General features: G+C 43.8%; 2 protein-coding genes across 3 annotated transcripts in view; one reads left to right on the forward strand and one right to left on the reverse strand.

Moving 5' to 3' along the window:
* The first annotated feature begins 13,810 nt into the window (after positions 1-13,810).
* Positions 13,811-87,393, forward strand: LOC124011298 (cysteinyl leukotriene receptor 1-like). The gene is made up of 4 exons (XM_046324525.1): positions 13,811-13,993; positions 69,040-69,122; positions 86,071-86,256; positions 86,439-87,393. Exons 2-4 carry the CDS (start codon positions 69,042-69,044, stop codon positions 87,270-87,272), a joined length of 1,101 nt encoding a protein of 366 aa, XP_046180481.1. The 5' UTR covers positions 13,811-13,993; positions 69,040-69,041; the 3' UTR covers positions 87,273-87,393.
* Positions 87,394-107,880: 20,487 nt separating this feature from the next.
* The window catches only part of si:ch211-274f20.2 (calnexin), an 8,582-nt gene continuing 3,962 nt past the window's right edge, over positions 107,881-112,500 (reverse strand). Inside the window, exons 4-12 of one of the 2 annotated variants that reach the window (XM_046324580.1) lie at positions 112,421-112,479; positions 111,271-111,412; positions 110,959-111,040; positions 110,625-110,817; positions 109,011-109,276; positions 108,625-108,744; positions 108,325-108,436; positions 108,176-108,249; positions 107,881-108,083 (exon numbers count right to left, since the gene is read on the reverse strand). In XM_046324580.1, the coding sequence (XP_046180536.1) occupies positions 108,075-108,083; positions 108,176-108,249; positions 108,325-108,436; positions 108,625-108,744; positions 109,011-109,276; positions 110,625-110,817; positions 110,959-111,040; positions 111,271-111,412; positions 112,421-112,479 (1,057 nt within the window). In that variant the 3' untranslated portion in view covers positions 107,881-108,074. Of the gene's footprint in view, positions 108,084-108,175; positions 108,250-108,324; positions 108,437-108,624; positions 108,745-109,010; positions 109,277-110,624; positions 110,818-110,958; positions 111,041-111,270; positions 111,480-112,420; positions 112,480-112,500 lie in introns of those variants that run through there. The other variant, XM_046324581.1, reaches the window with a different exon arrangement.

Below are 112,500 nucleotides of genomic sequence, written 5' to 3' on the forward strand. Positions count from 1 at the left end.
GTCTTTATTGAGTAATATTCTGCTGTTGTCTTTATTCAGTAATATTCTGCTGTTGTCTTTATTCAGTAATATTCTGCTGTTGTCTTTATTCAGTAATATTCTGCTGTTGTCTTTATTCAGTAATATTCTGCTGTTGTCTTTATTCAGTAATATTCTGCTGTTGTCTATACACATTAATATTCTGCTGTTGTCTTTATTCAGTAATATTCTGCTGTTGTCTTTATTCAGTAATATTCTGCTGTTGTCTTTATTCAGTAATATTCTGCTGTTGTCTTTATTCAGTAATATTCTGCTGTTGTCTTTATTCAGTAATATTCTGCTGTTGTCTTTATTCAGTAATATTCTGCTGTTGTCTTTATTCAGTAATATTCTGCTGTTGTCTTTATTCAGTAATATTCTGCTGTTGTCTTTATTCAGTAATATTCTGCTGTTGTCTTTATTCAGTAATATTCTGCTGTTGTCTTTATTCAGTAATATTCTGCTGTTGTCTTTATTCAGTAATATTCTGCTGTTGTCTTTATTCAGTAATATTCTGCTGTTGTCTTTATTCAGTGATATTCTGCTGTTGTCTTTATTCAGTAATATTCTGCTGTTGTCTTTATTCAGTAATATTCTGCTGTTGTCTTTAGTTACCAATATTCTGCTGTTCTCTTTAGACAATAATATTCTGGTGTTTTCTTTAGAGTCTGACACTCCTCTGCCTCTAACACAACACACTGTCTTTCCGTCTGTCGCATCTGTCTGAGAAAGTGCTGTTGGTTTGTATCTCCAGCCACAGGAAGTTAGTTAGCAGACAGACTTTCAGACCAGATCACATATCTCTTATCTTAACAGCCATCTTTCATGTTTATATAGTTCTGCTGTTTGTGGCTCGTTCTGCATTTCTGTTCGTCTGCATGTATGTCTGTCTGTTTCTCAATATAACATGAATCCCGCCCTCGGCTGTTACTTCCTTTATGGACAGATAGCTCCTCAGTCAATACCATGGAACTCCTTTCATTCCACTGTTTAAACATGAAACTTGTTTTGTTACTAAATGTAATGAAGATGATACCTGTCAGTCCTGTTTGTTCACTCTACTGTGTACAGTACCTCTGATGGTGTTTAGTTTATGAATTGGAGTGTTTCATTTAGTTTCTGAGTTTCTCCCCTGCAGGTCATCTCTCTTTACACTTCCTGAATTTGAGTGCAACAGAACAAAGATGTTGTGCTTAAAAGTGTATATGATGTGACTATGTGTCTTGTATTAACTTGATTCAGATTCATGTCCTCAATGTGGAAATTCATTTTCCAGCAATCACAATACTTAGACAAAATCAATTATTAAAAAACAACATCACAATAGAAAAGGCTATTTCCAAGCAAGAAAGCTGAATAAGTGCACTTTCATACAACGTTGGAGGGAGTGTATGATGGAGTGTATTGAGATTACAATATACATCTCTATCCTTACAGGGAGATGGGTAGACCAGAGAGCTACAGGAATGACAACAAAGTTTTTCAGGGGAATCATGATAACTTCCAGTAAACAACGCTCTGTAGTGCCCAGCGAGTCTGAACATGGATCGGCTGGGATTCAATTCATAGCACAGTGCACTGGACAATGACAAAACACATTTTAAAGGCATTTTCCCTGACTTTCATGGAGACGGCTTTCACAGTAAACATTGTGGATCTCGGCTCAAATCGAAATAGCCTTTTAATGTCAAGCACGCTGTAACAAATTTAGCTAATGCAAATGGTACTGAATCCCAGCCTAGGAGAGGTCATATTCAGGGATGGTAAATGACCATACTGAATCCCAGCATAGGAGAGGTCATATTCAGGGATGGTAAATGACCATACTGAATCCCAGCCTAGAAGAGGTCATATTCAGGGATGGTAAATGACCATACTGAATCCCAGCCTAGGAGAGGTCATATTCAGGGATGGTAAATGACCATACTGAATCCCAGCCTAGGAGAGGTCATATTCAGGGATGGTAAATGACCATACTGAATCCCAGCCTAGGAGAGGTCATATTCAGGGATGGTAAATGACCATACTGAATCCCAGCCTAGGAGAGGTCATATTCAGGGATGGTAAATGACCATACTGAATCCCAGCCTAGGAGAGGTCATATTCAGGGATGGTAAATGACCATACTGAATCCCAGCCTAGGAGAGGTCATATTCAGGGATGGTAAATGACCATACTGAATCCCAGCCTAGGAGAGGTCATATTCAGGGATGCTAAATGACCATACTGAATCCCAGCCTAGAAGAGGTCATATTCAGGGATGGTAAATGACCATACTGAATCCCAGCCTAGGAGAGGTCATATTCAGGGATGGTAAATGACCATACTGAATCCCAGCCTAGGAGAGGTCATATTCAGGGATGGTAAATGATCATACTGAATCCCAGCCTAGGAGAGGTCATATTCAGGGATGGTAAATGACCATACTGAATCCCAGCCTAGAAGAGGTCATATTCAGGGATGGTAAATGACCATACTGAATCCCAGCCTAGGAGAGGTCATATTCAGGGATGGTAAATGACCATACTGAATCCCAGCCTAGGAGAGGTCATATTCAGGGATGGTAAATGACCATACTGAATCCCAGCCTAGGAGAGGTCATATTCAGGGATGGTAAATGACCATACTGAATCCCAGCCTAGGAGAGGTCATATTCAGGGATGGTAAATGACCATACTGAATCCCAGCCTAGGAGAGGTCATATTCAGGGATGGTAAATGACCATACTGAATCCCAGCCTAGGAGAGGTCATATTCAGGGATGGTAAATGACCATACTGAATCCCAGCCTAGGAGAGGTCATATTCAGGGATGGTAAATGACCATACTGAATCCCAGCCTAGGAGAGGTCATATTCAGGGATGGTAAATGACCATACTGAATCACAGCCTAGGAGAGGTCATATTCAGGGATGGTAAATGACCATACTGAATCCCAGCCTAGGAGAGGTCATATTCAGGGATGGTAAATGACCATACTGAATCCCAGCCTAGGAGAGGTCATATTCAGGGATGGTAAATGACCATACTGAATCCCAGCCTAGGAGAGGTCATATTCAGGGATGGTAAATGACCATACTGAATCCCAGCCTAGGAGAGGTCATATTCAGGGATGGTAAATGACCATACTGAATCCCAGCCTAGGAGAGGTCATATTCAGGGATGGTAAATGACCATACTGAATCCCAGCCTAGGAGAGGTCATATTCAGGGATGGTAAATGACCATACTGAATCACAGCCTAGGAGAGGTCATATTCAGGGATGGTAAATGACCATACTGAATCCCAGCCTAGGAGAGGTCATATTCAGGGATGGTAAATGACCATACTGAATCCCAGCCTAGGAGAGGTCATATTCAGGGATGGTAAATGACCATACTGAATCCCAGCCTAGGAGAGGTCATATTCAGGGATGGTAAATGACCATACTGAATCCCAGCCTAGAAGAGGTCATATTCAGGGATGGTAAATGACCATACTGAATCCCAGCCTAGGAGAGGTCATATTCAGGGATGGTAAATGACCATACTGAATCCCAGCCTAGGAGAGGTCATATTCAGGGATGGTAAATGACCATACTGAATCCCAGCCTAGGAGAGGTCATATTCAGGGATGGTAAATGACCATACTGAATCCCAGCCTAGGAGAGGTCATATTCAGGGATGGTAAATGACCATACTGAATCCCAGCCTAGGAGAGGTCATATTCAGGGATGGTAAATGACCATACTGAATCCCAGCCTAGGAGAGGTCATATTCAGGGATGGTAAATGACCATACTGAATCCCAGCCTAGGAGAGGTCATATTCAGGGATGGTAAATGACCATACTGAATCCCAACCTAGGAGAGGTCATATTCAGGGATGGTAAATGACCATACTGAATCCCAGCCTAGGAGAGGTCATATTCAGGGATGGTAAATGACCATACTGAATCCCAGCCTAGGAGAGGTCATATTCAGGGATGGTAAATGACCATACTGAATCCCAGCCTAGGAGAGGTCATATTCAGGGATGGTAAATGACCATACTGAATCCCAGCCTAGGAGAGGTCATATTCAGGGATGGTAAATGACCATACTGAATCCCAGCCTAGGAGAGGTCATATTCAGGGATGGTAAATGACCATACTGAATCCCAACCTAGGAGAGGTCATATTCAGGGATGGTAAATGACCATACTGAATCCCAGCCTAGGAGAGGTCATATTCAGGGTGGTAAATGACCATACTGAATCCCAGCCTAGGAGAGGTCATATTCAGGGATGGTAAATGACCATACTGAATCCCAGCCTAGGAGAGGTCATATTCAGGGATGGTAAATGACCATACTGAATCCCAGCCTAGGAGAGGTCATATTCAGGGATGGTAAATGACCATACTGAATCCCAGCCTAGGAGAGGTCATATTCAGGGATGGTAAATGACCATACTGAATCCCAGCCTAGAAGAGGTCATATTCAGGGATGGCGTTTAATTAGACTTTCCTTCCTTACTTGCTCATCGTCATGTAAATTACATTTACAAGGATGGAATCCCAAAATAAATGTGTAAAGTAGTCAAAATAAATGTAGCTAGTTTAATATGTTCAGATAAAGGATAAGTAGTGGATGGTTTAATATGTTCAGATAAAGGATAAGTAGTGGATGGTTTAATATGTTCAGATAAAGGATAAGTAGTGGATGGTTTAATATGTTCAGATAAAGGATAAGTAGTGGATGGTTTAATATGTTCAGATAAAGGATAAGTAGTGGATGGTTTTATATGTTCAGATAAAGGATAAGTAGTGGATGGTTTAATATGTTCAGATAAAGGATAAGTAGTGGATGGTTTAATATGTTCAGATAAAGGATAAGTAGTGGATGGTTTAATATGTTCAGATAAAGGATAAGTAGTGGATGGTTTTATATGTTCAGATAAAGGATAAGTAGTGGATGGTTTTATATGTTCAGATAAAGGATAAGTAGTGGATGGTTTTATATGTTCAGATAAAGGATAAGTAGTGGATGGTTTTATATGTTCAGATAAAGGATAAGTAGTGGATGGTTTTATATGTTCAGATAAAGGATAAGTAGTGGATGGTTTAATATGTTCAGATAAAGGATAAGTAGTGGATGGTTTTATATGTTCAGATAAAGGATAAGTAGTGGATGGTTTAATATGTTCAGATAAAGGATAAGTAGTGGATGGTTTAATATGTTCAGATAAAGGATAAGTAGTGGATGGTTTAATATGTTCAGATAAAGGATAAGTAGTGGATGGTTTAATATGTTCAGATAAAGGATAAGTAGTGGATGGTTTAATATGTTCAGATAAAGGATAAGTAGTGGATGGTTTAATATGTTCAGATAAAGGATAAGTAGTGGATGGTTTAATATGTTCAGATAAAGGATAAGTAGTGGATGGTTTAATATGTTCAGATAAAGGATAAGTAGTGGATGGTTTAATATGTTCAGATAAAGGATAAGTAGTGGATGGTTTTATATGTTCAGATAAAGGATAAGTAGTGGATGGTTTTATATGTTCAGATAAAGGATAAGTAGTGGATGGTTTAATATGTTCAGATAAAGGATAAGTAGTGGATGGTTTAATATGTTCAGATAAAGGATAAGTAGTGGATGGTTTTATATGTTCAGATAAAGGATAAGTAGTGGATGGTTTAATATGTTCAGATAAAGGATAAGTAGTGGATGGTTTAATATGTTCAGATAAAGGATAAGTAGTTTTTAATATGTTCAGATAAAGGATAAGTAGTGGATGGTTTTATATGTTCAGATAAAGGATAAGTAGTGGATGGTTTAATATGTTCAGATAAAGGATAAGTAGTGGATGGTTTAATATGTTCAGATAAAGGATAAGTAGTGGATGGTTTTACTAGGTACCTGCTTTTCTCTTCCGAGTAAACAGCTGATTCAAAATGGGTTTTCAAAAACTCCACGGCAAAGGACTCATATTCTTGTGCTTCCTGGCAAGGAGGCGGAAAGAACACTCCTCCGTTCGCCTACTAACTTACTGAAACTCTCCTCGACTACGTTTCCAGTTAAGGGGGGAGAGAGGATGGAGGAGTTGAGAAGGACCAACTTTTGTACAATTGAGAATCTCCCATAGCTCCCACTAGAGATCCACAGAGACCTATAACTACACACTGTCTTCCGATGGAGTAAACCACTTATACACTAATGATGTTAGTATAATAATTCTCATTACTGTAATGTTGCTGTTGGTCCTGGGTGCCAGTCAGCCTGAGTGTTAAGGCTCTCTCTCCCTACCTCAACCTCCCTGGGGTGTATAACATTTGTCTCTCTGGAAAACTGAGTTTTAACTGAATTACACTTTTCCTCAACAGGAAACTTTAATCTGGTTTCTCATTTCCTCTGTATATGCTACTTGGTTACCAACATCCTCTAACTACTGTAGCGAACAAAAAGTAACTCATTAAGAGAAAGAGACAAGAGGGCATTTTCTTTTAACCACTTGAATCCCGGACCAGGCCAGAAGATTGCGCTGTATCCGGCTCTGTCCAGAAGGTTTAGAAGGTTGTGTTGCACAAGGCCAGGCCAGAAGATTGTGTTGCACAAGGCCAGGCCAGAAGGTTGTGTTGCACAAGGCCAGGCCAGAAGGTTGTGTTGCACAAGGCCAGGCCAGAAGGTTGTGTTGCACAAGGCCAGGCCAGAAGGTTGTGTTGCACAAGGCCAGGCCAGAAGGTTGTGTTGCACAAGGCCAGGCCAGAAGGTTGCGTTGCACAAGGCCAGGCCAGAAGGTTGTGTTGCACAAGGCCAGGCCATAAGGTTGTGTTGCACAAGGCCAGGCCAGAAGGTTGTGTTGCACAAGGCCAGGCCAGAAGGTTGCGTTATACAAGGCCAGAAAGTTGCGTTATACAAGGCCAGAAAGTTGTGTTGTACCAGGTGTTACGCACGCCTCTATGAAGAGGGAACGCAACACCCTGCTACAACTCAACTCTCCGTGAAGTGAAAGAGGTATGGATTGTAGGTGTGAGTAAGGATGACAAAAGGCAGAGAATTTACTGTTTACTAGGAATTTATTCCTTCACGCGGTAATATGGGGAAAAGGGGCTGGATGGAACCAAAGCAAAGAAAGTACATCCCAAAGCCCCCTCTCCTACCTTACCTGCCTACCCACTACTAACCTAACTAGCACCACCTGGTGCCCTAACCAAAATACAGGGGGTGATCTGCCCAGATCTTACCTAGTGTGCCTAGACAGTGAATATACTACGGGTATATGTATGCCCACGGGCCTCTTGCCTAAGAACTCCCTAGGTGCCTTCCCCTTCCCCCCTGGAAACAAATGAAACAGAATATTAAACAAAACATTTCACAACAAAACTGAGAAAAAACTAACTCAGGCCATTAAAGAAGCTCTGACAAAGCAACAAACAGAACATACCAAAGCTGCTACCAACAACTAACATAGTACATACCAACGACCAACACGCTATACCCCTCAGCCATCAACCTCCTCTCTCAGCAATAATCTATATCACAATCAATCTCTCCCCTGAACAACAGAACACTGGCTTTTATAGCTTCAGAAGGCATTGGAAATTGGAGACAGCTGCATCCTGACGAGGGGGCAGGGTCAGCTCTCCAATTAATCGTGGAGTCGACCAATCAGCTGCTGGGGGATTTCAGGAAGCCATCTCCTGAAACACACTCAAATACACAAACTACAACACAGAAACTGGGGAACGTAACACCAGGCCAGAAGGTTGTGTTGTACCCAGACCAGGCCAGAAGGTTGTGTTGTACCCGGACCAGGCCAGAAGGTTGTGTTGTACCCGGACCAGGCCAGAAGGTTGTGTTGTACCCGGACCAGGCCAGAAGGTTGTGTTGTACCCGGACCATGCCAGGAGGTTGTGTTGTACCCGGACCAGGCCAGAAGGTTGTGTTGTACCCGGACCAGGCCAGAAGGTTGTGTTGTACCCGGAACAGGCCAGGAGGTTGTGTTGTACCCGGACCAGGCCAGGAGGTTGTGTTGTACCCGGAACAGGCCAGGAGGTTGTGTTGTACCTGGAACAGTTTGTAAGTCGCTCTGGATAAGAGCGTCTGCTAAATGACTTAAATGTAAATGTAAATGTAAACAGGCCAGGAGGTTGTGTTGTACCCGGAACAGGCCAGGAGGTTGTGTTGTACCCGGACCAGGCCAGGAGGTTGTGTTGTACCCGGAACAGGCCAGGAGGTTGTGTTGTACCCGGAACAGGCCAGGAGGTTGTGTTGTACCCGGAACAGGCCAGGAGGTTGTGTTGTACCCGGAACAGGCCAGGAGGTTGTGTTGTACCCGGAACAGGCCAGGAGGTTGTGTTGTACCCGGACCAGGCCAGGAGGTTGTGTTGTACCCGGAACAGGCCAGGAGGTTGTGTTGTACCCGGAACAGGCCAGGAGGTTGTGTTGTACCCGGAACAGGCCAGGAGGTTGTGTTGTACCCGGACCAGGCCAGAAGGTTGTGTTGTACCCGGAACAGGCCAGGAGGTTGTGTTGTACCCGGAACAGGCCAGGAGGTTGTGTTGTACCCGGAACAGGCCAGGAGGTTGTGTTGTACCCGGACCAGGCCAGAAGGTTGTGTTGTACCCGGAACAGGCCAGGAGGTTGTGTTGTACCCGGAACAGGCCAGGAGGTTGTGTTGTACCCGGAACAGGCCAGGAGGTTGTGTTGTACCCGGAACAGGCCAGGAGGTTGTGTTGTACCCGGAACAGGCCAGGAGGTTGTGTTGTACCCAGACCAGAAGGTAAGTAGGATAAATACCATCTGAGCACAACACCATGTCATTAGAGGAGTGGAGACTGACCAGTGGGCGGCAGGGTAGCCTAGTGGTTAGAGCGTTGGACTAGTGACCGGAAGGTTGCAAGTTCAAACCCCTGAGCTGACAAGGTACAAAGCTGTTGTTCTGCCCCTGAACAGGCAGTTAACCCACCATCACTGAAAATAAGAATTTGTTCTTAACTGACTTGCCTAGTTAAATAAAGGTCAAATAAACAAAGGCAAAGTGCAATAACTGCAAATCAAATTGTATTTGTCAAACACAACTGGTGTAGATCTTACTTTGAAATGATTAATTACAACCCCTTAACCAACAATGCAGTTCAAGAAAGAGCTAAGAAAATGGTTTACTAAATAAGCTAAAGTAAAAAAATGTACTTAAAAAGTAAGACAAAGTAACAACTTGTCTACTGTATACATGGGGTGCAGATTAGTCAATGTGCGGGTTACATGTTAGTCGAGGTAATTTGTACATGTAGATAGGGGTGAAGTGAGTAGCAGCAGTGTAAAAACAAAGGGGGATGGGGGTCAATGTAAATTGTCGGGGTGGCCATTTGAATTGTTCAGCAGTTCTTATGGCTTTGTGGTAGAAGCTGTTAAGGAGCCTTTTTGGACCTAGTCTATGACTTAAGTGGCTGGAGTCTGATCATTTTTTGGGCCTTCTCTCTGACACCACCTGGTACAGAGGTCCTGGATGGCAGTGTTAGTTCTTACTCTGCTTATTTAGAACTTAACGGACTACTGGTTTATTCACCCACAGGGTCAAACAGCTGTTACTGGCCCAACACTAACCACATCAATTATGTATACCTTCCACTGGGCAGAGTCAACTCATTGCATATCTCAACATCCAATACATCTCCGTTGCTAGGCAGAAACTTAAGTTGTGTGTGTGACAAAATGTGATGTGTGTTTGTTCTTTCTCCCATCATGTGACCTGACCTGATCTGACCTCGGCCCCCATTCCTCACTAATCCACAGCTATCCACCCTTATCTGTGATCTCAACCATGTGATTTCCTTTTCCCTTATTTAGTAACTTTTAGGCTCCTGGTTCTTTTCCAACCTCAATTGGCCCCAAAATATATTCCTCATACAAGTATTTCAAACTAGAACCAAACAGCAGGAAGCTTGGCCCCAGTGATGTACTGGGACGTACACACTACCCTCTGTAGTACCTTACGGTTGGATGCCAAGCAGTTTCTATACCAAGCAGTGATGTAACCGGTCAGGATGCTCTCGATGATTTTGATGTTCTTTGAAACGGGGCGGTATGACAGGGTAAAGTTGAATCTGTTAAAGAAACGGGTCACGTAGAGTAGGCCAGAAGGCTCTACTGGAAAACCTAACCTCTATCACGTAGAGTAGGCCAGAAGGCTAAACTGGAAAACATAACCTCTATCAAAATAAAAAGATGGCAGAGCTGCAAAAGGTCTTCTGTGCCTCAGGGTGTTTATTTACATAGTGATTCCTGAACAAAAACAACAGTACTGCCATCAAACATATACCTTATGGGCCAGCTAAACACAATGCTGCCCCATCCACAGTACTGCTATCAAACATATACCTTATGGGACAGCTAAAAACAATGCTACTCCATCCACAGTACTGCGATCTAACGTATACCTTATGGGCCAGCTAAAAACAATGCTACCCCATCCACAGCTCAATCCAAAATGCCTCTCCATGAACTGAAAGAGAGGCTCCTTTTGTAGGGCTAGCCCCTCCCCTCAGAACAATTAACACTAATTAATTAAGCAATTAACTAGTCAAACCTACATTTTCCATTAACTAAACATACTAAAGGATATTTAAATATTGCAACACGTTTTTTATGAAATAGTATCCCAAGATAACATTTACAAGATTACATCACTACTAACAGTGTCTTTCAATATGACCATTTACATTAAGGAACCATTCGGGACCGGCACTACAAAGTCAGACCAATTCCCTTAGCTCGGGTCCTTATCCAGCATACCCGGAAGCTACATAGATGGAGAGAGAGGAACAGAACAAACAAAGGCGCTCATCCACAACATCGATAAGTATAATAAATATTGCTTATATTAAATATGAACACTGACAAGTGTGAAATGTAAGTACTAAGACGGAAGTTAATTTGTATGTCGACCCACATTGTTATCTTATAACGGAGCAGGGAGGAATGATGAATGTGTGCGTGCGTTAAAGTACCAAATGCTGCTCGCGGCCGGTTCCCCTCTCTCCATTGGGATTCTCTGCCTTTAACCCTATTACAGGGGCTGAGTCATTGGCTTACTGGTTGGTGCTCTTCCATGCCGTCCCTAGGAGGGGTGCGTCACTTGAGTGGGTTGAGTCACTGATGTGATCTTCCTGTCTGGGTTGGTGACCCCCCCTTGGGTTGTGCTGTGGCGGAGATCTTTGTGGGCTATACTCGGTCTTGTCTCAGGATGGTAAGTTGGTGGTTGAAGATATTCCTCTAGTGGTGTGGGGGCTGTGCTTTGGCAAAGTGGGTGGGGTTATATCCTGCCTGTTTGGCCCTGTCCGGGGGTATCATTAGATGGGGCCACAGTGTCTCCTGACTTCTCCCCTCCTGTCTCAGCCTCCTGTATTTATGCTGCAGTAGTTTATGTGTCGGGGGCTAGGGTCAAGTCTGTTATATCTGGAGTACTTCTCCTGTCTTATCCAGTGTCCTGTGTGAATTTAACCTCTTGAATCTAGGGGACAGTATTTTCATTTTGGGAAAAATAACGTCCCCAAAGTAAATGGCTATTTTGTCAGGACAAGATGCTCGAATATGCATATAATTGACAGCTTAGGATAGAAAAGTAAGTAAGTCGCTCTGGATAAGAGCGTCTGCTAAATGACTTAAATGTAAATGTAATGTAAATGTAAAAGACTCTAAAGTTTCCAAAACTGTAAAAATATTGTCTGTGAGTACTGATATTACAGGCGAAAGCCTGAGAAAAATCAAAACAGGAAGGGACTCTTATTTAGAAGGCCGTGGTGCTTTTCTATGGCTTCCCTAATGTGTCTAGTGTCACAATACATAGTTTCAGGCTTTTATTTTTAAAAATGAGCCTGAACGTCAACATTGCGTCAGTGGTCAGCTGGAGTCTCTCAGAGTGTTTTGTGCGTAAGAGACAAATGCGGCCATTGTTTCTCTCTTTCCTACTAAGAAGCCACCAGTCCAGTTGATATATTATCGAATAGATATTTTAAAAACACCTTGAGGTTTGATTATAAACAACGTTTGCCATGTTTCTGTCGATATTATGGAGCTAATTTGGAATATTTTTTGGCGTCAAACGTGAAGAACAAACGGAGCTATTTCGCCTACAAAAATATTATTTTTTGGAAAAAAGAAACATTTGCTATCTAACTGGGAGTCTCTTGAGTGGAAACATCTGAATCTCATCAAAGGTAAACAATTTCATTTGATTGCTTTTCTGATTTTTGTAACCAGGTTGTCTGCTGCTAGCTAGTCATAATGCTATGCTAGGCTATCGATAAACTTACACAAATACATGTCTTGCTTTGGCTGTAAGGCATATTTAAAAAAAATCTGAGATGACAGGGTGATTAACAAAAGGTTAAGCTGTGTTTCAATATATTTCACTTGTGATTTCATGAATAGGAATATTTTCTAGTAATATTTATGTCCGTTGCATTATGCTAATTAGTGTCAGTTGATGATTACGCTCCCGGACCCGGGAAGGGTAGTATAAGTATGCTCTCTCTAATTCTTTCTTTCTCTCTTTTGGAGGACCTGAGCCCTAGGATCATGCCTCAGGACTACCTGGCATGATGACTCCTTGCTGTCCCCAGTCCACCTGGCCGTGCTGCTGCTCCAGTTTCAACTGTTCTGCCTGCGGCTATGGAACCCTGACCTGTTCACCGGACGTGCTACCTGTCCCAGACCTGCTGTTTTCATCTCTCTAGAGACAGCGGGAGCAGTAGAGATACTCTCAATGATCAGCTATGAAAAGCCAACTGACATTTACTCCTGAGGTACTGACTTGTTGCACCCTCAACAACTACTATTATTATTTGACCATGATGGTCATTTATAAAACATGTGAACATCTTGGCCATTTTCTGTTATAATTTCCACCCGGCACAGCCAGAAGAGGACTGGCCACCCCTCATAGCCTGGTTCCTCTCTACGTTTCTTCCTAGGTTTTGGCCTTTCTAGGGAGATATTCTTAGCCACCGTGCTTCTACACCTGCATTGCTTATTGTTTGGGTTTTTAGGCTGGGTTTCTGTACAGCACTTTGAGATATCAGCTGATGTAAGAAGGGCTATATAAATAAATTTGCTTTGATTAGTTTCCTGTCTCTCTGTGCCAGTTCGTCTTGTATGTTTGTCAAGTCGACCAGCGCGTTCTTCCCCTTCTCTTTTTGATAGTCTTCCCGGTTTTGACCCCTGCCTGACTCTGGACTACTTTCCCGCCTGCCTGATCATTCTGTCTGTCCTGACCTTGATTCTGCCTACCCTTCGGTACTTTTGCCCGTCCACGACCAATCTCTTGCCTTACCCCATTGTATTAATAAATATTGTACGACTCCAACCATCTGCCTCCTGTGTCTGCATCTGGGTCTCGCATTGTGTCATGATACTGTTGACTGCTGCTTCCATTTTATTTCCTTGTATTGCCACTGCTATATCATCAAATTAATGATCTAAGTGAGTCTCAGAAATGGATGAATGTTATCTTAAATTAGCAAGTTATTGATTTCATGAACCTTATTTCAAAGGCTACATATATTAATATGGGCTATATTCAGCCCTTCAGCTGATCAGAGAGAGACATAATATGGACAAGAGCAAACAAAGCAAGGGAAAGACATACATTCAGCAGTCCATTAATCAGTTGTGTGTGTGTGTGTGTGTGATGCAGCGGTTGAAGCTACAAACTCATTGAGAGGGAGGGAGAGAGAGAGAAGGTATGTGTAAGAGAGGGAGAGAGTAAGAAAGAGGGAGAGTAAGATAAATATTAAGAGAGCGATAGAGAATAAGAGAGGGAGAAAGGTAAAGAGAGAGTAAGAGAGAAAGTGTGTGTGAGAGAAAGAGTCTGAGAGAGGAAGTGGAAGAGAGAGAGAGACCTAGGAGGTGCAGCAGAAGTTGTATGATTGTATCAGTGTGTCCCAAAGCAACAGTACTCTGAGGCTGAAGCAGAGCAGCAGGTTCTATCATCTGTCAGGCAACAGTCTGCAGGTTACGGTAAGAAATTCTCTGTTTATATGAACAAACCTCTGGATACTGAATGGTATTAAATTAGTTACTTCATATTTACCATTGAGCTGCCCTTCTTGAACAGGGCTCCCTTGTGGGCTGCTGACTTCAATAGGAAACCCTTAATCTACTGTTTGATAATGCCATCCCTCAGTCACTGTTTAAACTGGAGCAACTTCTTATTAGGTAAAGTGTATGTGCTTACTGGTTCACACTGTGTTAGTTAATCAATAGGTTTGGATTTTTAAAATTTAACTAGGCTAAGTCAGTTAAGAACAAATTCTTATTTACAATGACAGCCTAAAGGGGACTTCCTTGTTCAGGGGCAGAAGAACAGATTGTTTTACCTGGTCAGCTCGGGATTCAATCCAGCAACCTTTCAGTTACTGGCACAACACTCTAACCACTAGGCTACCTGCCACCCCAGGTGTTTGGCTGAGCTGCGTGTGTGAGATTAGAAACTAAAGGTGTGTGAGTCTGACCTAGGACAGACAGACAGGCCGGCAGACATATATAGAGATAGGCAGACAGACAGACTGCTGAGTTGCAGACCTGAGATGATTTCAAATGATATCTGATTGGTGGTTTTACAGCAGTGTAGAAACCTATCATTTTAATGTCATATGTTGAACAATGTTGAACATCCTTTTACCCTCTGTATATAATGCTGAACTGTTATGGACTACGGAGTTTGTCTTAGCTCTCAATTCGGGGCGGCATGATGACAAAGTTTCATGACAAAATTTTCACACAAGGGACTGCCGCGCCAAAAATGTATTTTATGATGCTGCATAAATTATGTAATATGCCAGGGAGATATGTATACTGTAGCTAAGAAAGTAATACTAAGTGTATGTTGTGTAGTAAGCTTGTCACGCCCTGACCTTAGTATTCTTTGTTTTCTTCATTATTTTGGTTAGGTCAGGGTGTGACATGGGTGATATGTGTTTTTTTTGTCTCATCTAGGGTGTTTGTACTGTCTAGTTTTTTATTTTTATTTATTGGGTTGTTTCCATCTAGGTGTTTATGTAGGTCTATGGTTGCCTAGATTGGTTCTCAATTAGAGGCAGGTGTTTATCGTTGTCTCTGATTGGGAACCATATTTAGGCAGCCATCCTCTTTGGGTATTTTGTGGGTTATTGTCTATGTTATGTTGCACGTTAGCACATTGTTTATATAGTGGTCACGCTCGTCTTATCATTTTGTTGTTTTTGTTTAAGTGTTCTTCGTGTTCTTCCTACAATAAAGAGGAATGTATTCTGACCACACTGCGCTTTGGTCCACTCCATACGACAATCGTAACAGAATAATCCACCAACCAAGGACCAAACAGCGTGGTAAAGGGCAGCAGCAGCAATCAAAGGACTTCTGGACTTGGGAGGAGATTCTGGACGGCAAAGGACTCTGGGCACAGCCAGGGGAATATCGCCGTCCCAAAGCAGAGCTGGAGGCAGCGAAAGCAGAGAGGCGCCGGTATGAGGAGGCAGCATGGCGGCGCGGCTGGAAGCCCGAGTGGCAGCCCTAAAAATGTATTGGGGGAGGGCACACGGGGAGTGTGGCGAAGTCAGGTAGGAGACCTGCACCAGCTTCCCGTGCTTACCGTGGAGAGAGAGGGTGTTGTACCGGGCAGGCAACGTGTTATGCGGTGGAGCGCACGGTGTCCCCGGTGCGTGTGCATAGCCCGGTGCGGTACATTCCAGCTCCTCGTATCGGCCGGGCTAGAGTGGGCATCGAGCCAGGTGCCATGAAGCCGGCTCTACGCATCTGGTCTCCAGTGCATCTCCTCGGACCGGCATACATGGCGCCAGCCTTACGCATGGTGTCCCCGGTTTGTCTGCACAGCCCAGTGCGGGCTATTCCACCTCGCCGCACTGGCCTGGCTACGGGAGCATTCAACCAGGTAAGGTTGGGCAGGCTTGGTGCTCCAGATCTCCAGTGCGTCTTCTTGGTCCGGTCTATCCGGTGCCATCTCCACGCACCAGCCCTCCAGTGGCAGCCCCCGTACCGGGCTTCCTGTGCGTCGCCAGAGCCCAGTTCTCCCTGTTCTTCCTCCCTGCACTCGCCCTGAGGTGCCTGTCCTCGGACCTACAGTGCACCTCGTCTGTCCTGAGCCACCAGAGCTGCCCGTCTGTCCTGAGCCGCCAGAGCCGCCCGTCTGTCCTGAGCCGCCAGAGCCGCCCGTCTGTCCTGAGCCGCCAGAGCCGCCCGTCTGTCCTAAGCCGCCTGAGCCGCCAGTCGGTCCTGACACGTCAGTCAGCCAGGAGCTGCCAGAGCCGTCAGCCAGCCAGGACCTGCCAGAGCCGTCAGCCAGCCAGGACCTGCCAGAGCCGTCAGCCAGCCAGGACCTGCCAGAGCCGTCAGCCAGCCAGGACCTGCCAGAGCCGTCAGCCAGCCAGGAGCTGCCAGGGCCGTCAGCCAGCCAGGAGCTGCCAGGGCCATCAGCCAGCCAGGAGCTGCCAGAGCCGTCAGCCAGCCAGGAGCTACTCCTCAGTCCTGAGCTACCCCTCAGTCCTGAGCTACCCTTCAGTCCGGGTTGCCAGTCCTAGGTTTGCGGCGAGGGTCGCCGTTCCTAGGAGGCCACAAAAGCGGACTAAGACTATGGTGGAGTGGGATCCACGTCCAGCACCCGAGCCACCGCCGTGAAAGAGGCCCACCCTACAATAAAGAGGAATGTAATTCTAACCACGCTGCACTTTGGTCCACTCCATACGGTGATTGTGACAAAGCTGTTAGTAGCTCATATGCCTCATCCTAATAATTTGGTCTATTTTCACCAACACAGTATTGTAAACACATCGTTTGTGGCCGGTGTTTGATTGTTTGCCAACTTTTTTGTACAGCTTTGACAGTGTTTCTGATAGTAGTGGTGGCGTTTGGCTTGCACGTGCAAATTCAGCACACACAACATTCTATAATAGAATTGTGTTATTTGACGTGTAAAATGAATCAGCGTTCAATGTGCCTCACCTTAATAATTTAGTCTATTTACCCCTCTTAATTTCACATACTGTTCTAACTTGGTGGTGCACATGTAGCCTATAACCTGTTTTAGAGAAATATAATCATTGAATATTGTAAGAGCTTTCATTTTCTGCTTATATGCCCCCTTTATTTATCCTACGGTTCTGACTTGGTGTACAGGGAGAAGAACACTGTAAGAATGGCCCATGTTCTGAATTCTGTCGCTGTACATTTCAAAGTGCTGAACAAATAGTTATATTGACTACGTCCGTTCTCACTCATTAATGTCTTAATCGAAATGTTGGATTGCCTCTTATCCGCTTGTCGTAGCCTTATGCCATAGTTTGTACATCTCAATGGTCAGTAGAAACCACATTTGTTAAAGCAAGTCAGCCATATCAGCTAATTTTTTAAAGGCAGTAAATGAGGCTGAATGAAGTGTTTGGCTGCCAGACAAGGATCCGCTGAAAGCCAGGTATAACAGTGGTAAGGTGTTGGGACTCTGCTGTTGGGAATCTGCTGATAGCCAGGTGTAGCAGTGGTAAGGTGTTGGGACTTTATGTTGGCCCTAACAGTTTGTGGGCTTTGCTGGCATGCATCCCAATTTTATTGGGGGGGGGGCGCACCAAGATATACATGCTAAAATTGCCACTGCTCTGATCCCATATCTCCACATATTTTTGCCAGCAGGTGTGAACACGCTGAATGTGGTTTGATGTAGTTTACAATCAAAGTTACCTGCTGCAGTAGATCTGAGTTCTGTGCTCAGCTCTTTTGCCGCCAGTTGCTCTCGGTTTATCATACAATGCATCCAGTCTGGGGTCAGGTTTATCATACAATGCATCCAGTCTGGGTTCAGTCTTGGGTCAGATTTATCATACAATGCATCCAGTCTGGGGTCAGTCTGGGTTCAGTCTTGGGTCAGATTTATCATACAATGCATCCAGTCTGGGGTCAGTCTGGGGTCAGTCTGGGTTCAGGTGTATCATACAATGCATCCAGTCTGGGGTCAGTCTGGGGTCAGATGTATAAGACAATGCATCCAGTCTGGGGTCAGTCTGGGGTCAGATGTATAAGACAATGCATCCAGTCTGGGGTCAGTCTGGGGTCAGGTGTATCAGACAATGCATCCAGTCTGGGGTCAGGTTTATCATACAATGCACCCAGTATGGGGTCAGTCTGGAGTCAGTTTTATCAAACAATGCATCCAGTCTGGGGTCAGTCTGGGGTCAGGTTTATCATACAATGCATCCATATGGCAGAGGGAGACAAATTCATAACTAGAGTGCAGAACAACACCACAAAATGATTTACTATAACACTACAGGTGTTCATTTAATCTTTTTGGGGTGGCAGGTAGCCTGGTGGTTAGAGCGTTGGGCCAGTAACCAGAAGGTTGCTGGACCGAATCCCCCAGAGCTGACAAGGTCAAAATCTGTCGTTCTGCCCCTGAACAAGGCAGTTAACCCACTGTTCCTAGGCCGTCATTGTAAATAAGAATTTATTTTTAACTGACTTGCCTAGTGAAATAAAATAAAACAATTGAAAGGACTTTATTGGCATGGTGATCATGTTGACATTGTCAAACCAAGAGAAAGTGTCATAAATCTTAATCTTACTGCCTTTGCTGTACATAGATTTTTCTATTGTGTTATTGATTGTACATTTGTTTATCCAATGTGTAACTCTGTGTTGTTGTTTTTGTCGCACTGCTTTGCTTTATCTTGGCCAGGTCGCATAAGCAAATGAGAACCTGTTCTCAACTGTCCTACCTGGTTAAATAAAGGTGGAATAAAATGTAAAAAATAATAAATAAGTTGCATGGACTCACTATGTGTGAAATAAAATAAAATAATAATAAATGTGTCCCTTCACATGATACCATCTGACCTCACTGGACTAGAAAATCATGTCTCTCTCTCTCTCTCTCTCTCTCTCTCTCACACTCTCTCTCCCTCTCTCGCTCTCTCCCTCTGTATCTCTCTTTGTTCTGTTAGTTGACCTAAACTGGGATATGCTTAACACCCCGGCAGTCCTACAAGCTAAGCTAGATGCCCTCAATCTCACACAAATCATCAAGGAACCCACCAGGTACAACCCTAAATCTGTAAACAAGGGCACCCTCATAGACGTTATACTGACCAACTGGCCCTCCAAATACACCTCCGCTGTCTTCAACCAGGATCTCAGCGATCACTGCCTCATTGCCTGTATCCGCTACGGGTCCGCAGTCAAACGACCACCCCTTATCACTGTCAAATGCTCCCTAAAACACTACTGCGAGCAGGCCTTTCCAATCGACCTGGCCCGGGTATCCTGGAAGGATATTGACCTCATTCCGTCAGTTGAGGATGCCTGGTAATTCTTTAAAAGTAACTTCCTCACCATCTTAGATAAGCATGCTCCGTTCAAAAAATGCAGAACGAAGAACAGATACAGCCCTTGGTTCACTCCAGACCTGACTGCCCTCGACCAGCACAAAAACATCCTGTGGCGGACTGCAATAGCATCGAAAAGTCCCCGCGATATGCAACTGTTCAGGGGAAGTCAGGAACCAATACACACAGTCAGTCAGGAAAGCACTGCACTGAGGCTAGGTAACACTGTCACCACCGATAAATCCATGATTATCGAAAACTTCAACAAGATTTGCTCAACGGCTGGCCATGCCTTCCTCCTGGCCATGCCTTCCTCCTGGCTACTCCAACCTCGGCCAACAGATCCGCCCCCCCCCCCCCCCGCAGCTACTCGCCCAAGCCTCCGCAGCTTCTCCTTTACCCAGATCCAGATAGCAGATGTTCTGAAAGAGCTGCAAAACCTGGACCCCTACAAATCAGCTGGGCTTGACAATCTGGACCCTCTATTTCTGAAACTATCCGCCGCCATTGTCGCAACCCCTATTACCAGCCTGTTCAACCTCTCTTTCATATCGTTTGAGATCACCAAGGATTGGAAAGCTGCCGCAGTCATCCCCCTCTTCAAAGGGGGAGACACCCTGGACCCAAACTGTTACAGACCTATATCCATCCTGCCCTGCCTATCTAAGGTCTTCGAAAGCCAAGTCAACAAACAGATCACTGACCATCTCGAATACCACCTTACCTTCTCCGTTGTGCAATCTGGTCTCCGAGCCGGTCACGGGTGCACCTCAGCCACGCTCAAGGTACTAAACGATATCATAACCACCATCGATAAAAGACAATACTGTGCAGCCGTCTTCATCGACCTGGCCAAGGCTTTCGACTCTGTCAATCACCATATTCTTATCGGCAGACTCAGTAGCCTCGGTTTTTCCAATGACTGCCTTGCCTGGTTCACCAACTACTTTGCAGACAGAGTTCAGTGTGTCAATTCGGAGGGCATCTTGTCTGGTCCTCTTGCAGTCTCTATGGTGGTGCCACAGGGTTCAATTCTCGGGCCGACTCTTTTCTCTGTATATATCAATGATGTTGCTCTTGCTGCGGGCGATTCCCTGATCCACCTCTACGCAGACGACACCATTCTGTATACTTCTGTCCCTTCCTTGGACACTGTGCTATCTAACCTTCAAACAAGCTTCAATTCCTTCCATGTTCTCCAACTGCTCTTAAACGCTAGTAAAACCAAATGCATGCTTTTCAACCATTCGCTGCCTGCACCCGCATGCCCGACTAGCATCACCACCCTGGATGGTTCCGACCTAGAATATGTGGACATCTATAAGTACCTAGGTGTCTGGCTAGACTGTAAACTCATATCAAACATCTCCAATCTGAAATAAAATCTAGAGTCTGCTTTCTATTCCGCAACAAAGCCTCCTTCACTCACGGCGCCAAACTTACCCTAGTAAAACTGACCATCCTACCGATCCTCGACTTCGGCGATGTCATCTACAAAATAGCTTCCAATACTCTACTCAGCAAACTAGATGCAGTTTATCACAGTGCCATCCGTTTTGTTACTAAAGCACCTTATACCACCCACCACTGCAACCTGTATGCTCTAGTCGGCTGTCCCTCGCTACATATTCGTCGCCAGACCCACTGGCTCCAGGTCATCTACAAGTCCATGCTAGGTAAAGCACCGCCTTATCTCAGTTCACTGGTCACGATGGCAACACCCACCCGTAGCACGCACTCCAGCAGGTGTATCTCACTGATCATCCCTAAAGCCAACACCTCATTTGGCCTCCTTTCATTTCAGTTCTCTGCTGCCTGTGACTGGAACGAATTGCAAAAATCGCTGAAGTTGGAGACTTTTATCTCCCTCACCAACTTCAAACATCAGCTATCTGAGCAGCTAACCGATCGCTGCAGGTGTACATAGTCCATTGGTAAATAGCCCACCCCCAATTTACCTACCTCATCCCCATACTGTTTATATTTATTTACTTTCTGCTCTTTTGCACACCAGTATCTTTGCACACCAGTAATTATGTAATTATCCGCCAACCTCCTCATGCCTTTTGCACACTTTTGTTTATTGTTTAATCCATGTGCAACTCTGTGTTGTTGTCTGTTCACACTGCTATGCTTTATCTTGGCCAGGTCGCAGTTGTAAATGAGAACTTGTTCTCAACTAGCCTACCTGGTGAAATAAAATAAAAAAATCCACCTGGACCTCTCACGCTGGAACTCTCTCTCAGACATCCAGCAGGATAAGTGAGGCTTTCTCCCTCACTCACTTTCTCGCTCAATTTAATTCAATTTATTGGAATGGGAAACATGTTAACAAGTGAAATAGATAATAAACAAAAGTGAAATAAACAATTAAAATTAACAGTAAACATTACACTCACAGAAGTTCCAAAAGAATAAAGACATTTCAAATGTCATTATGTCTATACACCAAATCAAATAAAATTTTATTGGTCACATACACATGGTTAGCAGATGTTAATGCGAGTGTAGCAAAATGCTTGTGCTTCTAGTTCTGACAGTGCAGTAATATCTAACAAGTAATATAACAAATTATACACACAATGTAAGGGGATGGAATAAGAATATGTACATACAAATATATGGATGAGCGATGGCTGTGCGGCATAGGCAAGATGCATTAGATGGTATAGAATACAGTATATACATATGAGATGAGTAATGCAAACGTTATTAAAGTGGCATTATTTAATAGTGATACCTTTATTAAATCCATTATTAAAGTGGCCAGTGATATGAATCTCTATGTAGACAGCAGCCTCTCTGTGTTAGTGATGACTGTTTAACAGTCTGATGGTCTTGAGATAGAAGCCGTTTTTCAGTCTCCCGGTCCCTACTTTGATGCACCTGTACTGACCTCGCATTCTGGATGATAACGGGGTGAACAGGCAGTGGATTGTCCTTGATGATCTTTTTGTCCTTCCTGTGACATCGGGTGGTGTAGGTGTCCTGGAGGGCAGGTAGTTTTCCACCCCCCCGGTGATGCGTTGTGCAGACCACACTATCCTCCGGAGAGCCTTGCGGTTGAGGGCGGTGCAGTTGCCTTCCCAGGCGGTGTTGCAGCCGACAGTGTCATGATCTCTCTGGAACTTTCATTACGCACATTCCGAGTGATTGTATAAGTGTGTCCTTGGTTTACCATTGTCCTGTCGATTATTGTTACTATGTCCGTTGGTCTTGTGAGTACCTGTACTGTGTGTTGACAGGCCAAATTTCTTCATCCTCCTGAGGTTGAAGAGGCGCTGTTGCGCCTTCTTCAACACGATGTCTGTGTGGGTGGACCATTTCAGTTTGTCCGTGATGTGTACGCCAAGGAACTTAAAACTTTACACCTTCTCCACTACTGTCCCGCCAATGTGTATAGGAGGGGGTGGACCCTCTGCTGTTTCCTGAAGTCCACGATCATCTCCTTTGTTTTGTTGACATTGGGTTAGGGGTTATTTTCCTGACCCTCACCTCCTCCTGTCTCGTTGTTGGTAATCAAACCTATCACTGTAGTGTAATCTGCAAACTTGATGATTTGAGTTGGTGGCGTGCATGGCCACGCAGTCATGGGTGAACAGGGAGTACAGGAGATGGCTGAGAATGCACCCTTGTGAGGCCCCAGTGTTGAGGATCAGTGGGGTGGAGATGTTGTTTCCTACCTTCACCACCTGGGAGTGGTCCGTCGAAAAAGTCCAGGACCCAGTTGCACATGGCGGGGTCAAGACCCAGGGACTCAAGCTTGATGAGTTTTGAGGGTACTATGGTTTTAAATACTGAGCTGTAGTCAATGAACAGCATTCTTACATAGGTATTCCTCTTGTCCAGATGGGATAGGGCATTGTGCAGCCGATTGCATCGTCTGTGGACCTATTGGGGAGGTAATCAAATTGGAGTGGGTTGAGGGTATCAGGTAGGGTGGAGGTGATATGATCCTTGACTAGTCTCTCAAAGCACATCATGATGACAGAAGTGAGTGCTATGGGGCGATAGTCATTTAGTTCAGTTACATTTGCTTTCTGGGAACAGGAACAATGGTGGCCCTCTTGAAGCATGTGGGGACAACAGACCGGGATAGGGATTGATTGAAAATGTCCGTAAACACACCAGCCAGCTGGTCTGCGCATGCTCTGAGGACGCGGTTAGGGATGCTGTCTGGCCCGGCAGCCTTCAGAGGGTTAACACGTTTAAATGTTTTACTCACCTCGGCTGCAGTGAAGGAGAGTCTGCATGTTTTGGTTGCGGGCCGTGTCAGTGGCACTGTATTGTCCACAAAGCGGGCAAAAAAGTTATTTAGTCTGCCTGGGAGCAAGGCATCCTGGTCCGTGTTAAGAAAAAGTTTCAGCTTTTCTAGTAAGATGTTAGGGGACAAGCAGACACGTCTGGAAGTCATGTGTATTGTAAGAGCCTTCACAAAAGCCCACAAGGTACCGATGGACCTCAGACATATTCTTCATCAAGAGGTCGAGCTATATGTTACAGGGAACCAGGGCACAAATTAAATGGGGCCAAACAATCAATTGTAGTTGAACTACCAGGAGGACCAGTGTTCTGGACTATAGCTAACATTGTAGTTAAACTACCAGTGTTCTGGATGACAGCTAACATTGTAGTTAAACTACCAGGAGGACCAGTGTTCTGGACTACAGCTAACATTGTAGTTAAACTACCAGTGTTCTGGACTACAGCTAACATTGTAGTTAAACTACCAGTGTTCTGGACTACAACTAACATTGTAGTTAAACTACCAGTGTTCTGGCCTACAGCTAACATTGTAGTTAAACTACCAGGAGGACCAGTGTTCTGGACTACAGCTAACATTGTAGTTAAACCACCAGGAGGACCAGTGTTCTGGCCTACAGCTAACCTTGTAGTTGAACTACCAGGAGGACCAGTGTTCTGGATGACAGCTAACATTGTAGTTAAATTACCAGGAGGACCAGTGTTCTGGACTATAGCTAACATTGTAGTTAAACTACCAGAAGGAACAGTGTCCTGGACGACAGCTAACGTTGTAGTTAACTTCTTGCGTCGAGCCATCCCGGATCCGGGATCGTGAATACAGCCTCAAGCTCATTACCATAATGCAACATTAACTATTCATGAAAATCGCAAATGAAATGAAATGAATCTATTTGCTCTCAAGCTTAGCCTTTTGTTAACAACACTGTCATCTCAGATTTTCAAAATATGCTTCTCAACCATTGCAAAACAAGCATTTGTGTAACAGTATTGATAGCCTAGCATAGGATTATGCCTCTCTTTCACCATGCAACATTTTCCACAAAAAACAGAAAAGCATTCAAATAAAATCATTTACCTTTGAAGAACTTCGGATGTTTTCAATGAGGAGACTCTCAGATAGCAAATGTTCAGTTTTTCCTGAAAGATTATTTGTTTAGGACAAATCGCTCCGTTTTCTGCGTCACGTTTAGCTACGAAAAAAAACCTGTATCCAGGATTGTGTAAATCTACCCGCAAGCTCATTAGCATAAAACAACGTTAACTATTCATGAAAATCGCAAATGAAATGAAATTAATCTATTTGCTCTCAAGCTTAGCCTTTTGTTAACAACACTGTCATCTCAGATTTTCAAAATATGCTTTTGAACCATAGCTAAACAAGCATTTGTGTAACAGTATTGATAGCCTAGCATAGTATTATGCCTCTCTTTCACCATGCAACATTTTCCACAAAAACCAGAAAATAATTCAAATAAAATCATTTACCTTTGAAGAACTTCAGAGGTTTTCAATGAGGAGACTCTGTTAGATAGCAAATGTTCCGTTTTTACAAAAAATATTATTTGTGTCGACTAATCACTCCGTTTTGTTCATCACATTTGGGTAAGGAAAAAAAATATATATATTAAAACGCGAAGTTTTTTCCAAATTAACTCCATAATATCGACAGAAACATGGCAAACCGATGTTTAGAATCAATCCTCAAGGTGTTTTTCACATATCTATCGACGATAAAATCCATCGTGGCAGTTTACTTTCTCTTCTGAAGAAATGGGACGCGCATGGACCTACAGATTACGCACACAGGACACCGGGCGGGACACCAGGTAAATGTATTCTCTTATGGTCAATCTTCCAATGATATGCCTACAAACACGTCACAATGCTGCAGACACCTCGGGGAATAGACAGAAAGCGCAGGCTCATTCCTGGCGCATTCACAGCCATATAAGGAGATATTGGAACACAGCGCCTTCAGAATCTGGGGCATTTCCTGTATGAAACTTCATCATCTCGCCTGTAGCATTAGTTCTGGGGCACTCACAGATAATATCTTTGCAGTTTTGGAGATGTCAGAGTTTTGTCTTTCCAAGGCTGTCAATTACATGCATAGTCGAGCATCTTTTCGTGACAAAATATTGACCTTAAAACGGGTACGTCTTTTTATCCAATAATGACATAGCGCCCCCATAGGTTGAAGAGGTTAAACTACCAGGAGGACCAGTGTTCTGGACTACAGCTAACATTGTAGTTAAACTACCAGGATGAACAGTGTTCTGGCCTACAGCTAACATTGTAGTTAAACTACCAGGAGGAACAGTGTTCTGGCCTACAGCTAACATTGTAGTTAAACTACCAGGAGGACCAGTGTTCTGGACTACAGCTAACATTGTAGTTAAACTACCAGTGTTCTGGACTACAGCTAACATTGTAGTTAAACTACCAGTGTTCTGGCCTACAGCTAACATTGTAGTTAAACTACCAGGAGGACCAGTGTTCTGGCCTACAGCTAACATTGTAGTTAAACTACCAGGAGGACCAGTGTTCTGGACTACAGCTAACATTGTAGTTAAACTACCAGGAGGACCAGTGTTCTGGACTACAGCTAACATTGTAGTTAAACTACCAGGAGGACCAGTGTTCTGGACTACAGCTAACATTGTAGTTAAACTACCAGTGTTCTGGACTACAGCTAACATTGTAGTTAAACTACCAGTGTTCTGGACTACAACTAACATTGTAGTTAAACTACCAGTGTTCTGGCCTACAGCTAACATTGTAGTTAAACTACCAGGAGGACCAGTGTTCTGGACTACAGCTAACATTGTAGTTAAACTACCAGGAGGACCAGTGTTCTGGACTACAGCTAACATTGTAGTTAAACTACCAGGAGGACCAGTGTTCTGGACGACAGCTAACATTGTAGTTAAACTACCAGTGTTCTGGACTACAGCTAACATTGTAGTTAAACTACCAGTGTTCTGGACTACAGCTAACATTGTATTTAAACGACCAGTGTTCTGGACTACAGCTAACATTGTAGTTAAACTACCAGGAGGACCAGTGTTCTGGACTACAGCTAACATTGTAGTTAAACTACCAGGAGGACCAGTGTTCTGGACTATAGCTAACATTGTAGTTAAACTACCAGGAGGACCAGTGTTCTGGACTATAGCTAACATTGTAGTTAAACTACCAGGAGGACCAGTGTTCTGGACTACAGCTAACATTGTAGTTAAACTACCAGGAGGACCAGTGTTCTGGACTACAGCTAACATTGTAGTTAAACTACCAGGAGGACCAGTGTTCTGGACTATAGCTAACATTGTAGTTAAACTACCAGTGTTCTGGCCTCCAGCTAACGTTGTAGTTAAACCAACAGGAGGTGTATAGTTTATATTATTTAAATGTAGTTTATATTGTTTGAATTACTTGTGTAGTTTATTTAGTGGACAGATGAGCATGAATGACAACATATATCTAGATTTATTGTACATGTCCTTAATCTGTGTCCCAAATGGCACCCTGGAAAACACCAGTCTACTATGAAGAGAATGGGCACTCTATGCAACCTGGGGCCTGGACAAACACACACACACACATGCGCACACACACACACACACACACGCACACACACACTTCCTTGTACCTGAGCAGGATGTTTGTCTATGTCTTATATTTCCCAGCTGTTTACTGAAAAACTGTAATCTCAGAGGTGAAACAAAATGAAAAGTGAGGTGTCAGGTGTTTAACATAGCTACTAGCAGGATGTCTGTCAGGTCAGGTGTTTAACATAGCTACTAGCAGGATGTCTGTCAGGTCAGGTGTTTAACATAGCTACTAACAGGATGTCTGTCAGGTGTTTAACATAGCTACTAACAGGATGTCTGTCAGGTGTTTAACATAGCTACTAGCAGGATGTCTGTCAGGTGTTTAACATAGCTACTAGCAGGATGTCTATCAGGTCAGGTGTTTAACATAGCTACTAGCAGGATGTCTATCAGGTCAGGTGTTTAACATAGCCACTAGCAGGATGTCTGTCAGGTGTTTAACATAGCTACTAACAGGATGTCTGTCAGGTGTTTAACATAGCTACTAGCAGGATGTCAGGTCAGGTGTTTAACATAGCTACTAACAGGATGTCTGTCAGGTGTTTAACATAGCTACTAACAGGATGTCTGTCAGGTGTTTAACATAGCTACTAACAGGATGTCTATCAGGTGTTTAATATAGCTACTAGCAGGATGTCTGTCAGGTCAGGTGTTTAACATAGCTACTAGCAGGATGTCTGTCAGGTGTTTAACATAGCTACTAGCAGGATGTCTGTCAGGTGTTTAACATAGTTACTAGCAGGATGTCTGTCAGGTGTTTAACATAGCTACTAGCAGGATGTCTGTCAGGTGTTTAACATAGCTACTAACAGGATGTCTGTCAGGTGTTTAACATAGCTACTAGCAGGATGTCTGTCAGGTGTTTAACATAGCTACTAGCAGGATGTCTGTCAGGTGTTTAACATACCTGACTAGACAGGATGTCTAGTCAACTATGTTAAATTATTATATATTTATTATTATATTATTATATTATTATTATATTATTATATGTCTAGGTGTTTACCTGACAGACATCCTGTCTAGTAGCTATGTTAAACACCTGACAGACATCCTGTAAGTCTGGATAAGAGTGTCTGCTAAATGACTTAAATGTAATGTAAATGTCTGTTAGTAGCTATGTTAAACACCTGACAGACATCCTGTTAGTAGCTATGTTAAACACCTGACTAACAGACATCCTGCTAGTCTAGCAGGATATTATATATTTATATATTATATTATTATATTATTATTATATTATTATATATTAGTCTGTCATGTTTAACACCTGACAGCTACTATCAGGATGTCTGTCAGGTCAGGTGTTTAACTAGCTAGCTATGTTAAACACCTGACAGTTAGTCAGGTGTTTAACATACACCTGTCAGGTCATCCTGTTAGTAACATGTTAAACTACAGGATGTCTGTTAGGTATGTTAAACACTGACTGAACAGGATGTCTGTAGCTATGTTAAACACCTGACAGACATCTGCTAGTAGCTATGTTAAACTGACAGACATCCTGTTAGTAGCTATGTTAAACACCTGACAGACATCCTGTTTAACATAGCTACTAACAGGAGTCTATGTTAAACACCTGACAGATGTCCTGTTAGTAGCAGGATATGTTAAACACCTGACAGGTGTTTACATCCTGTTAGTAGGTGTTAAACACCTGATAGACATCCTGTTAGTAGCTATGTTAAACACCTGACTAACAGACATCCTGCTGTCTGTCAGTAGCTATGTTGTCACCTGACAGACATCCTGCTAGTAGCTATGTTTAAACACCTGACCTGACAGACATGTTAGTAGCTATGTTAAACACCTGACCTGACAGACATCCTGCTAGTAGCTATGTTAAACACCTGTCTGACAGACATCCTGCTAGTAGCTATGTTAAACACCTAATATATAATAATATAATAATAATATAATAATATAATAATAAATATATAATATATATACATATAATAATAATAAGGTGTTTAACATAGCTACTAACAGGATGTCTGTCAGGTGTTTAACATAGCTACTAGCAGGATGTCTGTCAGGTCAGGTGTTTAACATAGCTACTAGCAGGATGTCTGTCAGGTGTTTAACATAGCTACTAACAGGATGTCTGTCAGGTCAGGTGTTTAACATAGCTACTAACAGCATGTCTGTCAGGTGTTTAACATAGCTACTAGCAGGATGTCTGTCAGGTCAGGTGTTTAACATAGCTACTAGCAGGATGTCTGTCATGTCAGGTGTTTAACATAGCTACTAGCAGGATGTCTGTCAGGTCAGGTGTTTAACATAGCTACTAGCAGGATGTCTGTCAGGTGTTTAACATAGCTACTAGCAGGATGTCTGTCAGGTGTTTAACATAGCTACTAACAGGATGTCTGTCAGGTGTTTAACATAGTTACTAGCAGGATGTCTGTCAGGTCAGGTGTTTAACATAGCTACTAGCAGGATGTCTGTCAGGTGTTTAACATAGCTACTAGCAGGATGTCTGTCAGGTGTTTAACATAGTTACTAGCAGGATGTCTGTCAGGTGTTTAACATAGCTACTAGCAGGATGTCTGTCAGGTGTTTAACATAGCTACTAACAGGATGTCTGTCAGGTGTTTAACATAGCTACTAGCAGGATGTCTGTCAGGTGTTTAACATAGCTACTAGCAGGATGTCTGTCAGGTGTTTAACATAGCTACTAACAGGATGTCTGTCAGGTGTTTAACATAGCTACTAGCAGGATGTCTGTCAGGTGTTTAACATAGCTACTAACAGGATGTCTGTCAGGTGTTTAACATAGCTACTAGCAGGATGTCTGTCAGGTGTTTAACATAGCTACTAGCAGGATGTCTGTCAGGTGTTTAACATAGCTACTAACAGGATGTCTGTCAGGTGTTTAACATAGCTACTAACAGGATGTCTGTCAGGTCAGGTGTTTAACATAGCTACTAGCAGGATGTCTGTCAGGTGTTTAACATAGCTACTAGCAGGATGTCTGTCAGGTGTTTAACATAGCTACTAGCAGGATGTCTGTCAGGTGTTTAACATAGCTACTAACAGGATGTCTGTCAGGTGTTTAACATAGCTACTAGCAGGATGTCTGTCAGGTGTTTAACATAGCTACTAGCAGGATGTCTGTCAGGTGTTTAACATAGCTACTAGCAGGATGTCTGTCAGGTGTTTAACATAGCTACTAACAGGATGTCTGTCAGGTGTTTAACATAGCTACTAGCAGGATGTCTGTCAGGTGTTTAACATAGCTACTAGCAGGATGTCTGTCAGGTGTTTAACATAGCTACTAGCAGGATGTCTGTCAGGTGTTTAACATAGCTACTAACAGGATGTCTGTCAGGTGTTTAACATAGCTACTAACAGGATGTCTGTCAGGTGTTTAACATAGCTACTAGCAGGATGTCTATCAGGTCAGGTGTTTAACATAGCTACTAACAGGATGTCTATCAGGTGTTTAACATAGCTACTAACAGGATGTCTGTCAGGTGTTTAACATAGCTACTAGCAGGATGTCTGTCAGGTGTTTAACATAGCTACTAGCAGGATGTCTGTCAGGTCAGGTGTTTAACATAGCTACTAACAGGATGTCTGTCAGGTGTTTAACATAGCTACTAGCAGGATGTCAGGTCAGGTGTTTAACATAGCTACTAGCAGGATGTCTGTCAGGTGTTTAACATAGCTACTAGCAGGATGTCTGTCAGGTGTTTAACATAGCTACTAGCAGGATGTCTGTCAGGTGTTTAACATAGCTACTAGCAGGATGTCTGTCAGGTGTTTAACATAGCTACTAGCAGGATGTCTGTCAGGTGTTTAACATAGCTACTAGCAGGATGTCTGTCAGGTGTTTAACATAGCTACTAGCAGGATGTCTGTCAGGTGTTTAACATAGCTACTAGCAGGATGTCTGTCAGGTGTTTAACATAGCTACTAGCAGGATGTCTGTCAGGTGTTTAACATAGCTACTAACAGGATGTCTGTCAGGTGTTTAACATAGCTACTAGCAGGATGTCAGGTCAGGTGTTTAACATAGCTATTAGCAGGATGTCTGTCAGGTGTTTAACATAGCTACTAACAGGATGTCTGTCAGGTGTTTAACATAGCTACTAGCAGGATGTCTGTCAGGTGTTTAACATAGCTACTAACAGGATGTCTATCAGGTCAGGTGTTTAACATAGCTACTAACAGGATGTCTATCAGGTGTTTAACATAGCTACTAGCAGGATGTCTGTCAGGTGTTTAACATAGCTACTAACAGGATGTCTGTCAGGTGTTTAACATAGCTACTAGCAGGATGTCTGTCAGGTGTTTAACATAGCTACTAGCAGGATGTCTGTCAGGTCAGGTGTTTAACATAGCTACTAACAGGATGTCTGTCAGGTGTTTAACATAGCTACTAGCAGGATGTCCGTCAGGTCAGGTGTTTAACATAGCTACTAGCAGGATGTCTGTCAGGTCAGGTGTTTAACATAGCTACTAGCAGGATGTCTGTCAGGTGTTTAACATAGCTACTAACAGGATGTCTGTCAGGTGTTTAACATAGCTACTAGCAGGATGTCTGTCAGGTGTTTAACATAGCTACTAACAGGATGTCTGTCAGGTGTTTAACATAGCTACTAACAGGATGTCTGTCAGGTCAGGTGTTTAACATAGCTACTAGCAGGATGTCTGTCAGGTGTTTAACATAGCTACTAGCAGGATGTCTGTCAGGTGTTTAACATAGCTACTAACAGGATGTCTGTCAGGTGTTTAACATAGCTACTAACAGGATGTCTGTCAGGTGTTTAACATAGCTACTAGCAGGATGTCTGTCAGGTGTTTAACATAGCTACTAACAGGATGTCTGTCAGGTGTTTAACATAGCTACTAACAGGATGTCTGTCAGGTCAGGTGTTTAACATAGCTACTAGCAGGATGTCTGTCAGGTGTTTAACATAGCTACTAACAGGATGTCTGTCAGGTCAGGTGTTTAACATAGCTACTAACAGGATGTCTATCAGGTGTTTAACATAGCTACTAGCAGGATGTCTGTCAGGTGTTTAACATAGCTACTAGCAGGATGTCTGTCAGGTGTTTAACATAGCTACTAGCAGGATGTCTGTCAGGTGTTTAACATAGCTACTAGCAGGATGTCTGTCAGGTGTTTAACATAGCTACTAGCAGGATGTCTGTCAGGTGTTTAACATAGCTACTAGCAGGATGTCTGTCAGGTGTTTAACATAGCTACTAGCAGGATGTCTGTCAGGTGTTTAACATAGCTACTAGCAGGATGTCTGTCAGGTGTTTAACATAGCTACTAGCAGGATGTCTGTCAGGTGTTTAACATAGCTACTAACAGGATGTCTGTCAGGTGTTTAACATAGCTACTAGCAGGATGTCAGGTCAGGTGTTTAACATAGCTACTAGCAGGATGTCTGTCAGGTGTTTAACATAACTACTAACAGGATGTCTATCAGGTCAGGTGTTTAACATAGCTACTAACAGGATGTCTATCAGGGTGTTTAACATAGCTACTAACAGGATGTCTGTCAGGTGTTTAACATAGCTACTAGCAGGATGTCTGTCAGGTGTTTAACATAGCTACTAACAGGATGTCAGGTCAGGTGTTTAACATAGCTACTAGCAGGATGTCTGTCAGGTGTTTAACATAGCTACTAGCAGGATGTCAGGTCAGGTGTTTAACATAGCTACTAGCAGGATGTCTGTCAGGTGTTTAACATAACTACTAACAGGATGTCTATCAGGTCAGGTGTTTAACATAGCTACTAACAGGATGTCTATCAGGTGTTTAACATAGCTACTAACAGGATGTCTGTCAGGTGTTTAACATAGCTACTAGCAGGATGTCTGTCAGGTGTTTAACATAGCTACTAACAGGATGTCAGGTCAGGTGTTTAACATAGCTACTAGCAGGATGTCTGTCAGGTGTTTAACATAGCTACTAGCAGGATGTCTGTCAGGTCAGGTGTTTAACATAGCTACTAACAGGATGTCTGTCAGGTGTTTAACATAGCTACTAGCAGGATGTCCGTCAGGTCAGGTGTTTAACATAGCTACTAGCAGGATGTCTGTCAGGTCAGGTGTTTAACATAGCTACTAGCAGGATGTCTGTCAGGTGTTTAACATAGCTACTAACAGGATGTCTGTCAGGTCAGGTGTTTAACATAGCTACTAGCAGGATGTCTGTCAGGTGTTTAACATAGCTACTAACAGGATGTCTGTCAGGTCAGGTGTTTAACATAGCTACTAACAGGATGTCTGTCAGGTGTTTAACATAGCTACTAACAGGATGTCTGTCAGGTCAGGTGTTTAACATAGCTACTAGCAGGATGTCTGTCAGGTCAGGTGTTTAACATAGCTACTAGCAGGTCATGTTTAACTGTCAGGTCAGGTGTTTAACATGTCTGTCAGGTCAGGTGTTTAACATAGCTACTAACAGGATGTCTGTCAGGTGTTTAACATAGCTACTAGCAGGATGTCTGTCAGGTCAGGTGTTTAACATAGCTACTAGCAGGATGTCTGTCAGGTCAGGTGTTTAACATAGCTACTAGCAGGATGTCTGTCAGGTCAGGTGTTTAACATAGCTACTAGCAGGATGTCTGTCAGGTCAGGTGTTTAACATAGCTACTAGCAGGATGTCTGTCAGGTCAGGTGTTTAACATAGCTACTAGCAGGATGTCTGTCAGGTCAGGTGTTTAACATAGCTACTAGCAGGATGTCTGTCAGGTGTTTAACATAGCTACTAGCAGGATGTCTGTCAGGTCAGGTGTTTAACATAGCTACTAACAGGATGTCTGTCAGGTGTTTAACATAGCTACTAGCAGGATGTCTGTCAGGTCAGGTGTTTAACATAGCTACTAGCAGGATGTCTGTCAGGTGTTTAACATAGCTACTAACAGGATGTCTGTCAGGTGTTTAACATAGCTACTAGCAGGATGTCTGTCAGGTCAGGTGTTTAACATAGCTACTAACAGGATGTCTCATGTCAGGTGTTTAACATAGCTACTAGCAGGATGTCTGTCAGGTGTTTAACATAGCTACTAACAGGATGTCAGGTCAGGTGTTTAACATAGCTACTAGCAGGATGTCTGTCAGGTGTTTAACATAGCTACTAGCAGGATGTCTGTCAGGTCAGGTGTTTAACATAGCTACTAGCAGGATGTCTGTCAGGTCAAGTGTTTAACATAGCTACTAACAGGATGTCTGTCAGGTCAGGTGTTTAACATAGCTACTAGCAGGATGTCTGTCAGGTGTTTAACATAGCTACTAGCAGGATGTCTGTCAGGTCAGGTGTTTAACATAGCTACTAACAGGATGTCTGTCAGGTGTTTAACATAGCTACTAACAGGATGTCTGTCAGGTGTTTAACATAGCTACTAGCAGGATGTCTGTCAGGTGTTTAACATAGCTACTAGCAGGATGTCTGTCAGGTCAGGTGTTTAACATAGCTACTAACAGGATGTCAGGTCAGGTGTTTAACATAGCTACTAGCAGGATGTCTGTCAGGTGTTTAACATAGCTACTAACAGGATGTCTGTCAGGTGTTTAACATAGCTACTAGCAGGATGTCTGTCAGGTGTTTAACATAGCTACTAGCAGGATGTCTGTCAGGTGTTTAACATAGCTACTAACAGGATGTCTGTCAGGTGTTTAACATAGCTACTAACAGACATTTACATTACATTTAAGTCATTTAGCAGACGCTCTTATCCAGAGCGACTTACAGGATGTCTGTCAGGTGTTTAACATAGCTACTAGCAGGATGTCTGTCAGGTGTTTAACATAGCTACTAACAGGATGTCTGTCAGGTCAGGTGTTTGACATAGCTACTAGCAGGATGTCTGTCAGGTGTTTAACATAGCTACTAACAGGATGTCTGTTCTGGTCAGGTGTTTAACATAGCTACTAACAGGATGTCTGTCAGGTGTTTAACATAGCTACTAACAGGATGTCTGTCAGGTCAGGTGTTTAACATAGCTACTAACAGGATGTCTGTCAGGTCAGGTGTTTAACATAGCTACTAGCAGGATGTCTGTCAGGTGTTTAACATAGCTACTAGCAGGATGTCTGTCAGGTCAGGTGTTTAACATAGCTACTAGCAGGATGTCTGTCAGGTGTTTAACATAGCTACTAGCAGGATGTCTGTCAGGTGTTTAACATAGCTACTAACAGGATGTCTGTCAGGTGTTTAACATAGCTACTAGCAGGATGTCTGTCAGGTGTTTAACAGCAGGATGTCTGTGTTTAACATAGCTACTAGCAGGATGTCTGTCAGGTGTTTAACATAGCTACTAACAGGATGTCTGTCAGGTGTTTAACATAGCTACTAACAGGATGTCTGTCAGGTGTTTAACATAGCTACTAGCAGGATGTCTGTCAGGTGTTTAACATAGCTACTAGCAGGATGTCTGTCAGGTGTTTAACATTGCTACTAACAGGATGTCTGTCAGGTGTTTAACATAGCTACTAGCAGGATGTCTGTCAGGTGTTTAACATAGCTACTAACAGGATGTCTGTCAGGTGTTTAACATAGCTACTAGCAGGATGTCTGTCAGGTGTTTAACATAGCTACTAGCAGGATGTCTGTCAGGTGTTTAACATAGCTACTAACAGGATGTCTGTCAGGTGTTTAACATAGCTACTAACAGGATGTCTGTCAGGTCAGGTGTTTAACATAGCTACTAGCAGGATGTCTGTCAGGTGTTTAACATAGCTACTAGCAGGATGTCTGTCAGGTGTTTAACATAGCTACTAGCAGGATGTCTGTCAGGTGTTTAACATAGCTACTAACAGGATGTCTATCAGGTCAGGTGTTTAACATAGCTACTAACAGGATGTCTATCAGGTGTTTAACATAGCTACTAACAGGATGTCTGTCAGGTGTTTAACATAGCTACTAGCAGGATGTCTGTCAGGTCAGGTGTTTAACATAGCTACTAGCAGGATGTCTGTCAGGTCAGGTGTTTAACATAGCTACTAGCAGGATGTCTGTCAGGTCAGGTGTTTAACATAGCTACTAACAGGATGTCTGTCAGGTGTTTAACATAGCTACTAACAGGATGTCTGTCAGGTCAGGTGTTTAACATAGCTACTAGCAGGATGTCTGTCAGGTGTTTAACATAGCTACTAGCAGGATGTCTGTCAGGTGTTTAACATAGCTACTAACAGGATGTCTGTCAGGTCAGGTGTTTAACATAGCTACTAGCAGGATGTCTGTCAGGTGTTTAACATAGCTACTAACAGGATGTCTGTCAGGTGTTTAACATAGCTACTAACAGGATGTCTGTCAGGTGTTTAACATAGCTACTAGCAGGATGTCTGTCAGGTGTTTAACATAGCTACTAGCAGGATGTCTGTCAGGTGTTTAACATAGCTACTAACAGGATGTCTGTCAGGTGTTTAACATAGCTACTAGCAGGATGTCTGTCAGGTGTTTAACATAGCTACTAACAGGATGTCTGTCAGGTGTTTAACATAGCTACTAGCAGGATGTCTGTCAGGTGTTTAACATAGCTACTAGCAGGATGTCTGTCAGGTGTTTAACATAGCTACTAGCAGGATGTCTGTCAGGTGTTTAACATAGCTACTAACAGGATGTCTGTCAGGTGTTTAACATAGCTACTAACAGGATGTCTGTCAGGTCAGGTGTTTAACATAGCTACTAGCAGGATGTCTGTCAGGTGTTTAACATAGCTACTAGCAGGATGTCTGTCAGGTGTTTAACATAGCTACTAGCAGGATGTCTGTCAGGTGTTTAACATAGCTACTAACAGGATGTCTGTCAGGTGTTTAACATAGCTACTAACAGGATGTCTATCAGGTCAGGTGTTTAACATAGCTACTAACAGGATGTCTATCAGGTGTTTAACATAGCTACTAACAGGATGTCTGTCAGGTGTTTAACATAGCTACTAACAGGATGTCTGTCAGGTGTTTAACATAGCTACTAGCAGGATGTCTGTCAGGTCAGGTGTTTAACATAGCTACTAGCAGGATGTCTGTCAGGTCAGGTGTTTAACATAGCTACTAGCAGGATGTCTGTCAGGTCAGGTGTTTAACATAGCTACTAACAGGATGTCTGTCAGGTGTTTAACATAGCTACTAACAGGATGTCTGTCAGGTCAGGTGTTTAACATAGCTACTAGCAGGATGTCTGTCAGGTGTTTAACATAGCTACTAACAGGATGTCTGTCAGGTCAGGTGTTTAACATAGCTACTAGCAGGATGTCTGTCAGGTGTTTAACATAGCTACTAACAGGATGTCTGTCAGGTGTTTAACATAGCTACTAACAGGATGTCTGTCAGGTGTTTAACATAGCTACTAGCAGGATGTCTGTCAGGTGTTTAACATAGCTACTAACAGGATGTCTGTCAGGTCATCAGGTGTTTAACATAGATACTAGCAGGATGTCTGTCAGGTGTTTAACATAGCTACTAACAGGATGTCTGTCAGGTCAGGTGTTTAACATAGCTACTAACAGGATGTCTATCAGGTGTTTAACATAGCTACTAGCAGGATGTCTGTCAGGTGTTTAACATAGCTACTAGCAGGATGTCTGTCAGGTGTTTAACATAGCTACTAGCAGGATGTCTGTCAGGTCAGGTGTTTAACATAGCTACTAGCAGGATGTCTGTCAGGTGTTTAACATAGCTACTAGCAGGATGTCTGTCAGGTGTTTAACATAGCTACTAGCAGGATGTCTGTCAGGTGTTTAACATAGCTACTAACAGGATGTCTGTCAGGTGTTTAACATGTACTAGCAGGATGTCTGTCAGGTGTTTAACATAGCTACTAGCAGGATGTCTGTCAGGTCAGGTGTTTAACATAGCTACTAGCAGGATGTCTGTCAGGTGTTTAACATAGCTACTAGCAGGATGTCTGTCAACAGGATGTCTGTCAGGTGTTTAACATAGCTACTAGCAGGATGTCAGGTCAGGTGTTTAACATAGCTACTAGCAGGATGTCTGTCAGGTGTTTAACATAGCTACTAGCAGGATGTCTGTCAGGTGTTTAACATAGCTACTAACAGGATGTCTATCAGGTCAGGTGTTTAACATAGCTACTAACAGGATGTCTATCAGGTGTTTAACATAGCTACTAACAGGATGTCTGTCAGGTGTTTAACATAGCTACTAGCAGGATGTCTGTCAGGTCAGGTGTTTAACATAGCTACTAGCAGGATGTCTGTCAGGTGTTTAACATAGCTACTAACAGGATGTCTGTCAGGTCAGGTGTTTAACATAGCTACTAGCAGGATGTCTGTCAGGTCAGGTGTTTAACATAGCTACTAACAGGATGTCTGTCAGGTGTTTAACATAGCTACTAGCAGGATGTCTGTCAGGTGTTTAACATAGCTACTAACAGGATGTCTGTCAGGTGTTTAACATAGCTACTAGCAGGATGTCTGTCAGGTCAGGTGTTTAACATAGCTACTAGCAGGATGTCTGTCAGGTGTTTAACATAGCTACTAGCAGGATGTCTGTCAGGTGTTTAACATAGCTACTAACATGATGTATGTCAGGTGTTTAACATAGCTACTAGCAGGATGTCTGTCAGGTGTTTAACATAGCTACTAACAGGATGTCTGTCAGGTCAGGTGTTTAACATAGCTACTAGCAGGATGTCTGTCAGGTGTTTAACATAGCTACTAGCAGGATGTCTGTCAGGTGTTTAACATAGCTACTAACAGGATGTCTGTCAGGTGTTTAACATAGCTACTAGCAGGATGTCTGTCAGGTGTTTAACATAGCTACTAGCAGGATGTCTGTCAGGTGTTTAACATAGCTACTAGCAGGATGTCTGTCAGGTGTTTAACATAGCTACTAACAGGATGTCTGTCAGGTGTTTAACATAGCTACTAGCAGGATGTCAGGTCAGGTGTTTAACATAGCTACTAGCAGGATGTCTGTCAGGTGTTTAACATAGCTACTAGCAGGATGTCTGTCAGGTGTTTAACATAGCTACTAACTGTCAGGTGTTTAACATAGGATGTCTATCAGGTGTTTAACATAGCTACTAACAGGATGTCTGTCAGGTGTTTAACATAGCTACTAGCAGGATGTCTGTCAGGTCAGGTGTTTAACATAGCTACTAGCAGGATGTCTGTCAGGTGTTTAACATAGCTACTAACAGGATGTCTGTCAGGTCAGGTGTTTAACATAGCTACTAGCAGGATGTCTGTCAGGTCAGGTGTTTAACATAGCTACTAACAGGATGTCTGTCAGGTGTTTAACATAGCTACTAGCAGGATGTCTGTCAGGTGTTTAACATAGCTACTAACCGGATGTCTGTCAGGTGTTTAACATAGCTACTAGCAGGATGTCTGTCAGGTCAGGTGTTTAACATAGCTACTAGCAGGATGTCTGTCAGGTGTTTAACATAGCTACTAGCAGGATGTCTGTCAGGTGTTTAACATAGCTACTAACATGATGTATGTCAGGTGTTTAACATAGCTACTAGCAGGATGTCTGTCAGGTGTTTAACATAGCTACTAACAGGATGTCTGTCAGGTCAGGTGTTTAACATAGCTACTAACAGGATGTCTGTCAGGTGTTTAACGTAGCTACTAGCAGGATGTCTGTCAGGTGTTTAACATAGCTACTAGCAGGATGTCTGTCAGGTGTTTAACATAGCTACTAACAGGATGTCTGTCAGGTCAGGTGTTTAACATAGCTACTAGCAGGATGTCTGTCAGGTGTTTTACATAGCTACTAACAGGATGTCTGTCAGGTCAGGTGTTTAACATAGCTACTAACAGGATGTCTGTCAGGTGTTTAACATATCTTTAACAGACCCTTATGACAAATTGAGTCAAAATATTTTTTTTAATCAACAAAGCATGAGAAGAGTTTGCCTTTGTTTTGTTTGTTTGTCAGTTAGGGTGTGCATGGTGAATATGTGGGCTGTCATACATATTGGTAAAAAGCCAATTTGACATTTGCTCAATACATTATTTTCATGAGGAAATGTATGAGTCTGCTGTTAATTATAAAGCAGAGGATTTTCCCAAGGTTGCTGTTGATGCATATCCCACAGTAGTTATTGCTGTCAAATTTGTCTCCACTTTTGTGGAGTTGGGTGATCAGTCCTTGGTTCCAAACATTGGGGAACATGCCAGAGGTAAAGTTAAAATTAAAGAGTTAATTATAGCCAATTGGAATTTGTGGTTTGTATATTTAATCATTTCATTGATGGTACCATCAACACCACAGTTATTTGGGGGTTGGGTTTGTATTTTGTCCTGTTATCAGGACTCAGGCTAATATGCAAGAGGTGGATAGTACGAGTCTCAGAAGCAGGAGTTGTGACCCATTTTTGTGTCTAGGGGGACATATGGGGGAGGGAATGATGTCACCTCCATGTAGATGTCTGTTCCACTGTGTGCTGAGGGTGATGTTTGTACCACTGTGTGCTGAGGGTGATGTTTGTTCCACTGTGTGCTGAGGGTGATGTTTGTTCCACTGTGTGCTGAGGGTGATGTTTGTTCCACTGTGTGCTGAGGGTGATGTTTGTTCCACTGTGTGCTGAGGGTGATGTTTGTTCCACTGTGTGCTGAGGGTGATGTTTGTTCCACTGTGTGCTGAGGGTGTCGGGATCTTGTCCAGTTCTGGCATTTAGGTCGCCACAGACTAGTGCATGTCCCTGGGCCTGGAAATGATTGATTTCCCCCTCCAGGATGGAGAAGCTGTCTTTATTAAAGTATGGGGATTCTAGTGGTGGGATATAGGTAGCACAGAGGAGGAAATATTTCTCTTTTGAGATCATTGCCTTTTAATTTTCTAGCCAAATGTAAAATGCTCCTGTTTTGACTAATTTAATAGAGTGAGTTAGGTCTGCTCTATACCAAATTAGCATACCCTCTGAGTCCCTTCCCTGTTTCACACTTGGTAGTTTGGTGGACGGGACTATCTGAGAGCCCAGTTTCCGTCTGGGTCATTTGTGTGTTTTATTATGTGGCTGATACATAGGGGTGAGTGGGATCCCCTGGGCTTGGGGTTCTTCATTTGTCTGTCCTGCTGTGATGTGGAGGCTATGGTCAGGGTTTGGATTGGGCTGTTCTGCTGGCTTCTCTGCGGGGGTGGCCAGCTCTCTAATGGGTTGTTCTGTCACACGTCACTGTTCTAACCTTCTCCTCGAGCACTTTCACCTACTCCTCTAGTGCTCTGTCCAGAGTGCAGACATGTCTCTCTCCAGCTCCAGCTCTCCAGGTCTGGTTGAAAGGATGATGTTTAGCTGGACTAATTGTTTTGGTGCTGACTGGAGTGTGTTCACCTGCTGGTCCAGCTGGGTGAATGTATCCTTCATTTCAATGAGGTAGTAGTGCTCTGTGCTGGGAGGTTGACTCATCTATGGGGTTGTATAATGAAGAGGTCTGGTCTCATATGCTCGGGATGTGTGTATCTTTCTCAATAGAGAGCATATCCTGCTGAGCTCTCTCTTTGATTATGTGAAAGACTAGATGAAAATGTTTGAGGTTTCCCAATACCATTACTGTTCCAGAATTGTACAGGATTGTCCCATTTCTATGGCAGTCATCAAGAAGTGTCTTGATTTTTCCATAAGGAGCTTATTATTTTTAACTATTTCCAACAACTGTTACTGTCAGAACAGACCTGACCAAATAGATGTTACTGTCAGAACAGTACTGACTCAATAGATGTTACTGTCAGAACAGAACAGTACTGACTCAATAGATGTTACTGTCAGAACAGAACAGTACTGACCCAATAGATGTTACTGTCAGAACAGAACAGTACTGACCCAATAGATGTTACTGTCAGAACAGAACAGACCTGACTCAATAGATGTTACTGTCAGAACAGAACAGTACTGACCCAATAGATGTTACTGTCAGAACAGAACAGACCTGACCCAGTAGATGTTACTGACAGAACAGACCTGACTCAATAGATGTTACTGTCAGAACAGAACAGACCTGACTCAATAGATGTTACTGTCAGAACAGTACTGACTCAATAGATGTTACTGTCAGAACAGTACTGACTCAATAGATGTTACTGTCAGAACAGACCTGACTCAATAGATGTTACTGTCAGAACAGAACAGACCTGACCCAATAGATGTTACTGTCAGAACAGAACAGACCTGACCCAATAGATGTTACTGTCAGAACAGTACTGACTCAATAGATGTTACTGTCAGAACAGAACAGACCTGACTCAATAGATGTTACTGTCAGAACAGAACAGACCTGACCCAATAGATGTTACTGTCAGAACAGAACAGTACTGACCCAATAGATGTTACTGTCAGAACAGAACAGACCTGACCCAATAGATGTTACTGTCAGAACAGACCTGACCCAATAGATGTTACTGACAGAACAGAACAGACCTGACCCAATAGATGTTACTGTCACAACAGAACAGACCTGACCCAATCGATGTTACTGTCAGAACATACCTGACTCAATAGATGTTACTGTCAGAACAGAACAGAACAGACCTGACCCAATAGATGTTACTGTCAGAACATAGCTACTAGACAGAACAGAACAGACCTGACTCAATAGATGTTACTGTCAGAACAGACCAGACCCAATAGATGTTACTGTCAGAACAGAACAGACCTGACCCAATAGATGTTACTGTCAGAACAGAACAGACCTGACTCAATAGATGTTAGTGTCAGAACAGAACAGTACTGACCCAATAGATGTTACTGTCAGAACAGACCTGACTCAATAGATGTTACTGTCAGAACAGACCTGATCAAATAGATGTTACTGTCAGAACAGTACTGACTCAATAGATGTTACTGTCAGAACAGAACAGTACTGACTCAATAGATGTTACTGTCAGAACAGAACAGTACTGACCCAATAGATGTTACTGTCAGAACAGAACAGTACTGACCCAATAGATGTTACTGTCAGAACAGAACAGACCTGACTCAATAGATGTTACTGTCAGAACAGAACAGTACTGACCCAATAGATGTTACTGTCAGAACAGAACAGACCTGACCCAGTAGATGTTACTGACAGAACAGACCTGACTCAATAGATGTTACTGTCAGAACAGAACAGACCTGACTCAATAGATGTTACTGTCAGAACAGTACTGACTCAATAGATGTTACTGTCAGAACAGACCTGACTCAATAGATGTTACTGTCAGAACAGAACAGACCTGACCCAATAGATGTTACTGTCAGAACAGAACAGACCTGACCCAATAGATGTTACTGTCAGAACAGTACTGACTCAATAGATGTTACTGTCAGAACAGAACAGACCTGACTCAATAGATGTTACTGTCAGAACAGAACAGACCTGACCCAATAGATGTTACTGTCAGAACAGAACAGTACTGACCCAATAGATGTTACTGTCAGAACAGAACAGACCTGACCCAATAGATGTTACTGTCAGAACAGACCTGACCCAATAGATGTTACTGACAGAACAGAACAGACCTGACCCAATAGATGTTACTGTCACAACAGAACAGACCTGACCCAATCGATGTTACTGTCAGAACATACCTGACTCAATAGATGTTACTGTCAGAACAGAACAGACCTGACCCAATAGATGTTACTGTCAGAACAGAACAGAACAGACCTGACTCAATAGATGTTACTGTCAGAACAGACCAGACCCAATAGATGTTACTGTCAGAACAGAACAGACCTGACCCAATAGATGTTACTGTCAGAACAGAACAGACCTGACTCAATAGATGTTAGTGTCAGAACAGAACAGTACTGACCCAATAGATGTTACTGTCAGAACAGACCTGACCCAATAGATGTTACTGACAGAACAGTACTGACCCAATAGATGGTACTGTCAGAACAGAACAGTACTGACCCAATAGATGTTACTGTCAGAACAGAACAGACCTGACCCAATAGATGTTACTGTCAGAACAGAACAGACCTGACTCAATAGATGTTACTGTCAGAACAGAACAGACCCAATAGATGTTACTGTCAGAACAGAACAGACCCAATACATGTTACTGTCAGAACAGAACAGAACAGACCTGACCCAAAAGATGTTACTGTCAGAACAGAACAGTACTGACTCAAAAGATGTTACTGTCAGAACAGAACAGAACAGACCCAATAGATGTTACTGTCAGAACAGAACAGAACAGACCTGACCCAATAGATGTTACTGTCAGAACAGTACTGACCCAATAGATGTTACTGTCAGAACAGAACAGTACTGACCCAATAGATGTTACTGTCAGAACAGAACAGACCTGACTCAATAGATGTTACTGTCAGAACAGAACAGAACAGACCCAATAGATGTTACTGTCAGAACAGAACAGAACAGACCTGACCCAATAGATGTTACTGTCAGAACAGAACAGTACTGACTCAATAGATGTTACTGTCAGAACAGAACAGAACAGACCTGACCCAATAGATGTTACTGTCAGAACAGAACAGAACAGACCTGACCCAATAGATGTTACTGTCAGAACAGAACAGAACAGACCCAATAGATGTTATTGTCAGAACAGAACAGAACAGACCTGACCCAATAGATGTTACTGTCAGAACAGAACAGAACAGACCTGACCCAATAGATGTTACTGTCAGAACAGTACTGACTCAATAGATGTTAATATCAGAACAGAACAGTACTGACTCAATAGATGTTACTGTCAGAACAGAACAGTACTGACTCAATAGATGTTACTGTCAGAACAGTACTGACTCAATAGATGTTACTGTCAGAACAGAACAGAGCTGACCCAATAGATGTTACTGTCAGAACAGAACAGTACTGACCCAATAGATGTTACTGTCAGAACAGAACAGACCTGACCCAATAGATGTTACTGTCAGAACAGAACAGACCTGACTCAATAGATGTTACTGTCAGAACAGAACAGTACTGACCCAATAGATGTTACTGTCAGAACAGACCAGACCTGACTCAATAGATGTTACTGTCAGAACAGAACAGACCTGACTCAATAGATGTTACTGTCAGAACAGAACAGACCTGACTCAATAGATGTTACTGTCAGAACAGAACAGACCTGACTCAATAGATGTTACTGTCAGAACAGAACAGACCCAATAGATGTTACTGTCAGAACAGAACAGACCTGACCCAATAGATGTTACTGTCAGAACAGAACAGAACAGACCTGACCCAATAGATGTTACTGTCAGAACAGAACAGACCTGACTCAATAGATGTTACTGTCAGAACAGAACAGACCTGACTCAATAGATGTTACTGTCAGAACAGAACAGAACAGACCTGACCCAATAGATGTTACTGTCAGAACAGAACAGTACTGACTCAATAGATGTTACTGTCAGAACAGAACAGAACAGACCTGACCCAATAGATGTTACTGTCAGAACAGAACAGAACAGACCTGACCCAATAGATGTTACTGTCAGAACAGTACTGACTCAATAGATGTTAATATCAGAACAGAACAGTACTGACTAAATAGATGTTATTGTCAGAACAGTACTGACTCAATAGATGTTACTGTCAGAACAGAACAGACCTGACCCAATAGATGTTACTGTCAGAACAGAACAGTACTGACCCAATAGATGTTACTGTCAGAACAGAACAGACCTGACCCAATAGATGTTACTGTCAGAACAGACCTGACCCAATAGATGTTACTGACAGAACAGAACAGACCTGACCCAATAGATGGTCCTTCTGTAGCTCAGTTGGTAGAGCATGGCACTTGTAACGCCAGGGTAGTGGGTTCGATCCCCGGGACCACCCATACGTAGAATGTATGCACACATGACTGTTACTGTCAGCAGGATAAAAGCGTCTGCTAAATGGCATAGATGTTACTGTCACAACAGAACAGACCTGGCCCAATAGATGTTACTGTCAGAACAGACCTGACTCAATAGATGTTACTGTCAGAACAGAACAGACCTGACCCAATAGATGTTACTGTCAGAACAGAACAGAACAGACCTGACTCAATAGATGTTACTGTCAGAACAGAACAGTACTGACTCAATAGATGTTAGTGTCAGAACAGAACAGTACTGACCCAATAGATGTTACTGTCAGAACAGACCTGACCCAATAGATGTTACTGACAGAACAGTACTGACCCAATAGATGGTACTGTCAGAACAGAACAGTACTGACCCAATAGATGTTACTGTCAGAACAGAACAGACCTGACCCAATAGATGTTACTGTCAGAACAGAACAGACCTGACTCAATAGATGTTACTGTCAGAACAGAACAGACCTGACTCAATAGATGTTACTGTCAGAACAGAACAGACCCAATAGATGTTACTGTCAGAACAGAACAGACCTGACCCAATAGATGTTACTGTCAGAACAGAACAGAACAGACCTGACCCAAAAGATGTTACTGTCAGAACAGAACAGACCTGACTCAATAGATGTTACTGTCAGAACAGAACAGACCTGACTCAATAGATGTTACTGTCAGAACAGAACAGAACAGACCCAATAGATGTTACTGTCAGAACAGAACAGAACAGACCTGACCCAATAGATGTTACTGTCAGAACAGAACAGTACTGACTCAATAGATGTTACTGTCAGAACAGAACAGAACAGACCTGACCCAATAGATGTTACTGTCAGAACAGAACAGAACAGACCTGACCCAATAGATGTTACTGTCAGAACAGAACAGAACAGACCCAATAGATGTTACTGTCAGAACAGAACAGAACAGACCTGACCCAATAGATGTTACTGTCAGAACAGAACAGAACAGACCTGACCCAATAGATGTTACTGTCAGAACAGTACTGACTCAATAGATGTTAATATCAGAACAGAACAGTACTGACTCAATAGATGTTAATATCAGAACAGAACAGTACTGACTCAATAGATGTTACTGTCAGAACAGAACAGTACTGACTCAATAGATGTTACTGTCAGAACAGAACAGAGCTGACCCAATAGATGTTACTGTCAGAACAGAACAGTACTGACTCAATAGATGTTACTGTCAGAACAGAACAGACCTGACCCAATAGATGTTACTGTCAGAACAGAACAGACCTGACTCAATAGATGTTAGTGTCAGAACAGAACAGTACTGACCCAATAGATGTTACTGTCAGAACAGACCTGACCCAATAGATGTTACTGACAGAACAGTACTGACCCAATAGATGGTACTGTCAGAACAGAACAGTACTGACCCAATAGATGTTACTGTCAGAACAGAACAGACCTGACCCAATAGATGTTACTGTCAGAACAGAACAGACCTGACTCAATAGATGTTACTGTCAGAACAGAACAGACCTGACCCAATAGATGTTACTGTCAGAACAGAACAGTACTGACACAATAGATGTTACTGTCAGAACAGAACAGTACTGACCCAATAGATGTTACTGTCAGAACAGAACAGACCTGACTCAATAGATGTTACTGTCAGAACAGAACAGACCTGACTCAATAGATGTTACTGTCAGAACAGAACAGACCTGACTCAATAGATGTTACTGTCAGAACAGAACAGACCCAATAGATGTTACTGTCAGAACAGAACAGACCTGACCCAATAGATGTTACTGTCAGAACAGAACAGAACAGACCTGACCCAAAAGATGTTACTGTCAGAACAGAACAGACCTGACTCAATAGATGTTACTGTCAGAACAGAACAGACCTGACTCAATAGATGTTACTGTCAGAACAGAACAGAACAGACCCAATAGATGTTACTGTCAGAACAGAACAGAACAGACCTGACCCAATAGATGTTACTGTCAGAACAGAACAGTACTGACTCAATAGATGTTACTGTCAGAACAGAACAGAACAGACCTGACCCAATAGATGTTACTGTCAGAACAGAACAGAACAGACCTGACCCAATAGATGTTACTGTCAGAACAGAACAGAACAGACCCAATAGATGTTACTGTCAGAACAGAACAGAACAGACCTGACCCAATAGATGTTACTGTCAGAACAGAACAGAACAGACCTGACCCAATAGATGTTACTGTCAGAACAGTACTGACTCAATAGATCAATAGATGTTAATATCAGAACAGAACAGTACTGACTAAATAGATGTTACTGTCAGAACAGAACAGTACTGACTCAATAGATGTTACTGTCAGAACAGTACTGACTCAATAGATGTTACTGTCAGAACAGAACAGACCTGACCCAATAGATGTTACTGTCAGAACAGAACAGTACTGACTCAATAGATGTTACTGTCAGAACAGAACAGTACTGACTCAATAGATGTTACTGTCAGAACAGAACAGACCTGACCCAATAGATGTTACTGTCAGAACAGAACAGACCTGACCCAATAGATGTTACTGTCAGAACAGAACAGTACTGACCCAATAGATGTTACTGTCAGAACAGAACAGACCTGACTCAATAGATGTTACTGTCAGAACAGAACAGTACTGACTCAATAGATGTTACTGTCAGAACAGAACAGACCTGACCCAATAGATGTTACTGTCAGAACAGAACAGTACTGACCCAATAGATGTTGCTGTCAGAACAGAACAGACCTGTCTCAATAGATGTTACTGTCAGAACAGAACAGTACTGACCCAATAGATGTTACTGTCAGAACAGAACAGACCTGACCCAATAGATGTTACTGACAGAACAGACCTGACTCAATAGATGTTACTGTCAGAACAGAACAGACCTGACTCAATAGATGTTACTGTCAGAACAGTACTGACTCAATAGATGTTACTGTCAGAACAGACCTGACTCAATAGATGTTACTGTCAGAACAGAACAGACCTGACCCAATAGATGTTACTGTCAGAACAGAACAGACCTGACTCAATAGATGTTACTGTCAGAACAGAACAGACCTGACCCAATAGATGTTACTGTCAGAACAGAACAGTACTGACCCAATAGATGTTACTGTCAGAACAGAACAGACCTGACCCAATAGATGTTACTGTCAGAACAGACCTGACTCAATAGATGTTACTGACAGAACAGAACAGACCTGACCCAATAGATGTTACTGTCACAACAGAACAGACCTGACCCAATGGATGTTACTGTCAGAACAGACCTGACTCAATAGATGTTACTGTCAGAACAGAACAGACCTGACCCAATAGATGTTACTGTCAGAACAGAACAGACCTGACTCAATAGATGTTACTGTCAGAACAGAACAGACCTGACTCAATAGATGTTAGTGTCAGAACAGAACAGTACTGACCCAATAGATGTTACTGTCAGAACAGACCTGACCCAATAGATGTTACTGACAGAACAGTACTGACCCAATAGATGGTACTGTCAGAACAGAACAGTACTGACCCAATAGATGTTACTGTCAGAACAGAACAGTACTGACTCAATAGATGTTATTGTCAGAACAGTACTGACTCAATAGATGTTACTGTCAGAACAGAACAGACCTGACCCAATAGATGTTACTGTCAGAACAGAACAGTACTGACTCAATAGATGTTACTGTCAGAACAGAACAGACCTGACTCAATAGATGTTACTGTCAGAACAGAACAGAACAGACCCAATAGATGTTACTGTCAGAACAGAACAGAACAGACCTGACCCAATAGATGTTACTGTCAGAACAGAACAGTACTGACTCAATAGATGTTACTGTCAGAACAGAACAGAACAGACCTGACCCAATAGATGTTACTGTCAGAACAGAACAGAACAGACCTGACCCAATAGATGTTACTGTCAGAACAGAACAGAACAGACCCAATAGATGTTACTGTCAGAACAGAACAGAACAGACCTGACCCAATAGATGTTACTGTCAGAACAGAACAGAACAGACCTGACCCAATAGATGTTACTGTCAGAACAGTACTGACTCAATAGATGTTAATATCAGAACAGAACAGTACTGACTCAATAGATGTTACTGTCAGAACAGAACAGTACTGACTCAATAGATGTTACTGTCAGAACAGTACTGACTCAATAGATGTTACTGTCAGAACAGAACAGACCTGACCCAATAGATGTTACTGTCAGAACAGAACAGTACTGACTCAATAGATGTTACTGTCAGAACAGAACAGTACTGACTCAATAGATGTTACTGTCAGAACAGAACAGACCTGACCCAATAGATGTTACTGTCAGAACAGAACAGACCTGACCCAATAGATGTTACTGTCAGAACAGAACAGTACTGACCCAATAGATGTTACTGTCAGAACAGAACAGACCTGACAATAGATGTTACTGTCAGAACAGAACAGTACTGACTCAATAGATGTTACTGTCAGAACAGAACAGACCTGACCCAATAGATGTTACTGTCAGAACAGAACAGTACTGACCCAATAGATGTTACTGTCAGAACAGAACAGACCTGACTCAATAGATGTTACTGTCAGAACAGAACAGAACTGACCCAATAGATGTTACTGTCAGAACAGAACAGACCTGACCCAGTAGATGTTACTGACAGAACAGACAGACTGACCCAATAGATGTTACTGTCAGAACAGAACAGACCTGACTCAATAGATGTTACTGTCAGAACAGAACAGACCTGACCCAATAGATGTTACTGTCAGAACAGAACAGTACTGACCCAATAGATGTTACTGTCAGAACAGAACAGACCTGACCCAATAGATGTTACTGTCAGAACAGACCTGACTCAATAGATGTTACTGACAGAACAGAACAGACCTGACCCAATAGATGTTACTGTCACAACAGAACAGACCTGACCCAATGGATGTTACTGTCAGAACAGACCTGACTCAATAGATGTTACTGTCAGAACAGAACAGACCTGACCCAATAGATGTTACTGTCAGAACAGAACAGTACTGACTCAATAGATGTTACTGTCAGAACAGAACAGACCTGACTCAATAGATGTTAGTGTCAGAACAGAACAGTACTGACCCAATAGATGTTACTGTCAGAACAGACCTGACCCAATAGATGTTACTGACAGAACAGTACTGACCCAATAGATGGTACTGTCAGAACAGAACAGTACTGACCCAATAGATGTTACTGTCAGAACAGAACAGTACTGACTCAATAGATGTTATTGTCAGAACAGTACTGACTCAATAGATGTTACTGTCAGAACAGAACAGACCTGACCCAATAGATGTTACTGTCAGAACAGAACAGTACTGACTCAATAGATGTTACTGTCAGAACAGAACAGTACTGACTCAATAGATGTTACTGTCAGAACAGAACAGACCTGACTCAATAGATGTTACTGTCAGAACAGAACAGACTGACCCAATAGATGTTACTGTCAGAACAGACCTGACCCAATAGATGTTACTGACAGAACAGTACTGACCCAATAGATGTTACTGTCAGAACAGAACAGTACTGACCCAATAGATGTTACTGTCAGAACAGAACAGTACTGACCCAATAGATGTTACTGTCAGAACAGAACAGACCTGACTCAATAGATGTTACTGTCAGAACAGAACAGACTGACAATAGATGTTACTGTCAGAACAGAACAGACCTGACACAATAGATGTTACTGTCAGAACAGAACAGTACTGACCCAATAGATGTTACTGTCAGAACAGAACAGACCTGACTCAATAGATGTTACTGTCAGAACAGAACAGACCTGACTCAATAGATGTTACTGTCAGAACAGAACAGACCTGACTGATGTTACTGTCAGAACAGAACAGACCTGACTCAATAGATGTTACTGTCAGAACAGAACAGACCTGACCCAATAGATGTTACTGTCAGAACAGAACAGAACAGACCTGACCCAATAGATGTTACTGTCAGAACAGAACAGACCTGACTCAATAGATGTTACTGTCAGAACAGAACAGACTCAATAGATGTTACTGTCAGAACAGAACAGAACTGACCCAATAGATGTTACTGTCAGAACAGAACAGAACAGACTGTCAGAACAGAACAGAACAGACCTGACCCAATAGATGTTACTGTCAGAACAGAACAGACAGACCTGACCCAATAGATGTTACTGTCAGAACAGAACAGACTGACTCAATAGATGTTAATATCAGAACAGAACAGTACTGACTAAATAGATGTTACTGTCAGAACAGAACAGACTGACTCAATAGATGTTATTGTCAGAACAGTACTGACTCAATAGATGTTACTGTCAGAACAGAACAGACCTGACCCAATAGATGTTACTGTCAGAACAGAACAGTACTGACTCAATAGATGTTACTGTCAGAACAGAACAGTACTGACTCAATAGATGTTACTGTCAGAACAGAACAGACCCAATAGATGTTACTGTCAGAACAGAACAGACCTGACCCAATAGATGTTACTGTCAGAACAGAACAGTACCTGACCCAATAGATGTTACTGTCAGAACAGAACAGACCTGACTCAATAGATGTTACTGTCAGAACAGAACAGACAGACTCAATAGATGTTACTGTCAGAACAGAACAGACCTGACCCAATAGATGTTACTGTCAGAACAGAACAGTACTGACCCAATAGATGTTACTGTCAGAACAGAACAGACCTGACTCAATAGATGTTACTGTCAGAACAGAACAGTACTGACCCAATAGATGTTACTGTCAGAACAGAACAGACCTGACCCAGTAGATGTTACTGACAGAACAGACCTGACTCAATAGATGTTACTGTCAGAACAGAACAGAACAGACCTGACCCAATAGATGTTACTGTCAGAACAGAACAGAACAGACCTGACCCAATAGATGTTACTGTCAGAACAGAACAGAACAGACCCAATAGATGTTACTGTCAGAACAGAACAGAACAGACCTGACCCAATAGATGTTACTGTCAGAACAGAACAGAACAGACCTGACAATAGATGTTACTGTCAGAACAGAACAGAACAGACCTGACCCAATAGATGTTACTGTCAGAACAGTACTGACTCAATAGATGTTAATATCAGAACAGAACAGTACTGACTAAATAGATGTTACTGTCAGAACAGAACAGTACTGACTCAATAGATGTTATTGTCAGAACAGTACTGACTCAATAGATGTTACTGTCAGAACAGACCTGACCCAATAGATGTTACTGTCAGAACAGAACAGTACTGACTCAATAGATGTTACTGTCAGAACAGAACAGTACTGACTCAATAGATGTTACTGTCAGAACAGAACAGACCTGACCCAATAGATGTTACTGTCAGAACAGAACAGACCTGACCCAATAGATGTTACTGTCAGAACAGAACAGTACTGACCCAATAGATGTTACTGTCAGAACAGAACAGACCTGACTCAATAGATGTTACTGTCAGAACAGAACAGTACTGACTCAATAGATGTTACTGTCAGAACAGAACAGACCTGACCCAATAGATGTTACTGTCAGAACAGAACAGTACTGACCCAATAGATGTTGCTGTCAGAACAGAACAGACCTGTCTCAATAGATGTTACTGTCAGAACAGAACAGTACTGACCCAATAGATGTTACTGTCAGAACAGAACAGACCTGACCCAATAGATGTTACTGTCAGAACAGAACAGTACTGACTCAATAGATGTTACTGTCAGAACAGAACAGACCTGACTCAATAGATGTTACTGTCAGAACAGTACTGACTCAATAGATGTTACTGTCAGAACAGACCTGACTCAATAGATGTTACTGTCAGAACAGAACAGACCTGACCCAATAGATGTTACTGTCAGAACAGAACAGACCTGACCCAATAGATGTTACTGTCAGAACAGAACAGTACTGACTCAATAGATGTTACTGTCAGAACAGAACAGTACTGACTCCAATAGATGTTACTGTCAGAACAGAACAGACCTGACCCAATAGATGTTACTGTCAGAACAGAACAGACCTGACCCAATAGATGTTACTGTCAGAACAGAACAGACCTGACCCAATAGATGTTACTGTCAGAACAGAACAGACCTGACTCAATAGATGTTACTGTCAGAACAGAACAGTACTGACTCAATAGATGTTACTGTCAGAACAGAACAGACCTGACCCAATAGATGTTACTGTCAGAACAGAACAGTACTGACCCAATAGATGTTACTGTCAGAACAGAACAGACCTGACTCAATAGATGTTACTGTCAGAACAGAACAGACTGACCCAATAGATGTTACTGTCAGAACAGAACAGACCTGACCCAGTAGATGTTACTGACAGAACAGACCTGACTCAATAGATGTTACTGTCAGAACAGAACAGAACAGACCTGACCCAATAGATGTTACTGTCAGAACAGAACAGAACAGACCTGACCCAATAGATGTTACTGTCAGAACAGAACAGAACAGACCCAATAGATGTTACTGTCAGAACAGAACAGAACAGACCTGACCCAATAGATGTTACTGTCAGAACAGAACAGAACAGACCTGACCCAATAGATGTTACTGTCAGAACAGAACAGAACAGACCTGACCCAATAGATGTTACTGTCAGAACAGTACTGACTCAATAGATGTTACTGTCAGAACAGAACAGTACTGACTAAATAGATGTTACTGTCAGAACAGAACAGTACTGACTCAATAGATGTTATGTCAGAACAGTACTGACTCAATAGATGTTACTGTCAGAACAGAACAGACCTGACCCAATAGATGTTACTGTCAGAACAGAACAGTACTGACTCAATAGATGTTACTGTCAGAACAGAACAGTACTGACTCAATAGATGTTACTGTCAGAACAGAACAGACCTGACCCAATAGATGTTACTGTCAGAACAGAACAGACCTGACCCAATAGATGTTACTGTCAGAACAGAACAGTACTGACCCAATAGATGTTACTGTCAGAACAGAACAGACCTGACTCAATAGATGTTACTGTCAGAACAGAACAGTACTGACTCAATAGATGTTACTGTCAGAACAGAACAGACCTGACCCAATAGATGTTACTGTCAGAACAGAACAGTACTGACCCAATAGATGTTACTGTCAGAACAGAACAGACCTGACTCAATAGATGTTACTGTCAGAACAGAACAGTACTGACCCAATAGATGTTACTGTCAGAACAGAACAGACCTGACCCAGTAGATGTTACTGACAGAACAGACCTGACTCAATAGATGTTACTGTCAGAACAGAACAGACCTGACTCAATAGATGTTACTGTCAGAACAGTACTGACTCAATAGATGTTACTGTCAGAACAGACCTGACTCAATAGATGTTACTGTCAGAACAGAACAGACCCTGACCCAATAGATGTTACTGTCAGAACAGAACAGACCTGACTCAATAGATGTTACTGTCAGAACAGAACAGACCTGACCCAATAGATGTTACTGTCAGAACAGAACAGACTGACCCAATAGATGTTACTGTCAGAACAGAACAGACCTGACCCAATAGATGTTACTGTCAGAACAGAACCTGACTCAATAGATGTTACTGTCAGAACAGAACAGACCTGACCCAATAGATGTTACTGTCAGAACAGAACAGAACAGACCTGACCCAATAGATGTTACTGTCAGAACAGAACAGAACTGACTCAATAGATGTTACTGTCAGAACAGAACAGACCTGACCCAATAGATGTTACTGTCAGAACAGAACAGACCTGACCCAATAGATGTTACTGTCAGAACAGAACAGACTGACTCAATAGATGTTACAGAACAGAACAGACTGACCCAATAGATGTTACTGTCAGAACAGAACAGACCTGACCCAATAGATGTTACTGTCAGAACAGAACAGTACTGACCCAATAGATGTTACTGTCAGAACAGAACAGTACTGACCCAATAGATGTTACTGTCAGAACAGAACAGTACTGACTCAATAGATGTTACTGTCAGAACAGAACAGTACTGACTCAATAGATGTTACTGTCAGAACAGAACAGACCTGACCCAATAGATGTTACTGTCAGAACAGAACAGACCTGACCCAATAGATGTTACTGTCAGAACAGAACAGTACTGACCCAATAGATGTTACTGTCAGAACAGAACAGACCTGACTCAATAGATGTTACTGTCAGAACAGAACAGTACTGACTCAATAGATGTTACTGTCAGAACAGAACAGACCTGACCCAATAGATGTTACTGTCAGAACAGAACAGTACTGACCCAATAGATGTTACTGTCAGAACAGAACAGACCTGACTCAATAGATGTTACTGTCAGAACAGAACAGTACTGACTCAATAGATGTTACTGTCAGAACAGAACAGACCTGACCAATAGATGTTACTGTCAGAACAGAACAGTACTGACCCAATAGATGTTACTGTCAGAACAGAACAGACCTGACTCAATAGATGTTACTGTCAGAACAGAACAGTACTGACCCAATAGATGTTACTGTCAGAACAGACCTGACCCAATAGATGTTACTGTCAGAACAGAACAGACCTGACCCAATAGATGTTACTGTCAGAACAGAACCTGACTCAATAGAACTGTCAGAACAGAACAGACCTGACCCAATAGATGTTACTGTCAGAACAGAACAGTACTGACCCAATAGATGTTACTGTCAGAACAGAACAGACCTGACCCAATAGATGTTACTGTCAGAACAGACCTGACTCAATAGATGTTACTGACAGAACAGAACAGACCTGACCCAATAGATGTTACTGTCAGAACAGAACAGACCTGACCCAATAGATGTTACTGTCAGAACAGACAGTACTGACTCAATAGATGTTACTGTCAGAACAGAACAGACCTGACCCAATAGATGTTACTGTCAGAACAGAACAGTACTGACCCAATAGATGTTACTGTCAGAACAGAACAGTACTGACTCAATAGATGTTACTGTCAGAACAGAACAGACCTGACTCAATAGATGTTAGTGTCAGAACAGAACAGTACTGACCCAATAGATGTTACTGTCAGAACAGACCTGACCCAATAGATGTTACTGACAGAACAGTACTGACCCAATAGATGGTACTGTCAGAACAGAACAGATACTGACCCAATAGATGTTACTGTCAGAACAGAACAGACCTGACCCAATAGATGTTACTGTCAGAACAGAACAGACCTGACTCAATAGATGTTACTGTCAGAACAGAACAGTACTGACAATAGATGTTACTGTCAGAACAGAACAGAACTGACCCAATAGATGTTACTGTCAGAACAGAACAGACCTGACTCAATAGATGTTACTGTCAGAACAGAACAGACTGACAATAGATGTTACTGTCAGAACAGAACAGACCTGACAATAGATGTTACTGTCAGAACAGAACAGACTGACTCAATAGATGTTACTGTCAGAACAGAACAGACCTGACCCAATAGATGTTACTGTCAGAACAGAACAGACCTGACCCAATAGATGTTACTGTCAGAACAGACCTGACTCAATAGATGTTACTGTCAGAACAGAACAGACCTGACCCAATAGATGTTACTGTCAGAACAGAACAGTACTGACCCAATAGATGTTACTGTCAGAACAGAACAGTACTGACTCAATAGATGTTACTGTCAGAACAGAACAGACCTGACTCAATAGATGTTAGTGTCAGAACAGAACAGTACTGACCCAATAGATGTTACTGTCAGAACAGACCTGACCCAATAGATGTTACTGACAGAACAGTACTGACCCAATAGATGTTACTGTCAGAACAGAACAGTACTGACCCAATAGATGTTACTGTCAGAACAGAACAGACCAATAGATGTTACTGTCAGAACAGAACAGAACCTGACCCAATAGATGTTACTGTCAGAACAGAACAGACCTGACTCAATAGATGTTACTGTCAGAACAGAACAGACTGACTCAATAGATGTTACTGTCAGAACAGAACAGACCTGACTCAATAGATGTTACTGTCAGAACAGAACAGACTGACCCAATAGATGTTACTGTCAGAACAGAACAGACCTGACCCAATAGATGTTACTGTCAGAACAGAACAGACCTGACCCAATAGATGTTACTGTCAGAACAGAACAGACCTGACTCAATAGATGTTACTGTCAGAACAGAACAGACCTGACTCAATAGATGTTACTGTCAGAACAGAACAGACAGACCCAATAGATGTTACTGTCAGAACAGAACAACAGACCTGACCCAATAGATGTTACTGTCAGAACAGAACAGACCTGACTCAATAGATGTTACTGTCAGAACAGAACAGAACAGACCTGACCCAATAGATGTTACTGTCAGAACAGAACAGAACAGACCCTGACCCAATAGATGTTACTGTCAGAACAGAACAGAACTGACCCAATAGATGTTACTGTCAGAACAGAACAGAACAGACCTGACCCAATAGATGTTACTGTCAGAACAGAACAGAACAGACCTGACCCAATAGATGTTACTGTCAGAACAGTACTGACTCAATAGATGTTAATATCAGAACAGAACAGTACTGACTCAATAGATGTTACTGTCAGAACAGTACTGACTCAATAGATGTTACTGTCAGAACAGAACAGACCTGACCCAATAGATGTTACTGTCAGAACAGAACAGTACTGACTCAATAGATGTTACTGTCAGAACAGAACAGTACTGACTCAATAGATGTTACTGTCAGAACAGAACAGACCTGACCCAATAGATGTTACTGTCAGAACAGAACAGACCTGACCCAATAGATGTTACTGTCAGAACAGAACAGTACTGACCCAATAGATGTTACTGTCAGAACAGAACAGACCTGACTCAATAGATGTTACTGTCAGAACAGAACAGACCTGACTCAATAGATGTTACTGTCAGAACAGAACAGACCTGACCCAATAGATGTTACTGTCAGAACAGAACAGTACTGACCCAATAGATGTTACTGTCAGAACAGAACAGACCTGACCCAATAGATGTTACTGTCAGAACAGAACAGAACAGAACTGACTCAATAGATGTTACTGTCAGAACAGAACAGACCTGACCCAATAGATGTTACTGTCAGAACAGAACAGAACAGACCTGACTCAATAGATGTTACTGTCAGAACAGAACAGACCTGACTCAATAGATGTTACTGTCAGAACAGTACTGACCCACCCATAGATGTTACTGTCAGAACAGAACAGACTGACTCAATAGATGTTACTGTCAGAACAGAACAGTACTGACTCAATAGATGTTACTGTCAGAACAGAACAGAACAGACCTGACCCAATAGATGTTACTGTCAGAACAGAACAGAACAGACCTGACCCAATAGATGTTACTGTCAGAACAGAACAGAACAGACCCAATAGATGTTACTGTCAGAACAGAACAGACCTGACCCAATAGATGTTACTGTCAGAACAGAACAGAACAGACCTGACCCAATAGATGTTACTGTCAGAACAGTACTGACTCAATAGATGTTACTGTCAGAACAGAACAGACTGACTCAATAGATGTTACTGTCAGAACAGAACAGTACTGACTCAATAGATGTTACTGTCAGAACAGTACTGACTCAATAGATGTTACTGTCAGAACAGAACAGACCTGACCCAATAGATGTTACTGTCAGAACAGAACAGAACAGACCTGACTCAATAGATGTTACTGTCAGAACAGAACATACCTGACTCAATAGATGTTACTGTCAGAACAGTACTGACCCAATAGATGTTACTGTCAGAACAGAACAGTACTGACTCAATAGATGTTACTGTCAGAACAGAACAGTACTGACTCAATAGATGTTACTGTCAGAACAGAACAGAACAGACCTGACCCAATAGATGTTACTGTCAGAACAGAACAGAACAGACCTGACCCAATAGATGTTACTGTCAGAACAGAACAGAACAGACCTGACAATAGATGTTACTGTCAGAACAGAACAGACCTGACCCAATAGATGTTACTGTCAGAACAGAACAGAACAGACCTGACCCAATAGATGTTACTGTCAGAACAGAACAGTACTGACTCAATAGATGTTACTGTCAGAACAGAACAGTACTGACTCAATAGATGTTACTGTCAGAACAGAACAGTACTGACTCAATAGATGTTACTGTCAGAACAGACTGACTCAATAGATGTTACTGTCAGAACAGAACAGACCTGACCCAATAGATGTTACTGTCAGAACAGAACAGACTGACAATAGATGTTACTGAGAACAGAACAGTACACTCAATAGATGTTACTGTCAGAACAGAACAGACCTGACCCAATAGATGTTACTGTCAGAACAGAACAGACCTGACCTGTCAGAACAGAACAGACCTGACCCAATAGATGTTACTGTCAGAACAGAACAGACTGACTCAATAGATGTTACTGTCAGAACAGAACAGACCTGACCCAATAGATGTTACTGTCAGAACAGAACAGACCTGACCCAATAGATGTTACTGTCAGAACAGAACAGTACTGACCCAATAGATGTTACTGTCAGAACAGAACAGAACAATAGATGTTACTGTCAGAACAGAACAGAACAGACCCTGACTCAATAGATGTTACTGTCAGAACAGAACAGACCTGACCCAATAGATGTTACTGTCAGAACAGAACAGAACAGACCTGACTCAATAGATGTTACTGTCAGAACAGAACAGACCTGACTCAATAGATGTTACTGTCAGAACAGTACTGACCCAATAGATGTTACTGTCAGAACAGAACAGTACTGACTCAATAGATGTTACTGTCAGAACAGAACAGTACTGACTCAATAGATGTTACTGTCAGAACAGAACAGAACAGACCTGACCCAATAGATGTTACTGTCAGAACAGAACAGAACAGACCTGACCCAATAGATGTTACTGTCAGAACAGAACAGAACAGACCCAATAGATGTTACTGTCAGAACAGAACAGACCTGACCCAATAGATGTTACTGTCAGAACAGAACAGAACAGACCTGACCCAATAGATGTTACTGTCAGAACAGTACTGACTCAATAGATGTTACTGTCAGAACAGAACAGTACTGACTCAATAGATGTTACTGTCAGAACAGAACAGTACTGACTCAATAGATGTTACTGTCAGAACAGTACTGACTCAATAGATGTTACTGTCAGAACAGAACAGACCTGACCCAATAGATGTTACTGTCAGAACAGAACAGAACAGACCTGACTCAATAGATGTTACTGTCAGAACAGAACAGACCTGACTCAATAGATGTTACTGTCAGAACAGTACTGACCCAATAGATGTTACTGTCAGAACAGAACAGTACTGACTCAATAGATGTTACTGTCAGAACAGAACAGTACTGACTCAATAGATGTTACTGTCAGAACAGAACAGAACAGACCTGACCCAATAGATGTTACTGTCAGAACAGAACAGAACAGACCTGACCCAATAGATGTTACTGTCAGAACAGAACAGAACAGACCCAATAGATGTTACTGTCAGAACAGAACAGACCTGACCCAATAGATGTTACTGTCAGAACAGAACAGAACAGACCTGACCCAATAGATGTTACTGTCAGAACAGTACTGACTCAATAGATGTTACTGTCAGAACAGAACAGTACTGACTCAATAGATGTTATTGTCAGAACAGAACAGTACTGACTCAATAGATGTTACTGTCAGAACAGTACTGACTCAATAGATGTTACTGTCAGAACAGAACAGACCTTACCCAATAGATGTTACTGTCAGAACAGAACAGTACTGACCCAATAGATGTTACTGTCAGAACAGTACTGACTCAATAGATGTTACTGTCAGAACAGAACAGAACAGACCTGACCCAAAAGATGTTACTGTCAGAACAGAACAGACCTGACTCAATAGATGTTACTGTCAGAACAGAACAGACCTGACTCAATAGATGTTACTGTCAGAACAGAACAGTTAATAGATGTTACTGTCAGAACAGAACAGAACAGACCAGAACAGAACAGTACCCAATAGATGTTACTGTCAGAACAGAACAGTACTGACTCAATAGATGTTACTGTCAGAACAGAACAGAACAGACCTGACCCAATAGATGTTACTGTCAGAACAGAACAGACAGACCAGAACAGAACAGACCTGACAATAGATGTTACTGTCAGAACAGAACAGAACAGAACTGACCCAATAGATGTTACTGTCAGAACAGAACAGAACAGACCTGACCCAATAGATGTTACTGTCAGAACAGAACAGAACGTACTGACTCAATAGATGTTACTGTCAGAACAGAACAGTACTGACTCAATAGATGTTACTGTCAGAACCTGACCCAATAGAACAGAACAGAACAGTACTGACCCAATAGATGTTACTGTCAGAACAGAACAGTACTGACTCAATAGATGTTACTGTCAGAACAGAACAGAACAGACCTGAAATAGATGTTACTGTCAGAACAGAACAGACAGAACAGACCTGACTCAATAGATGTTACTGTCAGAACAGAACTCAATAGATGTTACTGTCACAGTACTGACTCAATAGATGTTACTGTCAGAACAGAACAGAACAGACCTGACCCAATAGATGTTACTGTCAGAACAGAACAGACTGACTCAATAGACTGTTACAGAACAGAACAGACTGACCCAATAGATGTTACTGTCAAACAGATGTTAGATGTTACTGTCAGAACAGAACAGACCTGACTCAATAGATGTTACTGTCAGAACAGAACAGACCTGACCCAATAGATGTTACTGTCAGAACAGAACAGTACTGACTCAATAGATGTTACTGTCAGAACAGAACAGACTGACCCAATAGATGTTACTGTCAGAACAGAACAGACTGTCAGAACAATACAGAACAGACCTGACCCAATAGATGTTACTGTCAGAACAGAACAGACCTGACTCAATAGATGTTACTGTCAGAACAGAACAGACCTGACTGACTCAATAGATAGATTTACTGTCAGAACAGAACAGACTGACTCAATAGATGTTACTGTCAGAACAGAACAGTACTGACTCAATAGATGTTACTGTCAGAACAGAACAGACTGACCCAATAGATGTTACTGTCAGAACAGAACAGAACAGACCTGACCCAATAGATGTTACTGTCAGAACAGAACAGAACTGACCCAATAGATGTTACTGTCAGAACAGAACAGACCTGACCCAATAGATGTTACTGTCAGAACAGAACAGAACAGACCTGACCCAATAGATGTTACTGTCAGAACAGTACTGACTCAATAGATGTTACTGTCAGAACAGAACAGTACTGACTCAATAGATGTTACTGTCAGAACAGAACAGAACTCAGATGTTACTGTCAGAACAGTGACTCAATAGATGTTACTGTCAGAACAGAACAGACCTGACCCAATAGATGTTACTGTCAGAACAGAACAGAACAGACCTGACTCAATAGATGTTACTGTCAGAACAGAACAGACCTGACTCAATAGATGTTACTGTCAGAACAGTACTGACCCAATAATAGATGTTACTGTCAGAACAGAACAGTACTGACTCAATAGATGTTACTGTCAGAACAGAACAGAACTGACCTGACAATAGATGTTACTGTCAGAACAGAACAGTACTGACTCAATAGATGTTACTGTCAGAACAGAACAGACCTGACCCAATAGATGTTACTGTCAGAACAGAACAGAACAGACCTGACCCAATAGATGTTACTGTCAGAACAGAACAGAACAGACCCAATAGATGTTACTGTCAGAACAGAACAGACCTGACCCAATAGATGTTACTGTCAGAACAGAACAGAACAGACCTGACCCAATAGATGTTACTGTTACTGACTCAATAGATGTTACAGAACAGAACAGTACTGACTCAATAGATGTTACTGTCAGAACAGAACAGTACTGACTCAATAGATGTTACTGTCAGAACAGAACAGTACTGACTCAATAGATGTTACTGTCAGAACAGAACAGAACAGACCTGACTCAATAGATGTTACTGTCAGAACAGAACAGACCTGACTCAATAGATGTTACTGTCAGAACAGAACATACTGACTCAATAGATGTTACTGTCAGAACAGACAGAACTGTCAGTACTGACTCAATAGATGTTACTGTCAGAACAGAACAGTACTGACTCAATAGATGTTACTGTCAGAACAGAACAGACTGACTCAATAGACAGAACAGAACCAGACAATAGATGTTACTGTCAGAACAGAACAGAACAGACCTGACCCAATAGATGTTACTGTCAGAACAGAACAGAACAGACCCAATAGATGTTACTGACAGAACAGACCTGACCAATAGATGTTACTGTCAGAACAGAACAGAACAGACCTGACCCAATAGATGTTACTGTCAGAACAGAACAGACTGACAATAGATGTTACTGTCAGAACAGAACAGTACTGACTCAATAGATGTTACTGTCAGAACAGACTGACAGATGTTACTGTCAGAACCAGTACTGACTCAATAGATGTTACTGTCAGAACAGAACAATAGATGTTACTGACCCAATAGATGTTACTGTCAGAACAGAACAGACCCAATAGATGTTACTGTCAGAACAGAACAGAACTGACCTCATAGATGTTACTGTCAGAACAGAACAGTACTGACTCAATAGATGTTACTGTCAGAACAGAACAGACCTCAGAACAGAACAGACTGACTCAATAGATGTTACTGTCAGAACAGAACAGTACTGACTCAATAGATGTTACTGTCAGAACAGAACAGAACAGACCTGACCCAATAGATGTTACTGTCAGAACAGAACAGACCTGACCCAATAGATGTTACTGTCAGAACAGAACAGAACAGACCTGACCCAATAGATGTTACTGTCAGAACAGAACAGTACTGACCCAATAGATGTTACTGTCAGAACAGAACAGACTGACTCAATAGATGTTACTGTCAGAACAGAACAGACCTGACTCAATAGATGTTACTGTCAGAACAGAACAGTACACTCAATAGATGTTACTGTCAGAACAGAACAGTACTGACCCAATAGATGTTACTGTCAGAACAGAACAATAGATGTTACTGAACAGACCTGACCAATAGATGTTACTGTCAGAACAGAACAGTACTGACAGAACAGTACTGACTCAATAGATGTTACTGTCAGAACAGACAGACTGACCAATAGATGTTACTGTCAGAACAGAACAGACCTGACCCAATAGATGTTACTGTCAGAACAGAACAGTACTGACTCAATAGATGTTACTGTCAGAACAGAACTGTCAGAACAGAACAGACTGACCCAATAGATGTTACTGTCAGAACAGAACAGACCTGACCCAATAGATGTTACTGTCAGAACAGACCTGACTCAATAGATGTTACTGTCAGAACAGAACAGACCTGACTCAATAGATGTTACTGTCAGAACAGAACAGACCTGACCCAATAGATGTTACTGTCAGAACAGAACAGACCTACCTGACTGTCAATAGATGTTTACTGTCAGAACAGAACAGACCTGACTCAATAGATGTTACTGTCAGAACAGAACAGACCTGACTCAATAGATGTTACTGTCAGAACAGAACAGACCTGACTCAATAGATGTTACTCAGAACAGAACAGTACTGACTCAATAGATGTTACTGTCAGAACAGAACAGACCTGACCCAATAGATGTTACTGTCAGAACAGAACAGACCTGACCCAATAGATGTTACTGTCAGAACAGAACAGACCTGACTCAATAGATGTTACTGTCAGAACAGAACCCAATAGATGTTACTGTCAGAACAGAACAGACCTGACAATAGATGTTACTGTCAGAACAGACTGACTCAATAGACTGTCAGAACAGAACAGTACTGACTCAATAGATGTTACTGTCAGAACAGAACAGATGTTACCAGAACACCCAATAGATGTTACTGTCAGAACAGAACAGACCTGACTCAATAGATGTTACTGTCAGAACAGAACAGACCTGACTCAATAGATGTTACTGTCAGAACAGAACAGTACTGACTCAATAGATGTTACTGTCAGAACAGAACAGACTGACCCAATAGATGTTACTGTCAGAACAGAACAGACTGACTCAATAGATGTTACTGTCAGAACAGAACAGTACTGACCCAATAGATGTTACTGTCAGAACAGAACAGTACTGACCCAATAGATGTTACTGTCAGAACAGAACAGACTGACCCAATAGATGTTACTGTCAGAACAGAACAGTACTGACCCAATAGATGTTACTGTCAGAACAGACAGACTGACTCAATAGATGTTACTGTCAGAACAGAACAGTACTGACCCAATAGATGTTACTGTCAGAACAGAACAGACCTGACCCAATAGATGTTACTGTCAGAACAGAACAGACTGACCCAATAGATGTTACTGTCAGAACAGAACAGACCCCAATAGACTCAATAGATGTTACTGTCAGAACAGAACAGACCTGACTCAATAGATGTTACTGTCAGAACAGACCTGACCCAATAGATGTTACTGTCAGAACAGAACAGACCTGACCCAATAGATGTTACTGTCAGAACAGACCTGACCCAATAGATGTTACTGTCAGAACAGACCTGACTCAATAGATGTTACTGTCAGTACAGAACAGACCTGACTCAATAGATGTTACTGTCAGAACAGAACAGTACTGACTCAATAGATGTTACTGACAGAACAGACCTGACTCAATAGATGTTACTGTCAGAACAGAACAGACCTGACCCAATAGATGTTACTGTCAGAACAGAACAGTACTGACTCAATAGATGTTACTGTCAGAACAGAACAGACCTGACCCAATAGATGTTACTGTCAGAACAGAACAGTACTGACCCAATAGATGTTACTGTCAGAACAGAACAGACCTGACTCAATAGATGTTACTGACAGAACAGACCTGACTCAATAGATGTTACTGTCAGAACAGACCAGACCTGACTCAATAGATGTTACTGTCAGAACAGAACAGTACTGACGCAATAGATGTTACTGTCAGAACAGAACAGACCTGACTCAATAGCTGTTCTCTCCTCCTCGGAACTGACACAATGCCAAGCGTCGTCTGGAGTGGTGTAAAGCTTACACCATTGGACTCTGGAGCTGTGGAAACACATTCTATGGTATGATGAATAACGCTTCACCATCTGGCAGTCTGATGGACAAATCTGGGTTTTGCAGATGCCAGGAGAACGCTACCTGCCCCAATGCATAGTGCCAACTGTAAAGTTTGGTGGGGCTGTTTTTCATGGTTTGGGCCCCTTAGTTCCAGTGAAGGGAAATATTAACACTAAAGCATACAATTACATTGTAGACAATTCTATGCTTCTGTAACGGATGTGAAACGGCTAGCTTAGTTAGCTGGGATGCGTGCTAAATAGCGTTTAAATCGGTGACGTCTCTTGCTCTGAGACCTTGAAGTAGTAGTTCCCCTTGCTCTGCAAGGGCCGTGGCTTTTGTGGAGCGATGGGTAACGATGCTTCGTGGGTGACTGTTGTTGATGTGTGCAGATGGTCCCTGGTTCGCGCCCGGGTATGGGCGATGGGACGGTCTAAAGTTATACTGTTACATTGATGCTGTTGACCCGGATCACTGGTTGCTGCGGAAAAGGAGGAGGTCAAAAGGGGGGTGAGTGTAACGGATGTGAAACGGCTAGCTTAGTTAGCGGGGGTGCGTGCTAAATAGAGTTTCAATCGGTGAGGTCACTTGCTCTGAGACCTTGAAGTAGTAGTTCCCCTTGCTCTGCAAGGGCCGCGGCTTTTGTGGAGCGATGGGGAACGATGCTTCATGGTTGATGTGTGCAGAGGGTCCCTGGTTTGAGCCCGGGTATGGGCGAGGGGACAGTTTAAAGTAATCCTGTAACACTTCCAACTTTGTGGCAACAGTTTGGATTAGGCCCTTTCCTGTTTCAGCATGACAATGCCCCTGTGCACGAAGCGAGGTCCATACAGACATAGTTTGTCGAGATCAGTGTGGAAGAACTTGACTGGTCTGCACAGAGCCCTGACCTCAACCCCATCAAACACCTTTTGGATTAATTGGAATGCTGTCTGTGAACCAGGTCTTATCAGTGCCCGACCTCACTAATGCTCATGTCGCTGAATGGAAGCAAGAGCCTGCAGCAACATTCCGACAACTAGTGGAAAGCCTTCCCAGGACAGTGGGGGCTGTTATAGCAGCAAAGGTGGGGACCAACTCCATATTAATGATTTTGGAATGAGATATTTGATGAGCAGGTTTCCACATACTTTTGGTCTTGTGTATCTACTTCAAAATCACCAGAGCTTTTAAATATCACATTTATGTTATTTTACCAGCTAAATTGACTGAGAACACATTCTCATTTACAGCAACAACCTCGGGAATAGTTACAGGGGAGAGGAGGGGGATTAATGAGCCAAATGTAAACTGGGGATTATTAGGTGACCGTGATGGTTTGAGGGCCAGATTGGGAATTTAACCAGGACACCAGGGTTAACACCCCTACTCTACTCTTACCTCTACTCTAATGATGGGATGGGATGGGATCTTTAATGACCTTAGAGAGTCAGAACACCCATTTAACATCCCCCTACACAGGGCAGTGTCCCCAATCATTGCCTTAGGGCATTGGAATATTTTTTTAGACCAGAGGAAAGAGTGCTTCCTACTGGCCTTCCAACATCACTTTCAGCAGCATCTGGTCTCCCATTCTGGTCTCCCATTCTGGTCTCCCATCCAGGGAGTGACCAGGACCAAACCTGCTTCAGAAGCAAGCCAGCAGTGGTATGCAGGGTGGTATGCAGCTGGCTCCGTTTGGTCAAAACAAACATAAAACTACTGAATATGACTGGAAAACTGAAAGTGTTTCCTCGTTATGCCCTAGTATGGGATTCCTGTCATTGTTGAAAACCCCTCAAACTTTCTTTCATGATGTGCGGAGGCCTACCTGAACTCTGTAGAAACATGTTTTCTCATACTGTCTGTCTTCCTCTCTCTTTATGCTGTCTGTCTGTGTTACAGATATGGATCTAGAGGAGTTTGACAACGTGACTCTGAGGTACAACGTCACCAACTGTCCATCTATCGATGAATTCCGTAACCAGGTAACCATCTGTCTCCCTATCTGCCCCCCCCCCATGCATAGGCCAGATGCCCACTCATTGATATGCTTCTATTCTATGGCTGTGCAATGAGAGATACCACTAGCCAATCAATCTAACAGAAGCAGCATGTTCAGAGTAACCATGGTCCATGGGTCTATATATATATATATATATATGGAACTGTACAGTATTTGGAATGAGGATGACTGTACATCGCTTTGCATAAGTGTCTGCAAAATGACATAGCTACCATATAGTCATTACATGGAGAAAAATCAGACCTCTAATCTGAAAATGGATGACCCTCACTGAAACCCTTAACAAAGAGTTGATCTGTTTTGGAATGGGTGGCCAGTAATAAACTGGTCCTGGACATCTCTGATAAGTACACCTCTTGGCGGAAGGGACGCAACACCCTGCTACAACTCAACTCTCCATGGAGTGGAAAAGGTATGTGATCTTAGGCTTTATTAGGATTTATTTTACTTTTATTTATACAGGTTTCTTTCATTGAGATAACATCTCTTTTCCAAGAGAGACCAGGTCCAATAGCAGCAGGGGGAACAACGTTTCAGCATCTCTTTTCCAAGAGAGACCTAAGCCAATAGCAGCAGGGGGAACAACGTTTCAGCATCTCTTTTCCAAGAGAGACCAATAGCAGCAGGGGGAACAACGTTTCAGCATCTCTTTTCCAAGACAGACCTGGTCCAATAGCAGCAGGGGGAACAACGTTTCAGCATCTCTTTACCAAGAGAGACCTGGTCCAATAGCAGCAGGGGGAACAACGTTTCAGCATCTCTTTTCCAAGAGAGACCTGGTCCAATAGCAGCAGGGGGGAACAACGTTTCAGCATCTCTTTTCCAAGACAGACCTGGTCCAATAGCAGCAGGGGGAACAACGTTTCAGCATCTCTTTTCTAAGAGAGACCTGGTCCAATAGCAGCAGGGGGAACAACGTTTCAGCATCTCTTTTCTAAGAGAGACCAATAGCAGCAGGGGGAACAACGTTTCAGCATCTCTTTTCCAAGAGAGACCTGGTCCAATAGCAGCAGGGGGAACAACGTTTCAGCATCTCTTTTCCAAGAGAGACCTGGTCCAATAGCAGCAGGGGGAACAACGTTTCAGCATCTCTTTACCAAGAGAGACCTGGTCCAATAGCAGCAGGGGGAACAACGTTTCAGCATCTCTTTACCAAGAGAGACCTGGTCCAATAGCAGCAGGGGGAACAACGTTTCAGCATCTCTTTTCCAAGAGAGACCTGGTCCAATAGCAGCAGGGGGAACAACGTTTCAGCATCTCTTTTCCAAGAGAGACCTGGTCCAATAGCAGCAGGGGGAACAACGTTTCAGCATCTCTTTACCAAGAGAGACCTGGTCCAATAGCAGCAGGGGGAACAACGTTTCAGCATCTCTTTACCAAGAGAGACCTGGTCCAATAGCAGCAGGGGGAACAACGTTTCAGCATCTCTTTTCCAAGAGAGACCTGGTCCAATAGCAGCAGGGGGAACAACGTTTCAGCATCTCTTTTCCAAGAGAGACCTGGTCCAATAGCAGCAGGGGGAACAACGTTTCAGCATCTCTTTTCCAAGAGAGACCTGGTCCAATAACAGCAGGGGGAACAACGTTTCAGCATCTCTTTTCCAAGAGAGACCTGGTCCAATAGCAGCAGGGGGGAACAACGTTTCAGCATCTCTTTTCCAAGAGAGACCTGGTCCAATAGCAGCAGGGGGAACAACGTTTCAGCATCTCTTTTCCAAGAGAGACCTGGTCCAATAGCAGCAGGGGGAACAACGTTTCAGCATCTCTTTTCCAAGAGAGACCTTGTCCAATAGCAGCAGGGGGAACAACGTTTCAGCATCTCTTTTCCAAGAGAGACCTTGTCCAATAGCAGCAGGGGGAACAACGTTTCAGCATCTCTTTTCCAAGAGAGACCTGGTCCAATAGCAGCAGGGGAACAACGTTTCAGCATCTCTTTTCCAAGAGAGACCTAGTCCAATAGCAGCAGAGGGAACAACGTTTCAGGCAAAACTATTTACTAACACATTAAACAAAACTATAAACACACATACAGTACAACAAAAACAGTATACTTTAAAAACATGAAAGTCTTGACTAAAAACAGCTGGCCTAAAAACAAATACAATCTTCTATGATATATACATCGATCAAATCAAATCAAATCAAATTTATTTATATAGCCCTTCGTACATCAGCTGATATCTCAAAGTGCTGTACAGAAACCCAGCCTAAAACCCCAAACAGCAAACAATGCAGGTGTAAAAGCACGGTGGCTAGGAAAAACTCCCTAGAAAGGCCAAAACCTAGGAAGAAACCTAGAGAGGAACCGGGCTATGTGGGGTGGCCAGTCCTCTTCTGGCTGTGCCGGGTAGAGATTATAACAGAAAATGACCAAGATGTTCAAATGTTCATAAATGACCAGCATGGTCAAATAATAATAAGGCAGAACAGTTGAAACTGGAGCAGCAGCACAGTCAGGTGGACTGGGGACAGCAAGGAGCCATCATGTCAGGTAGTCCTGGGGCACGGTCCTAGGGCTCAGGTCCTCCGAGAGAGAGAAAGAAAGAGAGAATTAGAGAGAGCATATGTGGGGTGGCCAGTCCTCTTCTGGCTGTGCCGGGTGGAGATTATAACAGAACGTGGCCAAGATGTTCAAATGTTCATAAATGACCAGCATGGTTGAATAATAGTAAGGCAGAACAGTTGAAACTGGAGCAGGAGCATGGCCAGGTGGACTGGGGACAGCAAGGAGTCCTCATGTCAGGTAGTCCTGGGACATGGTCCTAGGGCCCAGGCCAGTTGAAACTGGAGCAGCAGCATGGCCAGGTGGACTGGGGACAGCAAGGAGTCATCATGTCAGGTAGTCCTGGGGCATGGTTCTAGGGCTCAGGTCCTCCGAGAGAGAGAAAGAAGGAGAGAAGGAGAGAATTAGAGAACGCGCACACTTAGATTTACACAGGACACCGAATAGGACAGGAGAAGTACTCCAGATAAACAAACTGACCCTAGCCCCCCGACACATAAACTACTGCAGCATAAATACTGGAGGCTGAGACAGGAGGGGTCAGGAGACACTGTGGCCCCATCCGAGGTGTTTAAACTCAAGTGTTTAAACTCCACCAACGAAACAAGATCATTACATTTTAAAATGTTCAGGAGAGAATTCCAGGACCACGGTGCTAAGTAACTAAAACTATTTCTAACCTTGACCTGTCCTAATTTTTGGTACTGTTAGAAGCAAATGAGAATGGGACCATAATAGATATTTATTTACTGACCTGACTAAAAAAAAGAACAGAGATAAAATGGCATTTTACCCAGTATGACCTTATAAATCAGTGTATACCAGTGTTTAAGACAACGCAAGGTCAATGACGTGCAGCCAACAGCGCTATAGAAATCATAATGATGTGTTAGACGTTTCTGATTTGTAATGAACATGAGGGCTGCATGATACACTGAATCAAGTGCTCTCACGGTAGTGGCTGAGGCCTGCATATATATAACATCACTACAATCTAATGTACATCATACCAGCTCCTTCCTGGCGTCAAAAGAAAAACAAGCCTTATGCCGGTAATATAATCCTATTTTCAGCTTGAGCTTCCTTATCAAGTTCTCTACATGCACAGTGAAGCTCAGCTTATCATCAACCCACACACCCAAATATTTGTACACTTTAACTTGCTCTATAGTATGTCCAACCAATGTGACAATGACATGATTTGTAACATGCCTGGCATGTGAAAATACCATGCATTTTGTTTTACCCGAATTTAGAATCAGCTTTAAATCATACAGATTCTGTTGTATGATGTTAAATGCTCGTTGGGTATTTTCAAAAGATAAACTATTAGCACTTGAATAATGAACAGCATCATCTGCATAAAAATGAACATCCGCTGTTTCAATTAGATTCCCAGTGTTGTTGATATACAAAATGAACAACAGTGGACCCAAAATAGAACCTTGCGGAACACCTGAGCACATCTCTATGGACTCAGAAGTAGACCTTTAGCTGCCTACTAACTAAGGACTCCAGTACCTTTGACAGTACAGACAATTTTGATATGGGTCGATAGTTGTCAAGTAGCGAAGGATCTCCACCTTTCAGGAGAGGCTGTACAAAAGCAGATTTCCATAAATTGGGGATTTCCTTAACATCAAGCGTGAGGTTAAAAATACATGTTAAGGGGGAGCAATGATGTCTGCAGCTAGGTGTAGGAGGTGGGGGTCTAGATCATCAGGACCAGGGGATTATTTTTTATCAATTTCTTTCAGGGCTTTAGACACTTCTGAAACAGAGAAGGATGAAAAGGAGAACCTGGTGAAGGAGTGCACAGGGGTGTCAGGTAAATTCATAGGGGGCTCAATTATACCTTTGACCTTTTCAAATAAACTGCCTGCATCTAAGAAATGCATATTCAAGGCTTTCAGGTTCTCTCAGTTACAATCTGTGTGTCGAACAACAATTGTTTGGGAAGCTGTGTATCTTTTCTGCACTCCAAACACTTCACTACTTGCCAAAATTTGGATGGATTATTTACATTTTGTGAAATAGATTTCAGGTAGTGTACTGCTTTCAATATACGGATCATAGCCACACCCATATTTCAAAGACGTTTAAAAGCCATCCAATCATCTGCCAAACTAGTCCCTCTTGCTTTAGCCCACATAGCATTTTGTTCCCTTATGATTTTTGTAAGTTCCTTAGTAAACCAAGGGTTCTCTCTGCCCTTAATCCTGCATTTATTTAAAGGGGCCTATTGCATGCATCCTGGAATGCGTTGTGGAAGTAAGAAAAGGATAGTTCAACATCAGGGATTAATTCCATTCTATTCCATTCAATGCTTGACACATCATGTAAAAAACCTGGAATATCAAACTGCTTCCAGTTTCTTTTCGTAATAACACGTGGAGATTTCTTAGGAATTTTACCATCTCTCACACAGGCAATAGCACAGTGATCACTTATGTAATTTGCAAAAATACCAAAAGCATTAAAATGATGGGGAGTATTTGTCACGGGATTCTTCCTGGGAAGGAGAGGCAGACCAAAAAGCAGCGTGGTTATAATTCATGGTTATTTAATAACGAAACTATACATTAATAAACTACAAAAACAAGAACTGTGAAAACCCGAAACAGTCCCGTGTGGTACAAACACTGACACAGGAGACAACCACCCACAAAACCCAACACCAAACAGGCTACCTAAATATGGTTCCCAATCAGAGACAATGACTAACACCTGCCTCTGATTGAGAACCATATCAGGCCAAACATAGAAATAGACAAACTAGACATATAACATAGAATGCCCCCTCAGTTCACACCCTGACCAAACAAAACATAGAAACATACAAAGCAAACTATGGTCAGGGTGTGACAGTATTGGTTAAGATCGAATCAATCAAGAGGATTTCAGAGGATATTTTATATTCAACCTCGTTACACTGTTGACAATCTGAGTGAGATTATAGGTATTGCACAGAATTTAAGTTGATCAGCGCTAGATGTTAACGAGTCCTGATTCAGATCACCCATCAGGACAAACTGATAACAATTTAAAAATACAATCCAGAGAGCCAACAGTAGCAGATGGAGGTCTATAACAACAAGATAAAACAATATTTAAAGATGAGCCAAGGTTTAGGTTCAAAGACAGATACTCTATAACAACAAGATACAACAATATATACATATACAGCACCACTACCCTTAGATTTACGATCTGTACAAAACACATTGTAACCATTTATGCCAATATTTTTGTCAGTAATAGATTTTTTAAGCCAGGTTTCAGAAAGCATAAATACTGTACATCAGGGTCGGCAGTTTTTATCCATATATTCACAAAATCAAGCTTCGGCAGAAGACTTCTTACATTTATATGCAAAAACTTCAGGCCACTCTGACTACTTAATTCGGGTAAGAATGTCAGGACCTGGTTTAGACTGGACATTTCCAGACAATAGAAGCAGCAAGATAATGGCAAGTCTAGATTGAGGGTTACAACATATGGATTTACAGACAGCAGTTGAAGGAGAATCCAGAGTCACCAGAGTCTTTAACGCCACATATTTCAGGAGATGTATGAAGTCCAGAGACATGGTTAAGTACCAAGAGAGAAAACACTCTGAAGTTTCCAAAACTGTTAAAATAATGTCTGTGAGTATAACAGGACTGATATTGCAGGCGAAAACCTGAGGAAAATCTATCCAGGAAGTGCTATTATTTTGAAATGGCTGTTTTTCCATTGAAAGCCTATGCACCATACAAAGCCTTATGACCCAGTTCAAGAGCTCTGTGGCTTCCTCTACATGTGACCAGTCTTTAGGCATTGATTCAGGCTTTTACTCTGAAAAATGAGGGCGAAACACCACTTTCAGGACAGTGGAAATTTCCAGACATGAGTCCTGCGTGTGACCGAGAGCACGTCTTTCTTGTTTTTAATTTTCTATCGACGAAGCTATTGTCCGGTTGAAATATGATCGATTATTTATGACATAAACAACCTGAGGATTGATTCTAAACATCGTTTGACATGTTTCTACGAACTTTTAAGGTACTTTTTGATTTTTCTTCTTGCCTGGTTACTACATGATTCCATATATGTTATTTGATAGTTTTAATGTCTTCACTATTATTCTACAATATAGAAAATAGTAAAAATAAAGAAAAACCCTTGAATGAGTAGGTGTGTCCAAAACTATGACTGGTACTGTAAGTATTCAGACCCTTTCCTATGAGACTCAATCGAGCTCAGGAGTAACATGTTTCCATTGATCATCCTTGAGATGTTTCTACAACTTGGAGTCCACCTGTGGTAAATTCAGTTGATTGGATATGATTTGGAAAGGCACACACCAGTCTCTTAAAGGTCCCACAGTTTACAGTGCATGTCAGTGCAAAAACAAAGACATGAGGGTCAAAGGAATTGCCTGTAGAACTCCTGAGACTGGTTTATGTCGAGGCACAAAAACCTTTTTGTTACCAGGTGTATCTGTTTGTTACCAGGTGTTTCTGTCTCTCCAGGTGTTTCTGTCTCTCCAGGTGTATCTGTTTGTTACCAGGTGTTTCTGTCTCTCCAGGCGTATCTGTTTGTTACCAGGTGTTTCTGTCTCTCCAGGTGTATCTGTTTGTTACCAGGTGTTTCTCTCTCCAGGTGCATCTATTTGTGTATCTGTTTGTTACCAGGTGTTTGTCTCTCCAGGTGTATCTGTTTGTTACCAGGTGTTTCTCTCTCCAGGTGCATCTATTTGTGTATCTGTTTGTTACCAGGTGTTTGTCTCTCCAGGTGTATCTGTTTGTTACCAGGTGTTTCTCTCTCCAGGTGCATCTATTTGTGTATCTGTTTGTTACCAGGTGTTTGTCTCTCCAGGTGTATCTGTTTGTTACCAGGTGTTTGTCTCTCCAGGTGTATCTGTTTGTTACCAGGTGTTTGTCTCTCCAGGTGTATCTCAAATCAAATCAAATCGAATTTTATTTGTCACATACACATGGTTAGCAGATGTTAATGCGAGTGTAGCGAAATGCTTGTGCTTCTAGTTCCGACAATGCAGTGATAACCAACAAGTAATCTAACTAACAATTCCAAAACTACTGTCTTATACACAGTGTAAGGGGATAAGGAACATGTACATAAGGATATATGAATGAGTGATGGTACAGAGCAGCATACAGTAGATGGTATCGAGTACAGTATATACATATGAGATGAGTGTGTAGACAAAGTAAACAAAGTGGCATAGTTAAAGTGGCTAGTGATACATGTGTTACATAAGGATGCAGTCGATGATGTAGAGTACAGTATATACATATGCATATGAGATTAATAATGTAGGGTAAGTAACATTATATAAGGTAGCATTGTTTAAAGTGGCTAGTGATATATTTACATCATTTCCCATCAATTCCCATTATTAAAATGGCTGGAGTTGGGTCAGTGTCAATGACAGTGTGTTGGCAGCAGCCACTCAGTGTTAGTGGTGGCTGTTTAACAGTCTGATGGCCTTGAGATAGAAGCTGTTTTTCAGTCTCTCGGTCCCAGCTTTGATGCACCTGTACTGACCTCGCCTTCTGGATGATAGCGGGGTGAACAGGCAGTGGTTCGGGTGGTTGATGTCCTTGATGATCTTTATGGCCTTCCTGTAACAACGGGTGGTGTAGGTGTCCTGGAGGGCAGGTAGTTTGCCCCCGGTGATGCGTTGTGCAGTCCTCACTACCCTCTGGAGAGCCTTACGGTTGAGGGCGGAGCAGTTGCCGTACCAGGCGGTGATACAGCCCGCCAGGATGCTCTCGATTGTGCATCTGTAGAAGTTTGTGAGTGCTTTTGGTGACAAGCCGAATTTCTTCAGCCTCCTGAGGTTGAATAGGCGCTGCTGCGCCTTCTTCACGACGCTGTCAGTGTGAGTGGACCAATTCAGTTTGTCTGTGATGTGTATGCCGAGGAACTTAAAACTAGCTACCCTCTCCACTACTGTTCCATCGATGTGGATAGGGGGGTGTTCCCTCTGCTGTTTCCTGAAGTCCACAATCATCTCCTTAGTTTTGTTGACGTTGAGTGTGAGGTTATTTTCCTGACACCACACTCCGAGGGCCCTCACCTCCTCCCTGTAGGCCGTCTCGTCGTTGTTGGTAATCAAGCCTACCACTGTTGTGTCGTCCGCAAACTTGATGATTGAGTTGGAGGCGTGCGTGGCCACGCAGTCGTGGGTGAACAGGGAGTACAGGAGAGGGCTCAGAACGCACCCTTGTGGGGCCCCCGTGTTGAGGATCAGCGGGGAGGAGATGTTGTTGCCTACCCTCACCACCTGGGGGCGGCCCGTCAGGAAGTCCAGTACCCAGTTGCACAGGGCGGGGTCGAGACCCAGGGTCTCGAGCTTGATGACGAGCTTGGAGGGTACTATGGTGTTGAATGCCGAGCTGTAGTCGATGAACAGCATTCTCACATAGGTATTCCTCTTGTCCAGGTGGGTTAGGGCAGTGTGCAGTGTGGTTGAGATTGCATCGTCTGTGGACCTATTTGGGCGGTAAGCAAATTGGAGTGGGTCTAGGGTGTCAGGTAGGGTGGAGGTGATATGGTCCTTGACTAGTCTCTCAAAGCACTTCATGATGACGGAAGTGAGTGCTACGGGGCGGTAGTCGTTTAGCTCAGTTACCTTAGCTTTCTTGGGAACAGGAACAATGGTGGCCCTCTTGAAGCATGTGGGAACAGCAGACTGGTATAGGGATTGATTGAATATGTCCGTAAACACACCGGCCAGCTGGTCTGCGCATGCTCTGAGGGCGCGGCTGGGGATGCCGTCTGGGCCTGCAGCCTTGCGAGGGTTAACACGTTTAAATGTCTTACTCACCTCGGCTGCAGTGAAGGAGAGACCGCATGTTTCCGTTGCAGGCCGTGTCAGTGGCACTGTATTGTCCTCAAAGCGGGCAAAAAAGTTATTTAGTCTGCCTGGGAGCAAGACATCCTGGTCCGTGACTGGGCTGGATATCTGTTTGTTACCAGGTGTTTCTGTCTCTCCAGGTGTATCTGTTTGTTACCAGGTGTTTGTCTCTCCAGGTGCATCTGTTTGTTACCAGGTGTTTGTCTCTCCATGTGTATCTGTTTGTTACCAGGTGTTTGTCTCTCCAGGTGTATCTGTTTGTTACCAGGTGTTTCTGTCTCTCCAGGTGTATCTGTTTGTTACCAGGTGTTTCTGTCTCTCCAGGTGTATCTGTGTGTTACCAGGTGTTTGTCTCTCCAGGTGTATCTGTTTGTTACCAGGTGTTTGTCTGGTGCTCTCCAGGTGTTTGTCTCTCCATCTGTTTGTTACCAGGTGTTTGTCTCTCCAGGTGTATCTGTTTGTTACCAGGTGTTTGTCTCTCCAGGTGTATCTGTTTGTTACCAGGTGTTTGTCTCTCCAGGTGTATCTGTTTGTTACCAGGTGTTTCTGTCTCTCCAGGTGTATCTGTTTGTTACCAGGTGTTTCTGTCTCTCCAGGTGTATCTGTTTGTTACCAGGTGTTTGTCTCTCCAGGTGTATCTGTTTGTTACCAGGTGTTTGTCTCTCCAGGTGCATCTATTTGTGTATATATTTGTTATCAGGTGTTTGTCTCTCCAGGTGTATCTGTTTGTTACCAAGTGTTTGTCTCTCCAGGTGTATCTGTTTGTTACCAGGTGTTGGTCTCTTCAGGTGTATCTGTTTGTTACCAGGTGTTTGTCTCTCCAGGTGTATCTGTTTGTTACCAGGTGTTTCTGTCTCTCCAGGTGTCTCTGTTTGTTACCAGGTGTTTCTCTCTCTCCAGGTGTATCTGTTTGTTACCAGGTGTTTCTGTCTCTCCAGGTGTATCTGTTTGTTACCAGGTGTTTCTGTCTCTCCAGGTGTATCTGTTTGTTACCAGGTGTTTCTGTCTCTCCAGGTGTATCTGTTTGTTACCAGGTGTTTGTCTCTCCAGGTGTATCTGTTTGTTACCAGGTGTTTCTGTCTCTCCAGGTGTATCTGTTTGTTACAAGGTGTTTGTCTCTCCAGGTGTATCTGTTTGTTACCAGGTGTTTCTGTCTCTCCAGGTGCATCTATTTGTGTATCTGTTTGTTACCAGGTGTTTCTCTCTCTCCAGGTGTATCTGTTTGTTACCAGGTGTTTCTGTCTCTCCAGGTGTATCTGTTTGTTACCAGGTGTTTCTGTCTCTCCAGGTGTATCTGTTTGTTACCAGGTGTTTTTCTCTCCAGGTGCATCTATGTGTATCTGTTTGTTACCAGGTGTTTGTCTCTCCAGGTGCATCTATTTGTGTATCTGTTTGTTACCAGGTGTTTGTCTCTCCAGGTGTATCTGTTTGTTACCAGGTGTTTCTCTCTCCAGGTGCATCTATTTGTGTATCTGTTTGTTACCAGGTGTTTGTCTCTCCAGGTCCAGGTGTTTGTCTCTCCATCTGTTTGTTACCAGGTGTTTGTCTCTCCAGGTGTATCTGTTTGTTACCAGGTGTTTCTGTCTCTCCAGGTGTATCTGTTTGTTACCAGGTGTTTCTGTCTCTCCAGGTGTATCTGTTTGTTACCAGGTGTTTTTGTTTGTCTCTCCAGGTGTATCTGTTTGTTACCAGGTGTTTCTGTCTCTCCAGGTGTATCTGTTTGTTACCAGGTGTTTCTGTCTCTCCAGGTGTATCTGTTTGTTACCAGGTGTTTGTCTCTCCAGGTGTATCTGTTTGTTACCAGGTGTTTGTTTGTTACTCTCTCAGGTGTATCTGTTTGTTACCAGGTGTTTCTGTCTCTCCAGGTGTATCTGTTTGTTACCAGGTGTTTGTCTCTCCAGGTGTATCTGTTTGTTACCAGGTGTTTGTCTCTCCAGGTGTATCTGTTTGTTACCAGGTGTTTGTCTCTCCAGGTGCATCTATTTGTGTATCTATTTGTTACCAGGTGTTTGTCTCTCCAGGTGTATCTGTTTGTTACCAGGTGTTTGTCTCTCCAGGTGTATCTGTTTGTTACCAGGTGTTTGTCTCTCCAGGTGTATCTGTTTGTTACCAGGTGTTTGTCTCTCCAGGTGTATCTGTTTGTTACCAGGTGTTTGTCTCCAGGTCTCCAGGTGTATCTGTTTGTTACCAGGTGTTTGTCTCTCCAGGTGTATCTGTTTGTTACCAGGTGTTTGTCTCTCTCAGGTGTATCTGTTTGTTACCAGGTGTTTGTCTCTCCAGGTGTATCTGTTTGTTACCAGGTGTTTGTCTCTCCAGGTGTATCTGTTTGTTACCAGGTGTTTCTCTCCAGGTGTTTGTCTCTCCAGGTGTATCTGTTTGTTACCAGGTGTTTGTCAGGTGTTGGTCTCTCCAGGTGTATCTGTTTGTTACCAGGTGTTTGTCTCTCCAGGTGTATCTGTTTGTTACCAGGTGTTTCTGTCTCTCCAGGTGTATCTGTTTGTTACCAGGTGTTTGTCTCTCCAGGTGCATCTGTTTGTTACCAGGTGTTTGTCTCTCCAGGTGTATCTGTTTGTTACCAGGTGTTCTGTTTGTTACCAGGTGTTTGTCTCTCCAGGTGTATCTGTTTGTTACCAGGTGTTTCTGTCTCTCCAGGTGTATCTGTTTGTTACCAGGTGTTTGTCTCTCCAGGTGTATCTGTTTGTTACCAGGTGTTTGTCTCTCCAGGTGTATCTGTTTGTTACCAGGTGTTTGTCTCTCCAGGTGTATCTGTTTGTTACCAGGTGTTTGTCTCTCCAGGTGTATCTGTTTGTTACCAGGTGTTTGTCTCTCCAGGTGTATCTGTTTGTTACCAGGTGTTTGTCTCTCCAGGTGTATCTGTTTGTTACCAGGTGTTTCTGTCTCTCCAGGTCTCCAGGTGTATCTGTTTGTTACCAGGTGTTTCTGTCTCTCCAGGTGTATCTGTTTGTTACCAGGTGTTTCTGTCTCTCCAGGTGTATCTGTTTGTTACCAGGTGTTTGTCTCTCCAGGTGTATCTGTTTGTTACCAGGTGTTTGTCTCTCCAGGTGCATCTATTTGTGTATCTGTTTGTTACCAGGTGTTTGTCTCTCCAGGTGTATCTGTTTGTTACCAGGTGTTTGTCTCTCCAGGTGCATCTGTTTGTTACCAGTGTATCTGTTTGTTACCAGGTGTTTGTCTCTCCAGGTGTATCTGTTTGTTACCAGGTGTTTGTCTCTCCAGGTGTATCTGTTTGTTACCAGGTGTTTGTCTCTCCAGGTGTATCTGTTTGTTACCAGGTGTTTCTGTCTCTCCAGGTGTATCTGTTTGTTACCAGGTGTTTGTCTCTCCAGGTGTATCTGTTTGTTACCAGGTGTTTCTGTCTCTCCAGGTGTATCTGTTTGTTACCAGGTGTTTCTGTCTCTCCAGGTGTATCTGTTTGTTACCAGGTGTTTGTCTCTCCAGGTGTATCTGTTTGTTACCAGGTGTTTGTCTCTGTATCTGTTTGTTACCAGGTCTCTCCAGTATCTGTTTGTTACCAGGTGTTTCTGTCTCTCCAGGTGTATCTGTGTGTTACCAGGTGTTTGTCTCTCCAGGTGTATCTGTTTGTTACCAGGTGTTTGTCTCTCCAGGTGTATCTGTTTGTTACCAGGTGTTTGTCTCTCCAGGTGCATCTATTTGTGTATCTATTTGTTATCAGGTGTTTGTCTCTCCAGGTGTATCTGTTTGTTACCAAGTGTTTGTCTCTCCAGGTGTATCTGTTTGTTACCAGGTGTTTGTCTCTCCAGGTGTATCTTTTTGTTACCAGGTGTTTGTCTCTCTAGGCGTATCTGTTTGTTACCAGGTGTTTGTCTCTCTCCAGGTGTATCTGTTTGTTACCAGGTGTTTGTCTCTCCAGGTGTATCTGTTTCTTACCAGGTGTTTCTCTCTCTCCAGGTGTATCTGTTTGTTACAAGGTGTTTGTCTCTCCAGGTGTATCTGTTTGTTACCAGGTGTTTCTGTCTCTCCAGGTGTATCTGTTTGTTACCAGGTGTTTCTGTCTCTCCAGGTGTATCTGTTTGTTACCAGGTGTTTGTCTCTCCAGGTGTATCTGTTTGTTACCAGGTGTTTGTCTCTCCAGGTGTATCTGTTTGTTACCAGGTGTTTCTGTCTCTCCAGGTGTATCTGTTTGTTACCAGGTGTTTGTCTCTCCAGGTGTATCTGTTTGTTACCAGGTGTTTGTCTCTCCAGGTGCATCTATTTGTGTATCTGTTTGTTACCAGGTGTTTCTGTCTCTCCAGGTGCATCTATTTGTGTATCTGTTTGTTACCAGGTGTTTGTCTCTCCAGGTGCATCTATTTGTTATGTTTCTGTCTCTCCAGGTGTATCTGTTTGTTACCAGGTGTTTGTCTCTCCAGGTGCATCTATTTGTGTATCTGTTTGTTACCAGTTGTTTGTCTCTCCAGGTGCATCTATTTATGTATCTGTTTGTTACCAGTTGTTTGTCTCTCCAGGTGCATCTATTTATGTATCTGTTTGTTACCAGTTGTTTGTCTCTCCAGGTGCATCTATTTGTGTTTCTGTTTGTTACCAGGTGTTTCTGTCTCTCCAGGTGTATCTGTTTGTTATCTGTTTGTTCTCAGGTGTATCTGTTTGTTACCAGGTGTTTCTATCTCTCCAGTGTATCTGTTTGTTACCAGGTGTTTGTCTCTCCATGTGCATCTATTTGTGTATCTGTTTGTTACCAGGTGTTTGTCTCTCCAGGTGCATCTATTTGTGTATCTATTTGTTACCAGGTGTTCTGTCTCTCCAGGTGCATCTATTTGTGTATCTGTTTGTTACCAGGTGTTTGTCTCTCCAGGTGCATCTATTTGTGTATCTGTTTGTTACCAGGTGTTTGTCTCTCCAGGTGCATCTATTTGTGTATCTGTTTGTTACCAGGTGTTTGTCTCTCCAGGTGCATCTATTTGTGTATCTGTTTGTCTCTCCAGGTGTTCTGTTTGTTACCAGGTGTTTCTATTTGTGTATCTGTTTGTTACCAGGTGTTTCTGTCTCTCCAGGTGCATCTATTTGTGTATCTGTTTGTTACCAGGTGAATCTGTCTCTCCAGGTGCATCTATTTGCGTATCTATTTGTTACCAGGTGTATCTGTCTCTCCAGGTTCATCTATTTGTGTATCTGTTTGTTACCAGGTGAATCTGTCTCTCCAGGTGTTTCATCTGTTTGTTATCTGTTTGTTACCAGGTGTTTGTTTGTTACCAGGTGTTCTGTTTGTGTATCTATTTGTCCCAGGTGTTTGTCTCTCCAGGTATATCTCTAAGCGTATCTATTTGTCCCAGGTGTTTGTCTCTCCAGGTATATCTATAAGCGTATCTATTTGTTACCAGGTGTTTGTCTCTCCAGGTGCATCTATTTGTGTATCTGTTTGTTACCAGGTGTTTGTCTCTCCAGGTGTATCTGTTTGTTACCAGGTGTTTGTCTCTCCAGGTGTATCTGTTTGTTACCAGGTGTTTGTCTCTCCAGGTGTATCTGTTTGTTACCAGGTGTTTGTCTCTCCAGGTGTATCTGTTTGTTACCAGGTGTTTGTCTCTCCAGGTGAATCTGTTTGTTACCAGGTGTATCTGTTTGTTACCAGGTGTTTGTCTCTCCAGGTGTATCTGTTTGTTACCAGGTGTTTGTCTCTCCAGGTGTATCTGTTTGTTACCAGGTGTTTGTCTCTCCAGGTGTATCTGTTTGTTACCAGGTGTTTGTCTCTCCAGGTGTATCTGTTTGTTACCAGGTGTTTGTCTCTCCAGGTGTATCTGTTTGTTACCAGGTGTTTGTCTCTCCAGGTGTATCTGTTTGTTACCAGGTGTTTGTCTCTCCAGGTGTATCTGTTTGTTACCAGGTGTATCTGTTTGTTACCAGGTGTTTGTCTCTCCAGGTGTATCTGTTTGTTACCAGGTGTTTGTCTCTCCAGGTGTATCTGTTTGTTACCAGGTGTTTGTCTCTCCAGGTGTATCTGTTTGTTACCAGGTGTTTGTCTCTCCAGGTGTATCTGTTTGTTACCAGGTGTTTGTCTCTCCAGGTGTATCTGTTTGTTACCAGGTGTTTGTCTCTCCAGGTGTATCTGTTTGTTACCAGGTGTTTGTCTCTCCAGGTGTATCTGTTTGTTACCAGGTGTTTGTCTCTCCAGGTGTATCTGTTTGTTACCAGGTGTTTGTCTCTCCAGGTGTATCTGTTTGTTACCAGGTGTTTGTCTCTCCAGGTGTATCTGTTTGTTACCAGGTGTTTGTCTCTCCAGGTGTATCTGTTTGTTACCAGGTGTTTGTCTCTCCAGGTGTATCTGTTTGTTACCAGGTGTTTGTCTCTCCAGGTGTATCTGTTTGTTACCAGGTGTTTGTCTCTCCAGGTGTATCTGTTTGTTACCAGGTGTTTGTCTCTCCAGGCATATCTGTTTGTTACCAGGTGTTTGTCTCTCCAGGTGTATCTGTTTGTTACCAGGTGTTTCTGTCTCTCCAAGTGTATCTGTTTGTTACCAGGTGTTTGTCTCTCCAGGTGTATCTGTTTGTTACCAGGTGTTTGTCTCTCCAGGTGCATCTATTTGTGTATCTGTTTGTTACCAGGTGTTTCTGTCTCTCCAGGTGTATATGTTTGTTACCAGGTGTTTCTGTCTCTCCAGGCGTATCTGTTTGTTACCAGGTGTTTGTTTCTCCAGGTGTATCTGTTTGTTACCAGGTGTTTGTCTCTCCAGGTGTATCTGTTTGTTACCAGGTGTTTGTCTCTCCAGGTGTATCTGTTTGTTACCAGGTGTTTCTGTCTCTCCAGGTGTATCTGTTTGTTACCAGGTGTTTCTGTCTCTCCAGGTGTATCTGTTTGTTACCAGGTGTTTGTCTCTCCAGGTGTATCTGTTTGTTACCAGGTGATTCTGTCTCTCCAGGTGTATCTGTTTGTTACCAGGTGATTCTGTCTCTCCAGGTGTATTACTGTTTGTTCTCCAGGTGTTTTTGTTACTGTCTCTCCAGGTGTATCTGTTTGTTACCAGGTGTTTCTGTCTCTCCAGGTGTATCTGTTTGTTACCAGGTGTTTGTCTCTCCAGGTGTATCTGTTTGTTACCAGGTGTTTCTGTTTTCTCCAGGTGCATCTATTTGGTGTATCTGTTTGTTACCAGGTGTTTCTCTCTCTCCAGGTGTATCTGTTTGTTACCAGGTGTTTCTGTCTCTCCAGGTGTATCTGTTTGTTACCAGGTGTTTCTCTCTCTCCTGGTGTGTCTGTTTGTTACCAGGTGTTTCTGTCTCTCCAGGTGTATCTGTTTGTTACCAGGTGTTTGTCTCTCCAGGTGTATCTGTTTGTTACCAGGTGTTTGTCTCTCCAGGTGTATCTATTTGTGTATATATTTGTTACCAGGTGTTTGTCTCTCCAGGTGCATCTGTTTGTTACCAGGTGTTTGTCTCTCCAGGTGTATCTGTTTGTTACCAGGTGTTTCTGTCTCTCCAGGTGCATCTGTTTGTTACCAGGTGTTTGTCTCCCCAGGTGTATCTGTTTGTTACCAGGTGTATCTGTTTGTTACCAGGTGTTTCTGTCTCTCCAGGTGTACTCTACGGTGTACTCTATCATCACCGTGTTCGGCCTGGCCGGTAATGGGTTCGCCTTGTTGGTTCTGGTTAAAACCTTCCGTCAGCGTTCTGCGTTCCACATCTACATGTTGAACCTGGCCGTGTCCGACCTACTGTGTGTCTCCACGCTGCCGCTACGGGTCCTCTACTACGTTAATAAGGTAGGACTATTTCTATAATAGGTGAGTTGTTGACATGCGCATTTCACTTGACTTTTACAGGTATTTTACTTCGGGGAAACTGTCTTTAAAAGGCACATTGTCAACAAAGCACATTTGAATGAATCCCGGTCTTTAAGATGCTATTAAAATAAATGATTGTTGTGGTTGACCCTCTCCCTCAGGGTCATTGGAACCTGGGAGACTTCCTGTGCAGACTTTCGTCCTATGCCCTCTACGTGAACCTCTACTGCAGCGTGTTCTTCATGACTGCCATGTCCGTCACACGCTTCCTCGCCATCGTGTTCCCCGTGCAGAACCTGCGCCTGGTCTCAGAGCGTCGTGCCCGTCTAGTGTGTGTCTGTATCTGGGTGTTCATCTGCACTGTCTCCTCCCCCTTCCTCATGACTGGTCAACACCTCCACCCAGCCACCAATAAGACCAAGTGCTTCGAGCCTCCAGAGCGCAGAACAGGGGGCGGGCTTAATAAGCTCATCATGCTCAACTACTTATCATTGGCTGTGGGCTTCGTCCTTCCCTTCCTGGTCATCCTGCTGTGCTACGTCGGGATCATTCGGGCCCTGCTGTCACGGCAACATACTGCACAGCGCCAGAAGGGGGCGGGGTCTAAGGCTATCCGAATGATCGTCATTGTGATGCTGGCATTCCTGCTGTGCTTCATGCCGTACCACATCCAGCGCTCCGTCCACCTCAGCTTCCTGTCCCAGACTGCCACTTCCTGTTCGGAGCTGGTGTACATGCAGAAGAGTGTGGTGGTGACACTCTGTCTGGCTGCCTCCAACTCCTGCTTCGACCCTCTGCTCTACTTCTTCTCTGGAGAGGGCTTCAGACGACGCCTGTCAAGCTTCAGGTCCACTATCAGGACACAGAGACAACCGCAGAGACAGGGGGCACAGCCACCGCTGGGGAGGGCAACAAAGAGAGAGAGAGAACCGGTCCTACCCAGCACAGCAGAGACAAAGGGCACAGCCACCCCTGGGGAGGGGAACAAGCTATAGGGGAGAGAGAAAGAGAGTTAATCTGTCTAGTGTCTGTGTTCTTTTGCCCATCTTAATATTTTCTTTTTTTTGGCCAGTCTGAGATATGGCTTTCTCTTTGCAACACTGCCTAGAAGGCCAGCATCCCAGAGTCACCTCTTCACTGTTGACATTGAGACTGGTGTTTTGCGGGTACTATTTAACTTCTTATGGTATAGGGGACGCTTGCGTCCCCCTTTGCCAAAAGCCAGGGAAAATGCAGTGCGGCAAATTCAAATAAAATTCTGGAAAAATCTAACATTAAATCACACATCTAAGATACTAAATTAAAGCTACACTCGTTGTGAATCCAGCCAACATGTCAGATTTTTAAAAGGCTTTTCGGCGAAAGCATAAGAAGCTATTATCTGAGGATAGTACAGCAGTAAACAAAGAGGTTAGCATATTTCAACCCCTGCAGGCGCTACACAAAACGTAGAAATAAAATATAAAACATGCCTTACCTTTGAAGAGCTTCTTTTGTTGGCACTCCAATATGTCCCATAAACATCACAATTGGTCCTTTTGATCGATTCATTCCCATCCATATATATCCAAAATGTCCATTTATTTGGCGCATTTGATCCAGAAAAAAACAGCTTCCAAATTAGCGCAACATCACTACAAAATATTTCAAAAGTTACCTGTAAATTTTGCCAAAAACATTTCAAACTACTTTTGTTATACTACTTTAGGTATTTTTAAACGTTAATAATCGATCAAATTGAAGACGGGTCTATCTGTGTTCAATACAGGAAGACAACAAACCAAGCTACTTTTCAAGTCTTGCGCAACTCTCAACAGTGTTACCCAGTTCCTAGATGGCCGTACTTCTTCATTGCACAAAGGAATAACCTCAAACAAATTCCAAAGGCTGGTGACATCCAGTGGAAGCGGTAGGAACTGAAAACAAGTTCCTAAGTAATATTGTTAACCAATGAGAAAATCACTGGACAGAGACCTACTCCCTGTGAAGGGAGTAGTACATGGCGTTGTACGAGATCTTAATTTTCTTGGCAATTTCTCACATGGAATAGCCTTCATTTCTCAGAACAAGAATAGACTGACAAGTTTCAGTAGAAAGGTCTTTGATTCTGGCCATGTTTTGTCTGTAATCGAACCCAAAAATGCTGATGCTACAGATACTCAACTAGTCTAAAGAAACCCCGTTTTATTGCTTCTTTAATCAGAACAACAGTTTTCAGCTGTGCTAACAGAATTGCAAAACGGTTTTCTAATGATCAATTAGCCTTTTAAAATTATACACTTGGATTAGCTAACACAACATGCCATTGAAACACAGGAGTGATGGTTGCTGATAATGGGCCTCTGTACGCCTATGTAGATATTCCATAAAAAATCTGACATTTCCAGCTACAATAGTCATTTACAACATTAACAATGTCTACACTGTATTTCTGATCAATTTGATGTTTATTTTAATGGTAAAAAAAGTGATTTTATTTAAAAAACAAGGACATTTCTAAGTGACCCCAAACTGTTGAATGGTGGTGTTTTGTAACGTCTGCTTCCAACTCACACTCAGATCCCCTGAACACAGCTCACTCTGTAACACATAGATCCCCTGAACACAGCTCACTCTGTAACACATAGATCCCCTGAACGCAGCTCACTCTGTAACACATGGATCCCCTGAACACAGCTCACTCTGTAACACGTAGATCCCCTGAACACAGCTCACTCTGTAACACATAGATCCCCTGAACACAGCTCACTCTGTAACACACAGATCCCCTGAACACAGCTCACTCTGTAACACACAGATCCCCTGAACACAGCTCACTCTGTAACACATAGATCCCCTGAACGCAGCTCACTCTGTAACACATAGATCCCCTGAAAGCAGCTCACTCTGCAACACATAGATCCCCTGAACACAGCCCACTCTGTAACACATAGATCCCCTGAACACAGCTCACTCTGTAACACATAGATCCCCTGAACACAGCTCACTCTGCAGATCCCAATCACCTGAATTCTGATCACCTGTTCACACACCTGTATGTCATTATCACACACTATTTAGTTCAGTTCTTTGCACCCCATCACTGTGAGGTATTATTTGTTTTGTGACACATGGCTTTCAGAGCACTGGGTTTCCTGTGATTTACTCCACACGTGTATGATAGTTTTTACCTGCCTCACTAACGATGCCTGTTGCCTATTTCCTGCCTGTACTTTAGCCTATTGGATTTCCTGTTATCAACCTATGACCTGATCTCCCGGACTCCATTACTAACCTTTTCCCTGCCTGTACTGTTGCCTTTTTGGAGGCCCTGTGTATGACCTTCTGACTGCCCCTGGACCCAGCTACCTGCCTCCTCCTGTGGTCCTTTGCAGTAAACACCTGCTGCGCCCTGGGCTTGAGACCAGCTCTCTGTCACCCATGGTGTTCATTACATGTATATATCAGTCATTTGGCTGCACATATTTTTAGATATCAGCCTATTGTAAATGTTGTTGCGTCACCCTCTTTATTTCAACAATAAATACAAGTACAAACAATTTTAAGCTACGTATTATTTTGACAGGAAGTAATGGACTGTCCATTGGTCAGCACAGCAGTTGATAAAACAGGACCATGCTTGAAACACAAGTGGACCGTGCTTGAAACACAAGTGGACCGTGCTTGAAACACAAGTGGACCATGTTTGAAACACAAGTGGACCATGCTTGAAACACAAGTGGACCATGTTTGAAACACAAGTGGACCATGCTTGAAACACAAGTGGACCATGCTTGAAACACAAGTGGGATCTGAGCTTATGTCAATATTCCACAGCTACCAGTTCCATAAATCAGGCTCTTTATCTGAGCTACTGTGTCCAACTTACTGACCCCAGAAACATGTTATTCTGTTCATTTTTCTCAATTACATTTTCTTTTTTAAATAGTTTTAAGGAAAGTACAGGCATGCACTGCGTTACAAGACAAATACAGATCAATCAAGCCTGATGGTATTGTAAGTATGAAAGGTTGCTTTCATTTAATACAAAAGACGCATGAAAAGGTTTTAAAAGGCGTAATGGGATACTCTCTTACTGTGGTGTGTGAAGAATCCACGAATTTGGTTTGCACACACAGTACAAATCAAATTATTGTGTGAGCTCCTCTAATAGTACTGTATGAATTAGGCTGTATGAGGTTTGAATCCTAAGTTCTACACATACTTTGAAGTACAATACCAACATCACCTTCCGGAGACACCTGAAACCCCACCTCTTTAAGGAATACCTAGGATAGGATAAGTAATCCCTCTCACCCCCCTAAGTTTTAGATGCACTATTGTTAAGTGACTGTCCCACTGGATGTCATAAGGTGAATGCACCAATTTGTAAGTCGCTCTGGATAAGAGCGTCTGCTAAATGACTTAAATGTAAATGTAAATGTACTGTAGTAGGTCAAAGCTGTGTGCTGGAAACCCTTGGTAGAGAATAGGTGGAATAGACATTTTGGTGCTCATGGGGATTTCCTATACTTCAGAGCAGTGCCTATTCTCACATAAAATGTAGTTGTTATTTTTGAATATATGCACACTCAGTGGCCAGCGTGTTAGGTATACTCCTAGTACTGGACCCCCCTCTGCTCCAGAACAACCTGACTTCTTTGGGGCATGGATTCTACAAGGTGTGGTGTTCAAACGTTGCTCAATTGGTATCAAGGGACCTAATGTGTGCCAGGAAAATATTCCCCACACTATTACGCCACCGCCAACAGCCTGTACCGGTGGACACCAGGCAAGATGAGGACATGTATTCATCCTGACTCTGCCATCAGCGTGATGCAACAGGAACTGGGATTCGTGGCACAAGGCAATGTTTTTACACTCCTCAAATGTCCAGTGTTGGTAATCGTGTCCCCACTGGAGCCTGTTCTTCTTGTTTGTAGCTGAAAGGAGTGGAACTAGAACAGTCAATTTATGACAAGTCGTATTCTGAGATGATGTTCTGCACACCACTGTTGAACTGTGCCGTTATTTGGCTGTTTGTGGCCCGTCTGATAGCTAACATAATTCTTGAGATTTTCCTCCGACCTCTCTCTTCAACGAGCTGTTTTTCCCCTCCAGACTGACTCTATGCTGTTTTTGCCCTCCAGACTGACTCTATGCTGTTTTTGCCCTCCAGACTGACTCTATGCTGTTTTTGCCCTCCAGACTGACTCTATGCTGTTTTTGCCCTCCAGACTGACTCTATGCTGTTTTTGCCCTCCAGACTGACTCTATGCTGTTTTTGCTCTCCAGACTGACTTTATGCTGTTTTTGCCCTCCAGACTGACTCTATGCTGTTTTTGCCCTCCAGACTGACTCTATGCTGTTTTTGCCCTCCAGACTGACTTTATGCTGTTTTTGCCCTCCAGACTGACTCTATGCTGTTTTTGCCCTCCAGACTGACACTATGCTGTTTTTGCCCTCCAGACTGACTCTATGCTGTTTTTGCCCTCCAGACTGACTCTATGCTGTTTTTGCCCTCCAGACTGACTCTATGCTGTTTTTGCCCTCCAGACTGACTCTATGCTGTTTTTGCCCTCCAGACTGACTCTATGCTGTTTTTGCCCTCCAGACTGACTCTATGCTGTTTTTGCTCTCCAGACTGACTTTATGCTGTTTTTGCCCTCCAGACTGACTCTATGCTGTTTTTGCCCTCCAGACTGACTCTATGCTGTTTTTGCCCTCCAGACTGACTCTATGCTGTTTTTGCCCTCCAGACTGACTCTATGCTGTTTTTGCTCTCCAGACTGACTTTATGCTGTTTTTGCCCTCCAGACTGACTCTATGCTGTTTTTGCCCTCCAGACTGACTCTATGCTGTTTTTGCCCTCCAGACTGACTCTATGCTGTTTTTTGTTTGTCGCACCCTTCTCGGTAAGCCCTAGACGCTGTCGTGCCTGAAAATCCCAAGAGGTTGGAAACTGGAACCGGCACGCATGGCACCGACAATCATACCATGCTCAAAATCGCTTAGGTCACTTAGGTTAGGTTTTTCCCATTCTAATGTTCAATCGAACAGTACCTGAATGCCTCAATGCCTGCCTGCTATATAGCAAGCCACGACCACGTGACTCACTGTCTGTAGCAGCGATTTCATTATCGCGAAATGAAATCGTGAAAGGGGTGGTGTACCTAATAAACTTAGTATGTATACTGTATATAATGGAGGTATGTGTGTTTATATTGGCGTGTGTATATATTGGTGCGTGTATATTGTGGTGTGTGCGTGCGTGCGTGTGTGTGTGTTCTGATGAGATGTATTTATTATTGGACAGTGTCTTATACCAGTATGTGAATAAAGGTTGACCTATAGATGTCTTTAATTCCCTCAGTGGTCAGAGAACAGAGAACACAGAAGAATGGGTCGGAGGTCAAAGGTCATGGTGAGGACAGAAGAATGGGTCAGAGGTCACGGTGAGGAGAGCAGGTATAGATGGATAGAGGAAGACTACAGCAGGATCATACACAGCTTAATGCTCTCACATTATTTAACATGTTTTTTAACAAAAGGATAGATTTTTATTTTGGGGGGCAGGGACATATGCAGGATGCTATCCTCCACAGCATGGCCGCTCCAGATCAAAACTGCAAACAAACAACCTGATTTTGACCAAAATTATCAGGAGAGATTATTGCTACCAATATTTTATTTTTCCAAGTTATATGGAGGGTGCTCTAGCAAACAACAAAGCAGAGACCTGAGGACACCATTCCAACCTGGAACAGAGTGAGTAGTGTTTGGTCTGATGCTATTTTGAAAGCCAAGAAGAAAAAGCTAAATGAAAGTACATTACAATGATGTATTTTACTTAATGGGGACTGAATGCTGAGTTAAGGCTGCAAGGCTTGCAAGGACATGCCAGATAAAATGTCATTTAGCACTAAGGTGTGACGTGAAAGGCCTTTGGCCCAACTAGGGCTTCAAAGACCAGTTCAAAGACCAGTCACTGTCATTTTCTATAAGATATCTGCCTCCAGAAATAAAAGCTTCTCACAAGTGAGTGTGACACCTACCCCTGTTACCTGCTGAACTGCTGCAGTTTACATAGGGTCCAATTAAGTTCTTTGGTGTGGAGGAGTAGGGGGTTTCTCTCTCCTGGTGTGTTGTCTGGAGGAGTAGGGGGTTTCTCTCTCCTGGTGTGGTGTCGAGAGGAGTAGGGGGTTGTCTCTCCTGGTGTGGTGTCTGGAGGTGTAGGGTTATGGCTCTCCTGGTGTGGTGTCTGGAGGTGTAGCGGGTTTGTCTCTTCTGGTGTGGTGTCTAGAGGAATAGGGGTTTGTCTCTCCTGGTGTCTGGAGGAGTAGGGGGTTTGTTTCTCCAGGTGTGGTGTCTGGAGGAGTAGGGGGTTTGTCTCTCCTGGTGTGGTGTCTGAAGGAGTAGGGGGTTGTCTCTCCTGGTGTGGTGTCTGGAGGAGTATGGGGTTTGTCTCTCCTGTTGTGGTGTCTAGAGGAGGAGGGGGTTTGTCTCTCCTGGTGTGGAGGAGTAGGGGTTTCTCTCTCCTGGTGTGGTGTCTAGAGGAGTAGGGGGCTGTCTCTCCTGGTGTGGTGTCTGGAGGAGTATGGGTTTGTCTCTCCTGGTGTGGTGTCTGGAGGAGTATGGGTTTGTCTCTCCTGGTGTGGTGTCTGAAGGAGTAGGGGGTTGTCTCTCCTGGTGTGGTGTCTGGAGGTGTAGGGGTTTGTCTCTCCTAGTGTGGTGTCTGGAGGAGTAGGGGTTTGTCTCTCCTGGTGTGGTGTCTGGAGGTGTAGGGGTTTCTCTCTCCTGTTGTGGTGTCTAGAGGAGTAGGGGTTTGTCTCTCCTGGTGTCTGGAGGTCAAGGGGGTTTGTCTCTCCTGGTGTGTGTCTGAAGGAGGTATGGGTTTGTCTCTCCTGGTGTGGTGTCTGGAGGAGTATGGGTTTCTCTCTCCTGTTGTGGTGTCTAGAGGAGTAGGGGTTTGTCTCTCCTGGTGTCTGGAGGTGTAGGGGTTTGTCTCTCCTAGTGTGGTGTCTGGAGGAGTAGGGGTTTGTCTCTCCTGGTGTGGTGTCTGGAGGTGTAGGGGTTTCTCTCTCCTGTTGTGGTGTCTAGAGGAGTAGGGGTTTGTCTCTCCTGGTGTGGAGGAGTAGGGGTTTCTCTCTCCTGGTGTGGTGTCTAGAGGAGTAGGGGGCTGTCTCTCCTGGTGTGGTGTCTGGAGGAGTATGGGTTTGTCTCTCCTGGTGTGGTGTCTGGAGGAGTATGGGTTTGTCTCTCCTGGTGTGGTGTCTGAAGGAGTAGGGGGTTGTCTCTCCTGGTGTGGTGTCTGGAGGTGTAGGGGTTTGTCTCTCCTAGTGTGGTGTCTGGAGGAGTAGGGGTTTGTCTCTCCTGGTGTGGTGTCTGGAGGTGTAGGGGTTTCTCTCTCCTGTTGTGGTGTCTAGAGGAGTAGGGGTTTGTCTCTCCTGGTGTCTGGAGGTCAAGGGGGTTTGTCTCTCCTGGTGTGTGTCTGAAGGAGTATGGGTTTGTCTCTCCTGGTGTGGTGTCTGGAGGAGTATGGGTTTCTCTCTCCTGTTGTGGTGTCTAGAGGAGTAGGGGTTTGTCTCTCCTGGTGTCTGGAGGTGTAGGGGTTTGTCTCTCCTAGTGTGGTGTCTGGAGGAGTAGGGGTTTGTCTCTCCTGGTGTGGTGTCTGGAGGTGTAGGGGTTTCTCTCTCCTGTTGTGGTGTCTAGAGGAGTAGGGGTTTGTCTCTCCTGGTGTCTGGAGGTCAAGGGGGTTTGTCTCTCCTGGTGTGTGTCTGAAGGAGTAGGGGGTTTGTCTCTCCTGGTGTTGTGTCTGGAGGAGTATGGGTTTGTCTCTCCTGGTGTTGTGTCTGAAGGAGTAGGGGTTTGTCTCTCCTGGTGTGGTGTCTGGAGGAGTAGGGGTTTGTCTCTCCTGGTGTGGTGTCTGGAGGTGTAGGGGTTTCTCTCTCCTGTTGTGGTGTCTAGAGGAGTAGGGGTTTGTCTCTCCTGGTGTCTGGAGGTCAAGGGGGTTTGTCTCTCCTGGTGTTGTGTCTGAAGGAGTAGGGGTTTGTCTCTCCTGGTGTCTGGAGGTCAAGGGGGTTTGTCTCTCCTGGTGTTGTGTCTGAAGGAGTATGGGTTTGTCTCTCCTGGTGTCTGGAGGTGTAGGGGTTTGTCTCCTGGTTTCTAGGAGTATGGGTTTGTCTCTCCTGGTGTGGTGTCTGAAGGAGTAGGGGGTTGTCTCTCCTGGTGTGGTGTCTGGAGGAGTAGGGGTTTGTCTCTCCTGGTGTCTGGAGGTGTAGGGGTTTGTCTCTCTCCTGGTGTGTTGTCTGAAGGAGTAGGGGGTTTCTCTCTCCTGGTGTGGTGTCTCGAGGAGTAGGGGGTTGTCTCTCCTGGTGTGGTGTCTGGAGGAGTAGGGGTTTGTCTCTCCTGGTGCCTGGAGGACTAGGGGGTTTGTCTCTCCTGGTGTTGTGTCTGGAGGAGTAGGGGGTTTGTCTCTCCTGGTGTGGTGTCTGAAGGAGTAGGGGGTTGTATCACCTGGTGTGGTGACTGGAGGAGTAGGGGTTTGTCTCTCCTGGTGTGGTGTCTAGATGAGTAGGGGGTTGTCTCTCCTAGTGTGGTATTTAGAGGACTTGGTGATTTGTCTCTCCTGGTGTGGTGTCTGGAGGAGTAGGGGGTTTGCCTCTCCTGTGTGGTGTGTGTGGAAGAGTAGGGGTTTTCACAATTCTTGTAAAAGTCCTATTCGTAATAGGACTATGGTTTTAGATTTCTTCAAATCAAATCAAATGTTATTTGTCACATACACATGGTTAGCAGATGTTAATGTGAGTGTAGCGAAATGTTTGTGCTTCTAGTTCCGACAATGCAGTGATAACCAACAAGTAATCTAACTAACAATTCCAAAACTACTGTCTTATACACAGTGTAAGGGGATAAGGAATATGTACATAAGGATATATGAATGAGTGATGGTACAGAGCAGCATAGGCAAGATACAGTAGATGATATCGAGTACAGTATATACATATGAGATGAGTATGTAAACAAAGTGGCATAGTTAAAGTGGCTAGTGATACATGTATTACATAAGGATGCAGTCGACGATATAGAGTACAGTATATACGTATGCATATATAACACCCCAGGCCTTGATGCTGCCCTCTGCTTTGAGGGTTGCTGCTCACACTGGGGGGAAATATTTTGTCAGTATGGGTAACACCATGGCAGATGAGGCTGCTATATTGGCTGCCTCCAAGTGTCATAGCCACTCCATGTTCTTCTCTACTACTGTTGGGAAAGACACTGATGATTTGGCATCTAAATAGGCTTTGGATGTTGGTTCTCATTTGGTATGGCAACAGCGGGGTTGTATAAACTTGACCCCGTTTCAAAAATGTGGAAACAGACTTTGTCTGGCAGACCGTGTCTTATCGCCTCTGATTGCCAAGTAGCCCATGGTATGCCAGCTTGTCTTATCGCCTCTGATTGCCAAGTGGCCCATGGTTTATTTGTCAAGGGGGGATAGGGGTTTGTCTCTCCTGGTGTGGTGTCTGGAGGAGTCGGGGTTTGTCTCTCCTGGTGTAGAGGAGTATGGGTTTGTCTCTCCTGGTTTCTAGGAGTATGGGTTTGTCTCTCCTTGTAGTCTGGAGGAGTAGGGGTTTGTCTCTCCTGGTTTCTAGGAGTAGGGGTTTGTCTCTCCTGGTTTCTAGGAGTATGGGTTTGTCTCTCCTGGTGTCTGGAGGAGTAGGGGTTTGTCTCTCCTGGTGTAGAGGAGTATGGGTTTGTCTCTCCAGGTGTAGAGGAGTATGGGTTTGTCTCTCCTGGTTTCTAGGAGTAGGGGTTTGTCTCTCCTGGTTTCTAGGAGTATGGGTTTGTCTCTCCTGGTTTCTAGGAGTATGGGTTTGTCTCCCCTGGTTTCTAGGAGTATGGGTTTGTCTCTCCTGGTTTCTAGGAGTATCGGTTTGTCTCTCCTGGTTTCTAGGAGTATGGGTTTGTCTCTCCTGGTTTCTAGGAGTAGGGGTTTGTCTCTCCTGGTTTCTAGGAGTATGGGTTTGTCTCTCCTGGTTTCTAGGAGTATGGGTTTGTGTCCTGGTGTAGAGGAGTATGGGTTTGTCTCTCCTGGTTTCTAGGAGTAGGGGTTTGTCTCCTGGTGTAGAGGAGTATGGGTTTGTCTCTCCTGGTTTCAAGGAGTATGGGTTTGTCTCTCCTGGTGTAGAGGAGTATGGGTTTGTCTCTCCTGGTTTCTAGGAGTGTGGGTTTGTCTCTCCTGGTTTCTAGGAGTAGGGGTTGTCTCTCCTGGTTTCTAGGAGTATGGGTTTGTCTCTCCTGGTTTCTAGGAGTATGGGTTTGTCTCTCCTGGTTTCTAGGAGTATGGGTTTGTCTCTCCTGGTTTCTAGGAGTATGGGTTTGTCTCCTGGTGTAGAGGAGTATGGGTTTGTCTCCTGGTGTAGAGGAGTATGGGTTTGTCTCTCCTGGTGTAGAGGAGTATGGGTTTGTCTCTCCTGGTGTAGAGGAGTATGGGTTTGTCTCTCCTGGTGTAGAGGAGTATGGGTTTGTCTGTCCTGGTTTCTAGGAGTGTGGGTTTGTCTCTCCTGGTGTAGAGGATGATAGAGGCAATTTCTTTAGATTTGTTTTGTCCAAATTGTCACTCAGCATGTGAAACAGTTTCTGTTTCGATGTGCATGCAATTTAACATTGCCAAAGGGACACCTCTGAAACCAGGTCATGTCCCTACGTCAAGAGGACCATTCTCCCATCTTGCCATGGATTTTATAGATCTTTCAGAAAGATAAGAAAGGAAAAGGTACTTTTTCTTTCTTACTGACAGGTTCACCGGGTGGGTGGAGACATTTCTCACCACACACTGTGATGCTAAGATAGTAGCAAAGCTACTAGTGAGGGAGATAATACCTAGATTTGAGGTTTTATCTGCAGACAATGTTACCCACTCCACTGGTGATGTAGTCAAGCAGTTAGCCAAAATGATAGGACTGGACCAGACATGTGTATCCATCTACCACCCCCAGAGTAATGGGGTTACCGAGAGAGCTAACCAATCCACTAAACAAGGGTTAGCTAAGGCATACCAATCCACCAAGACATCTTGGGTGGATTGTTTACCACTGATGTTATTAAAGGCCTGGGGTGTTATTAAATGCCTGGGGTGCTATTAAAGGCCTTGGGTGCTATTAAAGGCCTGGGGTGCTATCAAAGGCCTGGGGTGTTATTAAAGGCCTGGGGTGTTATTAAAGGCCTGGGGTGTTATTAAAGGCCTGGGCTGTTATTAAAGGCCTGGGGTGCTATTAAAGGCCTGGCGTGTTATTAAAGGCCTGGGGTGTTATTAAAGGCCTGGGGTGTTATTAAAGGCCTGGGGTGTTATTAAAGGCCTGTGGTGCTATTAAAGGCCTGGGGTGTTATTAAAGGCCTGGGTGTTATTAAAGGCCTGGGGTGTTATTAAAGGCCTGGGGTGTTATTAAAGGCCTGGGGTGTTATCAAAGGCCTGGGGTGTTATCAAAGGCCTGGGGTGCTATCAAAGGCCTGGGGTGCTATTAAAGATCTGGGGTGTTATTAAAGGCCTGGGGTGTTATTAAAGGCCTGGGGTGTTATTAAAGGCCTGGGGTGTTATTAAAGGCCTGGGGTGCTATTAAAGGCCTGGGGTGCTATTAAAGAACTGGGGTGTTATTAAAGGCCTGGGGTGTTATTAAAGGCCTGGGGTGCTATTAAAGGCCTGGGGTGCTATTAAAGGCCTGGGGTGTTATTAAAGGCCTGGGTGTTTTTAAAGGCCTGGGGTGTTATTAAATGCCTGGGTTGCAATTAAAGGCCTGGGGTGCTATTAAAGGTCTGGGGTGTTATTAAAGACCTGGGGTGTTATTAAAGGCCTGGGGTGTTATTAAAGGCCTGGGGTGCTATTAAAGGCCTGGGGTGTTATTAAAGGCCTGGGGTGTTATTAAAGGCCTGGGGTATTATTAAAGGCCTGGGGTGTTATTAAAGGCTTGGGGTGTTACACCACAAGAAATGTTGACAGGAAGACCCATTAATGTTCCCTCACACAGACCCATGACTGACAGACAAATAGACCTCACTAGCTGAAGTTGAACACTTGGGAGTACATGAAAGAGCTAACTCCTATTGTCAGATCTCTCGCACTCTCACACTAAGAAAGCTCAGGAGGAGGTACCAGGTGAGGACCCCGACTACCTGCCTGTGGAGGTTGGAGACTGGGTCAAAATTCAGGTCCACAAGAGAAAATGGAGCCAGCCAAGATGGATGGGAGCATTCAAGGTAACCATGGCAACACCAACTGGCGGTCAGAGTTCAGGAACTGTCCGGCTGGACTACCTGTCCCACTGCCAGAAGGGGTTCAGCCCACAGGAGATGATGGAGCCAGACAGCCTGAAACAAGAAGCAGATGTGAGTCGAGACCAAAGACTTGAAAAAGATGAAGGGCAAGACCACAGCCCTGAAGAACCAACTGTTTTACAGGATCAGTAAGGTTCTGTTGTAAATAAAAAACAATGCCATGATTACTGAAAATATGTGATAACCTTTGTATGCTTGCAGTGGTGGAAAAGTACTGGGAAATGGATATGTACTGCTTCAGTTCTCAGGCTGAGAGCTGCCTGCACCTGCTGATAGTCACCCAGCCTCAAGGCCGAGGTAGCAGAGAGAGAAACTACAGTCTGCATGTGTTTTACTCATCTTAGATACTTTGTATCTAATCCAATGCAACAATGTTAAGATATGATTGACGGTAGGTTGCATAAAGAACAGCGGTCTCTGCTCAGTTTGGCAGCTGTGTGAGTGGGAGAGGTTGTAAAGGGAGATGCCCCTGTGTTTCACTGTTTACCGGATCTTCTTCCTGCAGTTTTCCTGAAGATCACTCCACCAGCCACACGCTGCAGCACTGTTGTTCAAGCGACTGACTTGTTATTCCTACTCGCCATCACTCACCGCTGTCATGAAATAGACCCATGCTAGCCACAAGTTCTGACTGAGCTCAATCGGCATGAAACGCAAATACAGTGATTACTTTTTGTCTATTTCATACAAACGTTGAGAAATAACTTGGAGCGCCCACAATGTGTTTTGTGTGGGGAAGTGCTTAGTAATGAGTGTCTCAAAACGAACAAATGAATAAAACAACACGTCCTGACCAAACATCCACAACATGCCGGTAAACCCAGGGAGGACTTTCAGAACAGGGCAGAAAATGCTTCAGGAAACAGGGCTTCGGCTGTGGAAAAGTAAGTCAACGAGCAAGGCATTGTTGTCATTTTTTAACAGGTGATGATCAGCAGAAATAAGTGAGTACTATCTCATAGTAGTATATGTGAGTTCCTCTTTCAAACAATCTCCTGGCCTTGTAATGGTACACAGCTAATAGCTAATGTTAGCCGAAGCAAGCTAACTAGCTATTGATAGTGCAACCCTAAGTAACAGTACAGATAAAAATTATAAGGCCTACTGTACATCTTACTGTATAAGTGACCAGGCCTACTGTACATCTTACTGTAGAAATGACCAGGCCTACTGTGCATCTTACTGTAGAAATGACCAGGCCTACTGTACATCTTACTGTAGAAATGACCAGGCCTACTGTACATCTCACTGTAGAAATGACCAGGCCTACTGTACATCTCACTGTAGAAATGACCAGGCCTACTGTACATCTCACTGTAGAAATGACCAGGCCTACTGTACATCTCACTGTAGAAATGACCAGGCCTACTGTACATCTCACTGTAGAAATGACCAGGCCTACTGTACATCTCACTGTAGACGTGACCAGGCCTACTGTAAATCTCACCAGTTCTGGGTTGTTCATCTACAACAGGAAGTGGTCTCCTGACTGACTCTCACAGCTCTGGGTTGTTCATCTACAACAGGAAGTGGTCTCCTGACTGAGAACCCACTCACACAGTTCTGGGTTGTTCATCTACAACAGGAAGTGGTCTCCTGCCTGACTCACACAGTTCTGGGTTGTTTATCTACAGCAAGAAGTGGTCTCCTGCCTGACTCACACAGTTATGGGTTGTTCATCTACAGCAGGAAGTGGTCTCCTGACTGAGAACCCACTCACACAGTTCTGGGTTGTTCATCTACAGCAGGAAGTGGTCTCCTGACTGAGAACCCACTCACACAGTTCTGGGTTGTTCATCTACAGCAGGAAGTGGTCTCCTGACTGAGAACCCACTCACACAGTTCTGGGTTGTTCATCTACAGCAGGAAGTGGTCTCCTGCCTGAGAACCCACTCACACAGTTCTGGGTTGATCATCTACAACAGGAAGCAGTATCCTACCTGACTGAGAACCCACTCACACAGTTCTGGGTAGCTCATCTACAGCAGGAAGCAGTATCCTACCTGACTGAGAACCCACTCACAAAGTTCTGGGTTGTTCATCTACAGCAGGAAGTGGTCTCCTGCCTGACTAACACAGTTCTGGGATGTTCATCTACAACAGGAAGTGGTCTCCTGACTGAGAACCCACTCACACAGTTCTGGGTTGTTCATCTACAACAGGAAGTGGTCTCCTGACTGAGAACCCACTCACACAGTTCTGGGTTGATCATCTACAACAGGAAGTGGTCTCCTGCCTGACTCTCACAGCTCTGGGTTGATCATCTACAACAGGAAGTGGTCTCCTGTCTGACTCACACAGTTCTGGGTTGATCATCTACAACAGGAAGTGGTCTCCTGACTGAGAAAGCAGTAGATGTTCTGATCCAGTTTGGCACCACACACCTATGCAAGTCAGGGTTCTGAAGTTCAGAAACAGTTTCAATGCTTACCTCCGTGTTGCACTGTCTAAAGCAGAGGCCAGAATAGACCTGCTTGTTTAAAACATCAACCAGCCACACACCTCTCATCAGGACTGTGTGTTCTGGTCTACATATGTGTGATGTGATCAATCCATTTATTTCAGGTCAGAATGAAATGTCTTGTATTTTAACAGAAACAATTCCAACCTAGACAGGTACATAAGAATAAACTAAATAAAAACCCTACATGTAAATATATTTATGGGTATTTCATTGCATTCTTTTAGGCATAAGGGCAATGAAATGTTCCCATATTTACGTATAGTTGCACATTTTCCTAAGCTTGGGTCCCAGCAAAACACATCATTTCTCATTTGGGTCTCAGGCTTAAGAACCCCTGGTGTACAGCCTTCTCAAAATACAAAGCAGAGATTATGCATTTACATTACATTTAAGTCATTTAGCAGACGCTCTTATCCAGAGCGACTTACAAATTGGTGCATTCACCTTATGACATCCAGTGGAACAGTCACTTTACAATAGTGCATCTAAATCTTAAAGGGGGGGGGGAAGAGGGAATACTTATCCTATCCTAGGTATTCCTTAAAGAGGTGGGGTTTCAGGTGTCTCCGGAAGGTGGTGATTGACTCCGCTGTCCTGGCGTCGTGAGGGAGTTTGTTCCACCATTGGGGGGCCAGAGCAGCGAACAGTCTTGACTGGGCTGAGCGGGAGCTGTACTTCCTCAGTGGTAGGGAGGCGAGCAGGCCAGAGGTGGATGAACGCAGTGCCCTTGTTTGGGTGTAGGGCCTGATCAGAGCCTGGAGGTACTGAGGTGCCGTTCCCCTCACAGCTCCGTAGGCAAGCACCATGGTCTTGTAGCGGATGCGAGCTTCAACTGGAAGCCAGTGGAGAGAACGGAGGAGCGGGGTGACGTGAGAGAACTTGGGAAGGTTGAACACCAGACGGGCTGCGGCGTTCTGGATGAGTTGAAGGGGTTTAATGGCACAGGCAGGGAGCCCAGCCAACAGCGAGTTGCAGTAATCCAGACGGGAGATGACAAGTGCCTGGATTAGGACCTGCGCCGCTTCCTGTGTGAGGCAGGGTCGTACTCTGCAGATGTTGTAGAGCATGAACCTACAGGAACGGGCCACCGCCTTGATGTTGGTTGAGAACGACAGGGTGTTGTCCAGGATCACACCAAGGTTCTTAGCGCTCTGGGAGGAGGACACAATGGAGTTGTCAACCGTGATGGCGAGATCATGGAACGGGCAGTCCTTCCCCGGGAGGAAGAGCAGCTCCGTCTTGCCGAGGTTCAGCTTGAGGTGGTGATCCGTCATCCACACTGATATGTCTGCCATACATGCAGAGATGCGATTCGCCACCTGGTCATCAGAAGGGGGAAAGGAGAAGATTAGTTGTGTGTCGTCTGCATAGCAATGATAGGAGAGACCATGTGAGGTTATGACAGAGCCAAGTGACTTGGTGTATAGCGAGAATAGGAGAGGGCCTAGAACAGAGCCCTGGGGGACACCAGTGGTGAGAGCGCGTGGTGAGGAGACAGATTCTCGCCACGCCACCTGGTAGGAGCGACCTGTCAGGTAGGACGCAATCCAAGCGTGGGCCGCGCCGGAGATGCCCAACTCGGAGAGGGTGGAGAGGAGGATCTGATGGTTCACAGTATCGAAGGCAGCCGATAGATCTAGAAGGATGAGAGCAGAGGAGAGAGAGTTAGCTTTAGCAGTGCGGAGCGCCTCCGTGATACAGAGGAGAGCAGTCTCAGTTGAATGACTAGTCTTGAAACCTGACTGATTTGGATCAAGAAGGTCATTCAGAGAGAGATAGCGGGAGAGCTGGCCAAGGACGGCACGTTCAAGAGTTTTGGAGAGAAAAGAAAGAAGGGATACTGGTCTGTAATTGTTGACATCGGAGGGATCGAGTGTAGGTTTTTTCAGAAGGGGTGCAACTCTCGCTCTCTTGAAGACGGAAGGGACGTAGCCAGCGGTCAGTGATGAGTTGATGAGCGAGGTGAGGTAAGGGAGAAGGTCTCCGGAAATGGTCTGGAGAAGAGGGGAGGGGATAGGGTCAAGCGGGCAGGTTGTTGGGCGGCCGGCCGTCACAAGACGCAAGATTTCATCTGGAGAGAGAGGGGAGAAAGAGGTCAGAGCACAGGGTAGGGCAATGTGAGCAGAACCAGCGGTGTCGTTTGACTTAGCAAACGAGGATCGGATGTCGTCGACCTTCTTTTCAAAATGGTTGACGAAGTCGTCTGCAGAGAGGGAGGAGGAGGGGGGAGGATTCAGGAGGGAGGAGAAGGTGGCAAAGAGCTTCCTAGGGTTAGAGGCAGATGCTTGGAATTTAGCGTGGTAGAAAGTGGCTTTAGCAGCAGAGACAGAGGAGGAAAATGTAGAGAGGAGGGAGTGAAAGGATGCCAGGTCCGCAGGGAGGCGAGTTTTCCTCCATTTCCGCTCGGCTGCCCGGAGCCCTGTTCTGTGAGCTCGCAATGAGTCATCGAGCCACGGAGCGGGAGGGGAGGACCGAGCCGGCCTGGAGGATAGGGGACATAGAGAGTCAAAGGATGCAGAGAGGGAGGAGAGGAGGGTTGAGGAGGCAGAATCAGGAGATAGGTTGGAGAAGGTTTGAGCGGAGGGAAGAGATGATAGGATGGAAGAGGAGAGAGTAGCGGGGGAGAGAGAGCGAAGGTTGGGACGGCGCGATACCATCCGAGTAGGGGCAGTGTGGGAGGTGTTGGATGAGAGCGAGAGGGAAAAGGATACAAGGTAGTGGTCGGAGACTTGGAGGGGAGTTGCAATGAGGTAAGTGGAAGAACAGCATCTAGTAAAGATGAGGTCGAGCGTATTGCCTGCCTTGTGAGTAGGGGGGAAGGTGAGAGGGTGAGGTCAAAAGAGGAGAGGAGTGGAAAGAAGGAGGCAGAGAGGAATGAGTCAAAGGTAGACATGGGGAGGTTAAAGTCGCCCAGAACTGTGAGAGGTGAGCCGTCCTCAGGAAAGGAGCTTATCAAAGCATCAAGCTCATTGATGAACTCTCCGAGGGAACCTGGAGGGCGATAAATGATAAGGATGTTAAGCTTGAAAGGGCTGGTAACTGTGACAGCATGGAATTCAAAGGAGGCGATAGACAGATGGGTAAGGGGAGAAAGAGAGAATGACCACTTGGGAGAGATGAGGATCCCGGTGCCACCACCCCGCTGACCAGAAGCTCTCGGGGTGTGCGAGAACACGTGGGCGGACGAAGAGAGAGCAGTAGGAGTAGCAGTGTTGTCTGTGGTGATCCATGTTTCCGTTAGTGCCAAGAAGTCGAGGGACTGGAGGGAGGCATAGGCTGAGATGAACTCTGCCTTGTTGACCGCAGATCGGCAATTCCAGAGGCTACCGGAGACCTGGAACTCCACGTGGGTCGTGCGCGCTGGGACCACCAGATTAGGGTGGCCGCGGCCACGCGGTGTGGAGCGTTTGTATGGTCTGTGCAGAGAGGAGAGAACAGGGATAAACAGACACATAGTTAACAGGCTACAGAAGAGGCTACACTAATGCAAAGGAGATTGGAATGACAAGTGGACTACACGTCTCGAATGTTCAGAAAGTTAAGCTACGTAGCAAGAATCTTATTGACTAAAATGATTAAAATGATACAGTACTGCTGAAGTAGGCTAGCTGGCAGTGGGTGCGTTGTTGACACTACACTAATCAAGTCGTTCCGTTGAGTGTAATAGTTTCTACAGTGCTGCTATTCGGGGGCTAGCTGGCTAGCTAGTAGTGTTGTTTACGTTACGTTGCGTTAAAAGAACAATAGCTGGCTAGCTAACCTAGAAAATCGCTCTAGACTACACAATTATCTTTGATACAAAGACGGCTATGTAGCTAGCTACGATCAAACAAATCAAACCGTTGTACTGTAATGAAATGAAATGAAAATGTGATACTACCTGTGAATGCGACCGGGTTGTTGAGTTCTATTCAGAAGACGTTGGCTAGCGTTTGGCTAGCTGTTGGCTAGCTAGCAGAGTCTCCTACGTTAAGGACGACAAATAGCTGGCTAGCTAACCTCGGTAAATTAAGATAATCACTCTAAGACTACACACTCTAAACCTAAACAACACAATTATCTTGGAACGAAGATACGAAGACAGCAAAGACAGCTATGTAGCTAGCTAACACTACACTGATCAAGTCGTTCAGTTGAGTGTAATAGTTTTCCCAGTGCAGCTAATCAGTGGACGTTAGCTAGCTGGCTAGTGAAGACTACGTTAGGACGGCGAAATACGATAATTACGCAATTATCTTTGATACAAAGACGGCTATGTAGCTAGCTGAGAAGAAATAGCTAAGATTAGACAAATCAAACCGTTGTGCTATAATGAAATATAATGAAATGTAAAAAGTTATACTACCTGCGGGAGCGAAGCGCCGGGAGCGAAGCGCCTATGAACTTCACGTTGGTGCTTATGCCTTTCAAGCAACTTGTTTCAAATCATCATTAGAGTCTCATCATGCAGCCTTACAATGTATTAAATCAAAACATACAGGCCAACGTTTGTAGAAGAACTAAAGTTACATTAATGACTCTAAATGTAGCATCTAGGAGGACCTATATCTTTGTGAACTGCTCAACACAGAATAGTTTCCATCAAACTGTTTGGAGAACATATCCTTTCTATTTTATTCAGCTTTGTTCAACTGTATTCTTCATACTATAACATATTACAAAATAATGCAATGGAATTCTAAGCCAATCTTGTCTGCTAAATGAACTGGTGTAGCCCACAGCCAGATCAGGGCCTAACATAAGGACAACTAAATGAACTAGTGTAGCCCACAGCCAGATCAGGGCCTAACATAAGGACAACTAAATGAACTGGTGTAGCCCACAGCCAGATCAGGGCCTAACGTAAGGACAACTAAATGAACTAATGTAGCCCACAGCCATATGGCACAGCCAGATCAGGGCCTAACATAAGGACAACTAAATGAACTAGTGTAGCCCACAGCCAGATCAGGACCTAACATATGGACAACTAAATGAACTAGTGTAGCCCACAGCCAGATCAGGGCCTAACATAAGGACAACTAAATGAACTAGTGTAGCCCACAGCCATATGGCACAGCCAGATCAGGGCCTAACATAAGGACAACTAAATGAACTAGTGTAGCCCACAGCCATATGGCACAGCCAGATCAGGACCTAACATAAGGACAACTAAATGAACTAGTGTAGCCCACAGCCAGATCAGGACCTAACATAAGGACAACTAAATGAACTAGTGTAGCCCACAGCCAGATCAGGGCCTAACATAAGGACAACTAAATGAACTAGTGTAGCCCACAGCCAGATCAGGACCTAACATAAGGGCAACTAAATGAACTAGTGTAGCCCACAGCCAGATCAGGACCTAACATAAGGACAACTAAATGAACTAGTGTAGCCCACAGCCAGATCAGGACCTAACATAAGGACAACTAAATGAACTAGTGTAGCCCACAGCCAGATCAGGACCTAACATAAGGACAACTAAATGAACTAGTGTAGCCCACAGCCAGATCAGGACCTAACATAAGGGCAACTAAATGAACTAGTGTAGCCCACAGCCAGATCAGGACCTAACATAAGGACAACTAAATGAACTAGTGTAGCCCACAGCCAGATCAGGACCTAACATAAGGACAACTAAATGAACTAGTGTAGCCCACAGCCAGATCAGGACCTAACATGAGGACAACTAAATGAACTAGTGTAGCCCACAGCCAGATCAGGACCTAACATAAGGACAACTCAGAGTATGTTATTCAGTTCTTCTGAATTAGACTACATTTTCTTCATATCATTTTTCTTTAGACCTGTCTAAAATAAATAATGGATTTCTTGTGGTGTAGGCTGTATTATATGGATTTATTAGACATTTTAAAATGTAGACGTTCCAAAGGTCTGTGTCAGCGGCAATAACAGTGAGACCGACAGTTATTTGCTTGACAATCACTGGCTGACGAAATTTCGTGACCGCCACAGCTCTAGTTAGTCCTCAGGCTGGTTAGGGTTGGTTAGTCCTCAGGCTGGCCAGGGATTGTCACTCATTCTGTAGACAAACACAAAGACACATCACATCAGTGATGTCTGTAGAAAGACGTCTAACACATAAAGGTGAGAGGTTAAAGGTCATGTCTTCACCTCAACCTCCAGGTCTGACTTCCTCTGAACCTTCTGAGTTTCTCTCCTTCTGGCCCCCTCTCTGCTCACCGCACCTACACACACATACAGCACATCTTAAACGTGTAATGTGTCTGCCTGCACATACAGTGTGTTGGTGTGTGTCTCACCATAGTCTGAGAGGCTGGTTGGTCTGTCTGGCTGGTCTCTGTCTGGTTGTCTGTCTGGCTGAGGTTCATCAGACTTCTTATAGTAGTAGTCCTGGTCAGGGGGCCCGAATCTCTGACAAACATAGTACTATTGGATTTTTGTGTGTGTGTGTGTGTGTGTGTGTGTGTGTGTGTGTGTGTGTGTGTGTGTGTGTGTGTGTGTGTGTGTGTGTGTGTGTGTGTGTGTGTGTGTGTGTGTGTGTGTGTGTGTGTGTGTGTGTGTGTGTGTGTGTGTGTGTGTGTGTGTGTGTGTGTTTGTACCTTGTCCGGCCACATGTAGCTGATGAAGAGGGTGATGGGTAATCCCACCGTGAAGATGTAGACACCCCAGAGCCAGGGACGAGAGTTAGTTGCTATCAGGAGTCGCTCCAACAGGCCGGGCTGGGAGAACACACAGCGCACGGACACCGCACAAACGTACACACACCGCACACACACACACAAACCGCACGCACACACACACAAACCGCACGCACACAGTTATTTCCGAGTGGAGTATCACAAAGAGAGACGTACAGATTGAGAGAGAGATGAGTGAAACAGAGAGAGAGAGACGTACAGATTGAGAGAGAGATGAGTGAAACAGAGAGAGAGAGAGACGTACAGTTTGAGAGAGAGATGAGTGAAACAGAGAGAGAGAGACGTACTTGTTTCTGTCCCCAGGTGTCCTGTGTCCATCTCTCAGCCAGCTTCAGGTCATCAGTCAACAGGAAATTGTCAAACATAACTTCCCCCGACAATGACCACAGTTCCAGACCCAGCGCCGCGACTGACCCCACCACTAATCCAGACACCGGGGACTCTGGTTGGCTGTCAGACGATTCTGTGTACTGGACTTCGTCTGTCAGCAGGCGGCCTTGACTGATCAGCGATTGGTCAATGAAAATCTCATACCTGCTGTCTTGATACAATTCTACACACGCACACACACACACACACACACACACACACACACACACACACACACACACACACACACACACACACACACACACACACACACACACACACACACACACACACGTTAAATACTTTATTTGAATCCACCAATCAAAGGTCTCTGTCTACATGTCCCTCAAGGCTCCAGAGAGCACCTCCTTCTCCAAGCTGCTAGGATGCCCACGGCAGCTGAAACAGAGCAGTACCCAGTACCCAGTACCCAGTACCCAGTACCCAGTACCCAGTACCCAGTACCCAGTACCCAGTACCCAGTACCCAGTACCCAGTACCCAGTACCCAGCCTGCTTTGCCCTAGTTGTTGTCAGGCCCACAATCTGGTGGCCACACACTGCAAGCCTGTGAGCGTGGCAGAGACTGCCACATATCATCACCTCCAGCTTTCACCTCCACCCGAGGCTGTTCCAGCCTGCCTGCACCTCCACCCGAGGCTGTTCCAGCCTGCCTGCACCTCCACCCGAGGCTGTCCCAGCCTGCCTGCACCTCCACCCGAGGCTGTCCCAGCCTGCCTGCACCTCCACCCGAGGCTGTCCCAGCCTGCCTGCACCTCCACCCGAGGATGTCCCAGCGTGCCATGAGGGGCTGGTATTTAAGCAGATTCTCTGCCAAGGCCTTTTCCAAGTAGCCATCCAATGAGCAGCCCATTTCCAAAATGAGCACCTCCCCCTGGCCTCCCCCCACAACAACAATATCTGGTGTATTTGGCACACAGAAAAACACATCATAAACATCACACCAGCTTCCCTTTACACAAAAATGTTCATGCATGTGTGTTGTTGGTGAAACCACCTGCCTCACCTCGCTGGCTATCAGGTCAACAAGCCAGTCACGTGAGAGTCATTTCTCTGGGTATGAACATCGACTGTCTCAACATGAATGGAAACAATTGCAGACTCATGAGAAAAATCCTAGACACTAAACTGCTTCAGGAGTAAACCATGTTTGTCTCCTCCTGAGATCCAGGGAAATGGAGGGGCGGTTAGGCTGCATACTAACGTAGTGTGTAGAGGTAGGGTTTAGTGGTTAGGCTGCATACTAATGTAGTGTGTAGAGGTAGGGTTTAGTGGTTAGGCTGCATACTAACGTAGTGTGTAGAGGTAGGGTTTAGTGGTTAGGCTGCATACTAACGTAGTGTGTAGAGGTAGGGTTTAGTGGTTAGGCTGCATACTAACGTAGTGTGTAGAGGTAGGGTTTAGTGGTTAGGCTGCATACTAACGTAGTGTATAGAGGTAAGGTTTAGTGGTTAGGCTGCATACTAACATAGTGTGTAGAGGTAGGGTTTAGTGGTTAGGCTGCATACTAACGTAGTGTATAGAGGTGTGGTTGTCGGTCGGTGAAGTACACCGTCAGGTCATCGACGGGTTGGGGGGCGTGTATCTCTTGGTTACGGCCGTTGCTAGAGTCCGTTACCCTGACGATGAGATGGAGGCGGTGGCTGGTGCCGCACTTATCAGGACCAAACATCACAGAGTACGGAGTGGACTCACTGAACTGGCTCTACGCACATACACAGAGATATATATATAAATACACACACACAACATCATACAACTTCCTCCATACCAAACAAGAACAGAACAAGGAGCATTGTTATAGAGGACGACTAGATGTTGAGCAGCAGCAGTTGAGTCAACTCACCAGTCGCAGCAGATGGGTCTGAGTCAGCAGTTTGATGTAGGCTCCACTGCACTCTACATCTCTCCCGAACCTCACCTCATACCTGTACACACACACACAGTAGTAAGTAGTTTGAAAAAGACTCAACTGATGTGGGCGCGTCATGCATACATATGTGTGTGTACTCACTGCAGGCAGAGCGGTGTGTGTATGAAGTAGAAGGGTGTGTGTACTCACTGCAGGCAGAGCGGTGTGTGTATGACAGTGAAGGGTGTGTGTACTCACTGCAGGCAGAGCGGTGTGTGTATGACAGTGAAGGGTGTGTGTACTCACTGCAGGCAGAGCGGTGTGCGTATGAAGTTGAAGGGTGTGTGTAGGTAGGCAGCGATGGCATGGTGTCTTCCTGATGACTTCATCACCAGTGCTCTGTTCCCAGGATACATTGCAGCCGCTGGCTCTTCCACCACCCATTGGCCTGGAGGAAACACACCTTTAACCCCTGGCTCTAACGCTAACCTCTGGATACTCTACTGCCTGCTGACCTGTAGGAAAACACACAGATGACCTTTAACCCCTGGCTCTAACGCTAACCTCTGGATACTCTACTGCCTGCTGACCTGTAGGAAAACACACAGATGACCTTTAACCCCTGGCTCTAACCTCTGGATACTCTACTGCCTCCTGCCCTGTAGGAAAACACACCAATGACTTTTAACCCCTGAAATTGTACACTTAACGTCGGTGACAGCTCCTGGTGTAGTCTACCTACCATCAAACTGTCAGTACTCTACCTCCCATCATACTGCAGTACTCTGTCTACCTCCATCATACTGCAGTACACTGTCTACCTCCCATCAAACTGTCAGTACTCTGTCTACCTCCCATCATACTGCAGTACTCTGTCTACCTCCCATCATACTGCAGTACTCTGTCTACCTCCATCATACTGTCAGTACTCTGTCTGCCTCCATCATAATGCAGTACTCTGTCTACCTCCATCATACTGTCAGTACTCTGTCTACCTCCATCATACTGTCAGTACTCTGTCTACCTCCATCATACTGCAGTACTCTGTCTACCTCCATCATACTGCAGTACTCTGTCTACCTCCATCATACTGTCAGTACTCTGTCTACCTCCATCATACTGTCAGTACTCTACCTCCCATCATACTGTCAGTACTCTGTCTACCTCCATCATACTGTCAGTACTCTGTCTACCTCCATCATACTGTCAGTACTCTGTCTACCTCCATCATACTGCAGTACTCTGTCTACCTCCATCATACTGTCAGTACTCTGTCTACCTCCATCATACTGCAGTACTCTGTCTACCTCCATCATACTGTCAGTACTCTGTCTACCTCCATCAAACTGTCAGTACTCTGTCTACCTCCATCATACTGTCAGTACTCTGTCTACCTCCATCATACTGTCAGTACTCTGTCTACCTCCATCATACTGTCACATTGTAGTCTCCATACCATCGTATTTGAGAGCCTCAGCATCTGTCTCTTTCACAGCCTTGGATTGGACCCATCTCCTGTAAAACACATGACACATT

The sequence above is a fragment of the Oncorhynchus gorbuscha genome, linkage group LG23 (assembly GCF_021184085.1).
Source record: "Oncorhynchus gorbuscha isolate QuinsamMale2020 ecotype Even-year linkage group LG23, OgorEven_v1.0, whole genome shotgun sequence".
Lineage (NCBI taxonomy): Eukaryota > Metazoa > Chordata > Actinopteri > Salmoniformes > Salmonidae > Oncorhynchus > Oncorhynchus gorbuscha.

Coding starts and splice junctions, on each gene's coding strand:
- LOC124011298 (XM_046324525.1), top strand. CDS start 69,042: ATGGATCTAGAGGAGTTTGACAACGTGACTCTGAGGTACAACGTCACC. Junction 69,123..86,070: donor TCGATGAATTCCGTAACCAG/GTAACCATCTGT, acceptor CTGTCTCTCCAG/GTGTACTCTACGGTGTACTC. Junction 86,257..86,438: donor TCCTCTACTACGTTAATAAG/GTAGGACTATTT, acceptor CCTCTCCCTCAG/GGTCATTGGAACCTGGGAGA.